This window comes from Arvicanthis niloticus, chromosome 3 (assembly GCF_011762505.2).
Source record: "Arvicanthis niloticus isolate mArvNil1 chromosome 3, mArvNil1.pat.X, whole genome shotgun sequence".
NCBI classification, from domain to species: Eukaryota; Metazoa; Chordata; class Mammalia; order Rodentia; family Muridae; genus Arvicanthis; species Arvicanthis niloticus.
Genome location: NC_047660.1, coordinates 67,761,604 through 67,905,782, shown reverse-complemented (window position 1 = coordinate 67,905,782; position 144,179 = coordinate 67,761,604). Strand labels below are relative to the sequence as shown.

The window sequence follows — 144,179 nt, the reverse complement described above, 5'->3', positions numbered from 1 at the left end:
TTCAGCCCTACTGATGCTAGAACAAATGATATATTGTATTATTTTAAGAGTAAATTTATGAATATATGTACATAAGCACACACACACATCACATTTTCTTCTACCACCCATCTGTTTCTGGATGTCTATGTTGTTTTCTTGTTCTTGCTATTTTAAGAAGTTCTACAGAAAAGGATGAGACAACAGTTAACTGGGGCATCCAAATTTCACTTCCAATGAATGTGTGCTTGGTATTAAATTTTCTGGATGACGTAGTAAGTTCTTTTCTGTAGTTTTAAAGAAAATTCTCTACTGTTCTATATAGTGGTGGTATAAATGTCTATTTCCCCCTGGGAATTAGTATTATATTTTTAATAACAGTTAATTATATTAGAATGAAATATCTGTGAGTGAGAGAACTCAGGAATGAAATTTATAAAATATGAATGAAAAACCTTATGGTCCGTGAGCTGCTAATATTTCTTATCAAGTGAAGGCACATACTATCCAGCCTGATAATCTGGGATTGATTCCTAGATTTCACCCCCTAGACAAAAGAAACGATATCCTTTGTTCATGAATTGGAAGGATCATTGTCGCTCAGATGTCTGTATTGTTGAAAATTGTTTTGAGACTCAGAATAATTGCTAGCAAAACATCAATGTAATTATTCATATAAGAGAAAAATCTCATCTTACTATGATACAATTACTATGATAATATAATAGAAATAAAAGTGAAAATTTAAGATAAATAAACTGTTTTATGATATATTCTGGTAAATATTACAACTCCATTGTTTTCTGCAAAAACTAAGTATTGTGTTCAAGGGGGAACAACACATAACACATTATATTCCATTTAATTTTATTTTATTAATCATATATATTCTTTTATACAGAATTTTCAGTATTTGTTTTAAATGAAATAGAAAACACTGGATAATCTTTATATATTTTAATTATATCATTTTAAGATTTCAATAATTAAAGCTATCTAAAAATGCTCTACAATCTTTATCTAGGTCACGTTCTGCTGCTTCTATATTTCTTAACTATATTGTAACTATTCTATTCCATTTATGTTTTTCAATTGTGCCCAGATCTTCAAATCTTTGAGTTCCTGTGCTTTTTGTGATGCTTGTTTCATAATTGTTATTTGTTTCCCCTAAATACTCTTGATTTCATTTAAATTCCACTCAAGAAACTTACTCAAAAGCTGAGGTCTAAAAATAGCAGAGCACTGATTTTAGTGAATTTTTTCTAGTTCAAAAGTTTGACTTGGCTTCATTCACTTGAATATAACCCTGGAAGACATAGAATTGTATCTGTCTCATCCACGTGATTAGAACAAAATCAGAAAACTGGAAGTACATAATATAGTATTTGCTAAAGAAGTGATTCAATGCATGAGTAATTACATAACTTAATTAATTTAAACTGTATTCTCTCTCTTTCTTTGTTTTTTTTTTTCTTTCTTTTATTCACTCAACAAATCACATACTGATTTAACAACTTTTTCATAGAAGTTTTCACTTCCTGGTTGCGAAGTGTATAAATCACCGGATTCATCAAAGGAAAGATGACCGTGTGGAAAAGAGAAACAATTTTGTCAGCTTGGAGAGCTTTGAAGGGACGGGTATAGATAAAAATGGCAGGCCCAAACATGAGAAACACAATTATAATGTGGGTGGTGCATGTAGAGATGGCTTTGTTCTTTCCCTCAGAAGAATGTCCTTTTACATGGTAGAGAATGACAGCATAGGAGGCCAGAAGTCCCAAGAAGCACAAGAGGGTAAGTAGACCACTGTTAGAAACCATCAGGAGTTCCACAGCAAAGGTATCAGTGCAGGCTAGCTTTACAACCTGTGGAACATCACAGAAAAAGTTATCCAGCTGGTTTGGCCCACAAAAGGGCAAGTTCAGGATAAGAGCCACTTGTACAATGGAATGAGCAAAGCCCCCGAGCCACAGTGCCAACAATAATGCATAACAGACTCTAGGGTTCATGAGATTGGAATAGTATAAAGGACGGCATATAGCGATGTAACGATCAAAGGCCATCACAACAAGAAGAAACATTTCTCCTGCTCCAAGAAAGTGCAGAAAGAATAGCTGAGTGATGCAGGCTTTGTAAGAAATGACTTTTTTCTCACAGAAGAAATCCACAAGCATCCTAGGAGCTACAATGAAAGAGTAGGAGGCATCTAGGAATGCCAAGTTTCCCAGAAAGAAGTAAAGTGGGGCTGTGAGTCCAGGGTCTGACCTAATGGTGAAAATGATAAGAACATTTCCAGGAAGAATTATTAGGTAGAAAACGGAAAGCACTGCGAAGACCAGGAGTTGAGTATCTTGAGACTGGGTCAGGCCAAGTAGGATGAATTCTGTTACTACTGAGCTGTTCTTGGTCTCCATCACTTCCTAATCCATAGAATAAAACATGTTATGTATTATATGTGCTTTTACTTCTGTTTCACAGTTCAAATCCACAAGAAAGCAGTGTTTGCCATAACCAGTGCACCATAGTTTAAACCACCTCTACTTACCCCTTTGTACTAGTCCTCACTAAGATACTGTTCTTTAATTTAAAAAAAACTTATTTCATATATAAGTACACTGTAGCTGTTTTCAGACACACCAAAAGAGGGCATCCCATTACAGATGGTAGTGAACCACCATGTTGTTGCTGGGAATTGAACTCACGACCTCTGGAAGAGCACTCAGTGCTTTTAACCTAGCCATCTCCCCAGCCTGATACTGTTTTTTTTTCATATATATATATATATATATATATATATATATATATATATATATATATATATAGAGAGAGAGAGAGAGAGAGAGAGAGAGAGAGATACTTCCATTCCCACTTAACTTCTTGCTTCTACATACCTGTAATTTTAGGACTATGTGCTAAATTGCACAGCTACATCAACCAGACTTTTGTTGCTTTATTTTTTTTTCTGTTAGTGGTAACTCAATTTTTTGCTAGAATATTTGCTTGGTTTTTTTTTTTTTTGCCTTCTTTATATAATCATAGAGAGAAAACTGCATTTGAAATAGTTTCTCTACTTCACTTCCTATGGCATGCATCTTTTCTGGCTCTTATTTCCTTTCTGAAATTTTAAATCGCTGGTTTCCATGATGTTGTTTTGTTGCCTGTTGAAGGTCATCTTCAACACAACAGGGTTAACTGAGGAGGGGAGAGTGTGGTTTTGATGATTGGGGTTGGTGCTAATAGCAGCAGATGGGGGTCAGCACTAGTAGAGCTGACAGGGGTGGGGAAAGACTCTCTCTCTCATGTGCACACAACACACACACACAACCACACACACACACACACTGAGCAGATGATGCAAGACCAGCTCCAATGAACAGGTTTCAACAAGCGAGCTCCTTCAATTTCATACATACTTACATACATACATACATACATACATACACACGTACAGACAGATAGACATATATGTTCCTACATTGTGTGGATGGAGCAAACCTCAGGCCAGTTTTCATACATACACTTATACACATTTTTGGTGAATGGAGAAAACTCCAATGAGTTGACTTCAACCACTTTACTTACTGACTGAGTAAAGTGGACTGAGCAAAGCTTCATTCAACAAGCAGACTCCAATCATTTTACATATATACAGATACACATACATATATAATGGGTGAATGGAGCAAACTCTAATGAGTAGGCTCCAACAACTTTATTTTTTCTTCCATAGCTTTTATATCCCAGAAAATTCTTTTAAAAAGTATAGAATTATAATGTGATTACATTTTAGTTTTCTTTTAGAAAATTACTATAAAAAACCCAGCATGTTTGCAAATACTTTTACATGGTGAAAAAACAAATAATTTCCAAGATCCCATGTATGTTTGTAATTAAGCAACTTGTTATAGATGAACAGAGTATGAACAATCACGGTAATTTTCTCAACCAGTTTATCTTACTGGCAGACAGCAACTTGATAATCAATTATTTTATTATTCATCATTAAAGGAATCAAATGAAAGTCTTAAAATACCACACATCTAAACTTTTATACAAGAAGCAGTCAGTAATTTCTATTTTAAATCCTCAGGCTGAACATGTACTCATCAGCAAATTTTCTTAAATCACATCAGGAAGCTTGGGGAAAATGTGTACAAGAAATTCATTACCTTCATCACTAGCCCAGCTTCAGCAAAAGCATCATGTCAGCCAGGGCTATAATTCTTTTTGCTTCCTGACCTTAATTAAAAAAAAAAAAACCTAGCTTAACTATTAAGACTAATATCTTTCTTTACTTCAAAATGCTACTAAGGTTTTCTACATCAGAACCACTCACAAAACTATCTTAATCCATTTTGCCTAATAATTTATTTTCCCAAATGCCTTCTAAGGATTGTGATCATTGCTGACAATCTACATTTCTAAGTTCTTTACTAGGGTGGTGATTGAATCATTAATCTGCTCCATCAGTAATTCCTAAAAACGATCAGGCACTGTAACTGTGAGTGCCAGAGATACTGCCCAGGGAAGGCTGATTCATTTGGGCACATAAAATAAAAGAACTTCTCTACATATACTTAAAAGATCTTATATTGTGCCATAATTTTATGATACTATAATTCTAAAAAAACATTTTGACAAGTCATATTTTGTGAGCCTGTATATGCTCCATTGTTGAAATCTATTCTTTAAAATACAAACTAATATTTATTAGAACAAATCAGCATAATGTGGCATACAAAATCATGTCCTTGAATGTGGGCTAAAAACAATATTATGCTACAGTTACAGATGCAAGCAAATTGGAAATAGAAATAAGCAATGAATTACTGGAGGATGTTAAAATATAAATTATCTAAAATAGTATATGTTACAAATACAATAGTCACAAATACAATTCATGTAAACTTTCCAGAATGAAACACCTACAGAGACAGAAAGTCGATAAGGTATTGGTTAGGTTGTGAACTGAAACGGAGGTTTACAATGTACATGAGAGTTTTAATATGATGAAAGTAATTTAGCAATGTGCACATTTCTTAAATATATTTATGATCAACAAATAATATATTTAAATTGTGGATCCTTATTAAATGCTGGTTATGTCAGTATGTTTAATGTTGCTACTTAATTTCAAGAGATAATTCAAAGAGGGTAGATTTTTGTTAAAAATTTGGCAGAAATTATTAATAATCTTTCCATATAAATAGAGAGAAGAAGAAAAAAATTAAAAAGTCAACTTAAAAAGACCCTAAAGAGAATTCCTGAGAAATTTTGGCACCATTGTGTATTACTACACACATACATCTAAACTTATAGATGATTATTAATGTGTGCATTTATAGCATCTGGATGTTATGGCACATGTTTGTAAATGCATGGGCACATACTTAGACACATCAATACATGTGGAGAAGTATATAGTCACAGAAATTGTAAGTGCAAACAAACTGAATGAGGAAAAATATTTTCTTTGATTCTCTTTGAACTCATTGAAGAGCTTCTTTGTCAATTGTGTCTGTACATCTGCTGACCATGTATGCCACACTGCAAGTAAAATCTCTCCAAAAACTAAGCTCAGAGCCCTCTTTCCTATTTATACATTGTGAAATCACAACACTGATACACAGTTAGTCTTCTAACTCTTCCCTACATTTAGAATTCGAAAACCTAAGCATTAGTGAGAGGAGCCCCCTGTTGCCTATCATATGGAGATCTGTGTTACTCAATGTCTTAGCCAACCTCTTCTCTTCTTTTGTTCCCATTTGTTTCAGTGATTCTCAAATTGTGCTGTTCCCAGTAATTGAAAATAGGAGTGGAACACATGGGCATTTTTCTGTATAAAATATGTTCTAAGGAGAGAAGTCTGAAACAGTATCCTGCAGACAAATGAGTGTTTTATTCCAGTCAACTGAGATGATAAAGGATTGCTAGTGTAGAGTAAGATGGAAGCCTCAATTTTTTTGCAGTTTCAAAATTTGCTTGTTTCAACTGATTAAACAACAGCAAATACATTTGGCATTGAAAATACACATGCAGAAGATACAACATTCTCCCCTTATTCTCAGAGTTCATTCACATAGGCACTGTCAGGCAACACAGCATGCAATCATTTCCAAAGCTAAAGATGCAGGAACAAGCTTTCTATGTAGCTGTTCACTTCCTCTCCTTCTCTATCATCTTTATGGTTTTACTCACAGTCCTTCCTTTTTTTATTTGATTCTTGATATCTCTGATTTTAATTCTTGTACTCTTTTATATGTGTTTTTGATTTCATTGTTTATCTTTATTTTTCTTGCAATGAATCCCTCTAATTTTTCTGTCCCTTTGTTATTTTCTCTGTACCTCTCATTTCCCCATACTCTTTGAGTTAGTAGTTTTTGCTTTGTTCTCTACACTTACCAGCTAGTTCAAATAATAATAATTAGTTATAAAAGAGGTTGCCAGCGTGAAAAAGAGCAAAGAAAGTTTGGGGAAAGAAAAGTGAAAGTGAAATGATGTAGTTATATTTTACTGTCAAAAATAAAATAATTAATTAAAATTTCACACACACACACACACACACACACACACACACACACACACACACACACACACAATCTTCCTCTGAGTATTATAAGGTCTGGATCACTTTACCAATTGCAATGAATGGTGAGCACAGTAAAGACTTACCAAGTGTCTAATTTGTTGGATGTATTAATAATTGGAAATGTTTATCACACTTGTCAATGCTGAACCTTTACTTCTGAATTTTATCTTTTGAAATATTTTCATCTAAATGACTCATGAATCACTTGCCATTCTCTTCCATGGTTTTTCTCTCTCTAACTCATCTTGGAACAACTGATTTTCTTTTTTTCTAGTTATTATTTTTGCTAAATAACATGTTATATCTGTAATTTAGTCACTATACAATTTTAGAATAGAAATGACTTTTTTAAAAGTATGCAGTTACATCTAAGGAGGAGAATAAATTTATCTGCTTTTCTCAAAAGTAGAGAGTATTATGCTAAAATAACTTGATTAGCAGTCAGTGTCTAAACTGACCTAAGAAAGGACTCAGTGATTAGATAAATTACGCTACAGTATGATAAGTAGATATGTTGGTGGAGTGTCTCTGCTAGCCCTGGTGTTGCCCTCAGGGTCTCAGACAGATTTATGCAAAAATGTAATTGTTTAACTAAATTACTCTTTCTGAATTTCAGTTTTCCAACTTTGATTCTTGTATTGTTCTATGCTAGGATCACTGTACAAAACAAGAAACAACTCATCTAAGCAGGGGTACAAGGTGGTTTGCAAGCTCAGTGTCAGTGAAGTTTGTTGTAAGACTAAGCTCACTTATATTTTCTTATATAAAGTGATGCCAACCTCTTTATTTATTTTATTTTAGTTCAGTATTGAGTAAGATCCATAATTTATATTAGATTCAAATTGAAATTAAGCATGGGGATACCAAAGGTATTCTTGTTTCCACTTGTTTCAAATAAAATATTAGCTTCTTTAACTGGGAATCGGATGTTGCAGGTGCATTATTTAGTGAGAGGGTAGGAAATAGTACACAGCTGAATTTACTGCTCAGTCATACTCTGTGTCAACAGCATTGACCTGCTCTCATGAATTTCATTGCAAAAGTGAAATTCCCAGAAAAATATTGTTTTCCCATTCCTTATTTATATATAAGTATAAATACAAGAAAATTTCACCTTAGTTGCAGTCCAATATTTTCAAACAAGTAGCTATCCTTTTCCATCCGAGGGAAAAGATTAACTAATCATGTAAAAGTTTGCTTTAAATATGTTTTTTCATATTGGTGACTCTTTAGGTTGTGAAATCTCCTCCTCAAATTTGAGATGCAAAACAAAACACACTTGGGGACTTTATTAGCACTTGTTTAATACAAAAGGGAATTAATTGGACAACAACTCAACCAGGTACAACAATCACAGGTACATTTTATGTACTATACAGTCAAGGAAGATGGCATCTTAGATATCACTGATCATAACATGGTTTTAAGTTTTCCAGTTATCAAAGTCAACTATAATGGTATAACACTTAAGTTTACAAGGGAAAAAACCCAAAATATCCACGTGCATAATAATTTCCATTCATGTTTACAAAGAAGTTAATTAATAAGGTTCAGTCAGTAATAAGTATACTGGAATATGCACATATTAGGTGACAAGACAAAGAATGTATTGTGTACCATGTTTCAATTTTTTAAGAAATAATGTTCTTTACAATAGTGATTACAATCCAGTTCCTCTTGGAATGACATCTTATATAAAAAAATAAATTATTTATTTTAATATTTGTATTAATTTATGTTAATTTTGTTTTAAAAATATATTTCCATTAACCTTGGGATGCAAGATTCATCTGGTTCTCTTTCTCAGTTAAAGATGACTGAATATTTTGTTTTTTCCTGCTTGATTTCAGTATTTTTTTTTTTGTCCTATTGGTTCTTTGTGATTTTGGTTTTTTTTTTTTTTGTTGTTGTTGTTGTTTTAAAGTTTTTGATTCTTGTCTCTTGGTCTCTTGGTGTGTGTGTGTGTTAGAGAAAGAGAGAGAGAGAGAGAAAAAGAGAGAGAGAGAGAGAAAGAGAGAGAGAGAGCTAGGGATATAGGGAGGATCTGAGATGTGTTGTGGAAGAGAAAACATGATCAATATATTTATTAATAATAATTTTCCCTGTTATTTTTCTTATTAATTTAAATAAATTTAAATTTTGGTAAGTGTTTTGAAGTAAATAAATCTAAATTTAGCTTTACAAAATTAATGCATTATATTCACGTATGCCTTTATTTAAATTTTTGTCCAGTTTAGCCAAAGGTGTAATAATATTTAAAAGTGAATTTAAAACATTAGTACAACAGGTTCATTTTTATCATGTTTTATTTTTCCTTGCAGAGATTGTGTTGAAACACATAACATTTCTCTGCTGAAAATAAATAATGTTATATGTATATCACTATTGTTATGTGAAAACACATGAAATGAATACTCAGAAATACAGAAACAGAAACACAGGAAAACTGGAATGAAAGAGCAAAAGAAACACAAGGACAGACAAATAAAAAACAAATACTCAGAGCCACCCTGGTGACCTGTCCTGGGAACAAGTGTCCCTGCTACCTTCCTACAGAACACTGTCTTAGTGCTGCAAACCACAGCTTGTGCTATGAACCCCATTCTCTCACTTCAAGAACTCTTGATCCTCCCCATCTCCATCTGGGGAACTTAAACTACTACTCCATTTCATGAACTTCATACTACGTGTGTGTGTGTGTGTGTGTGTGTGTGTGTGTGTGTGTATGTGTGTGTGTGTGTATGTGTGTGTGTGTATGTGTGTGTGTGTGTGTGTGTGTGTGTGTGTGTGTGTGTGTGTGTGTACATATCTATGTATGTATCAGCATGTACCTTCCAGGCCCTTTCCCTGAGCTCCAGCTTGCATTGCTAACTGCACTCACTCACCACACTAAGGGCCTTGGGCTGCTCCCATCCCTAACCTGGGAACCTAGATTCCTCCCCTAGTATTCTCCACTCATTCTAACCAGCTCCATTGTCTTCAGTTTTCTGTGTTTTTCTTATATCTGTTTGGACACTTTCCTCTTAATTTGGAAAAGTTTTCTTCTACATGCTTATTAAAGATCTCGTTTATGCTGTTGATCTGGTATTATTCGCTCTCATTTATGCCTACAATTTGAAGGCTTGATCTTTTCATGGTATATATCATTTCCTGTATATTTCTTCTCTATGTTTAACTTTTTTCATTTTATTTGCTTATTTATCTATATCTTACATTATCTTGAATTTTTTTATATTCTCTCTTCTGTTAGATCATTCCATTTGCAAAACAAATTCCTTGAGTTTTATGGCCAATTTATTGGGTTTTCAGCTCCATTTTTGTTTCACCTTGAGTCTTCTTTAATGTTTCTGTCTCTTCACTGAACTCAATTTTCAGATCCTGTATTGTCTTTGTCACTTCCATCAGACTTGTGTTTGTTTGTTCTTGGCACTACTCTGGCATTTATTTTCCTTACTTTCTTGTCCTTAATTTTATTAGTCTGTTTTCTTGTGTCTTCCTTAATCACCTTGATTTTTTGATGAAGTTAAATGACTGTTCTTTTAAATTCTGTGGCCTGGGTTTACCTGCATGATTCAACTTGACAAACATTTTATTGTCTTGTGAGTTTTGAGGGTAGAAAGATTCCTAACCTTCAATTTTTACATTGTTTGTAGTTTTGCAATAAGATCTGGGCATATAAACATCATTGGATAGATCAGCTTGGGAATGAACACAGGGTATGTGGGCCAAATTTAGTGTAAAGGTCAGATATGGCTTTCATGGAATGAAGTCTCATGTACATGGGGAGCTCTGCTTACATGCAAGATGTGTAACTTAGTCTAATCCTGGTGGTTTGGGGGTAGATCTCAGAGCTTATGAGGGTGAACTGAGGCAGAATCAAGCTGACATACCCATCCAGACCCTCAATGTGCAGGGCATGGCAGTATAGAGTTAAATGTGGCATAGGAAAACCTGTGAGTTTTCTGTAAGCATGGGAGATCTCTGAAGAAGCCTAGAGTTTTGGGAAGCAAAGCCAGTTGTAGCCAGACTATGCAGGTGATTAGGTATGCTACCCAGGTTCCAGCTATTGAATTAGGCAAAATTTGTGGAGGGAACACCAAGTATCCTTACTGGGACAAATCATAATGAGTGATTTTCAGATCATTCTTTTTTAAATTTAGTCAAAACTACATTTATTGGATAAAGGCAGAAAATATCACCTTTATCTTATTTTTTTTTTTTTTGCCAAAATTTTGTAGGACAATCTCTTTTCAGGTGCTAATATTCTTTCTTTCTGAAAACTCTTGAACTGGGCCTTCACAGTCCACATAGCTCTTAACACTACTGTCGCCGGGTGGTGGTGGCACATGCCTTTAATCCCAGCACTTGGGAGGCAGAGGCAGGTTGATTTCTGAGTTCGAGGCCAGCCTGGTCTATAGAGTGAGTTCCAGGGCAGCCAGGGCTACACAGAGAAATCCTGTCTTGAAAAAACCAAAAAAACAAAAACAAAAAAAAAAACAAAAAAAGCCAAAACACTACTGTCTTCCAAGCTTCTATGAGAAGAGCCAATTAAATACTACTTACAGTGTTCAATTGATTTATTTTTTAATAGTTTATTTATTTTTTAAATGTACATTTGGTGTTTGGCCTACATGTATATCTGTGTGAGTGTGTTGGAGTTTCTGGAACTGGAGTTATAGACAGTTATAAGCTGCCATGTGGATGCTGAGAATTGAACCTGGATCTTCTTTAAGAGGTGCTGAGCCATCTCTCCAGCCCCTCAACTGATTTTTAATTGATAATTTTATTACCTTTCACATTATTCCAAAAACAATAACAATAAAATACATGTGCAGGTATGACATAGAAACACCCCACAATTCTGATACAAACTGTATATTAGTTACTATTCTATTGTTATGATACAACATCATGGCCAAGGAAACTTATAAAAGGAAGGCTTTATTTGTCTATTTGTGTTATGGTTCCAGAACATTAAGAGGCCATTCGAGTGGGGAAATGTGGCAGCCAATATCAGACATGATGACTGGAGCAGAAGCTGAAGGCTCACATCTATAATAATATGCAGAAAAACAGAGAGAGCAGGCTTGGGAATGACACAGGTCTTTAAACATGTATCCAATGATATGATCTCCAGCAAGGTTACACTTCCTAAACCTCTAAAATAACACCACAAACTAGGAACAAAGTACTCATATGCACAAGAATATAGAGGCATCTCCTTCAGTCCACCATGTCATGTATTTATTTTGTGGCTAATGTAAATGGGCTTATTTCATTTACTTCTTTTTCACTTGTCCAATTTAGTAGAAAATAAATTTTCATGATATGTTCTTATGATAGTCTGGACTTCATTTTAATCTGTTTTAATGTCTCCAATTTTAATGTGTGTTCTTTCTCTCCTTTTCCTTATTTTTGGCTGAGGATTTGTCAATTTTATTTATCTTTTCAAAGAAGTAATTCAATATTTTATGTGTTTATTTGTGTTTATTTATATCTGTTCCATTAGCTTCTGCCACAATTTTGGTTGTTACTTCCTGTCTGCTAGTTTTCAGTTTAGTTGAGCTTTGAGTTGAATTTAGGTTTTCTGAGTCTTAATATGTATCATATTTACATATTTGTCATCTATCGAATGTTTGATATAGACACTTAGTGCTATAAATGTTCATTTTAGGATTTCCATCTTGTTTCCTACATATTTCAGTAAATTGTGTCATCTATTTTATTCAGTTATAGCTTCTTTTTCTTATTTGTTTATTTATTTATTTACACTCCAGAGTTTATTTTTTTCTCCATCTTCACCCTCCAATGGTTCCATATCCCATATCTCCAATCCATACCCTTGTCTCCACAAGGCTGTTCCTACCCACAAACCCCCAGCCCACCTGACCTCTAAACTCCCTGGGGCCTCCAGTCTCTTGAGGGTTAGATGCATCATCTCTTTTGTTGTTATTGTTGTTGTTGTAAGTCAATGCTCAAATATTTATTTATTTATTTATTTATTTTCACTCCTGATTTTATTTCCCCCTCCCCAACCATCCTTCGACTGTTCCACATCCCATACCTCCGACCCACCTAGTGTCTCCATGAAGCTGTTCCCATTCCCCAACCCCCACCCCACCTGACCTCTAAACTCCCTAGGGCTTCCAGTCTTTTGAGGGTTAGGTGCGTCATCTCTGTTTGAACACAGACCCTGCAGTCCTTTGCTGTATATGTGTTGGGAAACTCATATCATCAGGTATATCCTTCTTTTTGGTGATCTAGTGTTTGAGAGATCTCAGGGTCCAGGTTAATTGAGACTGCTGGTCCTCCTACAGGGTTGCCATCCTACTCAGCTTCTTTCAGCCTTTCCCTAATTCAACCACAGGGGTTAGCAGTTTTTATCCTTTGTTGGGTGCAAATATATGCATTTGACTCAGCTGCTTGTTGGGTCTTTTGGAGGGCAGTCATGATAGGTCTTTTTGTGAGTGCTCCATAGCCTCAGTAATAATGTCAGTCCTTAGGACCTCCCCTTGAGCTGAATCCCACTTTGGGCCCATCTCTGGAGCTTCTTTTCCTCAAGCTCCTCTCCATTTCCATCCCTGTAATTCTTTCAAACAGGAACAATTATGGATCAGAGTTTTGACTGTGGGATGGCAACCCCCTCGCTCATTTGATGCCTTGTCTTCTTGCTGGAGGTGGGGGTCTATAAGTTCCTTCTCTCTACTGTCATCTAAGATTCCTCCCTTTGAGTCCTCAAAGTTCCTCACCTCCCAGGTCTCTGTTACATTCTGGAGGGTCCCCCCAACTGCCTACCTCCCTAGGTTGCCTATTTCCATTCTTGCTGCTGACCCTCAGGGCTTTAGTCCTTTTCCCTCACTCAATACCAGATCAGGTTTCCCCCTCCTACTGACCTCTGGCCATCCCCCCAGGTCCCTCTCTTCTTGTGATTGCTTTCTTCTTCCTCCCCAGTGGGACTGAGGTGTCCTCACTTGGGCCCTTCATCTTGTTAACCTTTTTGAGTTCTGTGGATTATATCTTGGGTATTCTGTACTTTTTTTTTTTTTTTTTTTTTTTTTTTTTTTTTTTTTTTTTGCTAATATCCACTTATTAGTGAGTACATACCATGCATGTCCTTTTCGGTCTGAGTTACCTCACTCAGGATGATATTTTCTAGTTCCATCCATTTGCCTGCAAAACTCATGATGTCCTCCTTCTTAATAGCTGAGTAGTATTCCATTATGTAAATGAACCACATTTTCTGTATTCATTCTTCTGTCATGGAACATCTAGGTTGTTTCCAGCTTATTGCTATAACAAATACCGTCACTATGAACACAGTGGAACATATGCCCCTCTGGCATGGTGAGGCATCTTTTGGGTATATTCAAAAGAGTGATATTGCTGAGTCTTCAGGTGGATCTATTTTTAAAAACATTTTATTAATTCTTTGTGAGTTTCACATCGTGCACCCCAGTTCCACTCCTCTCCTATCCCCCCATATCTGCCCTTTGCCCTTGAACCTCCCCCAAATAAAACACAAACAATAAAACACAGAAAATATCTCATCATGGAAGCTGTAGTATGTCACAGTGTATCCCTCAGTATACCCCTTTGTTTACACAGTTTCACTTGCAAATATTCATTACAACCAGTCATTCATTGGTCTTGCTTGGGATATCTGGTTTCTGTGACACCACCAATATTGGATCCCCATCAAAACTTCTCCAGACTATCCTGTTGCCCTGTGTCATAGAGATCCTGCAGCTTTGGAACAGCTGTAATGTTTTTTTATGCATCTCAAGCATTCACAGATGACATAGATTTGGGTGTGGGCCTGGGTGGTAGCTGAGCTAGTCAGCCTGCCTGCTCTCCCTTATCTGCACCACCAGGATGAACTCACCAGCACAGTTCTGGCTAGGCCAATTAGGGGCAGGAAGTAGGATCAGCTCTCCTGTTCTCATGCTCCTGGACCAGTTCTCTCAACTGTCACATGTGGCAATGGTTGTGGTGGGGCTTCACTCCAACATTCATGCAATCTAACTTGAGATGTTAGAGGCAGTACTCCCACAAGATATAGAAGAGAGAATCTCAGGTGCAGAAGATACCATAAAAATATTGACACAACTGTCAAAGAAAAATGCAAAATGAAAAAGTTCTTAACACAAAACATCCCGGAAATTCAGGACACAATGAGAAGACCAAATCTAAGGATAATAGATATAGATGAGAGTGAAGATTCCCAACTTAAAGGGCCAATAAATATCTTCAACAAAATTATAGAAGAAAACTTCCCTAATCTAAAGAATGAGATGGCCATAAACATACAAGAAGCCTATTGAACGCCAAATAGACTAGACCAGAAAAGAAATACCTCCCGTCACATAATAATCAAAACACCAAGTGCACAAAATAAAGAAAGAATATTAAAAGCAGTCAGGGAGAAAGATCAAGTAAAATAGAAAGGCAGACCTATAAGAATCACATCAGACTTCTTGCCAGATACTATAAAAGCCAGAAGATCCTGGACTGATATCATACAAAAGCTAAGAGAACACAAATGCCAGCCCAGGCTACTATACCCAGCAAAACTTTCAATTATCATAGATTGGGAAACCAAGATACTCCATGACAAAACCAAATTTACACAATATCTTTCCACAAACCCAGCACTACAAAGGATAATAGAGAAAAAAAACTCTAATTCAAGAAGGGAAATTATACCCTAGAAAGAGCAAGAAGATAATCTTCTTCCAACAAATCCAAAAGAAGATAGCCACACAAACATAATGCCACTGTTAATAACAAAAATAACAAGAAGCAACAATCTCCTTTCCTTACTATCTCTTAACACCAATGTACTCAATTTCCCAATAAAAAGACCTAGACTAAGTGGGTGGATATGTAAACAGGACCCACCATTTTGCTGCATACAGGAAACACACCTCAGTGATAAAGACAGACACTACCTTAGAGTGAAAGACTGAAAAACAATTTTTCAAGCAAATGGTTCTAAGAAACAAGCTGGAGTAGCCATTCTAACATGGAATAAAATCAATTTTCAACTTAAAGCTATCAAAAAGGATAAGGAAGGACATTTTATATTCTTCAAAGGAAAAGTTAACCAAAATGAACTCTCAATTCTGAACATCTATGTGCCAAATGCAAGAGCACCCACTTTCATTAAAGAAACCTTACTAAAGCTCAAAGTGCACATTGCACCTCACACAATAATAGTGGGAGACTTCAACACCCCACTCTCAGCAATGGACAGAGATCATGGAAACAGAAACTAAACAGAGATATGATGAAATTAATAGTAGTTATGAACCAAATGGATTTAACAGTTATCTATAGAATGTTTCATCCAAAAACAAGAGTATACCTTTTTCTCAGTACCTCATGATCCTTTCTGCAAAATAGACCATATAATTGGTCACAAAACAGGCCTCAAGAGATACAAGAAAATTGAAATAATCCCATGCATCCTATCAGATCACCATGGACTAAGGGTGGTCTTCAATAATGACAAAAACAATAGAAAGCCCACATACATGTGGAAACTGAAAAATGCTCTATTCAGTGATAACTTAGTCAGGAAAGAAATAAAGAAAGAAATTAAAGACTTTTTAGAATTTAATGAAAATGTAGACACATCATATTAAAACTTGTGAGACACAAGGAAAGCAGTGCTAAGAGAAAAACTCATAGCTCTAAGTGCCTCCAAAAAGAAACTGGAGAGAGCATACACTAGCAGCTTAACAACATACATGAAAGCTCTAGAGCAAAGAGAAGCAAACACACAAAGAAGGGCTGAAATCAACCAAGTAGAAACAAAAAGAACTATACAAAGAATCAATATAACCAGGAGCTGCTTCTCTGAGAAAATCAACAAGATAGATAAATCCTTAGCCAGACAAATCAGAGGGCAGAGAGACAGTATCTAAATTAATAAAATCAGAACTGATAAGGGTGACATAACAACAGAAACTGACGAAATTTAAAAAGTCATCAGATCATAGTACAAAAGCCTATACTCAACAAAATTGAAAAATCTAAATGAAATGGACAATTTTCTAGACAAATACCAGTTACCAGAGTTAAATTAGGCTGTGATAAAGCATCTAAACAATTCCATAACCCTGAAAGAAATAGAAGCAGTTATTAAAAGTCTTCCCACCAAAAAAAGTACGAGACCAGACAATTTTCGTGCAGAGTTCTATTAGACCATCAAAGAAGACTCAATACCAAATCTCTATAAACTGTTTCACAAAATAGAAACAGAAGGAACACTACCTAATTCATTCAATGAAGCCACAGTTACATACCTAAACCATGCAAAGAACCAAATAAGAAAGAGAAGTTAAGATCAATCTCCCTTTATGAATATCAATGCAAAATATTCAATAAAATTGGTGCAAAGCAAATCCAAGAACACATCAAATCTTTCAGATTCTATTTTTTGGAATAGTTAGATAAGAATTGGTATTAGATCTTCTTTGAAGTTCTGATAGAATTATACACTAAAACCAGCTGGTCCTGAGCTTTTAGTGGTAGAGAGACTTTTAATGACTGCTGCTATTTCTTTATGGAATATGGAACTCTTTAGATATTTTATCTGCTCCTGATTTAACTTTACACCTGGTATCTGTCTAGAAAATTATCCATTTCATCCAGATTTCCAGATTTGTTGAATATAGGCTTTTGTAGTAGGATCTTTTGTAGTAGGATAATATTGTTGAGGATATTTACTGGCTCTTTATGTTGGGAATCTTCACTCTCTTCTATACCTATTATCCTTAGAGTTGGTCTTCTCATTGTGTCCTGAATATTCTGGATGTTTGGGTTAGGAGATTTTTGCATTTTTCATTTTCTTTGACAGTTGTGTCAATGTTTTCTATAGCATCTTCTGCACTTGATAGTCTCTTTTCTATCTCTTGTATTCTGTTTGTTATGCTTACATTTATGTCTCCTGATATCTTTCCTAGGTTTTCTATTTCCAGGGTAGTCTCCCTTTGTGATTTCTTTATTGTTTCTATGCCAGGAGCCTCCTGGTCCAGAGAGGGTAGTGGCAGGGCACAGATTAAGACTCTAGTGATGGCTTCAAAGTCTGAGGGTCTCAGGGCTTTCTGGCTCTCTGACCTATACTGCAATGCTGATGATAACTTCTAAAAGGTCTGAAAAACTTCTTCTGAGGGTAAAAGACCTATAGCCAAACAGCAGAGGATTAGGCAATGTGGCCTTTGTTCCATCTCAGCAAGAACTGCTGGGCTCTAACTTATGCTTGCTAGTCTGAGGTCTAAAGAAGAAAAAGACACTTAGAGAAGTTATTATAGAGTATATTACTAAGTGTAAAAAGTTTACTATGAAAGCTATCTAAGGGGAAAAGGAGAAAGGTCCTAAGTGGGGAAAAGGAAAAAATTCTAACAAAGGAAAATATTCTAAGGAAAAAAATTCTAGGCAGGGGAAAAGGAAGGGAAAGAATGAACGACTATGACTCTTTGTCTTTCATTTCAGTACTTATACATCTTTCAGAGTACATGATCACATGTTACAAAGTTTATCACAAGTTTACACCAAAAATCAAATCATAAATTGAAATAGAAGTTTACAACAGAGAATGTTTACATGCATATCCATTAGAAGTAATTATCTGGCTAAACATCCATTACCTGTCTAGCTCCACAGGTTCACTGAAGGTTTAAAACTATAACTAAGAAGTTAGTAAAGTTTTGTATAGATAAACCCAGGCAATATTTTATCTTCTGTCCTAGCACCTATAATAAATTGTTAGTTCTCTTTTAATGACCTTTGGTTATTGTTTTACAACCTCTTGAAATGTGCTCTGAATAGAAGAAAGTCTGGTTACTGTCTAAGAGCAATTAACTGATGACATTTGGGAGACTGGCAGAGTTCTCATTGCAGTTTTGACTATCAGAAAAGGACCCAATAGCAGTCCTGTTATAAAAGAGCTTAATAATCTTTGATATAATTTTAGCAATTGTTACAGGATCATCATTAAGACTTAAGAAGTCATCTATTTGTCTATATAGCATCACTACAAGACAGTACATCTTCATGGATCTGTAGAGATCTGCTCCAAAGGGGTGTGCTATAGCTTAGTGATTGTTATATTTGTTTAATAATAATAATAATAGAAAATGCATATTAATAGCAGGAATCTTTACTAAAGTCCCTTATAGCCTTGCTGAATAAGGGCTCACTTGTCACAGATTATATAATAATCCAAAGCAAGCCATTTCAGGATGATCTCCTGCTAATTATTAGCATGTGCCATTATGGCTCCTGACATTACTACTTCCATTTTAGATCCTGTATGGTGTTGTTCAATTCCTTCACCTGTTTGGTTGTATTTTCTTGTAATTTTTAAAGGTATTTTTGTGTTTCATTTTTAAGAATTTCTACCTGTTCACCTGTATTATCCTGTATTTCTTTAAAGGACTTATTTAAGTTATGTCTATCTTAAAGTCCTCTATCATCAACATGAGAAGTGAATTTAAATCTTTATCTTGCTTTTCTGATGTGATGTGGTATACAGGACTTGCTATGGTGGGATAACTGTGTTCTGATGATGCCAAGTAACCTTAGTTTCTGTTGCTCATGTTCTCGTGTTTGCCTTTCACCATCTGGTTATCTTTAGTGCTACCTTCACTCACTGTCTCTGATAGGAGCCTGTCTGTCCTGTTATCTTGATTGGGTCAGAACTCCTCAGAGTCCTTCTGTCTTTGTAATCCTGTGATCCTGAGATCCTAGGTGTAAGAGCTCCTGGGCATCAGGCTGACTCTGGGATCCTGAAATCCTATGATCCTTGGCATGTTAAAGTCCTGGGGGTTAAGCTGCCTCATAGAGGAAGCATGTTAGAGCTCCTAGGAGTCCAGGTTCCTCTGGGTGTTGTGGGATTGGTTGCATAGCTAGCTCCCAAGGTCTGCTCAGGGTACCAGATTAGACAGGAAAAAACCTGTGCCAATGGGTCAGGATATGATGTCTTCATGTAGCAGACCAGCTAGGAGTCTTCCCCAGCAGAAAGGACCAGGAAGAAGCCAAATGGCTTATTTCAACACTGGGTCTGGGACCTGAATTGAGAGTTCTCAAAAGAAAAAAGAAAGCCAATTCATAGCTCAAAATTCATCCACCATCTCTAGAAATTGGGGAAAACAAAATCAAAACAACTTTGAAATTTCAATTTACCCTAGTCAGAGTTGCATAGATCATGGGAACAGAGACAATAGACGTTAGAGGACATGCAGAAAATAAGGATTCCTTATTCACTTTAGGTAGGATTACAAATGTGTCTAGCCATTAAGAATATCAGTATAGAGATTTCTCAAAAGACAAAAATTATCTACCATAAGATTTAGCTATACAACTCCTTGGCATATGCCCAAACATACTCATTTATATTCTTTCCTCAACAATTAACAATATTTAGGAAATGTAAACAACCTAAAAGCTTTTAGCCAATGAACAGATAATAAAAATATGGTTCATCTACACTACATGGAATGCATATTCCATGATAAGTAAGGAAGGCTTTTTTGTCAGAACAACCTAAGACAGGCCTTGGTATTCTGATAAAAGCTTGCAAGTACTGGAAGAAGTGAGTCAGGCTTTATGTAGAAGCAAGAGGGTAGTGGGCTTGATTATTGCTGGTATAACAGCTTTAATTACATTAATTGCTAGCACCACTGCTTCTACAATTGCTTTGACACAAGAAGTTAAAACAGCTACTTTTGTTAATAATTTAGCAAAAAAAATACTAATGTGTTGAATATACAAGAGGATTTAGATAGGCTTTTGGAACAATATATTGATGCTCTTTATCCTATTCAAATTATTAAAAGGAGGTTCAGAGTTTAAGAGTAAGGAGCCATCTTGAGTGTCATGCCAAATATCTTTGAATTCATGTTAGTTCTAAAATTTACAGTGGTAGTCATTATAATTAGAAAAAAAGTTTAAAGACAGTTGTAGTGTATTTGACATAATTCTAACACCTCTCTGGATGTTTAAACATTGCATAGTGAGCTTATGAATTTCAAGAATGCTGCTCTCCTGAGTGTTGTGGCAGATACTGCTGATAAAATTACCCATGGCCTGAGATCACTATTTCTTTTTTGGTCAAACTTTAAGAATGATCCATTTTTTGTCCTGGAATACTTTTATTCCTGTGCATTGTGTTAAAGGTTGTCTTTAACAGGATCAACATGTTGGCAGCCAAAGTATATGACTTGAAACCTGGCAAGACAAGGACGGGTAAGATTCTGCACAGAGCCTTACCAACCTAAGATAGAAGTGAATTGCTTTTGATAATGCATATTCCATGATGGGTAAGGAAGGCATTCTTGGCAGAATGACCTAAGACAGGCTCAGTCTTGTTTATGAAATAAAAAAGAGGGGAGGAAGGCAGAAAGCTTTTGGGGCTGCTTGGCAAGAATCTGACATTGGCCAAGGACAAGGAAATGGACTTCAGGCAGAAAGCTGAAATTAGGTTAGAACACAAAGAAGTAATTTCAGGCAGGAATCTAAATCTTAGTCTAGAACAAAGAAGTAATTTCAGGCAGGAATCTAAATTTTAGGCTAGAACAAGGAAGTAGGCTTCAGACATGAAAATGACTTTGGGCTAGGACAGGGAAGTTGGCTTAGATAATTTGGTCATCCTGATAAGCCCTTAGAAACAGTAATCACAGGAATGTTCATGGAATTTTGTTTATTGCCTTGCTTGTTCTTTGACTCTTTGTGTATATTGTCTCTCTTGTTCCTTGACTATTTGCATCTATTGTACTGCTGGTTCTTCAACCTAGAACTGACCTTAATACTTGCATGTAATTAAAATGGTATGAAAGCAAAAAAAAATGAGAGGGGTAGGATGGGGGAATTCTGGCAAAAGGAAATTGGGAAAGGCAATGACATCTGAAATGTAAATAAATAAAAATAATACAATAAATTTTTTTTTTTTTAAAAATCACATTTGCAAGTAAATGGATAAAACCAGAGAAGGTCATATCAGTGATGTAACTCAGACCCAGAAAGACAAATGTCACATATTTTTTAAAACTGGGGGCCTAAATCTCTAAATATTCAAATGCCTGTACATAACCTATAGTAATTAAAGAACCAAGGCAAGTAAAACATAACCAAGACAGAATGGGTGTTTTGGGAAGCAACAGAGAAGAAAATTTAAAAAGGGAGTTTTTATGGGAGGTAGATACAGAATAAGGCTGGAGTAGGGTAATGAGGAAGAAGAGAACACAAATGACCTTATAGGGGAAATTGGAAATGGGTGGTGGCAGGGTCAGAGGGAGCTTCATGGAGTAGAGGGAAATAAATATAGTAGTGGATGGGAGAAAGGTTAAGGGGAAGAACAGGGCACAAGTGATCGGGATACAGGGGATCTGCTAGGTGAAATCAGAAAAAAAATATTATTTATGGAAGGTGTAGGGATGTAAATGAAGAAGAATGTGAAAAGTATGTAAATTAATGTAGCAGAATGCTTTCCTGCTGTTGCTACATTGTATAGGAGGAGCTGATGTGGGAGGAGTGCAGAAAAGAAGAAGGAAGAAGAGTAGCTAGGAGAGAGAGGACCAGAGGAGAGAGGGGAAGATGGTAGCAGATGTGAGTGTGTTTCTAGCAGTCTAAGGTAATTGTAATATATAGGTTAGATATTGGGTAACACCTCTAATTGTGTGAACATCTTGTTAATTGAGCATTACCAAATATATAAAGCCTTTGGATAATCTTTAAGCATTAGAGTCTCATTTCTATTGGGTACCACATGTATGGTGTGGTGGACTGGGCTCAGCTAAACATTGTGGAGATAGCATGGTAGATTGACAGAGCCACCTCCCACACTGGTGTCTTGTGGGTGCAAGAGCTGGTGCTTTGGCCAGTATGAACTGGCCATTGGAGCTGAGCAGCAGAGGGAGCACACTGTTGCTCTTGGTCTCAGGCCTTGTCTAGTTGGGAATATGGCAGTGCCATAACAACAAGCCAGATTGGGTGCTGCTGTTTTTAAATATTATCATTAACAAATTAACAATAAAGATGTTTTTAAAAGCCACAAGGATTCATACTAATAATACTATTAACTGTTTACCTAAAATAAAAATCCTAGTATTTATGTATATATATTATATTTATATATTTATATATAATATATTTATATATTTATATATAATTTATACTCATATATTATATATTTATGTATAATATCTATATATCTATATAATGTTGGGTATAAATGTAAATAGTTCTAATGAGCTTTTTTCATCTGGGCTGACAGTGCTCCCTCCAAGAGTTGAAGATCACCTAAAACCTCAATATTGATACAAGAATCTGTCTTTCAAATTAGTGACCAAGACTGTCCAAGAGACTCCTAAAACGTTCAACCAAATCCAGTCCTTGATAGATTTATAGCAAAGTTCTACCAGAGTTTCAGAGTTTCAAATAAGTCTACAACCAGCCCTTTCTAAATTATGTATATAGATAATGCAACCAAAAAGTGTTCAACAATACCTTCATTACTTCAGTAACATAAGCAGGTAAGGACAAAAACAAAGACAATTAAAAGATAGTATGACTGATGAACATAAATGAAAGAATTCTTAATAAAATACCGGTAATCTGAATGCAAGTAGTCAGTGTTCCTCCATGCTCTAGTTCCTGTCTCTAGGCTCCAGTCTTGTCTTCTTTTAGTTGTAGAGTGTGAATTTAGAGTTGTAAGATGAAATTAAGCCCTTTCCTTCTGATGTTGCTTTTGGTTACTGTGTTTTATCAAAGCAAGAAAGACCTAAGACAAAACTCCATTGTAGAGATAGGTGACTGAACCTGAAAGAGCAAGCATGGAAAACTTGTTCACCAATGGTACAGAGGTCAACATTGTTGTGGCATTCTATTGAGCCGTATGGTTGGCCAGGGCACAAACGATACCCACTAGAGTGACTGGGGAACATCGCAACAGAACAGCATAGAGTTTTAAACATTAAAGAGTATACAAAATTTAAGAAGAAAACATGCTCCTAGAAGCCATAATGTGCTTATTAATAGAGTAATGTAATGTGGGAATCTCAGTGGTTGGAGTGAGTTACCTCCCCAGACATTGTTAACCATGGAGACTCTAGAGGCTTTTAAACAATAAAGGTTATCACCATTACTGTTCATTGCAGAACTACAGGCTAAGTTCATATTGTTCAAGACATTGCATGTTTTGGATACTGCAGGACTTGGAGAAAGATAGCTAGGACTGAGCTGCATGTGTCCCTTCCTTGTTCACTAGCTCTACAAGGAGGTACTAAGGAGTTACAAAAGTGCTACTAAGTTTGCCAGGGAAAATGAAGGCCAAAATTTCTATACAGCGTTGGATCCTGAACATTTCAAATTGAAAGGCAAGCTATGCCCCCTAAAGCAGTAGTGGGTAGCATATGTGGTTAAGATAGAACCAAATTTCTGATTGGACCTAAGACTCACTTCACAGGGTGAAGTTCATATCAGATACTGCAGTCTTAGAAAAAGACCCTGTGATGAAGGACTTTGTTGGTTTTGGAGGATGGGGAAATAATCTTTATTACTTAATTGAATGATATGCCAGCTAATATGTTTCTTCACATTGTGTTTATAATCATGTGTTATTACTACTTTCAGAGTCCTTTGGGATATTTTCCCATTTCCTGTTTAATTTAATGTTTTTTTTTTTCACTTGTTTTATGTGGTGTAAGAAATACCCCTGAGTCCCACTAGCTAAAAGCCATGTTCCAGAGACAGACGAATTAATGAAACTTTAGTACCTTTTAGGAATTGAAAAACTATGTCACTCCATCCAATGCTAATACATCCAGTCTTCTACAAGTAAATATTCATAATTTTATTTTTTGTCATCATTAATTCATATTTATTTTGTACTAGCTTCATGTAAAGCCATTAAAATGTAGTTGCTTAATAATTTATATAACATAAAGGCTCATATTTTCATTTGATCTTTATTATATGTGGAATAAATACATTTATAATATTATGATTCAGATGGATACCAACACCCATTGGCTTTCTCCTTTACATTTCCTTTACAGTTTCATTCAGTGTGCTTTTGAATTTGTTGACTTGGCTTGTGTCTCCTTGATTCAAGATATGAGGATTATGTTTTGCCCTTTATAAATCTTATATCAATCATAATTTATTCATATGCCTAATTAAAATTAATTTTTATTTATGAATTCAATTTATCATATTTATTGAAATTGTTGTTAATATCCATATATTCTATTATAATCATCTCTTCACAAATACATATATAATCAATGTCAAAAAGGAGAATGCTCAATAATTTCATGTTGATTTTTCCTGAAAATTTCATTATCTTCCTTAGAGATGTTATGATAACATTAACTGTGAAACATATACCTATATGTATTTATGCATTCACATATATGTATGCATTATATATATATACATATATATATGTATATATATACATATATATATCACAAAATTATATAATTGTACGTTAACTAGAAATGAAGTCCTGTGACTGACACACAAGAAGACAGCACCAGTCGACTGTAGACTGTCAAAGGTTTAGGAGGGCACATGATTTGTGGCATGGGGATGAGGTCCAGAGTCGGGCCTTTCTCAGGTAACCAGTTACCTGCCAGGCCCTTTAGCATATGTAAGGCCTGCTTGCAGTTACCCTCAGTTTTTCCTGCTGGCCCTGTCCAGGCGTAGAACAAAGAAAGAATAGGCCCTACTGCCCAGAATATTTTAGTTCCAAGGCAGTCACATATCTGCCTTGCTGCCTGTTGGGAGGAAATTGCAATTTAAGATGGAAAGAGAGCTAAAATAAAGGACAAGGACCCTCTGTGGAATGACTGGCCACAATATAGAGTATGCCTCTGCAAATGTCTTGGAGACAGAAATGTACCTCCTATATCTGGCCTGAGACACTGGATCCTCAGTGCTTCAGTTACCCTTGGGAGGGAGATCTGGCCAATTCCTAGCATGTCCCAGATCTCAGGCTGTTAGTGGATTGTGAGGTGTCTATTTTGGTTCTATATGGACTATTTTTTCAACATTTGTCATGACTTTTCCAAGGGCACTAAACACACAAGTATGATGACAGATCTCTGGAAGACTGGATCTTAGAGTTTCAGGATATGGCTGTATTTAGAGTCTTCTGCAGCACACTGCACTGTGATGCTTGCCTGTACTGCTTTTCTACTCTGAAACAGAAACTCTTGCCTCTCACCTGCTTTAGCATCCTGTCTGTCTCTTTTTGCTTTCTACTCAGGTAGGATTGGATTCAAGTATGTAGCTCTAGGAGATTTCATTGTCCTTATCAGTTTTGACCTGCTAGCTGTCATGCTTACTTACATCATCCAAGTGACCATCTTCCTTTTAGTCTTCACTATATCCCTGGGACCAATCATGAAGGCCACCATTCCCATTGAGACAACACCAGGGACATGGAGTTCAACTGGGAGGTTAGAATCTTCATACCGGTCACTTTTATTGGGCAGACTTCTCCTGTGTGTTCTACAACAAGCTGCTTTCTGTTCCTCCAAAATAATTTTCATTATATTGAGTACATACTGTGACAGTAGTTTAGAAGTCAAAATTTATAAAGGTAGTGTGAGTGGCCAGGGTAGATGAGTTAGATCTACATGGACATCAAACTCCTGCCCTTCTGTATTAAGACTATCTTGTTAAACATAATCTGTGATTTGTCTTCCCACATTATTGGTAACCTTAAAACTGTTATATTCTCTGAATATAAATTGGATACACTGTTCTTGTGTTGTTTTTAATTTATGATTGAGGATGCTGACTGGGCAATTTAGAATTGAGTGCATCCATCTTCCTCTTGTTCTAGACTGAATAGCATAAGAATTTGTGAAGGAGCTATATAGTATTTCAAAGGAGTCACATGATGAGGCCCCACTATCTTGGCACAGAATAAATGGTAATAATTGATTTCCAGGTCCCCTTAAAATATGAGAACCTGTCCCTTGCTCAACATGGGTTTCCTGAACATGCTTCTTGCTGGAGAAAATCTCCTGTTAATCAACATCCGGTATGGCTTCCAAATTTTTGCCTATGGTGGGCTTCAGACACTTTTCTTTTTTTGTTTTATTTTATTTTATTATTTTATGTATTTACATTTCAAATGTTATCCCCCTTCCCAGTTAACCCCACTATCCCTTCTCCCATTTCCTACCTCTATTAGTGTGCTCCTCATCTTCCTCCCCACCCACCTCAGTGCCCTAGCATTCCCCTACGCTGGGTCATGAAGAGAAAGATTGGGAATACAAACCTACCTCTCTTCATGTTTCTTTTGACTTGTTCTGACAGTGAGGAGCTTCAGTGAGGATACCCAAGGGACCAGTGAAGGGAGATTTCCTTTCTGCTGAATCCTTTTAAGTGTAATGTCTGTTTAGAGTCATTCACTTTCATTTAGTCTGAGATAGAAACACAGTAAGATGATTGTACAGTCCAGGACCAAGGGGCTCCCCTCCCATTGATGCCAGATAAGGTAATCCTATGCTATCTATGCAGCTGACACCATGAGTCCCTCTGTGGGTGAAAGGAGGGATGAAAAAGAGAAGTGTCCACCAACCAAAGAGGACACTTCTCTCTTTCATCTCTCCTTTCACCCATTGCCATGGTTAAGTGTCAGGTGAAGCTAAAACAAGGCAGTCAGTTCTGGTGCTGGGAAGAGAAAACCTCATACTAGAAAGTCAGAAGAGTACTCTGCTTTCATATAAAATATAGTCAGGTGACTGTTTTTCTATGTAGCATCTTCTAGGACACTATGAAAGACTCTAGTCCTTCCATTACTATCAGAACCTGAAATGGTAAAGAAATAGCTACTTAAAACCTACAGAACCTGGTTCTTTTCCAAAGCCTCCTTATGCTCCCCTTGGCTATCCTGCATCTCTGCCCCTTCATCTGCCTCTCAGTTCTAACTGGAACCAGATTGTGGGTAGCAATAACACATGAATCAGGGACACTTGCCCATTTCCATAAAGCCATAGGATAGGCAAGGAAGGGACCCATTGAATGTACACTCAAATGAACAAATGAACAACAGTCCTGGTGTCACTCAACTAGAGTGACAGGCCTTGGCAATGAAGGAACTTTGGTGACAAAAGATTGGGAATACAAACCCACCTCTCTTCAAATTTCTTTTGACTTGTTCCAACAATGAGGGGCTTCAGTGAGGACACCCAAGGGACCAGCAGAAGGAGATTTTGTTTCGGCTGCATCCTTTTAAGTATAATGTTTGTTTAGAGTCATTTATTTCCATTTGGTCTGGGACAGAAACACAGTAAGATGAGATTGTACAGTCAATATTGTACTTTTATATTTGTTCTGGTAGGTAACAGGATCTTTGCCTGAGTGAAATTACAGAAGAATGTATTCATAGCCCTGATTTAGTTCCTCCATCTAGCAGTGGGTCACTTTCCTTGGAAAACACATGCCTTGAAAGTTGTTCAGTGTTCATCTGTAGTCAGAGCGGTTTGTGTATGAAAGAGCTGGGTTCTTGAGTTTTGATCAGAGTCCAGAAACTTAGGACTGGAGGGAGGGCTTCTTTTTCTGAAATTCCTGGCCATGTCTCAAGTAGGTCTATGCATTTGATACTTTAGAAGGCCCTATCTTTGAAGAAGCTACAGGGTCCTACTTGGAGCTAGTCGCTGCTACCCAGACTTTGGAGGACCAATGGCTCTTGCTGACCTGATACTAGCCTAACACCATCAAAACTGTGTGTCAGATGAATTCATATATATACTGTCTTTGAGGAATATACATAATATTATGTAATTATTATATATCTATATATTAATTATATCTAGACTATACATATTTATATAATATACTATTATATAATATAGTATTATATTAATATATAATATTATATAATTATTATGTATTATATATTCCTCAAAGACCATATATTGTGCCAGGTTTTACATGCTGGCCACTACAGTTTGTATTATGTTCCTTGGTTCAGTGAAAGTTTTCCTTAGATATAATAAGTAAAATAAGAGAAAATGTACATTATTGGAAAACATTCTAAATAAAAATGCAGAAAATATTAAACTATTATTACTAATGAAACTAATAAATTAGTATCAGTTTCTCTTTATTAGTGCATAATTCAAATATAGAAGTAAAACAACATATTACACATAGTATTTAATTTATCTAGCCTTGATATTCAAAGGCTAATTATGAACACTTCAATGTGTAAGTTTTACATGCAGATAACTTGTCGGATCCATAATTTTCTCATAGCTTTCTTCATTTCCTGATTTCTCAGTGTGTAAATAATAGGATTCAGTAAAGGAGTGATAACAGTGTAAAATACAGCAAGAGTTGTATTGCTTGCAAAACTCCCAAATGGCCAGGCATAGATGAAGATACAGGGTCCAAAAAATAGAGTGACCACAATTATGTGGGCAGACAGTGTGGACAGCGCCTTGGAAAGACTGCCAGGTGACTTGTGCTTTACAATGACCAGAACGACAGTGTATGAGACAAGCAAGAGGGCGAACGAGATGAAGGAGAGCAGCCCACTGTCAGCAATCACAAATAACTCTAGAGTGTATGTTTCAATACAAGCAAGCTTGATTACCAGGGGAAGATCACAAAATATATTATTTACAATATTGTATCCACAGAAAGGCAAATTCACTGTCAATGCCATCTGGCTCATGGTGTGTATGAAACCAATTGTCCAGGAAAGTATAATAAACCTGATCAGCAACCTGTGACTCATGATTATCCTGTAGTGCAAGGGTTTGCATATGGCCACGTATCTGTCAAAGGCCATGACTATCAAAAGGGTCATTTCAGCACCCCCAAAGAAATGCATGAAGAACATCTGGGCCATGCAGCCCTGAAAAGAGATGCTCTTGTGTGCTGCCAGCAAGTCTGTGATCATCTTGGGTGTCGTGACAGTAGAAAGACACATGTCCAGGAAGGAGAGGTTTCCAAGAAGAAAGTACATGGGAGAATGAAGGGCAGAATTAGCTGCCACTGTGACTATAATAAGGATGTTGCCCACCACAGTAGCAACATAGATCAAAGTGAATGTCACAAAGAAGAAAGCTTGAAGTTGCCAATCTCCAGAAAATCCCACTAAAATAAATTCTGTCACAGCAGATTCATTTTTATAATCCATTTATTCAACTCAAAAAGGTTCTGGAAGTACTTTAAATACAGAGGTGAAAACCAAAAGCAAGCTATAGTTAGTATCAGTATGCTTGTATTTTTAATATTTGTTGATAACGTTAACTAATGATTTGAAAACATGCCGTGTTTAACATATCAACATATCAAACAGATATGTTTGAAATGATTTTAAGCATCGCATCACTTTAAAAAATATTCTTAAGGTTATATGAAATAGAAAATGTTTGAAAGGGTAAAAGTTCTATTTAGATCCTTTTATCTTATCAAATAATATATTTCAGTAGATCTTTTTTCCATTAATCTCTTCACATAGAGATAAAAATAAAGATTAAATGGTAATAACTATTTTGCCTTGAGTTTATTACAGTCTCCTGTTTCATATATTCCTTGCAGTTATGTTATTTAAATATACAAGTAATATAGAACACTAACAGTAAATACATTGCTCTGCATTTACGAAGATATTATCAAAGATTATTTAGTGTTTTTTTTTAAAGCAGACACAAGTTAGAATTTAATTTATACATAGAGGAAATCTACACAGTCATTAAATGTTTTTTTCTTTTTAATCTTTTGTAATGTATTCTAAAAACTTCAAGAACCACAGACTCAGACTCAAATGACTTTGACCCTATTTTCTCAAATGACAAATTGCCAATTCAAAACAAGGGCTATTGTGATAAATGTATGTTTGCATTTGCTGGTTTAAGAGCAAATAGCATGGTATCTCAATTTTTATGTAAAGGTTTTGCTTATGTTATAATTTTTAGTGCTAAACTATCTTAACTGGGCTTTTTATAGATCATTCACAGTTTCTGAAGTAAGAAAAATTATTAATTACAGTAAAGATATTAAGTGCTAGGCTTCATTATGAATTACTTAATGTACAATAAAGGTGTTTAGTGCTCATAGCAAACACATGACATAAGAGTATTATTGTTGGCATGTTCATATAAAAAAGCTATAATGTAAAATCTATTGACTATTTTAACAATTATCTAGCTAACAAGAATGAATAATGTATAACCAAATAATTAAACATTCTTTGAACTCATGTATCTTATATGAATTCCTTAGAAGATATGATGCAACCACAAGAGATAACTTAAATACAATTAACTACAACCGTTTTCCTATGTAACCAATGTCTGTTATACAGGTACCTCATAATCTAGAAATACGTTGTTATGATGAAAATAAGCTGTGTGAGAAAACTTTTAACTTTGTGTAGAACTTATGCAAAACAGATTTAAGTCAATTCTATGTGAGACCTTCAAAAGTGAAATAAACTTTAAGGTGAATAAGCAAAAAAGAATGTGATATGGATATGTATGAAATGAAATGTGTTAAATACATCTTTGTAGTACAATCCAGTTGCTTGAATTCTACTATGTTTCCGTCTGAGACACATAGCATGCTATAGATCAAATACAATACGTTTTTAAATTTATTATAGACTGTTATTGGTATATACACTTTTTGCATCTTATTTACTTCGCTTTTCTTACTATGGAGAATACTCATGATAAAATTCTTTTTATTTATATTTTATTTTTCGATTTGAATGTAAAACATCTTACATCGCTCTCCTTTACCAAATGATTGCCTTTTTTCATTCATGGTCTAAGAAGTGCTTCTACAGAGGCTTTCTAAGTCTCTAATTTAGACCATACATTAACTTTCCAGTCCCTTTCAAACTGTGAATGTACACATACATTTATATATTCTTTCAACTGCTTCAATACTGAAAAAAACTAGCCACTATTCTGTAAAATGGTATAGGGCACAAGAATTTCTTTTATTCTCAACTCTAGTATGAGCTTTCTGAATGATCATATAACCTTTCTTGTGTTTCTTATATTCATTGTAATTAGTCATTGACAATTTTTTCTGCAGCATAATCTTGAGAGTATATTTTCTTTCAAATTTACAAGAATTGTTAATTCTAGATTACTGTGAAGTGAAATTAGCTCTCATTTGGAGGATTTGATGCCTCAAAGGCTAAAATCTTCCTTTGACCAACATAATTTGTTAAAATACCATCAATACTATCTTCACCATAATAAATGTAGTGAATTTGTTTGCTATAATACTTTAACTTACCTTTCCTAACATACAGTATGAAGATCATAATATTCAAAGTAGTATTTAAAATTGAAAATAGGCCTTTTATTTTCTTTAATGGCCCATATGCCATTCTAAAGAGTATCTTTCACTTCCTTTAAAGATGTGGACCAATTACTGGAGAAAAGTTTTTTTACAGTACTGGGAATCCAAACCTCAGTGGGAGTTGTTAAAAAATGAAACTATTGCCCGCTTTGGCATAACCAAGAGACATGCCTGCATTTAATTCTTGGCCATGTAATGAGGTGTGTTCCTGACTGGGTGGTACCTTGATTATAACAACCATGAAATTCTTGTTGTACTGGTGATGATATCATAAATCTAGAAAGATTTTATTGAAAGGAAATTATCTTTTCTCACATTAATTCAAATCATTTTTCTTAGTTTCAATTTTTGTGGCTATTTTTAATAGAATAATTCATGAACAATTTTGAGTATATTCTCAACACATGATTTATATACAAATTAACTTGTAGAACATACAGGAAGTAGAGTATTTGAAAAAATGTATAATACTCATTTCTAAGTTATAGTACAAAGCTATAATATTGGAAATAGTATGGTACTGCCACAAAAACAGACACATAAATCAGTGGAAAAGAATAGAAGATGCAGACTAGAGGTCATGGACTTACAGCCTTTTTTTTTTTTTTTTTTTTTTTTATGAAGAGGCTCCCAAAATACCAAACATTGAAAAACATTGTGTTTAACAAATAGTGTTAAGAAAACTAGATGTGTTCATGTATAAGAGTAAAATTATACCCTTATCCCTTAGTTTATACATGCCATCCCAAAACAGATCAATAACCTCAGTAAAAGACCATACACTTTAAAATGGGTAGACAAAAAGTCAATTACTACATGCTAACATATTGGTAAAGGTAAGGACATCCTGCATTCTCTGGTGGAACACTTTGGGGGAGGTTTAGGAGATACAGACTTGCTGAAGGAAGTACATTACTGGGCTTTGAAGTAATAAAGCCTTGTGCTACACCCAGTTTACTCTGCTTCATACTTATCTTGGGAAATGTAATCTCTTGGATTCTTACTCAGACACAATGTCTTCTACTTTGTGTCATGCCTTCCCTTGATGATGGACTCTTATCCTTCTAAAATCCTTATCCCAAATTAACTATTTTATAAGTTTCCTTGGTCAGGTTATTTTATCACAGCAACAGAAAATGATCTAATACAATGTGGTTCCACAAGCAGAGAAAAAATGGACCCTGCTTTCTAATCAAATCTCACCATTTATTTATAATTATCATAAACTATCTATTCCTCTCATTTTTAATGATTTTTGTGGTACATTCTCAGGTCTCTTATTTTACTATTCTGGCATGATTTATTTGTTCTCTGTGATATCTTGACTGTTTCTACCATTCTCTACATATTGTTGTATTCAGTCTAATATCCTCTGGAGATCCTGTTTAGTAGCCGTGTATTCCATTCATCTGTTTTTAACTTTGGAAACATTCATTTCTTCTTAATATCATTAAATAGTTTTGCTGGGTAGTGTCTGGTTTGACAGTGTCTTTCATGACTTAAACATCTTTAAATGCCCTTCGGGTTTTAAATGTTTCTGTGAAATAACCCTTTGTTATTCTTTTTTAAAAAAAGTATATTTTTTATTAAATTTATTTTCTTATTCACTTTACAGCACAATATCAGCCCTTCCTCTTCTCCCAATATCCCCTCATATAAGTCCTTCCCTCCAATCCTCTCAGAAGGGGAAGTTCCCCTCTGGATGTCAACCCTCCCATCTCCTATTTAACCCCCACCCCCACCTCCCACACTCTCCCCATACCCCTTCTCACGTATCAAGTTGCTGTAGGTCTAAGCACATCCTTATATTTTTATGTTTTTAGTTTAAAAATAATTTTATTATTTCTCCATTTCCATTTTATCTTCACCCTATACCTCTCACTCCATTACAAAATCATGACTTATTTTTTTAAAAAATAATTATTTCACATGTATATAATTGCATAGATATGTGGCTACAACCTGCTTAGTACATTTAGTGTGGTGTGTATTTGTGATTTCTGAGAAATTTCAGCAATTTATATTTACTAATCCAGCTCCTCAGAAAGGCCTAGAAAAATTTAAGTCTGAAGAGGTTAACTACAACTTAGAAGACACATGGAACAAATAATTGAAGAACAGTAAATTAAAAGATGGGGGAAATACCACCAAAGAAATCAATAGATATTGCTCATTAAGAATTCCAAATAGTGATGGTTTTAATTCCTCAATAAAAACAGAGATGAACAGATTGGATTAGAAAAGAAGATTCATCTTTCCATGGCATTCAAGAAACATGTATCTCCTTAATGGATAATCACATTCTATGGTAAAAGGATAGAAAAAGGTATTCAGAGAAAATGGATGCAAGGAGAAAGCATGTGTAGTTGTTATAATATTTGAAAAAATAGCCTCCAAAACTAATGAGAAGAATTCAGAAAGATGGTACATACTCATTAAAGTAAAAAGCCACCACCAAGATAATATTACAATTACAAGCATTAATGCACCATACACAAGTATACCAAAGTCAATAAAAGAAGCATTACCACAGAAAAATTCATGTCTTGTTTCTCACACTGTGATAGTGGGTGAGTTCATTACTCCACTCTTACAAATATATAGGTCAAAAACCAAAACAAGACAAAACTAAATAGAGAAAAATTGAAATTAAAGAACATTATAAATTAAATGACCTATCAGACATTTATAGAACATTACACCCAAACACTATGTCTTCCCAGAAGTTCTTCAAAACTTATCACATATGTGGACACAAAGCAAGTCTCAATTGATACAAGAAAATAAAACAACTAGTATCTTATCTTGATTAAAACTGAATATCAACAATAAAAAAAACAGCAGAAAGCATACAAACTCATGGAAACTAAATAACTCACTGCTGAATAAAAATTGGGTAAAGACAAAATTCAAGAGAAAAACTAAAAACTTTTTACAATGGAAGAAAAAATACAATGTGCCCAAACATACAGCATGTTCATAGCACTATTATTACATTAAAACAAACAAACAAACTGGAGAAATCAAGAACAATATAAACAATTAATTCCAAAATGAAGTAGATGGCAAGAAATAATAAAAATTTAGGCTTAAATCAATGAAATAGAAAAAAGCAAACAAAAGCAATAAATATTTCCACTAATATCAGGAAAAAGACACTCTTTCTCCACAACTATCCAAATTGCCTTGTAATCTTAGCTATAGCAATAAGACAACTGAAGAAGATCAAGTGGATACGACTGGGAAAGAAAGCAGTCAAAGCATCCTTATTTGCAGATGATATGATTTTGTACATAAAAGACCCTAAAGATGCCGCTAGAAAATATCTACATCTGATAAACATGCAAATTAACATGATACCAAATTAACACACTAAAACTAATGGTCTATGTACAAATAAAAAACATTCAAAGAAAGTTATCTAAGAAATAATAATTTTCACTGTAGCCTGAAAAAGAACTTGTGTTAAATCTAGCCATGCCAGTGAAAAATGTGTTTAGTAAAATTTTAAGTCATTGAAGAAAGAAATTGTGAAAAAAATAGATGATGGAAAAAATATCTTATGCTCTTGGATCAGTAAGATTAAAGTAGTCAAAATGGTCATTCTACCAAAATTTACAGCTACCAATGCAACAAAATTCCAATCAAAATTCTAACACATTTCCAACACAGAAAGCTTCAACTTTATGCAGAAACACAAAAAAACTGAGGTAACTAAAACAATCCAGAATTTTTAAAAAAAGAAAAAAAAAAAGATCTACTGGAGGTATTGCCAGCCTGCTAAATTGCTAAATTAATCTCTGTTTGGGGATCCATTTTTCAGTTTCAAGCCATGTACATTGGCTGCCAACATGTTAATGTTGTTAAAGACAAGCTTTAACAAGATGAGCAGGAATAAAAGTATTCCCAGGACAAAAAGGACTAGCAGGATCAAACTATATATGCCATTCTTGAAGTTTGGCCAAAATAGAAATACCTAACTCAGGCCATGGATAATTTTATCAGCAGTATTTGTGGCATCAAAGCTCAGCAGAGCAGCATTCTTTAAATTCATAAGCTTACTATGCAAAGTTAAAACATCCAGAGAGGTGTTAGAATTATGGCAAATACACTGCATCTGTCTTTAAATTTTTCCTAATTATAATGACTATCACTGTAAATTTTAGAAGTAACACAACTCCATTGGTATTTGGCATGACACTAGAGATGGCTCCTTACTCTTAAACTCTGAACCACCTTCCAATAATTTGAATAGGATATAGAGCATCAATTCATTGTTCCAAATGACTAAATCTTCTTGTATACTCGACACGTAAGTATAAACATGCCCTCTCTCCTGTATTAAATACCTGATTAGAATCATGCAATATGCCAGTAAGTGGATCCTTTACTTTCATCTACGCATAAGTATGCTTAGTTGTAGGGTGCCATATACACTCAACAGAAAGTTCCTGGACATCCAAATTATTTTTTAAAATTTAAAATAAAAAGAACACGATTTAAATACATTTGTGGTGTATGGAAATATACCTCTCCCTTTTTTATATTATGAAGATATTGTTTTAATGTTCCATGGGCCCCTTCCACAGTCCCTTGTCCTTGAGAATTATAAGGAATCCCAGTGGGTAATATTAAATTGTTGACAATAAGTCTCAAATGCTTGACTGGTTTTGTCTGGTTTTTTAATTTGATAATTTATTCATCTACATTTCAGGTGTTATCCCCTATCTCCGTTACCCATCCAGAAACCCCTTATTTTATCTCCCTTCCTCCTGCTTCTATGAGGGTGTACCCCCACCTACACACTCACTCCCACCTCCTCACCCTAGAATTCCCCTACACTGGGGTATCCATTCTTCACAAGACCAAGGCTTTCCTCTCCCATTGACGCCCAAAAAGGTCATTCTCCACTACATATACAGCTGGAGCAATGCGTCCCTCCATATGTGTTCCCAGGCTGGCTCTTTAGACCCTGGTAGCTCTGGATGGTTGGTACTGTTGATCTCCCCGTGGGGTCACAAGCCCCTTCAACTTTTTCAGTCTTCTCTCTAACTCCTCCATTGGGGACCCTGTGATCACTTCTATGGTTAGCTGAAAACATCTGCTTTTGTATATGTCAGACTCTGGCAGAGCCTCTCAGGAGAAAGCCATATCAGGCTCCTGTCAGCATGCACTTCCTGGCATCTACAACTGTGTTTGCATTTGGTAATGGCACCTGGGATGGATTCCCAGGTGGGGCAGTCTGCAGACAGTCCCTCTTCCAGTGTCTGCTCCACATTTTATCTCCTTATTTGCACCCATTGAGTATTTTGTTACTCCTTCTACGAAGGATCCAAGCACCCACACTTTGGTCTTTATTCTTCATGAGCTTCATGTTGTCTGTGTGTTGTATCTTGGGTATTGTGAGCTTCTGGGCTAATAGCCACTTATAAGTAAGTACACACCATGTGTGTTCTTTTATTATTGAGTTACCTCACTCAGGATGATATTTTCTAGTTCCATCTATTTGCCTAAGAATTACTTACATAAATTCATTATTTTTAATAGCTGAGTAGTACTACATTGTGTAAATGTACATTCTGTATCTATTCCTCTGTTGAAGGACATCTGGGTTCTTTCTAGCTTCTGGCTATTATAAATAAGGCTGTTATGAACATATTGGAGCCCTAATATATGTTGGAGCATCTTTTGAGTATATGGCCAGGAGTCAGATAGCTGGATCCTCAGGTAATACTATGTCCAATTTTCTGAGGAACCACCAGACTGATTTCCAGAATAGTTGTACCAGCTTACAATTCCACCAGTGGAGAAGTGTTCCTCTTTCTCCACATCCTTGGCAACATCTGCTGTCACCTGAGTTTTTGATCTTAGCCATTCTGACTGGTAAGAGGTGTAATCTAAGGGTTGTTTTGATTTGCCTTTCCCTGATGACTAACAATGTTGAATATTTCTTTAGGTGCTTCTCACCATTTGATATTCTTCAGTTGAAAATTCTTCGTTGATTTCTGTACCCCATTTTTAATAAGGTTGTTTGATTATCTGGAATGCAATTTCTTGAGTTCTTTGTATATTTTGGGTATTAGCCCTCAATCAGATGTAGGGTTGATGAAGATTTTTTCCCAATCTGTTGGTTGTCATTTTTGTCCTATTGACAGTTTCCTTTGCCTTACAGAAGCTTTGCAGTTTTATGAGGTCCTATTTGTCAATTCATGATTTTAAAGCATAAGCCATTGGTGTTTTGTTCAGGGACTTTTCTCCTGTGCCCATGTGTTCAAGGTTCTTCCCCACTTTCTCTTCAATTAGTTTCAATGTATCTGGTTTTCTGTGAAGGTCCTTGATCCACTTGGACTTGAGCTTTGTACAAGTAGATAAGAATTGGTCGATTTGCATTATTCTATATGCTGACCTCCAGTTGAGCCAGCCCCATTTGTTGAAAATGCTGGTTTTTTTCCAATGGATTGTTTTAGATTCTTTGTCAGAGACCAAGTCACCATAGGTATGTTGGTTTATTTCTGGGTCTTCAATTCTATTCCATTCCTGCCTGTCTCTGTACCAATACCATGCAGATTTTTATCACTATTGCATTATAGTACATCTTGAGATTGGGGATGGTGATTCCTCCAGTAGTTCTTTTTATTATTGAGAATAGCTTTTGCTATTCTGGGTTTTTTGTTATTCCCAATAAATTTGCAAATTGCTCTTTTTAACTCGATGAAGAATTGAGTTAAAATTTTGATGGGGATTGCATTGAATCTGTAGGTTGCTTTTGGCAGGATGGCCATTTTTACTATATTATTACTATATATTATTTATTATATTATTAATCCTGCCAATCCATGAGCATGAGAGATCTTTCCAACTTCTGAGATCTTTGATTTCTTTCTTCAGGGACTTGAATTTCTTGTTGTAGAGATCTGTAACTTGCTTGGTTAGAGTCACAACAAAGTATTTTATATTATTTGTGATTATTGTGAAGGGTGTCATTTCTATAATTTCTTTCTCAGCCTGTTTATCCTTTGAGTAGATGAAGGCTACTGATTTGTTTGAGTTAATTTTATATCCAGCCACTTTGCTGAAGTTGTTTATCAGGTTTAGGAGTTCTCTGGTGGAAGTTTTGGGGTCACTTAAGTATACTATTTAGTATATTGTATAGATGATTTATTTGCTCCTGATTTAACTTTGGTACCTGGTATCTGTCTAGAAAATTGTCCATTTCATCCAGATTTTCCAGTTTTGTTGAGTATAAGCTTTTGTAGTAGGTTCTGATAATTTTTTTTAAATTTCCTCAGTTTCTGTTGTTATGTCTTTCTTTTCAGTTCTGATTTTATTAATTTGGATATTGTCTTTGTGCCCTCTGGTTAATCTGGTTAAGGGTTTTTCTACTTTGTTGATTTTCTCAAAGAACCAGCTCCTGGTTTTGTTGGTTCTTTGTATAGTTCTTTTTGTTTCTACTTGTTCAATTTCAACCCTGAGTTTGATTATTTCCTGCCATCTACTCCTCTTCGGTGTATTTGCTTCTTTCTGTTCTAGAGATCTCAGGTGTGGTATCAAGCTGCTAGTGTATGTTCTCTCCAGTTTCTTTTTGAAGGCAGTTAGGGCCATGAGTTTTCCTCTTAGCACTACTTTCATTGTGTCCCATATGTTATGGCATGATGTGACTTCATTTTCATTAAATTCTAATAAGTATTTCATTTCTTTCTTTTTCCTTTCTTGACCAAGTTATCATTGAATAGAGTGTTATTCAGTTTCCATATGTATGTGGGCTTTCCATTGATTTTATCATTATTGAAGACCAGTCTTTGTTCATGATAATCTGATAGGATGCATGGGATTATTTCAATTTTCTTGTATCTGTTAAGGCCTGTTTAGTGACCAATTATATGGTCAATTTTGAGGAGGTACCATGAGGTGCTGAGAAAAAAATATATATATGGATGAAATTTGTTTAGATACCAGCATCTTTGCTCTCTTCTGTGCCTATTATCCTTAGGTTTCACCTTCTCCTTTTCTCCTTGTGTCCTGAATTTCCTGGATGGTTTGGGTTAGGAGCTTTTTGAATTTTACATTTTCTTTGACAGTTGTGTTAATGTTTTCTATGGCATCTTCTGCACATGAGATTCTCTCCTCTATTTCTGTATCCTGTTGGTGATGCTTGCATCTATGACTCCTGATCTCTTTTCCAGGTTTTCTATCTCCAGGGTATTCCCCCTTTATGATTTCTTTATTGCTTCTACTTCCATTTTCATGTCCTGGATGGTTTTGTTCAATTCCTTCACCTGTTTGGTTGTGTTTTCTTGTAATTCTTTAAAGGATTTTTGTGTTTCCTCTTTAAGGGCTTCTACCTGTTTACCTGTGTTCTCATGTATTTCCTTGAGGGAATTATTTAGGTCCTTCTTAAAGTCCTCTATCCTCATTATGAGAAGTGATTTTATATTCAAATCTTGCTTTTCTAGTGGCACGGGGGTATTCAGGGCTTGCTATGTTGGGAGAACTAGGTTTTGATGATGCCAAGTAACCTTGGTTTCTGTTGCTTATGTTCTTGTGCTTATGTTCTGGAGCCTGCCTGTCCTGTCTTCTTGTTTGTGTGAGAACTCCTCAGAGTCCAGCTGTCTCTGTGATCCTAAAATTCTGGGTGTAAGAGCTCCTGAGAGTCAGGCTGCTTCTGAAATCCTGAAATCCTGATATGACCAAGCTCCCAAGATCCTGTGATCCTGTGATACTATGTTTCTGGGTGTGTTAGAGATTCTGGGAGTAAGGCTTCCTCTGGGTGTTCTGGGATTGGGTGCAGAGCTGGCACCCTAGGTCTGCTCAGTGCACTGGTGCAGACCAGAAGGAGCCTGTGCCACTTACAGAGTTACTGGGAGAGAGTTCCTGGGTCCCCTCTGGTCTTAGTTACTCCTTGTTGGATAATGGGTGTTGCAGCCTCCTCACCTAAGGTCCTGGGCTTGTTAGAGCTCCTAGGAGTCCTTCCTTCTCTGGATGTTCTAGGTTTGGGTTCAGAGCTGGCATTCTGAGTCTACACAGGGCACTGGCTCAGACAGGAAGGAGGCTGTGCTACTCACTGGGAGGTTGTTCCTGAGTCCCCTTTGGTCTGTTACTTCTTGTTTGGTAGGGGGCGTGGCCTCCTTATCTAAGATCCTGGACTTGTTTGAGCTCCTGGGAGTCCATCTTCCTCTGGATGTACTGGGACTGGTTGCAGAGATGTCATCCTAGATCTGCTCAGGGCAATGGCGCAGACAGGTAACCTGAAGCTCTTTTAGATAGGAATAATACTGGGTCAGAGTTTTTGACTGTGGGATGGCAACCCTATCCCTCCACTTGATGACCTCTTTCTACTGGAGGAAGACTCTATAAGTTTTCTCTCCCCACTGTTGGGCATTTCATCTAAGGTCCCTCCCTTTGAGTCCTGAGAGTCTCTCACCTTCCAGGTCTCTGGTATTTTCTAGATGGTGCCCCAACCTCCCACCCCCTGTCCCTGAGGTTGCATATTTCCATTCAATCTGGTGGCCCTCAGGGTTTCTCTCCTGTTTTTCCCCAATACCTGATCATGTTCCCCATTTTCCTCCCTCTGACTCCCATGACTGTTTTTGTCTCCCTCCTGAGAGGGATTGAGGCATCCTCACTTGGGCCCTTCTGCTTGTTAACCTTCTTGAGTTCTGTTGATTTTATCCTAGGTTATTTGTACTTTCTTGGCTGATATCCACTTATTAGTGAGTACATACCATGCCTGCTCTTTGAGTCTGAGTTGCCTCACTCAGGATATTCTCTATGCATTTGCCTGCAAAACTCATGATGTCCTCCTTCTTAATAGTTAAATAGTATTCCATTGTGTAAATGAACCACATTTTCTGTATCCATTCTTCAGTTGAAGGGCATCTGTGTTATTTCCAGATAAAGCTGCTATGAATATAGTAGAGCATCTGCCTCTGTGTTATGAAGGGCAATCTTTTGTCTGTATGCCCAAGAGTAGTATAGCTGTGTCTTCATGTAGATCTATTTTTCTGAGAAACCTCCAGATTGATTTCCAAAGTGGTTGTACCAGTTTGCAGTTCCACCCAAAATGGGGAAGTGTTCTTTTTTCCACATCCTCACCAACATGTGCTGTCACCTGTGTTTTTGATTGTAGCCATTCTGATTGGTGTAAGGCAGAATCTCTGGGCCACCTTGATTTGCATTACCCTGATGACTAAGGACATTGAACATTTACTTAAGTGTTTCTTCACCATTCAATATTCCTCTGTTGTGAATTCTTTGTTTAGCTGTAGACCCTATTTTTTATTGAGTTATTTGGGTTTTTTGGAGGTTAACTTCTTAAGTTCCTCATATATTTTGGATATTAGCCCTCTGTTGGATATGGCTTTAGTGAAAAAATTTTCCCTATCTGTAGGTTGCTGATTTGTCCTATTGACTATGTCCCTTCACCTTACAGAAGCTTTTCAGTTTTATGAGGTCCCATTCATCAGTTATTGATCTTAAAGTCTGAGCCATTGAAATTCTTTTAAAGAACTTTTCCCTGGTATAATGAGTTTGCTGCTCTTTCTCACTTTCTCTTCTATTAGATTCAGTGTATCTGCTTTTATGTTGAGGTCTTTGACCCACTTGGACTTGAGCTATGTGCAAGGTGACAAATATAGATATATTTTCATTTTTCTACAAACCAACTGCCAATTAAGCCAGTACCATTTATTGAAGATGCTTTCTTTTTTCTATTGTATATTTTTTGCTTCTTTTTTAAAGCTCGTGTCCAATACTATGTGGGTTTACTTCTGGGTCTTCAATTCTATTCTACTGACCCCTCTGTGTCTCTCATAATACCATGAGGTATTTTTTTTTATCACTACTGTTTTTTAGTACAGCTTGAGGTCAATGATGGTGATTCCCTCAAAGTTTCTTTTATTGTGAAGAATTGTTTTTGATATCCTGCATTTTTTGTTTTTCCACATGAAATTGAGAATTGCTCTTTCCATGCCTGTGAAGAATTGTGTTGGTATTTTGAGAGCCAGATAGCTTAGTGCAGAATGTTACCAGACCTTCAAAGAAGACCTAATACCAACACTCCTCAAACTATTCCATGAAATAACAGAATGAACCCAACCTGGTTCATTCCATGAAGTCACAATTACTCTGATACCTAAACCACAGAAAGACCTAACAAAGAAAGAGAACTTCAGACCAATCTGGCTTATGAATTTTGATGCAAGAATACTCAATAAAATTCTTGCAAACTGAATCCAGAAACACATCTAAACAAACATTCACCACAATCAAGTAGGCTTCATGCCAGGGATGCAAAGTTGGTTCAATATATGAAAATCTGTTAACATAATCCACTACATAAACAAACTCAAAGAAAAAATAACATGACCATCTCATTAGATACTAAAAAAAGCATTTGACAAAAATACAACACCCTTTGATGTTAAAAGTATTTGAAAGAACAAGAATTCAAGGCCCATATCTAAACATAATACAAGTGATATACAGCAAACCAACATCCAATGTCAAATTAAATGGAGAGATACCTGAAGCAATCCCACTAAAACCAGGGACAATACAAGGCTGTTCACTCTTCTAGTATCCATTCAATATAGTACTCAAAGTTCTAGCTAGAGCAGTAGGGCAACAAAAGGAGATCAAGGGGATACAAATTGACAAAGAAGTCAAGGTATCCCTGTTTTCAGATGATATGATAGTATGCGTAAGCGACCCCAAAAATTCTACTAGAGTACTTCTACAGCTGATAAACAACTTCAGCAAAGTGGCTGGATATAAAATTAACTCAAACAAATCAGTAGCCTTCCTTTATACAAATGATAAATAGGTTAATAAAGAAAATAGGAAACAACATCTTTCACAATAATCACAAATAGTGAAATATAGTGAAATATCTTAGAGTAATACTAACCAAACAAGTGAAAGATCTGTATGACAAGAACTTTAAGTCTCTCAAGAGAGAAATTGAAGAAGACCTCAGAAAATGGAGAGATCCCCCATGCTGGTGGACTGGTACAATTAACATAGTAAAAATGGCCATCCTACTGAAACCAAACTACTGATTTAATGCAATCCTCTTCAAAATACCAACTTCTCAATTCTTATGTGACCTAGTTCTCTGTTGAGCATTGCAAACATCCAAAGGTGAAATGCTTGAATTAAAAGTAAGACAGGATAAAAGGGAGAAAGAAAAATGAAAACAGAAAGAGAGAAAGATGAAAAAACCTAACCAAGTAACATGTATAAAGAATGAGTAAAAGGTATATACATATACAAATACACATAATTCAAGAGGGAGAAGAAGAAGAAGAAGAAGAAGAAGAAGAAGAAGAAGAAGAAGAAGAAGAAGAAGAAGAAGAAGAAGAAGAGGAGGAGGAGAACAAGAATTTAAAATTAGAAGCTTGAATTTGAGGGACAGCAACCGGGTTCCATGGGAAGAGTTAGACAAAAGAAAGAACAGGGAAAGTATCATTTTAATTATATTTTAACTTAAAAAACTTAAAATATAAAATTGAAAACCACAATAACTAAAAGAAAACCCTCAACCAACAAATGATCAGAGATAGGAAAACCACAGCAATGAAAAAAATGCAACAAAAAATAAAAATAGCCTGTCCCTCCCCATACTTCCAATCCTATAGTAATGGGTAGAAAAGACATGCTTTCAAATAACTTTCATACAGAGAAATTCAAATATTTATTATAATTATGTTCAAATAATTAACCTTTCCTCAAAATAATCAAAATATTATGGTCTTCCTCCTGTCCCAGGTTCAGGCCAGTTCCACTCCACAGCTGCTGCTATCTATGGTGATCTTCGCATGGCACTGACATCTCCAAAACGTTGAAGTCTCCACAGCAACTGAGCTGCACCTTCACCTCGCCTTTTCTGGAACCTCTTTAGAGACTGACACTGCCACCTCAACTTCTTTCCATGGCCCCTTCAATCCTTTGGCTTCTACTTCAGCTGTAGCTTCACATTCACCAATGGGCTGTCCTCATCTCAGGATGCCAAACCTAAGCCACTCCCATGACCACTTCTTGCCTTCAACATTAGTACCACATAGGAAACTCTTGTACATTTTTAGGTTCAGCTGACAGCACAAGGTAAAGCTTGGCCCTCTCTAGAGCACAGCCTCAGTATTCTGACCTGAGGAGACACTTCCCAAAAGATTATGCCTCAGTGATGCTGGTCTCGTCTTAATTATAACCCTGGCTAACCAGTTTCAATTGTTCCAGCCATGCAGTTTTCATTTTAGTTGTTCTTAATTAAAACTATCAGATGTACCTGATAGAATCTTTAATGGACTCTCAAATGTCCCTCTAAAATTTCCCAATCCAGATCCATCATCTGCTCTCTTAGCATTATCTTCTGAGATAATGTTCCCACAGCAGCTTATTGAGTGCTGAGCATTCAATGTCTTTACTGGTTTAAGTTAATTACCATCCTCCTCAAACCACATGATTAGGTCTGCCACAATAATATTCTGCAATCTGCAATCTGGTACCAACTGATGTCTTGTTATGGTTTCTATTACTGTTATAAAACACCATGACCAAAAGCAACCTGTGGAGGAAAGGGTTTATTTCACGTTACAGCTTGTAATCCATCTTTCAGGGAAGAGAGGGCAGGAACTCAAGGCATGATCCTTGAGGCAGGAACTGATGAAGAGGCCTTGAAAGAATGCTTACTGGCTTACTCTTCATGATGTGCTCAGTCTACTTTCTGAATGGGCCTGTATACACACACAGTTTCTTTATATATAAAGGGGATTTATTAGAATGGTTTACAGGGTGGGGTCTGAGAGATGCAAGGACCAGTCTATTTGGCAACATCATGCTCCTTTGTCTGCAACCACAATTGACATCATCTGAGATTAACTAAAACTCAAGTGTCAGGACACACCTGTAAGAGTTCTTTTTCTTAAGTAATTTGAGGCAGGAAGAACCACTTCTAACCTGGGTCTTGAGGTTGGAAGATCCACCTTTAATCTATGCCACACCTTTGGCAATGGAGTCATTACCACTGCCTGCCCTGCTTGACCTGCAGAGATGATTCTGCCCTTGAGCTTCATGCATAATGGTCAGTTGTTCCAGAGGTGATGGCAGATCTGTTGGTACCAAGGGCAGGATAGTGCCCGGCCCCCGGATATACTGCCCAACTGTATGATCACCCTGACTCTGAGCAATAAGATATCCAAAATGAAGAATGGTTCATTTTCTGGGTTAAGTTTTCTTGAAAGACTTCTGTAAGGGTCTGTGATTCAGCAAAAAATTATACCCAGACTCAAATTGTATGCAGGAACAAAGAGCATTTATTCTGTAGAGATCTAGCATGCAGGGGTCTATCATTCAGGGTGAAAGAGAGAGATGTGTGCTTTGCAGGGTCAGTTTACTTCTGTTAGGGTAGGAGTGTGACTTTTATTTTTCTTTCGTTTGATTGATTGGGACTATCTCTAGGGGTATGGGTATTCTTGTGATTGGTTAAGGCTCTGGGAAATTTGAGGAGCTTTTTGGAATTATCTCTGACTAACTATTCTTGGCTCAGGCTTGGCTCAGGTCAGATGGTAGGGCAAATCACTGTAACTTCTGATTGACTGCTTGTGAGGGGTGGTGTCTCCTGGAATTGACTTGTTTTGGACTTTTCCAATTCTGAGAAACAGAAACTTAGGCCTAGTTTCCCAAACTGCCAGCTTGCAGCCTGTGTTGGAGTTAGCCTCGATCTAGCCAACTCAGTGATCTCACTTACCTGATCCCTGCTGCCACCAGAGGCCATGTTGATGTCAATGGTCTGTGCTGCCATGGGAGGCCATGCTGTCGCCCTGTTAATGTTCATGGTCATTGCTACAATTAGAAGGCGTATTAACGTTCATTCTGTGATACCACAGACAACCATGTTGATATTCATGATCCAAGCTGCCACTGGAAATCATGTGGAAGTCCGTGATCCATACTGCTACCAGCTGGTGTGGGCAAGAAATTTTGTTTTGCAGAGGTATCAATGACTACAGACTCATAACTGAGAATTAAAGACGTTGGAGGCATCTGTGACAATGTCCCTGCTAAAAAACAGAAACACTAAAACCAGAAAGCTGTTGAAGAGAGTCCTTAAAAACTCTGGTTAGGAAATGACTCAGTTTTCTTTAAAGAGGTAGCCACTGGGAGTTTGACCAAATTCCAATGAGTATATGACAACACAAATCAGACTTGGTTGATTTTGTGTTTTTGGGATGAGGTCGGAGCAAGGGTATAAGAGTAAGCCTGGGAGGAATGGGAAATGATTGTGATTAGTGTGCATTGTATGAAATTCCCAAGTAATTAATAAAAATATTATGTTGGGGGAAAGGAAATGAAAATCTCAATAAACCAAACTCAAATCTAAGTAGAAACCCTCACTAATAATATGGATCATGTTTAAAAGAGTATCAAAGCTAGAAGATAAGATAGAGGAATTGGATCATTCAATTAAGGTCAACAACATATTATAAATTATTAATGGAATATGGGACACCATGAAAATAACAAATTTTTAAATAATTGGCATAGAAGAATACCAGAAACATAAAAAATATTTTCTTTTTAATTTTTATCATTATTCTTCTTTAACCTTTTTTTACAGTTCAGTCATTATCCCCCTCCCTGTCTGCCTCATCCCATACCTCCTCCAAAGTATACAAGAGGATGTCCTCACCCCTCTCCTCTACCCCACCAGACCTCCTACTCCCTGGGGCTTGAAGTCTCTTGAGGGTTAGGTGTGTCTTCTCTCACTGAGGCTAGATGAGGCAGACCTCTGTTGTATATGTGTTGGGGGCCTCATATCAGCTGGTGTATGCTGCCTTGTTTGTGGCTCAGTGTGTGAGAGATCTCAGAGGTCCAGGTTAGTTGAGACTGCTGGTCTTCCTACAAGGTTGCCCTCATCCTCATTGTCTTCCAGCTTTTCCCTAGTTCAACTACAGGGGTCCCTAGCTTCTGTCCATTGGTTGGGTGTAAGTATCTGCATCTGACTTTTTCAGCTGCTTGTTGGACCTCTTGGAGGGCAGCCATGCTAGGCTTACTGTCTGTAAGCACACCATAGCACCAATAATAGTGTCAGGCCTTGGAACCTCCTCTTGAGCTGGATCCCAATTTGGGCCTGTCACTGGACCTCCTTTTCCTCAGCCTCTTCTCCATATTTGTCCCTGTAGTTCTTTTATACAAGAACAATTCTGAGTCAGAGTTTTTGACTATGAGATGACAACCCCATCCCAACACTTGATGCCCTGTCTTTCTATTGGGGTTAGATTCTACAAGTTACCACTCACAACTGCAAGGCATCTCATCTAAGATCCCTCCATTTGAGTCCTGAGATTCTCTCACCTCCCAGGTCTCTAGTACATTCTAAAGGGTCCCCACCTCTTACCTCCTGAAGTTGCCTCTTTCCATTCTTTCTGCTGGCTCTCAGGGCTTCAGTCCTGTTTCTCCTCCCCCCACTCCCAATCATGTTCCCCTTTTCCCCTCCCTGTCTCCTCTTCCACCCAGCTCCCTCCCTTCCTCTGCCCCCCATGATTGCTTAAGAAAAATATCACAATCTACAGGAAGAGCTTTCAGCACAAGAAGCCTGCAGAACATCAGGTAGAATTGACAATAAAGAGGAAACCAGTAACAAAAGATGGTCAAACGATCCACTGTAAATCTAAGCTACAACTTCTGGTATCAGCTCATGTAAAAAGATATGAAAGAAGGAAAGTTTTTATTTTTTGCCTGCTTGCCTTTACTTTCACTGGCAAGTTCATTTATCATGCTAAGACATGTTTTCACTGCTTATTGAGCCTACTTCTTTGGTATTCTGATATATACTGAAGATCATATAAGACATTCAGCTTTGTGGATAGAAGAATTACTGGATTTTTTATCTTTTTTTGGGAGACAGACATTAATAGACTAGATTGATCATAGCCTGTAATAAATCATATATATATATATATTACTTATGACTATAAATACATTAATGAATATATATATGATCTATTAGAGTATTTTAAATTATTCTAGAGATTTGTTATTACATATTTATTTTATCAGTTGTTTCTCTTTAGAACTCTGAGTAATACAAATTGTGGTGGCAAAAGTAATTCTAGAGAAACAGAATTAGGAGGAATGTTTTAAGTATTTCAAACAGTATTTCTAATTTGCTGACATCTACAATCACTGAAGCCTCTTCTAGAAGCACGTAGGGCACTAAAAAATCTATGGTGTGACCTACTTTGAGTTTGTTGAAATAAATGCACTTTATTATCCTCATTCATCCTCTATGAGGAGCAAGGATTTTAGTAACTTAATACATACAATTTTTGAAAGTTTGTGGGAAAATGACTCTGGCTGCTGGCATCTAGCATCTCAGGACATAGTGAAGGAAAAAGAATGAATTTAGTAAAAATGTTTACTTGCTCCAGATGGATGTAAACAGTTTAAAAGATTTCAAGTGTGCCTTGGAAGAGAAACTGCTGTTCAGTAGCTACAGAACTCAAGTTCCAAAAAATCAAACTGAAGCCCTCACTGAAAGATTGGGCAAATTACAGTGAAAATTGAAGTGTAGAAGTACTTTTTGGTTACTTTATTGGGTTCTTATGTCTATCGCTCTTCTAACTTTTATTACACCCTAACCCCTTCCAATATCCTCAATACTAAGTAGAAAAGAAAGGTTAGAGCAAAGAAGAGACATAAACCTCTTTAAAGCACTTCCTGCTGATTAGGGGTGTTGGGTTCCTAGGGGCAAATCCAATCTTCATCATCAGAATATGCAGCAATCAAACAAAAAGAAGGAGGAGGAGGAGGAGGAGGAGGAGGAGGAGGAAGAAGAAGAAGAAGAAGAAGAAGAGGAAGAGGAGGAAGAGGAGGAAGAGGAGGAAGAGGAGGAAGAGGAAGAGGAGGAGGGACCAGCAGCAGCCCCAGGCCCTCTTGGGGCACTCCCATTTATACCCTCTCCAGAGTTCCCAGAATTAAACTATCAGTGATTGGCAAAAATTATATCCCTCTTAGAGCAGGAGGCAATCATAGTTAATGACTGTGGACAAAATGAAGCAGTCTCATACCCCACACCTAGGATTAAAACAAAAACATATTCACATAAAATAACTGGGTCTTTAAAGAAACCAAAATTCTCACTACATTCAAGTCCCAGCCAGAATGACCCCCACCTCCATCTCTCTCCATTCGTTAGAATAACTTTCAGGCTATAGTCCATTTACCAACGGATGCCTATTAAGGATATACTAGTTGTTCAGTCCATGAAGTGATGTTTCAGCTCGTCTTCAGTATGTTCTGGATTTCAAACACACATTTTTGATGTCAGTGACAGAATACACTTACTAATGAGGTGAGAGCAATCAGGCAAAGAACAATAGTTTCCCTTTTCCATGTCCTTATATGGGCTTCTAGGAGAAGGCATAGAAAGATTAGAGAAGGATCTTTGTACCTCAAAAGATCTGGATTAAAGCTGTATCTTCCCACCTCACATTTCCAGATTAGAAGTTAATCTTACCATTTAAAATTAAACAAAATCTCACACAGAAATGCCCCTCAATTTCTGGATTTTAGTTAATTCTAAGATGTAAAAATGACAGGTAAATTAATCATCCTATATGGTATCAAAGTTTAAAGTACAGGAGATAATTGCTAAGGGATGGTATCATGGAACTTAGAATAGAAGACCTTGAATGTATAAGTTTATGCATATTGGTGTGTTTATAAAAAGATAAAGAGATATAGAATATGTTCAATGGAGTATGGTGAAGTATGGGGAAAGGGAATGTCTCAGCAGGCCCATGCCAAGGCATTCCTTCTCCCTGAGGGACCAGCCACACTACACTATAGTATAGAATAGGGTTTATTCAGGACATGGGGAGGGGAGTTAAGAGGGTAGTAGAGGCAGAGAGACACAGAGAGAGATAGAGATGGAGGGAGGGAGGGAGGGAGAGTGGGAGGGAGGAAGAGAGGGGGAGGGAGGGAGGGAGGGAGGGAGGGAGGGAGGGAGAGAGAGGAGGGGAGGAGAAGAGAAGAAAAGAGAAGAGAAGGGGAGGGGAGGGGAGAGGAGGAGAGGAGAGGAGAGGAGAGGAGAGGAGAGGAGAGGAGAGGAGAGGAGGAGAAGAGCAGCAGCAGCAGCAGCAGCAGCAGCAGCAGCAGCAGCAGCAGCAGCAGCAGCAGCAGCAGCAGCAGCAGCAGCAGTAGCAGTAGCAGTAGGTTGACCATAAGCACATGGAGAGATGGGGAAGAGAAGGGGGAAGGGGCAAGGGAACAGAGGGGGAACAAGAAAGCAAGAGAGCAGGAGAGAAAGAGAGCAAGAGCTAGAGGAGGGGACAAGTAGCCCCTTTTACAGTGGGCCAGGCCTACCTAGCTGTTGCCAGGTAACTGTGGGGGTAGAGTTTAGACGGAATGCTAACATCATAGGTTCACTGAACGAAGAGTCTGTTTTATATGGAAGTTTCCACAGTTAAACAAGGTGTCAAAAGTTTATTTAGTAAATTTGTGGAAGCATTTGTTAAAATACAATATACTGAAAAGGATCAGGAGATGCCTCATATCTCTTGGCTTAGTGTTGATAAAGGAATTTTAAAGCTCAGAGAAATTTCAATGCCAGAGTGGATTTGCCATGTAAAACTTATTGTTGTGAGGTCAGACGACTCCTCCTTCACTAAAAGTATAAATAAAGAAAAATTGTTTCAAGGGGCATTAGCACATTAGAAGAGCTTTATTGTTACTCAAATGTCAGAATTAGGGTTGGGGTTACTGCTACTTAGTTGAATGAATTAAATACAATATAAGTTTAGTTTTATGCCAGAGTAAGAGCAGTGGGGTGGCAGTCTGAAACATTGAAGGCAAGACCAGTATAGTTATTGTAAGTGGCACAGGCAAAGCAATGTCCATAATGGTCCTAGTAGTAATAGTTAGCACAGGCCAGGTGATTTCTATGGTGGCATGACTCCCATGGAGCTTTGCTACTGGCTAATCAGTTATCATGTTTTTAGGAATGAAATAAAATAAGAAACCTACTAAACTTTTGACTGATTTGTATAAGGAGAAAAATTCTCAGGAAAAAAGTGAAAACCTTCACTGGATCATGGTACACGGGAGTATGGGCCCATGAACCAAGTTCCAGACTTGGGCCAGTTTTCAGACTCAGATCCCCTTGAATGAAGTAATAAACAGATTAGCCTGAGGAAGACCATTATTAAAATACATGAATTTTATTGCTATCCTTTCCACAATCCTTCCTTAGGAGACCTAAATCCTTTAAAAATGTAACTGTTGAGATCCAAGGTAGATGCAAGGCTTTCCCTGAGGCTCTGATGTATGGAGAAGGAACATAGTTCCTTGAATCAGGAACATGTTTGACAGATCCTTGGGAAGAACTTTTGACTTGATCCTGAGAACTCAGCTCTTCTTATCCTGAGGTACTGTAGCTATTAGTCCTAAGGCTACTCGGTACTTTATCTTTGACACGCTTGATATTTTTTGTTCACTACTACAGCATTGCTTAATTAGCTTTCTGTGGACTTTATATCATTTTCCTCCTAAAATCTGTATATAAGATGCTGTACATCTTAATAAACTTCCTTGGCATGACTCATCATCATGTTATAGACATCCTAGTCCTAGTCTCTCACCTTATTTATGTTCTACTCCCTGTTCCTCCTCCTTAAGACCCTGTCACTGAAGACCAACCTGCTGTTCAAGGTCAGTAAGTATACACTGGGAGGAAAAAATAATTAGACTTTTCAGGATATATTGGATATTGACTCTGAATTCACCCTGATTACAGTAGAGCCCAAAAGCATTATGGCCCTCTAGAAAAAGTACAGACTTACAGAAGGCAGGTGATTAATGAAGTTTTGACTGAAGTCAAATTCACATTAGGTCCAATGGATCCACAATTTATCCTGTTTTTTCCCCAGTTGCAGAATGCATATTTGTGTTAAATGTTTTTAGAAGTCATCAGAATTCACAAAATCGTTTCCTGACATTTAGAATAGAAGCTATTATGATTGGAAAGACCACTTAGAAACCTTTGGAAATGCCAGAATAAATAGTGAGCTAAAACCAACATTGCATATCTTAAGAAAGTGAGGAAATTAGTGCCATTCTCAAGGACTTGAAAGACACAAAGATTTTGGTTTTTGCCACATCTCTCTTCAAATTTTCTATCTAGTCTGTGCAGAACATGGACAGGTCACAAAGTATTATACTTAACCATCAACAAGAGTAGTCAATTTTGACTCTGATTGCTTCTGCTATACAAGATGCGGTATCCTTATTTGATCAGATTAACATTAACATTTGCAGGACTCTTTTCTTAATACTTTGTCCATGAGGACCACCAGAAGCAATTTGGTTCCAGTTGGCAAGGCCAGCTGTATACATTCAGAGTTTTACCCCAAGGATATATTAACTCACCATCCATGTGTTATAACATAGTTTGAAGGGGTTTTTATCATCTGTCTCTTCCACAAAACATAATACTGGTCCACTATATTGATGATACTTTGCTGATGATATATTATTTAGTCACGTGAGCAGGAGGTAGAAATAGATATGGATTTGGTAGCAACAAGAATTGCATTTGGATTTGGTATATACACTAGAGGATGGGAAAAAAAATCCAAATAAAATTTAAGGGCCTTATACTTTAGTGAAAATTTTAGGAGTCCAATGTTTGGTGGCAAGCAGAGATATTCCTTGAAGGTGAAGAATAAGTTTTACACCTGCCTCTTTAAAGAAATAAAGAAAGAAATAAAGAAAGAAGCACATTTAGTGAGGCCTACGTAGATTCTGAAGTCAGAATATTACTCATTTTGATGTGTTTCTTTAACATACACCAAGTCTCTTGGAAAGCTGCTGTTTGTAAGCAGAGCCTGGAATAGGAGAAAGCTCTTCAACATGTCTGTGTCATTGTGAAGGTTCCTCTTCCACTCTGACCTTATAATTCTGTAGACCTGACAATACTTGAAGTGTCAGTGGTAGATAGGGAAGCAATATGGAGACCTTGGAAGATTCCCGATACGCAAATCACAGAGGAAACCTTTTGAATTCAGGAGCAAGACTCTTCTAGTACCTGAAGATATCTAGGTACTCAATCAATAGAACCCATGCTGGTGTAAGAGGTTACAGGTACTTTGAAACAGATATGTACTTCACAAAGGAATTTCAATGTAGTCATACCTTAAGCTTTATTGTGATAATTGTCTATGAAGGAAGAGTCTGGAATATACATAAAGTAGACCATTTTATAAAGTACATTATACCTGTTTTATGTGAATGGGTTCTATTGATTGAGAAACAATACTCTGAAATCTGGAATACATACTAATCCTGGGGATTTGGATAATTCCCTGGCCCAACAGATAACAAAAGATCACCCAGTTATTAACTATATCAAATCTCAGTTTTCCAAGTAGAAAAGGACTGTAAGTAAGTCCATTCAATTGAAGAGAAAAGATGTTGAGTTTAATATTCCATATTTCTCTAGTCCCATCTGTGAGCATGAGCACATCATGCCTTTTACATGGAGGTAGGGAAGATTACATCCAGAGTGTAGAAAATAATGTCCCTCACCGTACATTGCCATCTATTTAAAAATGTATAAGATGTTTGAGGTTGTATGTGAGATTGTTACGTCATGATAGGCATAGTTATGACCTGGATACTGTTTTTATTTGGAAATTAAGCAGAATATAAGAATATATTGTATCAAGTTGATAAGGGGCGAATTTATGATGGCCAATATTGGTTGTCAAAATGACTATATCTGGGCATCTACTAAGCTGAAGTGTCTGAGAACATCTTTCAGGGATTTTTTTCCAGTGGATTATTTGAGGTGAGAAGATATAGAGTAAATCTAATCATCTGAGGCCAGAGGCCAGGCAAACCACATTAAACCTAGACCACAGGTTCTCTTTCAATTATTCACTTTACATCCTAATAGCTGACCTCCCCATCAGAGCCCTCCCCTGATATCTGCCTCCCCACTCCCATCCTAGCATGACAAATCTCTATAGGCTAGGAACACCCTTTCCCACTGAGGCCAGACAAGGTAGCCCAGCTAGAACATGTACCACAGACAACACATTTGGGGATAGCCACTGCTACAGTTGTTGGGAACCAATATGAAGACTAAGCTGTACATTTGCTATACTTGTGGGGAGTGGGGCTGCTAGGTCCAGCCTATGCATGCTCTTTGGTTGGTGGTTCAGTGTCTGAGATTCTCAAGGGTCCAGGTTAGTTGGCTCTGTTGGCCTTCCTGTAGAGTTTCTATCCCCTTTGGGGCCTGCAACCTTCCTACAACTATTCCATAAGAATCCCCAAACTCCATCCACTGTTTGACTATTGGTCCACCTGCATACATTTGAGTCAGGTGCTGAGAAGAGCCTTTTTGAAGACAGCTTTTCTATACTCCTGTCTGCAAGCATACCCAAGTATCATTATTCATGTCATGGATTGGTGTTTCCCCATGGAATGGGACTCTAGTTGGGCTGGTTATTGGTTGGCCATTCCCTCAGTCACTGATTCATCCCCTACCCATGCATTTCTTGTAGATAGGATACATTTTGGGTTAAAAGTTTTGTGGGTAGGTTGTTGTCCCTATGGCTCCACTGGAATTCCTGCCTGACTATAAGAGGTGGCCTATTCAGGTTCCATATCTCCAATGCTCTTGAGTCACAGCTAAGGTTACCCCATTTATTGTTGGATGCTGCCCTTATTCCAGGGCTCTGGCATGTCCTTGAGATGTTCTCCACCCCCAAAGATGCAGGTTTCCATTAATATTTATGGCCAGCTGGCCATCTTTCCTGTCCCCTACAACACCTGATTCTGACTGCCCCACCACTCCACATTGCATTCCCTATTCACTCTCTCAACCAGTTCCCTCCCTCCATCTGCCTCCTACTATTATTTATCCCCCTTTCTAAGTAAGATTCAAGCATTCCTGATTGGACCTTTCTTCTTCTTTAGCATCTTTGGATCTGTGGGGTATAGTGTGGATAACATGTATTTTAGAGTTAATAATATCTGTCTATAAGTGAATGCATACCATGCATGTCCTTTGGAATCTAGGATACCTCACTCAAGATGATATTCTCAAGTTCCATCCATTTGCCTGCAAGATTCATGCTGTATTTGTTTTTAATAGTGGAATAACATTCCATTGTGTAGATGTAGAATATTTTTTTCATTCATTCTTCAGTTAAGCAAGATCTAGGTTGTTTCCCTTTTCTGGCTATTATGAATAAAGCAGCTATGAACATAGTCGTGAAAGTGTCCTTGTGGTATTATCATCTTATACATCTATCCCCAGGAGTGTTATAACTAGGTCTTGAGGTAGAACTATCTCCTATTTTATGAGAAACTGCCAAATTGATTTCAAAGTAGTTGTACAAGTCTACACTCCCACCACCAATGAACGAGTGTTCCCTTTGCTTCACATCCAGGCTAGCATGTGATATCACTTAAATTTTTGATCTTAGCTATTCTGATGAGTGTAAGATGAAATCTTACAGTAGTTTTGATTTGCATTTTCCTGATGACTAAGGACTTTGAACATTTCTTCAAGTGCTTTTTAGTCATTTATGATTCTTCTGTTTAGAATTCTCTGTTTATCTCTGTACCCCACTTTATTGGGTTATTTGTGTTGCTGGTGTCTAACTTATTGAGTTCTTTATTAATTTTTGGTATTAGTCTTCTGTCAGATGTAGGGTTTCCAATCTGTAGGCTACCGTTTTCCCTATTGACAGTATCCTTTGTTTTGCAGAAGTTTTGCAGTTTTATGGGGTGCCATTTATCAGTTATTGATCTTAAATCTTGAACCATTGGTGTTCTAATCAAGAAGTTTTCTCAATGAGTTCAATGCTATTCCCTACTTTCTGTTCTATTAGATTTATTGCATTTTATTTTACATTGAGGTCTTTGAACCACTTCCACTTGAGTTTTATGCAGGGTGATAAATATGGATCTATTTGCATTCTTTTACATGCAGGAATCTAGTTAGACCAGCACCATTTGTTGAAGATGCTTTGTTTTTTGCTTTCTATGATTTTGAAATTTGTGTCAAAAATAAAGTATCCAGGGGTGTATGGATTTATTTCAAGGTATTTGATTTGATTCCATTGATCAGCTTGTCTCTTTCTATACCAATACTATGCAGTTTTTATAACTATTGCTTCATAGTACAGTTTGAGGTCAGGAATAGTGATACCTTCAGATGTTCTTTTATTGTTCATGTTTATTTTAGTTATTGTGGGTTTTTGTTTGTGTGTTTGGTTGGCTAGTTCATTGTTTTGTTTATTTATATGAAATTGAGAATTGCTCTGACAAGGTGTGTTTAAAATTGTGTTGGAATTTTGATGTAAATTGCATGGAATTTGTAAATTGCTTTTAGTAAGATGGCTATTTTTACAATGTTAATCCTACTGATCCATGAACATGGAAGATCATTCCATCTTCTGATGTTTACTTCAATTTCTTTGTTAATGAAGTAGAAGTTCTTGTTCCACAGATATTTCACTTGTTTGGTTAGAGTTACATCAAGATATTTTATATTTTTGGATTACAGTGAAGTGCGTTCTTTCCCTAATTTCTTTGTCAGCCTGTTTATCTTTTATAAGGAAGGCTACTAATATTTTAGAGTTATTTTGATATCTAGCCACTTTGTTGAAGTTGTTTATTAGCTGTAGGTGTTCTCTGGTAGAATTTTGTGAGTTTCTTATGTATACTATCATGTCATCTGCAAATAGTGATACCTTGAATTCTTCCTTTTTAATTTGTATTCCTTTTATCTACTTTTGTTGTATTATTGCTCTAGCTAGAACTTCAAGTACTATAATGGATATATAGGGAGATAGTGGCCAGCCTTGTTTTATCCCTGGTTTTAGTGGAATTGCTTTAGGTTTCTCTCCATTATGATAGAAGCATTACAGAGATAAAGGCTGAACAGATGAGAGAGAAAGAAGTAAGTGGAACAGGGAGATCAGAGAGAGTAGCCAGGCTTCTTCTTATAATAAGTCAGGTTTTTCCCTAACAGCAAGGCAGGCTTCTTCTTACTGATGAGACAACCCTTTTTCCTTACAGACTCAAGTTTCTTTAATTTAGTAATAGAAAGGTAGAAGCCTTTTCATTTTCTTTGCAATTAAGACTGAAGCTTATTTTTTATTTAAAATGAGAGAATTCTTTCTGTGCTGGTGCTTGAGCTTTTGCTTCAGACACATATGTAAGTGTGTGTGTGTGTGTGTGTGTATGTGTGTGTAAACATGTAAGTTGTTGAGAAAAATCACTGGGCCCAACAAGAGTGTATGAAAGAATGTATGAATGTATATGTGTTTATCATATTTGCTTGTGTAAAAGTTTTTTCTTTTGTGACTGTGACTCTCTTCCCCTAGCTCAATAAAAGTTAATTGCTTTGAGCCTCCCTCCTGACTTGCCAGCAAGATAGGCAAGGCTTCTGGGCAACAGAGAAGAAAGCACTTCAGTTTCTGGTTTCATAGTAACTTAGAATCAAGACAGGTAAAAGTTATAGAAAGCAACTTAACCCTTGCAAGACCAAGTCTTGTCCCCACTAACTTTCTTCCCCCTTGCTGCCTTTCAGAGAGGACCCAATCTTGGCCCTAGCTCTTGCCAATACTTTGTCCTCATTATTCAAATATTAGCAAATTGTAATCAACTGTATTCCTGAGAACTTTACTGATGACTATCTAATCCCTTGTTCACTAGCTAAATATGTGGGCTCCTGAAAATCATGCTATGTTAGCTAAAGTATGTGTTGTTCTTGGAACCAAGATATTCCAGTCCAAATATATCTAGAACTAGAGTGAATGAAAAAAAGTATTCACTAGTGGATCCCAAAGAATGCTGGGCAGAGAAACATAGCTTAATTCTTCTCTTAGTTTTTGGAATTGTATTTTTTAGTCATTAATAATATAGTAATCCATGCTAAATTTTAATTCACTATACCTATTATATGTTGGGTTTATTATCTGTTAAAAAAAAGTCTAGTTGCAATGCCAGCTTCTCTTGGGTTTTACTATGGCATGTGGTTATTTAACAGTACCATCAATACTACAAAAATTAATGTTATTTCTACTATCATATTGTCACTGTAAAACATGTACTGTGACAAAGGGAGTCTATGTAGAATGCACTTTCTATATGTAAACCTCAGTAAGTCAACTGGTGATCTAAATAATTGATGTGTGAGCAGAAAAAGAAAGGCCATAATGAGAGTAAAGTACAGACATTGCCATCTGTAGAAGAATCAATCTGATATAAAAGGTCAATCCCAGTAAATGGCAAGTGTTCATATACCTATTTCATCTGATTGTATGTCAATGAATGGCATCAGAAGTAACAAGAGCAGATAAACTTTACTTAAGGTGAACCTAATGCACTTGACACATTCACAGTCTCAACTATGTTTTTTGTTGTTTTTCATGAATGTTTTTTATGTGTGCACTTGGGGAACAAAGAAATCAGCCTAACTAAAAACTAGTACTGTTTTCCTCTTTTGGTTGCCTACTTTGTGGAGGACAATTGATGTGATTACAAATATTTAAAACAGTGCTGATATATACATACACATACATATACACACATATATACATATCTGTCTTCATGGGTCACTCATTTAATCTGATTTCCCAAAGTTTATTCTATATACCCAAATATTGTAAACTTGTAATATCATTTCCTGTTATCCATGAATTCTTAATCATTTTATAAAATTATAATTCCATATCCAAAGATAAATATTAAATAAAATGTTCATAGGTACATATACCAATAAAGAGTTATTCTATGCATACATTTCTGATCTCAAGCTTTCTGAAGCTTTCTGAGTAAAGCTTCAAAATTGCAATGGCTCATTTATTAACTTATATAGAGAAATGCAAAACTTCTTTTGGAGTATGAAAATTAAATTATTTCACTTTTGCCCGACTGGCCATGGCAATCCTTCCACGGACTCCAAAGTTTAAATGGAGATAAAGGTATTTATGTGACATTATATTATATATGCTCAGAAATAGTTATACACAGCACTTGATGGTGCCTTTCAACCTACCTTGGCCAAGTTGGTGGGGAATTATGCATGTGACGATTTCTTATATTTGTTGATGGAAATTGTGAGTTTCTAAATAATGGGTAGTTCTAGTAACCTGGCTATTAGATAAGCTATGGCAAGAACCATTGGTTCTGATAAAGCTTCAGTAACATCTAAGGATATGTTTTCTCAAGCAGTATTAGGACTTTGCTTACAAGACATAAGAATCTGCTCCAGGAATTGATGTACTTCATAATCTCTTTCGATCTCCCTAGGAATCTATTCATGTTCTTACCTATTGTGATTGATCTCCATTTAATTAGATTCATTTGTACAAAAAACACCCCTAAGTATTACAGAGCCTGATAGTCATCCTATGCAGTGTTCCATTAAATGCAAAATACTGTAAATAAATATTAAATTTGAGTCAGCACATAGTATTCTCAAAAGGCTGTTTTATGTATAATGAACATAGAACTAGAAAAGTAACAATCTTCTTTTGTTTTAAACTCTTGTTTTATAAAATGAATTCCTTTCTTTACAAAGAATAAATTTACTTGATAGGTTGAATATAAAATTTATTTTCCAACCACACAAGGCAAACTGTATTTACAATTCAATAAGTGCCATACTTACATTCACATAAAAGACAACTTTTTATTTTAAAGCAATCTTAATTTTTAAAATAAAAAAGCAAAGAACAAAATTAATCGAAAGAATATTAAATGTCATGAAATGTGTTCAGCTTGCTAATTATTAACATTGTTGCAACCTTTAAATCGCTCCACATGTTAAATGACTACTTTTAGAAATAAAAGCAATTACATTTTGGAAATATGTTAGAGGGGTGACAAAAATGCTGTCAGTACTATAACTTTACTTTTCTTTTTACAGAAAGAGAACATTTCTTATCAATGCAGAAACTTGTCCAGGTTTCAGATAGCGACCCCTCAGCTTTGACATAGCTGCTTTCACCTCTTTGTTTCTCAGAGTGTAGATAAGTGGGTTTAAAATGGGAGTGAAGATGGTGTAAAACACAGCAAGGACTTTGTCAACTGAATAGCCATTGAAGGGCCATGCATAGATAAAGATGCATGGTCCAAAGAATAGTATGACTACAGTGATATGAGCAGTTAGGGTGGATCGGGCCTTGGCCATGCTAGCAGAGGAGCGATTCCTAACAGTAATGAGAATCACAGTGTAGGAGACGACCAAGAAGATAAATGTACTCATGGTGAGAACTCCACTGTCTGCAACTATTAGCAAGCTGACAACATAAGTGTCTGTGCAAGCTAGCTTGGTCACCAGTGGGAGATCACAGAAAAAACTGTCCACCTGGTTAGGACCACAAAATGGCAAGTTAACAGTGAATGCCAACTGACTAATTGTATGGATGAAACCCACAAACCAGGGGATGATGACCAGAGTGATACACACATGGCGATTCATGATTGTCATGTAGTGGAGGGGTTTGCATATTGCAACATAGCGATCATAGGCCATGGATACAAGAAGTACCATCTCACCACCAGCAAATAGATGGACACAAAAAATCTGAGCCAAGCAGGCTTCAAAAGATATAGTTTTTTGTTCAACCAGAAAGTCAGCAAGCATTTTGGGGGTAGCAAAAGAGGCTACACATATATCTATAAACGATAGGTTTGCAAGCAGAAAGTACATGGGGGTGTGAAGTCGTGAGTCTGAAGTCACTGTGAGGATAATGAGGAAGTTGCCCAGCAGTATTGCTAGGTAAAGCAGTGAGAATATGAGAAACAGGAAAGGCTGGAGCTCCTTTGAACTAGACAGGCCCAACAGCACAAACTCTGTCACACGAGAGTAATTTGTTTCATTCATTGACATTGGAAGAGAGTTGTCTTCAGTTATCTGAATGGAAACAGAATAGAAATCAATCAGTTAAATAACTTTGGTTTGCCTTTTAAATCACAGTTCAGCTTTCAACAGTTATACTTTTTATGTTTCTGTACATGGAGTTTCTTGAGTTATTCAAAATTACATAACTTATGTCATAAAATGTCCTATGTACTCAGTTATGTAAAGGCTTAATCAGAGAATGCTAGTACATTGTGTTTAGAAGTCTACCAGTATTCACCTCTGAACAGAAGTGTGGAAAGAGCACTGAGTCCTGGCAGCTGTGTTGCTTGATGTGTTCAGTGATTCTATTCACTCCTGAAAACTTACTGAAGTGTAAACTTCTTGTTTTGCCCTTGGATAAGTATGTTATGTGCATATGAAATTTATGACCACAATATGAAACATCTCTGGATTCATGTAGTTTAGGTAATCTCTAACAGGATCCTCATCAAGAGTAACTCCACTTTATCTCATCCAGTCTGATGACAAATTCTGTAAAGTAAAGTACAAAATCCTGAGAAATTTGGAAAATATAGAACTTCATAGAAGTTTTATTTCATCCACTCAGTTCTTTATGCAGTTTCTCCTTATGAAAAATCTTACATTTTGATTGTTACCAACTAAGCTTGGGAGGTGCTGACCTTTTTCATACACAGCCAGTAGTGTTAATAATGACAAAAATTTCACACACATACACACACACACACACACACACACACACACAAAGAGAGAGAGAGAGACTAATTTGAAGAACCTCAAAAATAATCAAGTTTAGAAAGAGTAATTATGTACTGTAGGAATTTACACTGTGAGAATGATCTCTATCCCTACACAGTAAGTACATCATATTTTAATCTCAACTTGTTCCTCATTCTATAGCTTGCCATGTATAGAAATAAAAAAAATTAGAAAGCAATCTACCAAGGAATATTAGATTATATCAATTTGCAAAGATTTTATATCTAAATCATGTTTTTAAAAGTCTCTAGTAAATGATGAATCATCTTAATACTCTTTAAGAACAAAATTCAAAGAATAATTTTATATCTCATGTCTCCAACATGTCAGAACCCAGAAAGGAATTAATTGGGTTTTTATTGTGTAATCCATTGAAACAAGTACAGCAAGATATTTGGAAATGTTTAAGAAGTATTGAGTTTTAAAGTAGATAATATTATGTGAAAAACACATAAAAGAACAACTTTGATTTCAGAAAGTACATTTTTTCTGAACTTTTTACATTTGTGTTAATTTTTAGAAGTTACAACTCTTAGACTCCTGTCACAAAGGATCTTTACAGGCTGGAAAGAAAGTAATACAAGTAGAAACAGTTTGCTGAGATTTTATGTATACCCCATAAGGAACAGTAAGACGGAGAGAATCAATAGCAGCTTTTAGGACAGTCTGACAAAAGTATTTGTGAGAAGAAAATTTAAAATAGAACATGTTAATAGATCAAAGCAGGAACTGGCCTTTAATGACTCCTCAGAAATCTCCTGTAAGGTTGATTTCTTCATTTGTCAGTAGCTTCTGGGACTTTTGATGACAGTGAAAATCTGAGAAAATTTAGAACCATGTTTCTTAGTGTCTGGAATAAAAGCTATAGAAACATGAATTCTAACTATATTTTAAGCCCTTTCTAATTTCCCTACTTTAAATACACAAAAGCACTAACTCTTTCAAGGGCCACTGTTATAGAACACTTAGGTTAATATCTGCTTCCAAAAAGATTATAGACCCGCATTATCTTTTGATTATTCAGAAGCATTGGCAAATCAATTACCTTCTTTGTCTTACACATTATATATTGACTGAAAAGTGTTCACACTTTATCTGCTGTAAGTTAACACTGTGTTGATGAAAGCAGACAATGATACGTCAGAATTATAACTTTGTCATTGGACATCTGTGAGATACCACCTGCGTGATTTTTTTAATCTGTTAAAGATCATCATCCTTACATAGTAAATAGTTATTAGATTATCTTAAAAATAGAAAAAGTGCCTCACCTATTAGTTATAAAAAATTAAAAGTAAAAACTACCAAAATGCCTCTCAGTCAATTATTTAGATGAGAACTCCATGATTTCTTAGAACTTATAAATATTTTTTATGATACAGTGTGTTATGTTAGATTAGATTTATTCTAACTTAATATAATAATTATTATTTAATAATTTCATATTTTCTGGCATAACTCATACAAAACTGATTTTCAGTTCTTACAATATTTGAGTAAAAATCCATCTGTCCCAATATGGATGGGCACAGTGTTTTCAGGTTCCAAATACTTGCAATTTTAGTATATAACTGTCTCCAATACTTCTTACTCAGGTATTACAACTGATAAATGAAGAAGAATATGTAGTCTACAAGATATTATTCTTCTGTTTCATAGATGCATTTTCCCCAACTTATAACATGTCTGTTCCTTGACTTTCCAACTCAGTATATATCAGGTACATCATATTACGTTACTGAACACATGTTAATACGTTATCTTTGGACATATACAAAAACAAAAACATTTTGTTTGCTAACACTAAATGGAATATATAGTTATACTATAATCTACTGTAGTCATTAACAATGGGAAGTACTTTAGTTGTTATACATTAATGTAGTGATAACATAAAATTTACTTTAAAAAACCCAAGAAATACATTTAGTGTCTATAATTAGAAGAAACTGCTTTCAAGTAGATGAAATATACCTGCATGTGGAGTTCTAAGGAGCTGAGGGAGAACTTGGGTAGTCAAGAATCTGAAATAGAGAAAAAGATAATTATAAAAAAGTTTAAAAACAAGTATTCTGTAATAGAATTAGCAAGAAAGTTAGTGTAACTGTAGATATTTGTTTTATTTTGTTCAAAGTCATTAATTATATGACCACAAATAACTTTAAGAATCCTCCAGAAATTTAAACCTATGATATTATATGAAGATATACATTGCAGGGAATATTTCTTGGTCTACATTGAATCTCTAAGTATATATTTTTATTTACCTGTCATAAGATTTTCTTTTCTGACTTATCTATAGAGTGAGACAACAACACTCTTCTCTCCTTAGTTTTATAAGCACCAGAGAAGAACAGCACAATAATACAGTAGACAATGAATATGCGACAAAGACAGGACCTTCATGACTTTCTAAACTTCAGTGTTCACATCAGATACTCAGGCAGACAGACAGACAGACAGACAGACAGACAGACAGATAGATTAGATAGATAGATAGATAGATAGATAGATAGATAGATAGATAGATAGATAGATAGATAGATAGATAGGAGATAGATGAAAGAAAGAGGGGAAGGAAGGAAGGAAGGAAGGAAGGAAGGAAGGAAGGAAGGAAGGAAGGAAGGAAGGACAAAATTTTGACTAATACAAGCAGCTTCACTGTTTCAGGTGTCACATTCAAGTTTTTGTTTAATTTGAACTTGGGTTTTTGGGCAAGGTCATAAATATCTATCTCATTTCACTCTTCTTCATGCAGATATATAGTTTTCCCAGTTCCATTTGTTGAAGATGATGTCTTTAACCCAGCTCATGATGTTAGCATCTTTGCCAAATATTACATGATTGTAGTTAAGTAATTTGTATTTGATTCTTCAAGTTTGTTTTATTAATCTAGTTTGTTTTGAGCCAATACCATATTCTCTGTATTATTAAGGTTTTCTAATATAACTTGGTGTCTAGAATGGTAATTTCTCCAGCATAGTACTTTTTGCTCAGGATCATTTTTGCTGTCAAACGCTCTTTGGTAGTATCATAAGAATTTTAGGATAATTTTCCCAATTTCCGTCAAGAATGAGATATATATTTTGAATGGAGTTGCATAAATGGCTTTTTATAAAATGGTCATTTTCACAATGCTAATTTTAACAGTCCATGAACATGGATCTCTCTAATTTCTAGTGTCTTTCTCTATCTCTTTCTTTGAGATTGGTTGAAAAAGAAAGACAATTGAGAACATGCCAGATGGATCAAGCCAGTAAGAGGCATTCATCTCAGGTCTCTGCTTCAGTTCTTCCTTTGAGTTCCTGTCCTGACCTCTCTGAATGATGTAATGTTACTGAGAAGCATAAAGTGAACTAAAACCTTTCCGTAGAAGTTTCTTTTCCTTAGACTGTTTTATTACAGCAACAACAAAATACAGAGTATGACTTTGTTTACATTCTTAATCAGGGGAAGCTAGTGTTTTGCTAAGTTAATAAATTCCAATACAATTCATCTGTTTGTCATGGAGGGAAAAAATGACTGCTAAAGTGTCTGTACTTAGGTGAAGGACCTCTACCATTACAAAAATTTTAAATTCTCACCGATACAAAATTAGAAGTTTCACCTACACTGGCTAGCATTCATAGTGCTAGAAATTGCTATACATGATACCAGAGGAAAAGTAATTATAAATCTCATCCATATACCAACCCTTCAAGCAACAACTGTGACATGTTAGCAGTATATATTTGTTGGAGCAAAACATGCAATGAATGTTATGGAATAATTAAGCCATGGAATAATAATAATAATGTTATGGAACAATAATAATAATAATGTTATGGAATAATTAACAATTGGACTTGGGATAGCTATATGAAACCCATACCTAACATTGTTAATGAATCTCAAAACCTGACTAAGAAGAAAATTTCTATTATTCTACTAAATCTTACCTTAAGATTTGCTAAGCCAAAGCTTCCATTGGCATTCCACTGGCCGTGCAGTCTTTTGATTCTGTAAGGTACTGAGCTTATGGATACCCATCCAATCTGTCTGGCATGTTGGCTTAATCAGCAACCTGAAGTATACCTCTGGGTGACTGGATTTGATCTTTGTTTTCACCAAGTCTCTGTACCCATGGTGGGACTCAAATTGTCTATAACCAAGGACAACCCTTTTGCTTGTTTACAGGGTAGTCCAAAAAATTTCCTTTGGGGGACCTAAAGTCACTGGAAATTGTTCTGCTTTCAGTCCCAATCTGGTATCAATATACAACAGAAAGGGGCCACTCATGTCCTAAACTTGGGAATTTCTATTTCAATATCTAAACTGATTTAGAGAATTTCATAGGATGGGATGGAAGCTCCTCCCCATGAAATTACCAGCTATTAGTCCTTCTTATTCCTACCACTTACCTCCCACTTGCAACTGTACGGAGACCTCAAGCTTCTCCTCTAACCATGGACTTTTCCATATGGAAAGGGAGTAATGCAGTCATGAAAAAGTTTCATCTGGAACAGACTGCAACAAAGCAAAAATAGTGGACTCAATAGGCAATGAGCAAAAACTGTAAATATAAGCTCTTCCCACTTCTCAAGAGGTACAGAGATCCCAGGTATCCTGGAGCCTTGCCAGCCAGTGAGTTCAGGATCCAACCTCAGAATGGCCATGAGAGGGAGGGCGAACTGTTCTATATAGGGAAATCTCATTGGCTTTGTGGATTGAAAAAGAAATTATTCTTGAAAGGCCTTTGCCTTATTTTTATGGCTTGCCTCAGGTTCTGCATCTACAATGCCTGGCTATTCTTGTTTCATTTGTTTGTTTCATTTTTGTTTATGTTTGCCATCACTTTCTATTTGTGATCCTCTAGATTACAAGTACTTATCTTATTTCCAAATTGCTGTCTTAATAAGAGAAAATGTAATTAAGATTTTTTAAATTCCCACCTCTGTCCACAAACACTGACAAACTGATTATGAAAATATAGATCATTGACTTCAGTCATACAAAGATTCAAATGTCTTTTGAATATGGATAATATTGAAAAATTGTCAAATGCTATTTTACTTTACTGAAAATATGGCTCTGAAGATGGAACTTGGCATGCCCACACATCTCCAAGTATGTTTGCCTCAAAGTTTCCTCCAGGTCTCTGTCCTTGGGCAGGCTGGCTTACTGAGTGTGACAGAAAGAAGGAGAATAACAGACCAGCCCAGAAAAAGACATTATGTGTTTGAGAATGCCTAAAAGGTAAACTATTTCTGATGGAGGTTAGTATTGTTTATCTCATGGTATTTAAATATTTTAATGGAATGAAAATGTTAAAATAACTAAATGTAATTGCAGATGTCTAGCTTTCTGAATACTATCCACTCTCCTTAGTTTATTAATTTTACACCCTCTTCACTGCCCCCTCCCAATCAACCCCTCCCACAATCCTTCCTTCCCTTCTCCTCTGAGCAGGTGGGACCCCACCTTGAAATCCCCTAATGTTGACACTTCCAATCTCTGCAAGGTTAAGCATTTATTCTTCCACTGACACTAGACAAGGCAGATCAGCTAGAACATATTCCACATATAGGCAACAGCTTTTGGGAGAGCCCTCATTCAAATTTTCCAGGAGCCACATGAAGACCAATCTGCATATCTGCTACATATGTGCAGGGAGGCTCATGTCTATCCTGTTGTAATGTTCTTTGGTTGGTGGTTCAGACTCTGAGAGGCCAAGGGTCCAGGTAAGTTGACACTGTTGGTATTTCTGTGGAATTTCTATTCCCTCTGGGGCCCACAATTCTTCCTCCTATTCTTCCATAAAAGTCCCTAAGCTCCATTTACTCTTTGGCTGTGGGTGCCTGTGTCTGTCTGAGTCAGCTACTGGGTGGAGCCTCTCAGAGGACAACTTGCTCCTGTCTGCAAGCATAACAGAGTGCCATTAATAGTTTAAGGGATTGTTGCTTGCCTATGGGATGGGCCTCCACTCGGGCCAGTTATTGGTTGGCTATTCCCTCCGTCTCTGCTCCATTCCCAATGCCTGAAATTATTGTTGCAGGATAAAATTAAGGGCTGAAAGTTTTGTGGGTAAATTGATCTCTACCACTTTACTGGGGTTTCTCCTTGACTACAGGAGGTAGTCACTTTATATTCCATATCCTCAATGTAGTGAGTCACAGATAAGGTCACTCTCACTGATTCTTGAATATATCTCTTTATCCTAGGTCTCTGTCTCATCCTGGAGAGGCTTCCCACCTTCTCTCTCCCATCTCCCATTGCAGATTTGCTTTCATTTTAATGGCCATCTAGCCATCTCTCCTGACCTTCCCCACACCTGATCCTGAACCCTCAATTTCCTTCCCCATGTCCCCTCTTCCCCTGTTCTCTCCCTCCATCTGCCTCTTCTCACTATTTTATTCCCTCCTCAAAATGAGATTCAACCTTCCTCACTTGGGACTTTCTTCTTTTATTTAGCTTATTTGAGTCTGTGGAATATAACATGGTAACCACATTTTATGGTAATATCCATTTCTGAGTGAGTACACACTATACATGTCCTTTTGAGGCTGGGTTACCTCAGTCAAGATAATATTCTCAAGTTCCATCCATGTGCCTGCAAATGTCATGATGCCTTTGTTTTTGATAGCTGAATAGTATTTCATTGAGCAGATGTACCACATTTTCTTTTCCATTCTTCAGTTGAGAGACATCTAGGTTGTTTCCAATTTCTGGTTATTATGAATAAAGCTGATATGAATATGGATGAGCAAGTGTCTTTGTGGAATGTTAAAGCATCTTTTAGGTATATGCCCAGTAGTGGTATAGCTGGGTCTTACAGTAGAAATATTTCCAGTTTTCTGAGAAATGGACAAACTGATTTTCAAAGTTGTTGTACAAGTTTGCACTCCTAGCAGCGATGAAGAAGTGTTCCTCTTGCTCCACATCCTCACCACTATGTGCTGTCCCTTGAGTTTTTCACTTAGACATTCTGATGGAAGTAAGATAGAACCTCAGAGATGTTTTGATTTGCATTTCTCTGATGACTGAGGATTTTAAACTTTAAGTGCTTCTTGACCATTTAAGATTCCTCTGTTGAGAATACTATTTAGATCTGTATCCCATTTTGTATATTAGTCCTCTGTTAGATGTAGGGTTTGTGAAGATCCTTTGCTAATCTGTAAGATGCTGATTTGTCCTACTGACAGAGTCCCTTTCCTTAAGAAGCTTTGTGGTTTCATGATCTCTCATTAATCAGTTGATGATCCAGCCACTTTTATGAAGGTGTTTATCAGCTGTAGGAGTTCTGTGGTAGAATTTTGGGGGTTGCTTATGTATACTAGTGTATCATCTGCAAATAGTAGTATTTTGACTTCTTCCTTTCCAATTTGTTTTCATTTATCTCTTTTAGCTTTCTTATTGCTTTGGCTAGAACTTCAAGTACAATATTGAATACATAGGGAGCAAGTGAGCAACCTTGTCTTTTCCCTGATTTTTACCTTTAAGTTTCTCTCCATTTAGCTTAGTTTTGGCTATTGGCTTGCTGTACATTGTTTTGATTATGTTTAGGTATGTACCCTCTATCCCTGATTTCTCTAATACCTTTAACATGACGAGCTCCTGGATTGTATCAAAGGATTTTTCAATGACTAATTAGATAATCATGTGATATTTTTCTTTCAGTTTGTTTATGTGGTGGATTGTGTTGATAGATTTTCATATATTGAACCATCCCTCAATCCCTGGGATAAAGCCTACTTGATATTGATGGATGACATTTTTGATATATTCCTGGATTTTATTTGCAAGTATTTTATTGAATATGTTTGCATCAATGTTCATACAAGGAATAGATCTGAAATTCTAGTTTTTTGTTGAGTGTTTGTGTGGTTTAGGTATCAGAGTGATTGTGGCATCATAGAATGAGTTTGGCAGTGTTCCTTCTGTTTCTATTTAGCAGAATAGTTTTAGCAGCATTAGAATGACCTTCTTTTTGATAGTTTGGTAGAATTCTACACTAAAACCATCTTGGCCTGGGCTTTTTTGGTTGGAAGACTTTTAATGACTGCTTCTATTTCTTTAGAGTATATGAGGCTGATTAAATAGTTTACCTAATCTTGGCTTATATTTGGTGTTACCTGTCTAGAAAATTGTTTACTTCATTAAGATTTTCCAATTTTGTGGAGTTTAGGCTTTTGAAGTAAGACCTAATGACTCTTTAAATTTCCTCAGTGTCAATTGTTATTTCTCCCTTTTCATTATTGATTTAGATACTGCCTCTGTCTCTTGGTTATTTTGGTTAAGAGTTTGTTTATTTTGTTGATTTTCTCAAAGAGCTAGCTAGCTCTTTGTTTTGTTGATTCTTTGTATTGTTTTCTTTGTTCCTAACTGATTAATTTCAGCCCTGATTTTGATTATTTTCTGACTTCTACCTCTGTGGTGTCCTTTCTTCTTTTTTCTAGAGCTTTCAGGTGTACTTTTAAATTTTAAATTAACTTTCTACTTTTTTTTATGGAGGCACCTAATGCTATTAGCTTTCATCTTTGCACCGTCTTGATTGTATTCCATACATTTTGGGTATATTGTTCCTTCATTTTTATTGAGTTCCAAAAAGTCTTTAATTTCTTTCTTTATTTCTTCCCTGACACACAGATCATTGACTAGAGTGTTGTTCAATTTCCTTGAATATTCACGCTTTCCGGTGTCTCTGTTGCTGTTGAAGTTCAGATTTAATCCATGGTCGTCTGATAAGATACATGGCATTATTTCAATTTTCTTGTATCTGTTAAGGCTTGCTATGTGACCAACTATATGGTCAATTTTGGAAAAGCATCCGTGAGGTGCTGAGAAGATATGTCTTTGTGTTTGGGTGAAATATTCTATGGAAGTCTGTTAGATCCATTTGATTCATAATGCCTATTAGTTTCAGTATTTCTCTGTTTAGTTTTGTCTGAGTGTGGTGAGAGTGGGATATTGAAGTCTTCTACTATTATTATGTGGGATTTGATGGACAATTTAAGTTTTAGCAAAATTTCTTTTACAAATGTGAGTACCCTCGTGTTTGGAGCATAGATTTTCAGAATTGAGATATTATCTTAGTAACTTTTTCCTCTGATGAGTATCTAGTGTCCTTTCCTGTCTTTTTTGATTAATTTTCATTGAAGGTATATTTCATTAGGTATTATAATGGCTACTCCAGCTTGAGTCTTGGGTCTGTTTGCTTGGAAAACTGTTTGTCTAGCCCTTACATGTGAGGTAATGTTTGTGTTTACTGCTGAGGTGTGTTTCTTGTACACAGCAGAATCATCTGGTCATATCCATCCTTTTCACCTGTGTCTTTTTATGGCAGAATTTACTCCATTGATGTTGAGAGACAGTAGTGATTAGGTATTGTTATGTCCTGTTATTTTTATGTTGGTGGTATCAGTGTGTGTGTGTGTGTGTGTGTGTGTGTGTGTGTGTGTGTGTGTTGTCCTTGTTTTTTGATGGTATGGAATTACTTATCTCCTGAGTTTTCTTGGATATAATTATCCTTTTTGGTTTGCAATTTTTCTTCTAGTATTTTCCATAGTGCTGGATTTGTTGATAGATATTGTTTGAATTTGGATATTTCTTAAAATGTCTTGTTTTTTCCATCTATAGTGGTTAAGATTTTTGCTGGGTATAGTGGTCTAGGTTGGCACCTGTGCTAATTTAGAGGTTGCAAGATGTCTGTCTAGGCCCTTCTAGCTTTTAGAGTCTCTTTTAAAAATTTTGGTGTAATTCTGATAGGTCTGCCTTTGTATGCTATCTGGGCTTTTCCCCTTGCAGATTTTAATACTCTTTCTTTGTTCTATGAAGTTTATGTTTTGATTATTATATACCAGGAGGATTTAATTTTCTGGTCCAGTCTAATTGGTGTTCTATAAGTTTTCTGTATACTTTTAGGCATATCTTTCTTTAGGTGGGAAAGTTTTTTCTATGATTTTGTTGAGAATATTTTCTGGGCCTTGGAGCTTGGACTCTTCACCTTTTTCTATTTCTATTATTCTTAAATTAGGTCTTTTCATGGTTTTCCAGATTTCCTGCATGTTTTTTTGTGTCAAGAATCTTTAGCTTTAACATATTCTTTGACTGATTCATCAATTTCTTCTATTGTAACTTCTATGACTGAGATTCTCTCTTCCATCTCCTATATTCCATTGATGATGCTTTCATCTATTGTTCCTGCTGTCTTCCCTAGGTTTTCTATCTCCAGGATTTTTTGTTTGTGTTTTAATTATTGCTTCTCTTTCTATTTTCATGTCTTGCATAGTTTTCTTTATTTTTTTTACATGTTCAAGAGTATTTTCCTATGTCTTTAAGGAATGTATTTATTTTCTCTTTTAAAACTTCTATCTGTTTGATTGTATTTCCTGTATTTCATTAAGTGTAGGAAGAGCTAAGGTGGGAGGAGGAAGAGGAGGAGTAAGGAGAGGAGGAGAAAAAGGAAGAGAAGGAGCTAGGAGAGGAGATGAGAGAGGGGAACATGGAGGCAGATGTTCACGTGTCTCCCACAGTCAAAGGTAGTTGGTATATCTAGGTTGGGCATTGGGTTACACCTCTGATTGAGTGGGCATCTTGTTATTGTGCATTACCAAACATATAAAGCCTTTGATTAATCTTTAAGCATTAGAGTCTCATTTTCTTACTGGTCCTGCATGGATGGTGGGATGGTCTAGGCAATGCCCAGCCTTGAGGAGACAACATGGAAGATTGGCAGAGCCATCTCCCACGCTGGTGTCTTATGGGTGGCAGGGTTGGTGTTTCTAGCTGGCCGTTTCTACCTGAGGCATGCATGTGGTCTCTGGCCACAGAACATGGCGGCTGAGCTAGGCAGAGCCGCTGCAGCTTAGATAGTCAGCTTGATCAGAGGCCATTTTAAATAATTACTTCAACAGTTAAGGGATTTATTTGTTTCCTTTTTAAGGTCCTATACCTGTATTTTATTAAGGTATTTATTCATTTACCTCTTGAAAGGTCTTCTTTAAAAGATTTAAAAGATCATCTTTAAAAGATTGTATTTAAGGTCAATTTCTTGTGTTTCGGTTGTGTTAATATATTCAGGTCTTGCTGTAGTGGTGTAGCTGTACTTTGAAGGCATCATATTGCCCTGGCTTTTTTATTGTGTTCTTTTTAGGGCCTTTAGTTATCTGGATGGTTTTGGTCCCTAGATGTTCTTGTTTTAGTAGGTATTGGGAGGTGGTGAACCTCACTGATCTTGGTATGGCAGGGATCTGTAGGGTATTCTTGGCCTGTATGTTTCCAGACCTTCAATTTTGTGTGTTTCAGGAGTCTCTGGTCTGATGGAGGTAGGTGGAGATATGGCAGGAGAATCACAGTCTCCCCTGAGCTAGCAGGCTGCCAAGGACAGCTTGGCTTCATCCAGGGGTTTAACAAAAAGGGAAAAAAAGAAAAAGAAAGAAAAAAGGGAAAAAGGAAAAAAAAGAAGGGAAAGTTGGTGGGGGAAAAGTAAGCTGTCCTGTACATTTTAGGAGTCTCAGGTCTGATGGAAGTTGAAGAGTGAGAGAGCAGTTGAGTGGAGGTCCCTCTGGGATAGCAGGCTGCTCTGGATTACTGAAATATTTATAATAGGAATAAACTTATAATATGCTAGCCTTGGTTCCTGACATGGCATTATGTAGACTATGTGCATATCTTCACTTTCTCTCTGTTCCTTCACATCTAAACTTCAGCACAGTACCAGAAAAATTGTGGCAGTTTTCCTCAACTTCTACTCTAGTGGATCTCACAGATCTTCCCCCAACCTAAATTCTCTCCCTCCATTTATTTCATTATCTGTGCACAAACTCCAGTAGGCATTTCCTGCTTACCACTCTTACTTCTCCACTATTGCCAGAGATAAAGATAAGCTGACTGCAGATCTTCAAGTTTTTGTTCTTTTAGATTCAATCCCCAGTCTCATCCTCAGCTCTCTATCAGGCATTCTTGGGTGACCTCTCTATATTCTGTGCCTTCATTTCAAGGAAATTCATTAGTCATGTGAAATCTCTTAGACCACTAATCTATTCATATTCCTACATATCTCCTCCCTGTATCCAGAAGCAGCTAGTACCTGGAATCCCTAGAGACCACAACTGTCTGGTCCACAGAAATCTTAACTATCAGGAAACACACAGTCATGACTCTCTCCTAAAAATGAGAGAGAAAACAGAAACCAAGAAACAAAACAACCTACAAAAATAAAAAACAGATATCAGTACCTAGAACTATAATCCTCCCGATTCTAAGTGCCTAGACATCAGTGTGAAAATACAATCAATAACAGGCAGAACAATGTGTCTCCACTAGAGCACAGCAACCAAACCACAGCATGTCTTGAACATTTCAACATAAATAAAGCACATAGAAAAAGACCTTAAAATTTTCTGTATGAAGATAATAGAGAGGAAATGAATGAATTTCATACAGAAATCCAGAAAACACCAACCATGGAGCAAATGAATAAAATTGGTCAAGACATGAAAATGGAAATAGAATCAGTTAAAAGAAAACAGCATATTTTGAACAAAAAATTTAGAAACAAGAACAAGAACTATAGAGGTAAGTTTCTCCAGAAGACTACCAGAGATCGAACAGAGAATCTCAGGTTTTGAAGATTTTATAGAAGATGAATATACTAATGCAAGAAAAATTATAGTCTAAGAAACTCCTGACACAAAACAAACAGGAAATCTAGAAGTAAAGTATGAAAAGATCAAATTTAAATATCATAGAAATAGAAGAAAACCAAGTTAAAGGCTGGATAAATATTTTCAACAATAATTATACAAGAGTATTCCCCTACACTATAGATGGAGTTGGCTATAAACATAAAAGAAGCATACAAAACATAAACTAGATTGGACCATAAAAGAACATTCCACAGTACACAGTCCTCAAGATACTAAACATACAGAACAAGAGGAATGAATATTAAATGCTGCAAGGGAAAAAGACAAAGTAACACATGAAGGTAGACCTAAGAGAATCTCCTCTGACTTCTCAGTGATACTCTAAAAGCCAGAAGTGTTTGCACAGATGTAAGATGTGATACAGTTTTTAAGAGACCACAGATGCCAAACCAGATAAACAGACCCAGAAAGTCTTTCAATGCCCATCTATGAAGAAAATAATATATTCCAGAATAAAACCAAATTTAAGCAATATTTATCTATATATCCAACCTAATACTAGATGATAGAACAAAAACTCCAACTAAGGAAATTTACAATGGTGAAAATAAAGAGACTAAATTATCTCAGGCCAGCAAATTCAAATAAAGGGAAGGAAGAAAACAGCACATAGCCACACACAGTACCACCACCATCACCACCACCACCACCACCAACAGCAACAGCAACAACAATAACATCAAAATAACAGGAATCAACAATGATTGGTCCTTGATATTTGTCAACATCAGTAGTCTCAACCACCCAATAAAAAGATACAAACAGAATTAGATATGAAAACAGAATTATCCTTCTGCTGCATACAAGAAACATACCTCAACATCAAGGCTAGTCATCACCACAAGGTAAGAGATTCAAACACATATTTCAAAGTAATGTACAAAAGTAGCAAGCTTATATAACCATTTTAATATTTAACAAAATAGATTTCAAGGCAAAACTCAAAGGAAGAGGTAGGAAAGGGCACTAGATACTAATCAAAAAAACTCTACCTAGATGACATTTCAATTTTTAACATTTTTGCCCCAAACACAAGGCCACCCAAGTTTATGAAAGAAACAGTATTACAGTTTAAATTATATATTGACCCTTACACACTGATAATAATGAGCTTCTATGTCAGCAATAGATTGATCATCCAGACTAACACTATGCAGAGAAATGCTGGAGCTAACTGTCTTAGTTAGGGCTTCCATTACTGTGAAGAGATAACATGACAGAGGTAACTCTTATAAAGGATAACATTTAATTGGGGCTGGCCTACAGGTTCAGAGGTTCACTCCATTATCATCAGGGTAGTAACATGGCAGTGTCCAGGGAGACATGGTGCTGGAGGAGCTGAAAGTTCTACACTTTGATCCAAAGGTAGACAGGAGAATACTGATTTCCATGTGGTTAGGAGGAGAGTCTCAAGGCCCACTCCCAGAGTGACACACTTCATCCAAAAGGGCCACACTGACTCCAACAAGACCTCATCTAAATTTAACCTAAAGTAGTACCCCACAACCTGTCAGGAAGCTAGTACTTTAATTCTGATTTGTTCATAACTGACTACCTTCTTATCCTGCTGACAAATCTCTTGCTTCTGGTTTCCTCTCCCAGAGACCCCTTCTCTGGCCTGGAAATTTTGCTAGTATTTTATTGACCAATTTATCATCAGTGTCCATAAGAGAAATTGATCCAAAATTTTCTTTTTTTGTTGGTTCTTTGTGTGGTTTAGGTATAAGGGTGACTGTGGCCTTATAGAATGAGGTTGTCAATGTTCCTTCTGTTTGTATCTTTCAAAAATAGTTTGAAAAGTGTAAATTTAATTTTTTAAAACCTTAGTTTTAATGATGGTCCTTAAATGTTTTAATCCTCCTTGTAGCCTACCACCCAAAAGAAGTAGTAGGAAAAAAAGGATACAGGGGAAGTAGACCTGAGTAGAAGGGTGCTTTGGAGCAATTTATATCTGTGTTGTCTTGAAATGGGCAATTAAATTCACAGGTTAGCAGAGGCAGCTCCGTCAACTTCCAAACATTTCAAAGATAGACAAGTGGTCCAATTCAGTAGTTGGGAGAGCAAACAGGAATCAGCATTGGTGGCATTACCTAGCAGAGACAGCCAGGCCTCAGGCTCTGCATGAGTTAGCAGGAGGGACCAGCAGGAACACCAGGAAAAGTTCTTGTCTGTTTCTCCCTCAGTGAAGGGAAGATCAGTGAAGACATGAGAACAATAAACATTGCACAACTAACTCTATAACCAAGCCAAGATCAGCCTCTCTCACTATCCATTGAGTTATATTTATATATCATCCAAACATCAAGTGTCCTCCATGGGTTTTGCCTCAGCACTTGAGTCTGTCTCAACTGACATCACTCTGCCAATCAGCCCAAGTCAACAGAAGCAGCAAGAAATTTCAGCATACCATCAGAAGCTTTTTGGTGCATTTCTCTCTATGGAGTCCCTACAAATGCAGCTCAACTACATAACATAAGGCAGAACAATACTTGCGTATTGTTGGCAAAGAACCCTTCATCATGTGTCCTTTCACCTTTTTCCTTTAGCAGGATATTCTTTCTCCTGTGTGTTTGAGCCAAATGTTCCTTCATGAGTCTGCCTTAGTATTTCACCTGTGTCCACTTCAGCTAAATGTTTCTTCATGTGTTTGCCCCTGAAAAACACCATCCAACAGATTTGCCAAAGAACCCTTAAGTTTCTTCTTCAGAAGAGTATTGGTATTAGGTCTTCTTTGAAATTCTGGCAGAATTCAGAACTAAGCACATGACTCTGTGCTTTTTTGTTTGAGAGATATTTTAATGACGGCTTTTATTTCCTTATGGGTTATAGATGTTGGAGCATCTTTTGGGTATATGCCCAGGAGTAGAATACCTGGATTCTCAGGTAGATAAATACTATGTCCAATTTTCTGAAAAACCTCCAGACTGATTGGTAGAGTGGTTGTACCAGCTTACAATACCACCAAAAATGGAGGAGTGTTCTCCTTTCTCCACATACTCACCAGCATCTGCTATCACCTGAGTTTTTGATCTTGGCCATTCTGACCGGTGTGAAGTGGAATCTCAGGGTTGTTTTGATTTTCATTTCCCTGATGACTAAGGATGATGAACATTTCTTTAGGTGCTTCTCAGCCATTCGAGTTTCCTCAGTTGAGAATTCTTTGTTTAGCTCTGTACCCCCTTTTTAATAGAGTTATTTGGTTGTCCAGAGTCTAATTTCTTGATATATATATAGATAGATATAGATATAGATATAGAGATATAGATATAGATATTGGATATTAGCCCAGTATCAGATGTAGGATTGGTAAAGATCTTTTCCCAATCTGTTGGTTGCCATTTTGTCCTATTGACAGTGTGTCCTTTGCCTTACATAAGTGTGAGGAGCCGAATTCGCCATTAAAAGATGGCGCAGGCTTCTGCTTCCTGGTTCTTCACGGAAGCTTTACTTGAGAATGCGCCTGCGCATGGCACGAAAACCGAGTATGACAATTGGATGAAAGATTTGAGCCAATGAGGGATCTGCACGTCTCACAAAGCTCTATTTAAGCAGCGGGCTTTCTGAGCTCCGCGTCCTTCCCTCCACCTCACCATCTTGAAGAGCTGTTCAATAAATGCTGTCAGAAGAATCCTGTGTGTGGCGTTCTCCTTATCAGCGAGGCCGGGTACCGAAACCCGGGCGGAGCCGAACGTCTCGGAGTTTTGACCAGTCACGAAGGACCCTGTTGGCTCGCAGAGGATTCAGAACTGGCGGTGCGGAGAGTCTAGACACTTTTCTGCAAGGTATGGCAGATCTTGTTTGGCTTGCCATTGCTCTTTTTGTTTGGGCGGTGATAGTCCTTGCTTGTTGTTTGTGTCTTAATTGTCATCAAGAGGGGAAAGAGTGCACTTACCCCCCCCACCCCCCCATGTTTACAGGAACTGTAAGTCACAGGTAGAAAACTGTGCCAGTTCGCCCACTCCTATAGATAAAGGAAGCATGGGCAAACAGCAAATAAAGCCGCTTCTCGCAGTGATGCAGGCGTTGCTGCAGGAACGTGGTTTGAAGATTCCGGGGAGGGTTTTGATCAATTTTTTAAAGGAAGTGGACCGAGTTGCTCCGTGGTTTGTCACCACCGGATTCTTATTTAAAGGCTCCTGGGATAATCTCGGAGCTGACTTGATCAGTGAAAAGGAAAAAGGGAAGTTAAGACCAGGGACATGGCCAATATATAAAATGGTTAGAGCTTGCATAGAAGACATTAATTGCCAAGAAAAAGTGAAAGAGGGACAGAGAGTTCTGGCAGAACATCAAGATAGCCTATCAGAAGCAGAAAAGGGAGAGAGCGCTAATAAAATAGAAAAGAAAACTAGGATAGAGAAGAAAATTAAGAATGAGAAACCAAATAAACAGAAAACAGAAAAGGAGGATACCCCAAAAAGGGATCCTCATAATAAAGTGAAAAAACATGTAAAATTATTATATCCTGTTTTGAGTGAATTTAGTAACTTGAGAATAGATTCGTCCTCTTCCTCATCTTCAGAGGAGATGTCCTTGGGGGAGGAGGAGGAGGACACGTCATCAACTTCCTCATTGGAGGGGAGTTCCCCTGAGCCTCTCAATTTGGAGAAACAGAGGGAACTAGAAGAGGAGGCGGCTCATTATGAGTCCGAGAGATACAGGCGGGATCTGCCTTACACACCAGGGTATGTCCCGTCTGCCCCATCGATAAAGGAGGTAGCTAAGATAGAAATGAAAGGACCAAAAGAGAAACTAAAAAAGATATCATCAAATTCTCTTATTACTGCCAAGGAGATTAAAAGGATAAGAGTAGCCTTTCCTGTCTGGGAGGATGCCAATCAGGCTAGACACCACTCTCCATTGGATTTGAAGCAATTAAAGGCCTTGGCTGAGTCGGTACAGACTTATGAAGTTAATGCCTCCTTTACTCAAGCCCTAATTGACAGGCTTACAGCCAATGCCATGACACCAGAAGATTGGTATAATACAGTTAAGGCCTGTTTAACCATGGGACAGTATCTGGATTAGAAGTCTGTTTTTCATGAACATTGTACCTTACAGGCAAGACAGAATACTGTCCAGGGGCATCCACAATGGAATTTTGACATGCTTACGGGACAGGGACAGTGGACAGTTAATCAGACAGCCTACCCTATAGAGGTATATGAGCAGATCAATAAAGCAGCTGTGAAGGCGTGGAAAAGTCTGCCTAATAAAGGTCAGGTTACAGGGAACCTGACCAAGATTATCCAAGGGGGCAATGAGCCATTTTCAGACTTTGTGGCTAGAATGATGGAAGCAGCAGGGAGAGTTTTTGGAGATGCTGAGACGGCTATGCCTCTCATAGAACAACTTGTTTTTGAGCAATGTACTCGAGAATGTAGAAATGCTATTACACCTTGGAAAGGAAAAGGATTGAATGCCTGGATGAAAGCTTGCAGGGAGATAGGAGGACCCTTATCTAATGCCGGATTAGCGGCTGCTGTTTTAACAGTGCAAAGGGCCTCTAATATTAAATGCTTTAAGTGTGGGAGGATGGGACATATACAGAGACAATGCAGAGCTTCTAACCCCAGTAGCCAGGCTAGCCCTAAACAGCCTGGGATGTGCCCTAGATGTAATAAAGGGAAACACTGGGCAAATGAGTGTAGATCAGTCAAAGATTACAAAGGCCGACCATTCACTTCTCAGCCAAAAAACGGGCAGCCGGGCCCACGTCCCCAGGGCCCATAAATGTATGGGGCAATAAAGGAAGTACAGAACCAGTCCTCGCTGCAATAAAAGAAGAATCAGGCTCTGTGGGATTGGACCTCTGTGCCACCACCAGAGCAGTATTAACACCCACCATGGGGTGTCAGCCCATACCCTCTGATTTTTCAGGCCCTCTGCCTAATGATACAGTAGGATTGGTGTTAGGGAGATCATCAACAATCTTAAAAGGATTAGTTGTTCACCCTGGAGTTATAGATCAAGATTTTACTGGCCAAGTAAAAATCATGTGCTCTTCGCCAAAGGGAATTAGTTCTATAAGCCCTGGTGATAGAATTGAGCAACTTTTGATTCTTCCCAGCCTCCATTCTTTATTCCCTAGCAAAAATGTAGTTAGAGGAGAACAGGGATTCGGTTCATCCGGAGGCCAAAATGTTTTTATTTCCTTAGATCTAGATAAAAGGCCCACCTTAGAACTTAAAATACAAGGCAAATCCTTTACAGGACTTCTAGATACAGGAGCAGACACTACCATTATATCCACCACTTGGTGGCCAAAGGCTTGGCCTGTTAATCGTTCCTCGCGAACCTTACAAGGTCTGGGCTATGAGTCTACCCCCGATATTGGTGCGAAAACATTGTGTTGGGAGGATTCTGAAGGCCGACAAGGAACCGTGATTCCTTATGTTCTACCACTACCCATTAATTTATGGGGAAGAGATATTCTTAAACAAATGGATTTTAGACTTACCAATAATTATTCTGTACAGAGTCAAGATATGATTAAGAACATGGGGTGTGTTCCAGGAAGAAAGTTGGGAAAGACATTACAGGGCAGAACCAACTCAATCAATGCTGTAGAAAAACAAGACGAAAGAGGACTGGATTTTTCCTAGGGGCCATTGAGGATGCCTTGCCTATACCCTGGTTGTCAGAGGAACCTGTATGGGTTCCTCAGTGGCCGTTAACCTCTGAAAAATTAGAAGCAGCAAAATCCTTAGTCCAAGAGCAATTACAATTAGGACATCTAGAGATTTCCCGGTCCCCATGGAATACGCCCATATTTGTTATTAAGAAAAAATCAGGCAGGTGGCGGCTGCTGCATGATCTTAGAGCTATTAATAATCAAATGCAGTTGTTGGGATCAATCCAGAAGGGACTCCCATTGTTGGCCGCCTTACCCAGGCATTGGGAAATTATTATAGTGGATATTAAAGATTGTTTCTTTTCAATACCCCTACATCCTAAAGATAAAATCAGGTTCGCCTTTACGCTTCCCAGTATTAATCATGAAGAACCAGATCAAAGATATCAGTGGAAGGTCTTGCCACAGGGCATGGCGAACAGCCCCACTATGTGCCAAATATATGTTTCATCAGCCATTGAACCAGTAAGAAAACAGTTTCCAAAACTTAGAATTTGTCATTACATGGATGACATACTTTTGTGTGCCAACAATGGAGAGGTTTTAAGACAAACATTTGCCATGTTAATTACTGCCTTACGACAGAAAGGCTTAGTCATAGCTCCTGAAAAGGTTCAAGAGGGAGAGGTAGGAAAATTCCTGGGAGCAATGACTACTCCTGATTATGTGAGACCACAAAAAAATAACTATTAGGAGAGATATGTTGAAAACCCTAAATGATTTTCAAAAATTGTTAGGGGATATTAATTGGATTCGCCCTTATCTAAAGCTGACTACAACTGAGCTTCAACCCCTATTTAAGATATTGGAGGGGGACCCTAATATCACCTCATCAAGAGAGTTAACTCCTGAAGCATCAAAGATATTGGATAAAGTAGAATCCGTTATACAATTGGCTCAGTTAGACAGGATTAATCCTGAATTATCTTTCCAATTATGCATTATTTCTTCCCCACAACAGCCTACTGCTGTGCTTTGGCAACAGGGACCATTGTTATGGATCCATCCACACAATTCTCCTGGGAAAATACTTGAATATTATCCTACTGCCGTAGCTGAGTTGGCTTTGAAGGGACTTCAACTAGCTGTAACACATTTTGGGCGATACCCTGACACGATTGTATGCCCTTATACCATGCATCAAATTCAAATGTTGTGTGCCTCACAAGATGCATGGGCAATTTTGAGGTGTTCATTTCCAGGAGATATAGATAATCATTATCCCAAACATCCTTTGTTACAGTTTACTCTTAACAATGCCTTTATTTTTCCTAAAGTGACCAAAAGTATGCCTATTTCAGGAGCCCTAGATATTTATACAGATGGGTCAAAAACAGGCATTGGTAGTTATGTGGTTAATAAAGTCCATACTCAGATTAAGTTTAGTTATACATCACCACAATTAGTAGAATGCGCCATTGTGGCTGTGGTGTTACAGAAATTTTCTGAACCTATCAATATTATTTCAGATTCACATTATGTTGTCACAGCTGTTAGACAACTTGAAGTAACTGATTTTATTCATCCTAGAAGCACTGTTGTAGAGGTCTTTAAGAGTATTCAAAAATGTATCAGGAATAGGAAGTATCCATTTTTTATTCAGCATATGAGGACACATACCTTGCTCCCCGGACCCATGTCTTATGCAAATGCAATTGCTGATAATGCTACCAAAGAATTATATTGGGCAAGCTCACCCTTAGAAAATGCAGTTGAATTTCATAAGCTGTATCATGTTCTAGCTAATACCTTGAGGTTGAAGTTCCAGCTAACGCGTGCTGAGGCATGAGATATTGTTCTTAAATGTGCCTCCTGTGCGGAATTTAGACCTCCCTCACTTATAGGAGTTAACCCTAGAGGTTTACAACCTCTTCATGTTTGGCAAATGGATGTCACGCATTATAATGTCTTTGGGAAACAGAAATTTCTCCATATTTCCGTTGATACATGTTCTGGAGTTATTCATGCCACCCCCCTTACAGGAGAAAAGGTGTCCCATGTCATAACTCATTGTTTGGAGGCATGGGCTGCTTGGGGAAAGCCCATTCAGTTGAAAACTGATAATGGACCAGCATACACTTCAAAAGCATTCCACCAATTTTGTATACAACTTGGTGTATGCCACATGACTGGCCTACCATACAATCCTCAGGCACAAGGAATTGTGGAGCGTGCCAATGGCACGCTGAAAACCTATTTACAAAAGCAAAAGGGAGGAATAGGCCCCAATATGGGACCTAAAACTTCTATTTCCCTTGCCTTATTTACATTAAATTTTTTAAACTTGGATGCTGATGGGTGGTCTGCAGCTGACAGACATGTTACGCCCTCTCACACTACTAAAGAGAGTGTTAAATGGAAGGATGTCTTATCTAATCAATGGAAGGGCCCGGATCCGGTTTTGGTAAGATCTAGGGGAGCTGTTTGTGTTTTTCCGCAAGATCAAGAGAATCCCATTTGGATCCCCACAAGATTAACTCGGACAGTGGAAGATTATGAAGCACTTGTCTCTTCCATTGAAGATAGTGTTTTTGGAGATACTGATAATGGTGGTAATGGGGGTGACCAGATGGGGAATTATGTCAACATTCCCATTGCCTATGCCGGTAATGTATGATGCACAGGTTTTTCCCTGATTCTTTATTACAAATGACTCCTTGGGCTTGCCTTTTTACCCATGGATGATAATGTTACCTCAGTTAAAGATAACAGATCAATGTTTTTGAATGGCAGCCTCTGTTTTACTACATCTTGGAGCAGTTCCAACCAATTATTAGTAAATTTCCGGGGCTGTGTGTTACCTCCATTCAATATGAAAATTTTACTCGGGTAGCTAACCTTTTAAGAATCTTATCTCAGGCCGGGCGGTGGTGGCACACGCCTTTAATCCCAGCACTTGGGAGGCAGAGGCAGGCGGATTTCTGAGTTTGAGGCCAGCCTGGCCTACAGAGTGAGTTCCAGGACAGCCAGAACTACACAGAGAAACCCTGTCTCGAAAAACCAAAAAAAAAAAAAAAAAAAAAAAAAAAAAAGAATCTTATCTCAGCAGCTATTGCAGAATTGGACGGCTGATTTTGATGAGACCATGCGACGATTGCGGATTGCTATCGTCCAGATCAATTCTACTCACTTGGATTTCTCCCTGACCCAGGGACTTTCCTCGTGGATCTCTTCGGTCTTTTCTTACTTTAAGGAATGGGTGGAGGTAGGGTTATTTGGCTGCATGATCTTTGGGGGAGTGCTGCTTACCCTCTGGTTGCTCTGCAAATTCAAACAACAACATCAAAAGGATAAGGTGGTGATCACACAAGCATTGCTTGCCGTGGAGCAGGGAACATCCCCTCAAGCTTGGTTGAATCTGCTTAAACAATGAGACACCATCACTTAACAGGATATCCTGAGGGCTCGTGTTCCCATTGCACCAGGTATCCTAGTGGTGGTCCTCCACACTTCCCGGGGCTCAGGTTCCCATTGCACAAGATAAAAGGTGTGGAGGGTCTCGTACTGTTTAACTGCCTTGAACGCCTATCGGTAGAACAGTGGGCTAGATCGGCAACCTAACAGTCCTCCATTGTTGTTGCAGTTTAATAAGGAAGGGGGAGATGTGAGGAGCCGAATTCGCCATTAAAAGATGGCGCAGGCTTCTGCTTCCTGGTTCTTCACGGAAGCTTTACTTGAGAATGCGCCTGCGCATGGCGCGAAAACCGAGTATGACAATTGGATGAAAGATTTGAGCCAATGAGGGATCTGCACGTCTCACAAAGCTCTATTTAAGCAGCGGGCTTTCTGAGCTCCGCGTCCTTCCCTCCACCTCACCATCTTGAAGAGCTGTTCAATAAATGCTGTCAGAAGAATCCTGTGTGTGGCGTTCTCCTTATCAGCGAGGCTGTGCGCTACACATAAGCTTTGTAATTTTATGAGATCCCATTTGTCAATTCTTGATCTTAGTGCATAAGCCACTGGTGTTCTGTTCAGGAACTTTTTCCATGTGCCTAAGTATTCAAGGGTCTTCCCCACCTTCTCTTCTATTAGTTTCAGTGTATCTGGTTTTATGTGAAGGTTCTTTATCCACTTGGACTTGAGCTTTGTACAAGGAGATAAGAATGGATCAATTTGCATTCTTCTACATGTTGTCCTCCAGTTGAACCAGCACCATTTGTTGAAAATGCTGTCCTTTTACCACTGGAGGGTTTTAGCTCCTTTGTCAAAGATCAAGTGACCATAGGTGTGTGGGTTCATTTCTGGATCTTCAATTCTATTCCATTGATCTTCCTGCCTGTCTCTGAACCAATATCATGCAGCATTTTGTTTTTGTTTTTGTTTTTAATCACTATTGCTCTGTAGTACAGTTTGAGGTAAGGTATGGTGATTCCCCCAGAAGTTCTTTTATTGTTGAGAATAGTTCTTGATATCTTGGGTTTTTTGTTATTCCAAATGAATTTGCAAATTGCTCTTTCTATCTCTATGAAGAATTGATTTGAAATTTTGATGGGGATTGTGTTGAATATATAGATTGCTTTTGGCAAGCTGTCTATTTTTACTAAATTAATCCTGCTAATCCAGGAGCATGGGAGACCTTTACATCTTCTGAGATCTTCTTCCATTTCTTTCTTCAGAGACTTGAAGTTCTTGTCATACAGATTTTTCACTTGCTTGGTTAGATTCACACCAAGGTATTTTATGTTATTTGTGACTATTGTGAAGGGTGTCATTTCCCTAATTTCTTTCTTAGCCTGATTATACTGTGCATAGAAAAAGGCTACTGATTTGTTTGAAGTAATTTCATATCCAGCCACTTTGCTGAAATTGTTTATCAGGTTTAGGAGTTCTCTGGTGGAAATTTTGGGGTCACTTAAGTATACTACCATATCATCTGCAAATAGTGATATTTTGACTTCTTCCTTTCCAGTTCGTATCCCTTTGACCTTTTGTTGTCTAATTGCTCTGGCTAGAACTAGAACTTCACATACTATATTGAATAGGTACAGAGAGAGTGAGCAGTCTTGCCTAGTCCCTGATTTTAGTGTGATTGCTTCAAAATGTTCTCCATTTAGTTTGATGTTGGCTACTGGTTTGCTTTTTCTATTTTTAGTTATGGGCCTTGAATTCCTGTATTTTTTTTAAGACTTTTACAATAAAAGGGTGTTGAATTTTGTCAAATGCTTTCTCAGCATCTAGTGAGATGATCATGCGGTTTTGTTTCATTGAGTTTGTTTATATAGTTGATTACATTGATGGATTTCCATATATGGAACCATCCCCACATTCCTGGGATAAAGCCTACTTGATCATGATGGATGATTGTTTTGATGTGTTCTTGGATTTAGTTTGTGAGAATTTTATTGAGTATTTGTGCATTGATATTCATAAAGGAGGTTGGTCTGAAGTTCTCTTTCCAGTTGGGTGTTTGTGTGATTTAGGAAAGAGCGTAATAGTGACTTCATAGAATGAATTGGGTACTGTTCCTTCTGTTTCTATTTTATGGAATAGTTTGAAGAGAATTGGTACTAGGTCTTCTTGGAAGTTTTATAAATTTCTGCACTAAAACCATCTGGTCCTGTTTTGGGGGCCGACTTTTAGCCTCCTTTTGGTTTTAGGTGATTGGCTGGCTCCCCAGGACTGCTCAGGGCACCAACACAGACTGGAAGGATATATGTGCTTCTCAGGTGACTAGCATGTAATATCTTTTGATGATTAGTATTGTGAGCAAATTTTCTGAGATTCTGTAAAGAATGCACCTTAAACTAAACTAAAAGGGTAATTGACTGACTAAAGTTCAATGATTCTGAAAACTTTGTAATGGTACAGGAAGATTGATAAACAGAAGAAATATGTTAGAATTTATTAACTTAGCAGACTACACTAACTTCCATTGATCAAAAGACTAAGAATGTAAACATAGACAACAAGATTGTAAACAGTCATACTCTGTATATATTTTTACTGTTATGGTAAAATAGTCTAACAAAAAGGAAAATGTAGGGAAAGTTTTTATTTCAGCTTATACTTCCAGGTAACAGTATACATCATTCAGAGAGGTCAGGGCAAGAACTCAAAGCAGGAACTAAAACAGAGACCTGAGAGGAATGCTGCTTACTACTGTGATACACTTGAAAAACAACAACAAAAACAACATCTTTATTGTTTTTCAACCAATCTCAAAGAAAGAGATAGAAATAGACATTAGAAATTAGAGATATTTGTGTTCATGGATATTAGAATTAACACTATAAAAACTGTCATTTTCTGAAATGCCATTTATGGATTCAATGCAATCCCTTTCAAACTACTTAGCTCATTCTTCACAAAAATTGAAAACACAAAATGTATCTTAAACTTTTAATGGAACTACAGAAGAACTGAAATGATCCTGAGTAAAACAAGCAATGTGAGAGGGATTACTATTCTAGAAATCAAATTATATTACAGAACCATAATAGTAAATACAGCACTGTATTGGCACAAAGAAAATTAGACTAATGAAACAAAATTCAAGACCCAAATATGACTTTGATTAACTACAATTATCTAGTAGTTTGCAATGATGACAGAAGCATGAGCTGGGTAAAAGATATCATCTTCAACAAAGGGTACCGGGAAAAGTGGATATCTACATAAAGAAACATAAGATAAAATACATATTTATCAACTTGCCAAAGGCTAATTCCATTTGACCAAAATCATAAATGTGACACCTGAAACAGCAAAACTTGTAGAAGAAAAGGTAGGCAGTAGTTATATTTTAATGGGTTCCATATCCGAAAGTTAGGTCCTGAATATCAAATAACTGTTTATATTAATTAACCACACAAAGTTTTATATTGTGAGATCTGGATATAAACTTCAATTCACAGGATGTTTCTGGAGATGTCAGATTGTTTCACTGTATTTTGAGCATTAATAATAGTAATACTAACATGAAAATGTAAATTTATCTTCAAATTCTGTATGTGAATATAGATGAGAAGTGTATAGGTGTACAAATACAAATAAAATGCATACTTAGAGATATTGTGTTTACATTTTATCCTGGGGAATTTATAAGGACGGATTTGATACTACTTTTTGATACACTGAAGTATGTGTCTGATGTTATAAGCATACTTATGTGTATGAGGTAGAAAGGTAGAATATTGTTTAAATGATCAACTATGCACATGACAAGTTAATAATGACCTTAGTCTAGAATCCTTCTCTTAGATACAAAGCATATAATTATACATGCTTCTAAAAATTAACACAGCATGGTATTTATTAGTTCTGTGGTATGAACTAATAATATGAAATATGAAAAGTCACATGACTTCTCATCAAGTACTGACCCTCTCACTGGTACTCATATAGAGCAGTCCTGAAGCATAATGAACTAATCAAAACTTACTCCCTGATATTTTTCATCATATAGTATATTCTGTAACAAAATAAATCATTTTGTTGGTTCTTGTTCTATTTGTGGAATCCTTGAAGTGTTCTTGTGAGTAAACAAACTCTCTCATGTAATTATCTCTAATGGAAGCAATTTCTGTAATTCTAACTCTCATGTGGGTCTCTTGGTCACTACAGTCCAGTGACGTCAATTCACAATTAGCTTCTAATCACTGCAATGGCTTTTTTATATATCTCAGTGTTGATGATAGTAATAGTCAGAAGTCTTAAGGATGAAAATTGAACTTTGAAAAGTCATGAGTGTCCTGCCTTTGTCACCTATTCATTGGCTCCTGCAGAACTGTGCTGCTCTTCTTTGGTGCTTATAAAAGGGGAAAAGAGTACTGTTTTCTGGACCTTTAGATAAGTCAGGAGAGATGTTCTTATGACATGTAAGTAAATGTATACACTTACAGATGCAATGCAAATATTAATGACATATCATAGATTTACATTTTTGGAGGATTCTAAAAGTTATTTGTGGTCATATAATTTAATATTTTTGAACAGAAGCACCAAATATATACAGTTAGACTAAATTCATGGCAATTTCTATAACAGAACTATTTTGAAACTTTTTTCTCATATTTCAGATTCTTGACTTTCCAAATTTCCCCCACATCCATAGAGTTCCCACATCCAGTGTACTTGAATGCAGTCGCTTATAGTTACAGACAGTAAATCTATTACTTTGTTTTTTTAAGTAAAGTTATTGCTATCTCTAGAGTGATGTACAAGTAAATTCTTTCTTTTTGTTAATGACTATAGTAGATTATGGAATAACCACATATTCCATTCAGTGGTAGGCAAACAAAGTGTTTTTGTTTCTGTATATCTCCAAAGAGATGAGTAAGACATCAATAAGTGTCCAGTAACAGCAATTGTGATATAACTGATCCATTTTGAGTTATGAATCTAAAAGCCAGAAATGTTTAAAAGTTGGTGAAATTTGCATCTGTGAAACAAAGATTTATGAGTCTTGTGGACTACATATTCTTCCTTAGTTCATCTAGAAGTCCTAATACCTGAATAAAAAGGATTGGAGAAAGAGTTACACATTAAATGTCTAGTACTGGGGAACCAAAGATCACTGTGTCCATCGATATCTGTAGAGATGAATTTGTATTTAGATATTGTAAGAACTGAAAATCAGTTTTATATAAGCACATCCAATTGGAAACACATTTTGGTATGAGTTATGGCAGGCAATATGATGAAATTATCAAATAATAATTATTATATTAAATTAGAATAAATGTAATCTAAGATAACACACTGCATCTTAAGTATAATTATAAACTTTTAGACATCATGGAGTTCTCACTTCAATAATCAACTGAGAGGCATTTTTGGTGGTTTTTGTTTTTATTTTGTTTCTTTTTATAACTATTTAATATATAAGACTTATGAATCCTTACAGGTTAAAAAGACCCAGACAGGGTCACATAGGTACTCAATAACATAATTACAATCTAGCATGACATTGTTTTCATTCATCAATACAGAATTAATTTATGGCAGATAAAATGTGAAAACTTTTTATCTAACATAAAATGTGCAAGACAAAGAATGCAATCAATTTATCAATGTTTCTAAATGATCAAGGAATGATTAATAAGAGTTTATAATTTTTATGGAGGTAGATATAAATCTATAACAGGGTATAGCACTAGGTCTTGAAGGAATCAATACTTTTGTACTTATAGACTACTGAAATTAAAAAGGGATTATATGGGAAATATAGTTAAAGTCCATATTACTACTGCTTTTATTTCACACACTAAGTTTTAGTACTCTATTTTCCCAAAGATTTTCAAGAGTCCCAGGAGTCACTGACAGTGGAAGAAGTCAAGTTTACAGGAGATTGAGAGAAGTTATTGGAGCCCAGTTCCTGGTTTAATCTACTAATATGATCGGGTTGGATGTTCTCTTTTAAATTTGCTGCTCACAAATGCTTCTGTCAAACTGCCCAAGGAAGCTGCTTCTGATTCTTTCCTACTTACTCTTTCTTATGGGGTATTTATAAAATTCCAGTAAATTGTTTCTACTTGTATTACTTTCTTTCCTGCCTGTAAAGATCCTTTGTGACAGGAATCTAAGAGGTAGAACTTCAGAAAAATAAGGCAGATGTTAAAAATTTCAGAAAAACGTGGTACACTTTTTAATATCTTGGTACACTTGCTTTTGATGGAATAAGTAGAAAAAACACAAATTACTTCCTTGCTGGGTTCTAACAAGTTAAATCCATGAAATCCAATATTATTCTCCAGATTTGTTTCTGGAAGATATTTAAGATTACTCGTCATGTTTTGTCGTATATGTAAATCAGTAGTGATACTCAAGCAGAGATAAGGAAATAAACAGTTATGGTCTAAAAAGACATTGATATTCACAGTTTTCAGAGGCTGGAAATATTAAAAAGACATCTTTAAAAACGTGATTTAGATGACAATGATCTTCAAATTGAGAATATTCAATGTCTCTTTGCAAATTGCTTTGCAATTTTCCTATTTTTGTACATGTCTGCAAGCTATAGATTACTTATATAATAAAAAACAAGGTAAAATGCAGTAAATTCAGATAAATATAGGACATAGTACATGTGTAGGAAAGCAAACATTCTCACAGTATAAATTCCTAAAGCACACAATCAGTGTGTGTGTGTGTGTGTGTGTGTGTGTGTGTGTGTGTTTTCCAATAAAATTTCTGTAAATATTAGCACTAGCTGCTGTGTATGAAGAAGGTTACCATCGCCCAGGCTTAAATGAAAGCAATGTATGTATCAGATTTCTCCATAAGGAGAAACCTTATGAGGACCTGAGTGACAGGGAAACAATGTTCTGTGAAGTAACCATCTTCCAATTTTGCCAAGATTTTGTATTTTACTTTACAGGATTTATAATTGGAGAGAAGGAGACAATTTGTAGTTACTAAGTGTGAAGGTCCTTTATGATAGATTAGTTTAAACAGAAATCCAGAGCTGCCTCTCTTTATAGCTATAAATGTCATGAGAGCATAACATGTTTGTGCAAGGGCAAAACAAGAAGTGTACACTTCATTAAGTTTTCACAAAGTGAACAAAATCATCAGGCATAATAAGCAACAAACTTACTAGTATTCAGTGTTCTTCCTGTTCTTCTCTCCTGTTCAAGGCTGACTAATGGCAGGTTTCTAAAAACCATGTAATCGCTTTGTTTAATTTCAGGATTTATTTAACTAGATTCATACAACATTGAATTGCATTAGTTATGTAATTGTTGAATAACTCAAGAAACTCCATGTATAGAAACACCATATATGTAGATATATGTATGTGAGTGTGTATGTGTGTGTGTATAGGCTGTAACTGAGAAATGAAGAGAAACTTATTTAACTTACTGGTTTCTATTCTGTTTCCATTCAGATAACTGAAGACAACTGTCTTCCAATGTCAATGAATGAAACAAATTACTCTCGTGTGACAGAGTTTGTACTGCTGGGCCTGTCTAGTTCAAAGGAGCTCCAGCCTTTCCTGTTTCTCATATTCTCACTGCTTTACCTAGCAATACTGCTGGGCAACTTCCTCATCATCCTCACAGTGACTTCAGACTCACGACTTCACACCCCCATGTACTTTCTGCTTGCAAACCTATCGTTTATAGATATATGTGTAGCCTCTTTTGCTACCCCCAAAATGCTTGCTGACTTTCTGGTTGAACAAAAAACTATATCTTTTGAAGCCTGCTTGGCTCAGATTTTCTTTGTTCATCTCTTTACTGGTGGTGAGATGGTACTCCTTGTATCCATGGCCTATGATCGCTATGTTGCAATATGCAAACCCCTCCACTACATGACAATCATGAGTCGCCGCGTGTGTATCATTCTCGTCATCATCTCCTGGTTTGTGGGTTTCATCCATACAACCAGCCAGTTGGCATTCACCGTTAACTTGCCATTTTGTGGTCCTAACCAGGTGGACAGTTTTTTCTGTGATCTCCCACTGGTGACCAAGCTAGCTTGCATAGACACTTATGTTGTCAGCTTGCTAATAGTTGCAGATAGTGGGTTTCTTTCCATGAGTTCATTTCTTCTCTTGGTCGTCTCCTACACTGTGATTCTCATTACTGTTAGGAATCGCTCCTCTGCTAGCATGGCCAAGGCCCGATCCACCCTAACTGCTCATATCACTGTAGTCATACTATTTTTTGGACCATGCATCTTCATCTATGTGTGGCCCTTTAGCAGCTATTCAGTTGACAAAGTCCTTGCTGTGTTCTACACCATCTTCACACCCATTTTAAACCCAGTTATCTACACTCTGAGAAACAAAGAGGTGAAAGCAGCTATGTCAAAGCTGAGGGGTCGCTATCTGAAACCTGGACAGGTTTCTTCATTGATAAGAAATGTTCTTATTCTGGAAACAAAGTAAAATTACAGGACTAGCAGCATTTTTGTTTTTCTTCTAATACATTTCCAAAATATAATTGCCTTTACTTCTAAAGGTAGTCATTTAATATGTGGGGTGTTTAAAGGCTTACTATGCATTTCATGAAATTTAATATTCCTTCAATTATTTTTGTTTGGTGCTATTTTTCTTCTTGTTTTGCAAATCAAGAGGGTTTTAAAATTAAAGTTTGTTTTTCATGTAAATGATGTTTTCGAATTCATTGATTTGCAAATACATTTTGCCTTGTGTTTAGAAATAATTATGAAAGGATTGCTATGGCAAGTTAGAAAAAGAAAGAAAGAAAGAAAGAAAGAAAGAAAGAAAGAAAGAGAAAGAGAGAGAGAGAGAAATTATTTTCATCCTTCAACAGAACCTTTAAAATTCATTGTATGTGAGAACATATTGCCTTTTGCTATTTTGAAGCTTCATTTAGAGAAACCAGAAATGCATGGTTGTAAGAATTTTTTAATGGTGCATATAAATATGAACATTTTGCTTAATATTCATCTTTGGATAGGAATTAGAATTAGATAATAATAATTAAGAATTCATACACAACAGGAAATGGTATGGCCAATTTACAATATTAGGGGTCATACAACAATTTTGGTAGATCGGCTAAAATGAGTGACCTATAATGAGGACAGATGTATGCATTAGCGTTGTTTGGAATCCTTGTTATCACATAAGTTGTCCTCCACAGAGGAGAAAATCAAAAGGAGGACAACATTATTACCAGTTGACTGATTTTGTTTGTTCCTCAAGTGCACACACATATACTACATTGATTAAGTACAACAGAAACCATGGGTGATATTGTGGATGCTTTTGAGTGCATTAGGTTAACCTTAAGTAGATTTCATGTGTTCTCCTTATTCCTGATGCCTTTTATTGTTCTGTAATGAGATGAGTTCAGAATCTGAAAAATGTGCCATGGATTGGGGTTAATAATTTCTATCAGATTCTTCCACAGTTGGTAATATCTGTTCTTTTCTTTTAACATGACCTTTCCCTTCTGCTCACACATCTATTACTTGGATCACTATTTGAGAAGTGAGTTTTACTTACAGAAATTGCATTCCAGAAAGATTGCCTTTGTCATGGCACACACCTTACAGTGATAGTATGGCAACAGGAATAGGACTTGGAGGTTAAATTTCCTAGTATTGACAGTGTGGTTAAATAACCACATGCCTTAATAGAACCCAGAGGAAGCTGGCATTGCAACTATACTAGTCTTTTACAAATGATTAGCCCAGGATGTGATAGATGCACTGAACTAAACTTTAACACATGATACTTTGTTATTAGTAATTAAAACACACAGTTTCATAAACTAAGAGAAGAATTCAGCTTGTCTTCTCTTTCACTTCTCTTCCCATCACTCTTGGGGATCCACTTGTGAATATTCCTTTTTCTTTCAGTACAATTCCAAGTATCTCTAGACTGAAGTATCTTGGCACCAAGAAAAACACATACTTTAGCAAATATAGTATGGTTTTACAGGAACCAAATATTTGGTTAGTGAGTAGGGCTTAAGATAGTCACTTATAGAGTTCTTAGGAATATGGTTGATTACTGTTTGGTAATATTTGAATAACTAAGACAAAGAATATAATAGAAAGTGAATAAATGAATGAACAAATGGTAGACTGATATGCCTAATCTATTTAGTTAGGTTGAAGGATGAAAATCTCATTTAAATGAGAAAAAATATGGGTAAATTTAGCAGACTCACAAGTTTTTACATGCTCAATAAAAGAGTTAATGATCAGTTATAGTGTATAGGGGCCATACTCCTAAAGAAAACTGATTTTCTCTCCTCAAGAAGCCATCATAATCCAAAACTTCTCAGTTAAAAGTGGCTTTCATGAGCCCCTCTCACTTTCATGCTGCAGTGCTGATTCACTTGATCTCCTGCAAATCTTTTAATGTCCACCACAGCTGTTGTGAGTTCATGACTCCAAAGATCCTATCACACCTAAAACATGTGGATTCTTTTTTTAAAAACTTTTTTACTGGTTATTTTATTTATTTACATTTCAAATGTTATCCCCCTTCCCTGTGTACCCCCTCTCTGCTGTTTCTGTGAGAGTGTTCCCCCACCTACTCACCCACTCCTGCTTCACTGCCCTAGCATTCCCCTATTTTGGGGCATAGAGCCTTCACAGGACCAAGGTCCTCCCCTCCCCTTGATGACAGATAAGGCCATCCTCTGCTACATATACAGCTGGAGCTGTGGGTCTCTCCATGTACATTCTTTGGTTGGTGGTTTAGTCCCTGGAAGCTTGGGGGGAGGGGTTCTGCTTGGTTGCTATTGTTGTTCTTCCTATGGGGTTTCAAACTTGTTCAGCTCCTTCAGTCCCTCCCCTAACTCCTCCTCAGATTCTTATTTTTAACTTTTAGAATGAATTTCTTAGAATTTATATATGAGTACTATATTTAAATTATTTTCTTCTGCTCTTTCTCCTATGTACCTTTCACTCCACAAATTCAGTCTCTTATTCTTTAACTAAAATTGTTAAATTTATAAGCATATAAATTTTTATATACAACTAGCTGAGATAATTTAATGTTGCTCATATGTGTTTGGAGTTAATTTTTTGGGGTGGCTGATGTATCAACAACCACTTCCCTGGTGAGGACTTAGACTTCTTCTTTAGCAACAACTGACTGCCTGTACTTCTTCTAGCTGTGAAGCCTTATTAGAATTCTTTCATCCATATTAGCTTTTCAACTGATATTGTCATTTTTATGTAATGATTAGGCAGCCATATTGATGAGATTTCTTGAATGCAAGTTCCCTGTTCCTGTCATGCTCACTTGGTCAACCAGCATGAAGTCATCAACATAGTGGGCCAGTGTGATATTTTGTAAAAGAGATAGACAATCAAAAACACTTCAAATTAAGTCGTGACCCAAGGATGAAGAGTTAAAATATACTTGAGATAAACTTATAAAGGTATACTGTTGGACTAACCAACTGAAAGCAAATTGCTCCTGGTGGTTCTTACAGACATTACCAAGAATGGATTTGCTTGATCAGTATCTACACATTATATACCAGGATACATGATAAACTGCTCAAATAAGAACACAATAAAATTCTCGCAAACAGAATCCAAGAACACATCAAAACAATCATCCATCATGATCAAGTAGGCTTTATCCCAGGAATGCAGGGATGGTTCAATATTCAAAAATCCCTCAATGTAATTCACTAAATAAATAAACTCAAAGAAAAAAACCACATGCCCATCTCACTAGATGCTGAGAAAGCATTTGACAAAATTCAACATTCCTTCATGTTAAAAGTCTTGGAAAGATCAGGAATTCAAGGCCCATACCTAAACATAGTAAAAGCAATATACAGCAAGCCAGTAGCCAACATCAAACTAAATGGAGAGGAACTGGAAGCAATTCCACTAAAATCAGGGACAAGGCTGCCCACTCTCACCCTACCTATTCAATAAAGTACTGGAAGTCCTAGCCAGAGCAATTAGACAACAAAAGGAAGTCAAAGGTATACAAATAGGAAAGGAAGAAGTCAAAATATCACTATTTGCAGATGATATGATAGTATACTTAAGTGACCCTAAAACTTCCACCAGAGAACTCCTAAACCTGATAAACAACTTCAGCAAAGTGGCTGCATATAAAATCAACTCAAACAAATCAGTAGCCTTCCTCTATTCAAAGGATAAACAGGCTGAGAAAGAAATTAGGGAAATGACACCTTTCACAATAGTCACAAATAATATAAAATACCTTGGAGTGAATCTAATCAAGCAAGTAAAGGATCTGTATGACAAGAACTTCAAGTCTCTGAAGAAAGAAATTGAAGAAGATCTCAGAAGATGGAAAGATCTCCCATGCTCCTGGATTGGCAGGATTAATTTAGTAAAAATGGCCATCTTGCCAAAAGCAATCTACAGATTCAGTACAATTCCTATCAATTCCAAATCAATTCTTCGTAGAGATAGAAAGAGCAATTTGCAAATTCATTTGGAATGACAAAAAACCCAAGATAGCGAGAACTATTCTCAACAATAAAAGAACTTCTGGTGGAATCACCATCCCTAACCTCAAACTGTACCAAAGAGCAATAGTATGCATGGTACTGGTTCAGAGACAGGCAGGAAGATCAATGGAATAGAATTAACTTAGTTTTTTTATACTTTCTTTATTCCTATTATTTTTAGATTTGGTATTTAATAGTTTACTCTTAGATTTCCTGGTCGTCTTCTTTCAGGAGTTTCTTAGATTGAACATTTTCTTTGACCAGTATATTCATTTCTTTTATAGTACATTTTATATAAGAGATTCTTTCTTTCATCTCTTGTAGTCAGCTGGTGAAGTTTGTGTCTGTGGTTCCTGCTCAGATTTCTTATTTTTTTTATTTTCAGAATCCCTTCAGTGGTTTTGTTTGTTTGTTTTATTGTTTTTGGTTCTATTTTTATTTTCAGGTCTTCAACAATTTTATTTGTTTCCTTTCATTATTTTTGTTTTCTGCATTTCTGTGTGAGATTCATTTAATTCTGAAATTATAAGCATCATTTTAATTTTCATAAAATATTTTTGTTCATATTAATGAGGTCAATGTGGTATTTGCATATATGTTTATATCATGCAGTGATCAAATCCAACCATTCTTTACAACCCACTTTGCATTTTCTTATTCTCCAATATATTTTTCTGGATGACTTTTCTTTAACTTTCATTCATTTCACAGACAAAAAATTATGCAGCTCTTGTTTTAAGTCTCGTTTATTTACTTTCCATGATGTTTAGTATTCAGTCTACATGTTTTGCTACAAATGGTGATTTGAAAAAAAAAAAAAGAGGTTGCTGTGAAAAGATCTTGAGAGTTGTAGTCCTGCTCAGTTCCGAGGAAAACTTTCTACTTTTTGGTCAACTAAGATGTGAGCAAGAAACTTCACATTCTTAACAATTCAGTCACTATATGTTCCTTGCCCCAGTGAACTGTACCTTCAAGCCATAAGTGTAAATATATTTTTCATTGGCAATGTTGTTTTGTCCAATAGGAAAAGATAAAAGTAACAAATGTGCAACTGTCCTAGTCAGGGTTTATATTGGTACAAATGAAATACCATGCCCCAAAAGCAAGTTGGTGAGGAAAGTGATTATTTGGCTTATACTTAAATATAATGGTTCACCAATGAAGGAAGTCAGGACAGAAACTCAAACAGAGCAAAAGTCTGGAGGCAGGAGCTGATGCAGAGGCCATGGAGGGGTGCTGCTTACTGGCTTGCTTCCAATGGCTTACTCAGCCTGTAATAGATATAGGATAATCTGTCTAGGGGTGGCATCACCTACAATAGCCAGGTCCTCTTCCATAATCATTAAGGAAATACCTTGTAGGCCTACCTACAACATAGTCTTATGGAGCCATTTTCTTAACTGAGGTTTCCTCCTTTCAGATGACTTTATTTTGTGTCAAGTTGACATAAAATTATTAAACACAATTAACCAGGACAACTTAACAGGCATTATTAAGCCACAATCTTTTGTTTATCTCTGACATCACATACATATAACACAATTTAAAACATTTACAAGGTTAAAAATTCCCAGTCATTACAAATTAAAACACTTCAAAATTCAATCTCTTTAAAAGTCCAAAGTCTCATTTCAAACCTAAAATCTCTTTAAACACTCAATAACTCCTATAAAATCAATAATAAGTTAAATCCTTCCTTCCTTCAACAGTAAAATACCTGGGCACAGTCATCATCAGATCAAAGTAGTGTCCCATATCTGGAATTCACTCAAGATCTTCTGGACTCCTTCATCCAAAGACCTTGGGTCACTTTTCCACCTCTTCCCTCTGCAGCACACACATAACTTGTCTTTGGAACTTAGGTAGGCTTCATTGAAAGGCAGCTGCTGTTTTCATGGTCATCCTGTGGTATTGGCATCTCCAAAATTTTGGGGCCTTCTGCTGCAACTGAGCTTCACTTTCACCAATAGCCTCTCTGAAGCTCTCTCCATGGTATCATGCCTCAATTTCTCTGCAGGACCACTTCTGACCTGGGCCTTCAAGTGTTGTGAAGGCTAAAGCTTCAACAATGGACTCAGCTCTTCTCCATGACTCCTTTATACCTTCAAAACCAATACCACCTGGGTATCTCTTTCAGAACCAAGTTCAGCTGCCAGTATGAGGTACAACCTTTGCTGCCTACAGAACTTTTTAATCAGTCATGTTGCTTCCAGGCATGAAATAATAGTAAACCTATTGCATTTTTGTTTTGTTTTTGTATAAGAAGAGAAATCCCCAAACAAATGAAGGAAAGGCTGTGTTGGATTCTGTCAAGAGGGAATCTCAAAAGTGTGGACCATTTTTCTGACTTGACAAGTTTGAAAACTCTTACATAAAGGGAAGGCCAGGTTCCCTGAGAAAGGAATTAACAAAAATACCTAAGAGTTTTATTCTTTTCCCCATCCTTCCCAGTAGTGACCTACCACCTTTCACAAGGGTAACAGTACATTGGGGAAAAGAAAACAATCAGATGTTCTGGGATAAACTGGCTACTGGTTCAAAATTGATGATGATTCCAAAAAACTCAAAGTAGCATTATTAAAGTGGAGCTTATAGCAGTCAGGTAATTAATGGAATTGAACCTGAAACCCAATTTACCATGGTTCCTGAACCCAGTTCCAGAATGTATATTTTGGATAGACATATAAAAATGTCCAGAGAATTCTCACACTGGTTTTCTGACTTGAGTAATGAGGACTGTTATAGTTACAAAGGCAAAATGAAATCCACTGGAGTAGCCTTTACAAGTGAGCCAAAGAAAATACCATAACACAGGAGGAATACCAGAAAATAGTTCCAACCATCAAGGACTTGAAAGTCTCAGGTGCTGAGGTTTACAACACATTTCCCTTTAACTCTCCTATCTGGCAACTACAGAATAAAAATGTGTCATAGAGAGTGAGTTTACTATTTAAAACTTAGTCAAGTAGTATCTATGATTGCAGTTTCTATACCAGATATGTATTCTTATTTGAGCAGTTTATCACATATCCTGGTACATAATGTGCAGATACTGATCTCGCAAATTCATTTTTCTTGGTAATATCTGTAAGAACCACCAGGAGCAATTTGCTTTCAGTTGGTTAGTCCAACAGTATACCTTTGTAAGTTTATCTCAAGTATATTTTAACTCTTCATCCTTGGGTCATGACTTAATTTGAAGTGTTTTTGATTGTCTATCTCTTTCACAAAATATCACACTGGCCCACTATGTTTATGACTTCATGCTGGTTGACCAAGTGAGCATGATGTAACAATTATTTTTGATGTGTTGGCAACACATATCACATCAGAGGATAATAAATAAACCCAACCAAATTTCAATGGCATTCTACCTCAGTGAAAATTTTAGAAATCCAGTGGCATGGCGTATGTAGAGATATTCCTTCTATGGTGAAGAATAAATTACTGTACATGGCTCCTCCCACCACCATAAATGAAGTAAAAGGATTAATGTGCCTAGATAGATTATGGATGAAGCACATTCCTCAGTGTGTCACACTGGCTCATATACAAAGTTAATTAGAAAGCTGCTACCTTAGAGTGGGGCCTAGAATACTGGAAAGCTCATCAGTTGGCCCAGGGTGTTGTGCAGGCTGCTCTACTGGTGGGACAATATGGTTCAGCAGATGCATCATTACTGGAGATATCAGTGGCAGTTAGAAATGCTGTTTGGCACCTTTGGCAGGCAACTATAGATGAATAAGGGAGGACAAAATTGGGATTTGTAAACAAAGATCTATCATCATCTAAGAGCAACAATTCTTCTTTGACTAGGTCGTCTGCTATGTGCCCTTAGGAGAAACTGAACATTTAACAATGAAGTGTCAAATGAATTGCATGAAGAAGTTACCCAAATGCCTGTGGCTTATACTCCTGTTCTAATGCTTCTTCTAAGCAAGCAACTCAACCCTAATGGGGTGTGCCCCATGACCGGGTGACTGAGGTAGAGAAGTCAAGGGCTTGGTTTACAGATAGTTTTGCACCTTATGAACGCACCACTTGAAAGTGAACAGCTGAAGAATTACAAGGACTGAGTGAAATCTTTATACTGGTTGGGACTTAAGGCCATACATTTTGTATGGAAATCGAAATGACCAGTTGTGCAAATATTCATTGATTGGTGGGCTTTATCCAATGTGTTGTCTGTATGGTAAGAGACTTAGAGGATGATTGGAAAATTTGGAAAGAGATGTGTGGGTAGATTCCAGCATACTGGTTAAGGGTATGAAGATACTTGTCTCCTATGTAAATCCTCATTGAAAGTTAAGTTCAGCAGAGGGGGCATTCAATAATCAAGTATATAGGATGATCTGCTATGTAGACAGTCATCCTGTTTCTCCAACTACCTCTGTCACTGCCCAGTGAGCCCATAAACAAAGTGACCCTTAGTGGCAGAGATGAAAGATATGCATTGGTTCTACAACATGGATTCCACTCACCAAGTTTGGTATCAATACAGATGCTGCTGAGTGCCAGAACTGCTAAAAGCAGAGACACTTGCTTAAGTTCTGATATGTCATATGACAAGCCAGAGATCTGGTAGCAGGTTGACTACATTGGACTATTTCCTTTATGAAAGTAACAACGAATGGAATAGATACTTGTTTTCATTATATGTTTGACTTTGCTGCACTTAATTCTTCTGCCAAAACTAACATTTGTGAACCTACACAATGACTTGTGCATCATCATGCTATTCTACACAATACTCCTTCTGACAAATGAATTTATTATACAGCCAGAGAAGTTCAATTGTGTGCTCACAATTATGGAATCTACTGGTCTTACCATGTTCTCCACCATCTTGAAAAAGCTAACCCAAATTACAGAGTCAATTTGTTGACAACAATATGTAGGATTGTTAGACATGGCTCTTGAGAAGGCAGTATATACTTTGAACCAAAATTCAATATGTGGTATGGTTTCTCCTTGAATCAAGATCCAAGAATCCAGGCAAGAAGGATGTTCTACTTACTATAACCCCTAGTAATTCCTAGGAAAAATTCTGTTTCATGTTTCCACAACCTTAAATTTTTCTAACCTAGAAGCTTTAGTTCGAGAGAGGAGAGCACCCCTGCCAGGAGGAAGAATAAATATTTCATTGAACTAAAAGCTCAGACATCACCATGGCTACCATGGGCTTCTGATGCTCTTCAGTCAACAGGATAAGAAAGAAATAGTAATATTAGGAAGGGTTATTTATCAGGTTACCAAGGATAAATTAGATTGATTCTCCATAATGCAATAAGAAGAATTATGCCTGTAGTACAAGATACTTTATGGCATTTCTTGAGTGTTACCCATAATTAAAGTCAACAGGAAACTACAACAACCTACTCCAAGCAAAACTGACAAAGAGCCCAGACCCTTTAAGAATAAAAGATTGGGTCAGCCTTCCAGGAAATAAAGATAACCCCCCAAGTGCTCAATGTGGGTGGAGAAAATACAAAATGGATACTACAGATATATAGTTATTAATATCAGCTAAAGCTCATGATCTGTTTCAGAAGCAAGGATTATAATTTCTATTTTTCTGTCATAATTTGTTAAGCACATGTTTGTACAGATAGGTGTGCTCTTTTCTTCAATTGCTTCATCATGTAATAAAATATCAGTGGTTTATTGTACTTAAATTTTAAGATACTAAAATGTTCCTCAAAGTAAATTGACAACTATTCTAAACTTTGTAATGCATTTACAGTTATATGTTGGTTGGCATAGTAATATCATGTTTAATGTAATTTTGACCTGGTTAAGATGTAATGTATTTGTGATTTTTACCTGGGATAGTTATATCATATTAGACATATGATGTGGTTATTATTTTTGATTTGGAAACTAAACATGGTATGAGATAAAACTGTGTGCAAAGATGACAAGGGATGGACTTAGGACAGCTATTCATGGTTGTCAACTTGAATACAACTGGCATTAAATAACCCACAAATATATAAAATATTTGGTACACCTGTGAGTTTTTTTCTTAATTTAATCATTTAAGGTGGAAAGCTTCACCCTAAACAAGGGATGGGAGTGTCATGTGGAAAGATCCGCATTCAATCTGTTCCACATCTTCTGGTGACAGCCTATATAGAAGAGTATATGTACTCTCGCTGAAAAGTACATTCCTTCACTGATATTAAAGCTTATTTCTCCTGTATTATGGTGTGGTCAAGACTAGCTAAGATATCTACCCTCATGGAATAAACAATTATTTGATTCCTGGACTTTCCTTTGGGAGACAGGAGTAGTAATTACATAATCTGTAAACTACTCAAATAAATCATATATATCTACATCTATATCTATATGTGTGTGTATGTGTGTGTATAATTTTCATCAGCTTTATTTCTCTAGAGACTCCAGACTAAGAAGTACATAAAATAATTTTTAAATGTCCCTAACAATTTTAAGAAAATTTAAAGTTACGAACAGTGAGAATTTTTCTCTGAAATCATGATAATTTTACTCAAGAACTTGTTTTATGTAGTTACCTTGCCTTTAAGGCAAAATTCATCTCTATAATTTAAACATTTATATCACAAACAAAGATGATTTGGATGATTCTAGAATCCCCTGGAGAATATTCATTCTGACTCAATATGAGGCTGTTTCATAGAGATCCTTAGTTTTTCTGAGGATTTACACGGCTGTTTCTCAATTTCCTCAAGGCTGACTTCACATCTTCATTTCTCAGAGAATATACGATAGGATTTAGTAAAGGTGTACAAATGGTATAAAATACAGAAAGGAACTTATCCACAGACAATCTGCTAAAAGGCCATATGTAGAAATAAATACAAGGCCCAAAGAAAAGAATCACTACCGTGATATGGGCCGTTAGTGTAGAAAGGGCTTTGGATGACCCTCTAGAGGACTGGTGTTGGACAGTGACCAAAATGATGATATAGGAGATAATTAAAGCCAGGAAACAGCTTAATGATATTATGCCACTGTTAGCCAATGTTAAAATTTCCATTCTGTATGTATCCATGCAAGCAAGCTTTATCACCAAGGGAAGATCACAAAAGAAGCTATCTACCTCATTGGGACCACAGAATGGCAAATTCACTGTAAATGCCAAATGGCTCACAGAATGAAGAATACCAACTGCCCAAGAAATTGACACAAAAATTATACATACCCTCCGATTCATAATTAGATTGTAGTGCAGTGGCTTACATATTGCTACAAACCTGTCATATCCCATAGCAACAAGCAACATCATTTCACTCCCAACAAAGCTATGAAGAAGAAATATTTGGGTCATGCAACCCTCAAAGGAAATGGTTTTGTGTTCAACAAAAAAGTCTACAAGCATCTTAGGAGTGGCAAAGTTGGATTGGCAGATGTCAATGAATGAAAGGTTACTGAGTAAAAAGTACATAGGAGAGTTCAAGTGGGAGTCAGAGAAAATGATGACAATAATCATGACATTGCCCAAGACTGATGTCACATAGATGACAGAGAAGATGGTAAAAAACACAAGCTGAAGTCCCCAAGATTTAGAAAGTCCCAGAAGCACAAACTCAGATACCGTGGATTCATTACTGTGAGCCATGTATCCAATGTATGGTCACCTAAATAAAAATCAAGAAAATATTACCATCACTGGCCTAGAAATATACTTCATTCATAAAGAGAATGATGTTGAGATTTCAAGTGTAACTATTTAATTTAAATATACATATATAGAAAATGGAATTAAGTATAATGAGATATAAGTAATATAATTAGAAAAATGCAATTCATTAATTTTATCTTAAGATTTTGCCTTATTTTACCATTTTAGTTAATATATGTATAAGTATAATGATGTATCATTCAGAAAACTTTAAGAAATTCTCTAACATTAATTAAAAGTAGAATAAATATTCTAGTATGTGCTAAAGTACACAGTAATTTGAAGGCAGGAAACAAAAACAGTTTATTAACTTCTCTCCTTCTTTTCTAAAATTAAGGAAATATTTCCATCACAAAAATTTGAAATACTAACCTAAACCCCATTTCAGTGTGTAAAATAAAAGACATTTATTTGGTGGTGAGGAAAGACAAAGAATTGAGAGAGGATATGGTGGGGGTTGAACAGGAATAGGAAGCAGGTCAAAACACTGTGATATGCTCTCATGTTAAGGATTTAGCATCATGTTTTGCTAGATTCAACAAGGGCAAAGTGGTAAGCCTTGAAAACCATGTACACACAAATCAAAAAATGAATTCAAAAGATTGCTTTATATACATTTGTGCAAATACACACATGTGCATTTGTATGTGTCTGTGTGTTGTGTGACAATAATCAAATGAAAAGATGCTGTCAAATTGAAACTGTCGGAGACATGGCAAGGGAGGGTTTAACAAGAGTACCTGCTCATCACTGAAGAGAGAAAAGGGGAAAGTAATGTAATCCTATTTAATCAAAAACATACTTTCAAAAAGATTCATTTATATTTAATTTTTTTATTTTCTTCATATCTACTCATTGATAGTGTTTTAAGACTTCATATTTAAAAACATAATAAATAACTGGAAAATCCTCTTCACTGTCTCCTGTAACTTCAAATTTTAAGTTTGAATTCAATGTTATATCCCATTTTCTTCCTTATAATTAAAATAGTTTCCCACTAGTGAAGAATTAAAAATTTTGCTACTTGCAAGCTACTTGATTGAGCAAAGGATTTAAATGTCTCTCAAATTATTTTCATTTCTACAACTTCTAAGCACAAAAAGAGTTATATTATGGCACGATGTAGAACTTATGTTTCTATACACAGAGCACTTCTAAACATTTAGTTAATGAGTCTTTCATTGCTGTTGTACCTCAGAAAGAAGTATTTTCAGATTTCTAAATATCTCATAGGAGAACTATTTTTGGTGAAATGACAAGTTATCTATCTACACAAAAATCTTTATTATCTCAGCAATGCATTAGCCAAATTCTGAAACAATAGGTATGCACAATTGTTTTTGTTCTTATTTTAACTCATAATACTTGTCTCATTACTCAGTATAAACCTACAAGCAAAACCTGTTACTTCTTTGTTAGTAACCTCATTCTTCATTAAAGGAAAATGTTTATAGTCAGTAAACATTTGTTCATTTAATAACTAAATATTCTCCAAATAGAAAGCATAGAAAAGTTACATGGGAACAGATAATGATTGCAACACTGTTCCCTGTGTTTATCAGATTCTGACCCAAGTCTTCTAAAGATTACCCAAAAAGTCATTCCAAACAGAAATGGAGAAACAATTTTCCTATGCTGGATAGAATTTCCAGCCAGACTGAAACAACAATTTCTTCTTTGTGTCTTTCAGTTGTTAATTTTTGCATTAAAATGTTTATCAATTATATTTGTAAACAATATGCTTAAAATTCGTGTTTAGAACTTACGATTTTAATAATTTCTTTTAATTTTCTTTACTTACCTCAAATTTAGTATTCTTACGTTTGTGTGTAATCATCTTCTCCTGTGAGTCTTCATATTGAAAATATCTGTAATATACTTTTGACTTAGCTCTGCTCTTCTTGCCATTAACCACCAACTATAAGAACCTAAGGCAGTGTCATATAAAGCTTTCTATGTCACCCCAGGAAGCTGCTTTTATAGAGAAAGAAATCTGCCTCTAGAGACATGTGCTGATCCTTAAGCAAGAATGGCTTTTGTTTCCTGAAATAACTTTTATGGGAATAAAAATGCTGTGATTTTTCTGGTTGTTGGAATCAGGTAATCAATACATATAAAAATCCAGAGACTGCTTGATATTAAAGATTCAGTCGGAGAAATGATACCTTTAGCCTCTGACGTGCTGCCAGTAAATGATCACATTGCTTTAAGGTAAATGTTTATAGTGTTTATAGTGGCTGTCTATAAAAAGGAAATCACTACTTCAAAAAGCAGTTGAATTTATTGTCTAGTTCTATCATCTGAATTAGACAGCCAAAATTATTCTCCCTCATGAACAGCATTTGAGGTTTTTCATTTTTTTCTCCATGTATCAATAGTCTTTGCAGTGTATTTCATATAAGCTTTTCAGATTTTCAATACACTGATGTCTATTTCATTTGTTTATTTTTAAGCAATAAGATTGAAAAAAGAAGAGCTGTCACTGGGCACATTTACATTTGTTTATTTCATGAATATATTTTATATATATATATATATATATATATATATATATATTCTCAAGAAAAGTATTAAAGTCCATAAGAATGGACCTACAACAAGGCATGTTGTATAATTAGGCAAATATGATCCTGGCTGTTTCAGGCTGTCTTATTCCTAAAGAGTCAGTTAATTTTCAAAAAAAAAAAATTTCTGCAAAATTTTATCAATATGTATAATAATAAATCATTCTGAAATTTGTGTGCAGTTTAATTTTATTGAAATACTTAATTCTGCTTTAAAAACAATAATGTTTGAATAGTCTCCAAAAGTCATCAATTGTAAAACAGTGATAAAAATTTGTATTGAAAAAATCCAAATAAAGATTAGAAAAATGCAGTAATTTAAACTGTTAAAAGAATCAATGACTAAAATGATCATTGAGCCAAAAATACAGTAAGATGTAGACTATTCAGGAGGAAATAATATAATTGTATTTGAATTTTTCTAAAGAAAAATAGACACATGTAGGGGAAAAGTTTAATATATTTACAAAATTGATGCAAATTATAAACTTTATAATGGTAAAAACAATGGTAAATTTAGGATGTATCATTTCAAAATTGCATTCCCTATTCTTTTCTATCTTGAATATTTGGCATTGAATGCAAACTGTAAAATAGAAATAATGTACTTTTAAAATAAGATATCTATAAAGCTTAAATAAAAAATAATGGAAAATAGATAACATTCACAATCGACATAAATAATAAAATATAAAATATCTTTAAAAGTTACTCATATATTAAGTCATAAAAAGAAGAAAAAATTCTATCAATGCTAAAAAACACACTAAAAGTCATGTATTTTTGTTATGGAGTTATGTATTTTTAAACAATAGTTGAGTTTCTCTGAGAGATTAAACATTTTAAGCTAAACAATACAGATGTAAATATAGTGCATCATCTTTAAGAAAATAGTAGAATTATGTTTAGGAACTGTATCAATCAAATTGTAACACTTAATCTTGGTTGTCAATCACAGCTGGAAACAGTAAATCATGCAGTTGAACACACGTGTGAGAGATTTTCTTAAAGGATTATTTGAGGGGAGAAGACTGATCTTAATTCTGGGCAACACATGTTAGCAATACCTCTCTCTCTCTCTCTCTCTCTCTCTCTCTCTCTCTCTCACACACACACACACACACACACACACACACACACACACACACATGCAGACAGATAACATGGAAGAAGTACACTTTTGCTTTTGCAGGCCTTCATTATTGTTGGCAAATTTATATATTCCAAACCTGAGGCACTCTTTCCCTGGTATTAGAACCTAGTTCTTTGGGATACCATTATTGATTAAAGACCAGCAGCTCTAAAGGACTCCTCTAGGACACTAGCCAGATTGAAACTACTGAGACATCTAGCCATGGAAACAGAACAACTGATCCTTGGCTTTTCCACCTGGAGAAAAACCATTGTTTTCGTGGTAACTGCACACACACACACACACACACACACACACACACACACACGAAAAAAGAGAGAAAAAACCAGACAGAGTCTATTAGATTCTGGTTATTTTTTTAAATTTTATTTATTTACATTCCAAAAGTTGTCCCCCTTCTCAGTCCTCATCCTCAAGTTCTTTACCCGTACCCCCAACTCTGAGAGGGTGTTCCCCAGCTCGCCTACCCACATCCGCCTGACCCCCACCAGCATCCCTTTTCCTGGGGCATCATGTTTCCACAGAATTAAGTGCATCCTCTCCCACTAAGGTTATACAAGGTAGTCCTCTGCTACACATGTACCCGGGGCCATGAACCAGCCCATGTATGCTCCTTGTTTTTGGGGGTTTTGTTTTTTGTTTTTGTTTTTGACTTTGTCTCTGGGAGTTCTGAGGGGTCCGGTTAGTTGACACCTTTGCTCTTCCTATGGGGTCATAATCCCCTTCAGCTCCTTCACTCCTTTCTTTCTTATCTCTTCTGTATTGGTCCCCTGCTTCAACCCAATGGTTGGCTGAAAGAATCTGCATTTGTCTCAGTCAGTTGCTGGAAGAACCTCTCAAGACAGCCATACCAGGCTACTGTACGCATACACAATATGGCCTCAGAAATAGGGTCGGCATTTGGTGTGTGCATATGGGATAGATTACAAGTTGAGGTGATCACTGGGTAGCCTTTCTTTCAGTCTCTGCTCCATTTTTGTTCGTGTATTTCCTTTAGACAGAAAAAATTCTGGGTTAAAATTTTTAAAGATGTGTGGGTGGCCCCTGCCTCAACTGGGGCCCATGTCTTTCTACTGGAGGTGATCTTTTTCAGTTCCATCTCCCCACTGTTGGCTTTTTCAGCTATTATCCCCACTGAGTCCTGGTAACCTCTCACATCCCAGGTCTCTGGGATGTTGTAGAGGTTCCACTTTTCCCCTAATTCCCACTGCTGCATATTTCCATTCATTCTCCTGGCTTTCTGGGAGTCCCTCTTGTCTTTCCCCATACTTGGTCCTGCTCTTCCTTTTTCCTTCCCCATGCCCCTCTTCCACCCAGTTTCCTATACTGGTTCTTAATTGACACTGGTTCCAGAAGTCTACAAATAGCACTGTTGCTCTCTAGTCAAAGTAAGGGCTTACATAGTTAGGTGATTAATGGAGTTCTGGCTGAAGTCTGACTTGCAATGGATCCACTAGGTCATCAGATTCATTCTGTGGCTATTTCCCAGGTCCAAAATGTATAAATGTATAATTGGGATACAGTACTTAGAAACTGGGGGGGAACCTCACATTGGTTTCCTAACCTGTAAAATAATGGTAGAAAAATACAAATAGAAGCCTTTGGTGTTGCCTTTACCAAGTGAGAAACATACATAATATATATTTTTATATAACATTTATATATAATATATAAATATATAATTGTATAATATAAACTGTAATTTAATATATTATATATAAATATATATAATCTCCTCTAAAGAATTGCAAAAATTAGGGACATGAACACATACTTGAAAAACTCAGGGGTGGTGATTCTCACCACATACCCCTTTAATTCTGCTATTTGGCCTGTGCAGAAGACAGATCACACAGACTAACAGTTAACTATCACGAAATTAGCCAAGTAGTTACTTCATTGAAATTTTTCTCAGAGATGTGCTGTCCTTATTTAGTCAGATTAACATATTTCCTGCTGTGTGTTATAAAGCCAGTGATCTAGCAAAGGATTTTCCTTAATATCTATTGAGAAGGATTACATAAAGCAGTTTGATTTCTGTTGACAAGGACAGCATATATTTTTGCAGTTTTAATTAAACTACTCGACTCCTGTGTCATGACTTAAATCACACCAGTCTTGACCATCTGTCTCTTTCATAAAGCATCATACTGGTCTACTATGTTGATGGTGCTAGGTTCATTGGAAAAAAATGAGAGGAAATTACCAACAACTTTGGATTTGAAGGTAGCACATATGCCCATCAGATGGTTGGAAATAAATCCCATCAAAATTCAAAGACTTTATACTTCAGTGAAACTTTTAGAAATCCAAGGGCATATGAGCCATGATTTTCCAAGCTAAAGAAAAGATTATTGAACTAGCCACTACAACAACCATGAATGGTTAGTAGGATTATTTAGTTTCTAAAGGAGTCACATTCCTCACTTGGGTCTGTTCCACTGACCCATATACAAAATGAATTGGAGAGCTGCTACCTTTGAGTAGGACCTGGGATAGGCAAAGGCTCAATAGGCCCAGACTGCTTGGCAGGATGCAGTGCCATTAGGACAATGTAATCCAGCCAAACCAATGGTACTTGAGGTGTCACTGACAGATAAGAATAATGTTTGGAGCCTTTGGCATGCATCTATGTGTGAATAACAGAGGAAATATTTGGAATTTTGGAGTAAGGATCTATCATCATCTGCAGACAAATTTTTTTCCTTTGGAATATATTGTACGCTACATGCCCTTAGGGGAAACTCAACATTTAACAATGAACAATCAAGTTACTATTCAACTTGAGTTCCCTATCATGAGCTGGATATTATCTGACCCAACAGGTCATAAAGTAGGATGTGCACAGTATCAGTCCATTATTAAATGTAAATGGTTTATGTGTGATGATATCTGACAAGTTCTTGAGGACCCTAGTACATTACATGAATAAGTTGTCCCTACAAAAGCAGTTGCCAACTGCCAGGTTGTGTCAGCATACATCCATGAGGCAGTGCACCATCAAAAGGCCTGGGAGGGGGCAAGATGGTGGGAGAGGTAGAGTCTGACAAGCAAGCACAGGCAAGTGGTTCCTGGCCACTGGGAACATCACCCACATTCCCTGTAGGCTGCAGCCTGGCCCATGGCAGAGGCACCCAAGGCAACATACAAAACAAACACCTGGCAATGGTGGAGTGGACCCCTTCCCCAGGTCAGTCATGGATGGCACCAGAGTGGAAATGATCTGCCAAGTCCACCAGCATGTTCAGACTCATATCAACAAGTGTCCCCTTGTTGTCCAAGTATGGGCAAGTATGGGCAAACTGCACATACTTGCTTAGTAGCCTCTCAGTTAAGTGAGCACACAGATGGATTTCACAGATCCAAAACTCAATTGTATTTTGGTTATTTTGAAATTATGGTTATGCTCTGTCTTTATCTTAAAAGGGTACTTTATTTTAATATAACAAAAACACAATTGGGAGATTTTAAGCTTTTTAAAATCTATTGCCTTCCTTACTATATAACTTTCAATAAAATTAGAAAATTCTTTTAAATTTCAGACAATCATTTTGGACCTACCTCTCACAGGTCAAATGGACTACAGATTATTTCACTTTTTATTTACCAATACATCTAATGTGTTATTTCATTAGAACATTGGTACAAAAATTAATAAGGAAATATGTTTTTCCTTTTTTATTTTGATTTTTATTAATGTAATTGTGATAAGACCATTTATTTGACCACAGTTTATTTGACATATACAAGGGGTTACTGATTATTTCAAAAACATTGTATATTGGCATCAAATTATCTCTTATAGTGTATGTAATTTTCTAATAAACAATACTTTATGACACATCCAGTAGTTATCAATCACCCAACTAGTATATTTCCTTCATGTAAGCAAAATTAATTCCAGTATCTTAATCTCTAAGGTTTCTCAGTTTCCTGCAGTCAATTTTAAAAGGTTATCAGGTGTGTTATTCAAGAAAAAAAAAATTCTGCAGTTGTTCGCATGCCTTAGCTGCCTGTAGTTTTTTTTTTGTGTGTGTGTGTGTGCAGGTTTGAGGTCTCTTTGACCTTTGCCAATCCACATTGTTTTTCTTGTTCATACCATGAATAGCCAGTCATGCTGGTGAAACCTTATGGGTGTAGCTTCTGACATAACAAAGAGACACATTCTTACAACAAACACCTTGACTCTCTGGCTCTTAGAAGCCTTTTACCCTATCTTCACAATGATTCATGAGTCCTTAGACACAGGAATTATTTTGTGCATGTATCCCTTCAGACTGGGCTTCAAAAATCTGCATTTTGATTGGTTGTGACTTTTTTGCAATGTTTTCTGTCTATTGAAAAGCAAAGTTTCCTTGAGGTGTGAGGAATACAGCTATCTGTGAGTTCAGGACAATTTAATATATAGGTGATGGGGTTTATTACAGTTTAGTAAAGTTATGGATATAGGTTATTCTTCAGTTCTATGACTTCAGCAGACCTGGATAACCTAAGTTTCTAATTCCAGGAGTGGGTTCCCTCTTTGTGAATTGTCTTAAGTCCAATTACAGAGCTATTGCTTACCACCAAGGTATGCATGTCATTACTGCATCCTTAAGGTTATTGTTATGTCTGGTTCACAGGACTTTAACACTGTTAGTTTCTTCCCTCCTTTCGAAGCTTGCTTTGTAACCTCTGATACCATGAAAGTTAGTCTTCAGTGAGGAAGCAAGTCAGGTCAGATCCAGCTCCAGAACCTCTGCATCTGAAATGCATGATGTCTTCAGCAATAGGGACTTAGATCCACCTCTGGGTGACAGCCAATGGCAGTAGCAATAGTCGTCTTTCCAACTGAGTTACTGCACTTAGTATGATATTTTCTAGTTTCATCTGTTTATCTGCAAAGTTTGCATTTTCATATTTCTTTACACAAAATTAGTATTTCATAGTATATATTTACCATATTTTCATTATCTGTTTGTTCACTGAAGTACATTTTGTCAATAAAGATTGTCATATCATTTGAAAATTAAAACACACACATACACACACACAAATACATACTACACAGATACTACCAATATATTCTTGATTGTCTGGATTTCCACTAGACTGTTAGCAGATCTCCCATGCTCCTGGATTGGCAGGATTAACTTAGTAAAAATGGCCATCTTGCCAAAAGCAATCTATATATTCAATGCAATCCCCATCAAAATTTCAAATCAATTCTTCATAGAGATAGAAAGAGCAAGTTGCAAATTTATTTCGAACAACAAAAAAACCAGGATAGTGAGAACTATTCTTAACAACCAAAGAACTTCTGGGGGAATCACCGTCCCTGACCTCAAACTATACTACAGGGCAATAGTAATAAAAACTGCATGGTATTGGTACAGAGACAGGCAGAAAGATCAATGGAATAGAATTGAAGATCCAGAAATGAACCCATACACCTATGATCACTTGATCTTTGACAAAAGAGCTAAAACCATCCAGTGGGAAAAGGACAGCATTTTCAGCAAATGGTGCTGGTTCACCTGGAGGTCAGCATGTAGAGGGATGCAAATCAATTCATTCTTATTTCCTTCTAGAAAGCTCAAGTCCAAGTGGATAAAGGACCTTCACATAAAACCAGATCCACTGAAACTAATAGAAGAGAAGGTGGGGAAGACCCTTGAATACCTAGGCACAGGGGAAAAGTTCCTGAACAGAACACCAATGGCTTATGCTCTAAGATCAAGAATTGACAAATGGGACCTCATAAAATTGCAAAGCTTCTGTAAGGCAAAGGACATTGTCAATAACACAAACTGGCAAGCAACAGATTGGGAAAAGATCTTTACTAATCCTATATCTGATAGAGGGCTAATATCCAAGATATAAAAAGAACTCAAGAAATTATACTCCAGACAACCAAATAACCCTATTTAAAAATGGGGTACAGAGCTAGATAAAGAATTCTCAACTGAGGAAACTCAAATGGCCGAGAAGCACCTTAAGAAATGCTCAACATCCTTAGTCATTAGGGAAATGCAAATCAAAACAACCCTCACATACCACCTCACACCAGTCAGAATGGCTAAGATAAAAAAACTCAGGTGATATTTATGCTCAGTAGATTGGCTAGCCACTGAACTTTAGAAACTGAAGCCATAAGGTCTTACAGTCGTTGCATGTAGTTTGTAGACACTTCTTTAAGAAAACTGATAAGATAAAAGTTCTAAATTTATAGCCAGTAAAAAAAAATGGGTCATCATTTGTGGGTGTTTTATTTTGGTTTGGCTTTGGTCTTTAAATCATACTTACATTTACCTATTATCAAAACAATTAGAGCACACATACTACTCTGAATTTTTACTTGTTTTATTTCTTCCATTAATAATCAAACACATAGTACCTTTTTGGAGGTGGGGAAGGATACTAAATTTTTGCCTAGGTAATAACTATAAAACACTTGTTATTATCCATCAATCTTTTCTATATTATCTTTCTTATTTACTCGACTGTTTGAGCATGAAAATATAAGTAGACAATTGATTTAAATAATTTGACTTTTACTTCAGTAAAGGGAAATCCTTGCTACAAATGGCATTTCAGCTACTTTAGGTGGTCTGAGGTAATGGGCAGCAATTTTTCCCATGACAGCTTTCATGTCTCTATTTCTTAGTGTATAAATGATTGGATTAAGGATGGGAGTGAAAACTGTATAAAATATAGCAAGAATTTTATCCACAGGATAGGTAGTAAATGGCCATACGTAAATGAAGATGCAAGGTCCAAAGAATAATGCTACTACCATGATGTGAGCAGCCAGTGTAGAAAATGCCTTGGCCATGGCAGCAGAGGATTTGAACCAAACTGTGACAAGAATTATAACATAGGAGCTCACCAAGACAGAGAAAGTGCTTAAGGAAAGAATCCCACTGTTTACCACAATAAGTATTTCAGTAATGTATGAGTCAATGCAGGCGAGTTTGACCACTCGAGGAAGGTCACAAAAGAAGCTGTCTACTTCATTGGGTCCACAAAATGCCAGTTTTACAGTAAATGATAATTGGCTCAATGTATGTACCAGGCCCACAGCCCAGGAGATTACTACCAAGGCAGCACATGTGGTTTGGTTCATGATGGTCATATAATGTAGAGGCTTGCATATGGCCACATATCTATCATAGGCCATGGAGACTAGGATTACCATCTCCCCTCCTGTAAAGAGGTGAATGAAAAAAATTTGGGCTATGCAGCCACTGAAGGATATAGTCTTGTGTTCACTCAGAAAGTCTACAATCATTTTAGGTGTAGCAAAAGAAGCCTGACAAATGTCAAAAAAAGAAAGGTTTCCCAGGAGGAAATACATCGGGGAGTGCAGGCGGTTGTCAGAAGTCACAGCTATGATGATGAGAAGATTTCCTAATATGATGACTACATACAGTGCAGAGAAGAAAACAAAGAAGAAAATCTGAAGTTCCCGAGAACTAGAGAGTCCAAGTAACACAAACTCAGAAACCGCTGAATAATTGGTGTTATCCATGGATTCAGGCCACAGACTTGCACTAAAACAACCTTAAAGAAGAGGAAACAAAAAGGAAATTAGAACTATGAAACAATGTTTTAATACAAAGGACTCTGAGACATCTAGAATAAGTCATATTTACTAAATACAAAATGTAAATACCAATCATTTGAACAACCGTTCCAACAAATCTGAACAGACAGAAGGAGCTTATGAAAGTGTCTAAATAATGCTTAATAATTTGATCAAGAAAGGGGCGATGGGCACAAAGTCCCAGACCTGGTAGAGGCACTATTAGCAATGAATAGCTGTGAGGAGAAGATGAAGTTAATTTTCTTTAACAATGTAGCCTCCAGTAAGTGAACCATGCTCCAGTGGAAAGGAACATATTAGAAACCATATGGACGGCATAAATTGGACTTGATGCACTTTAAAGAAAATGACACAAAATAGGAATGTATAGGGAAGGGAGAGAGGATCTGGAAGGACTTGGGGGAGGGACTTGTATGATCAATACATTGTACAAAATCCTTAATGAACTAATAAAATCTTTCACTAACATTGGTAAAAACTTTTACATTTATGAAGAGATTTATCAGTTATATACTAGGAAATAGTTCATTCAAATGCTAATCTGTTTTTAAAAGATGGCAGAACTACAGGACTGAAATACTAAAAGCCTGTAAGAATAATTCACAACTTAATTCTTCAAAAAAAAATTCTAGAATGACCAAAATATAAGACAGAGATCCATAGTCACTTTTTATCATTAATTTTACTAAAGTCTGAAGTATAACATTTTATTTAACTCTCTAAGGGATATAAAATACTTTGTAGCTATTTTGTTATATAAATTAACACTGAGTAGTTTAAGCTATACTCTTTTTTAACTCTTCATATTTAAAAAATGTATATACCTACTTTACAGAAAGTAGTATACTTCAAGTGTGATGATGGATGACATTCTAATATAAGATTAGTTGTATTATAAAGGTCTTCTACATAAACTAAAATTTCTACAATAAATCATATAATAAAAATGTCCACTGTTGCTCCAAGAGTTTTATACATTCTAGATGATTTCTACTAAAAAGAAATTTCAATACAAATTGTCTTGACCTATATTTCTAATATATCTGTCAATTACTAACCACAAACATTTAATAAGTGACATTATTATTTAGCTTATCCAAAGTGTGTTTTTACTAGATTGTTCATGAATAGCACATACATTTCTATTTTAATTACCTATAAAAATTAGTTTCAGGATTAATATGTTATCCTTGATCAGTGAAAAGTGATTTCTATGAGTGTTAGCTTTGGTGTGTGTGTGTGTGTGTGTGTGTGTGTGTGTGTGTGTGTGTGTGTGTGTGTACCTGTATGTGAGAATGGAATGGTTTTGTACTTCCCTGTAACTCACCAAGTAGACTATAATGGTTGACCATCAAGTCTCAGGGATCCACCTGTTTTTGTCTCCCTATCACTGGAATTAAAAGTGTGGAACACCATACTGACATTTTTATTTTAAATGTAGGTTCTTAAGACCAAACTCAGATCCTTGTGTATGCTCCATATGAGTTTATATATATATATATATATATATATATATATATATATATATATATTAGATAACAAAAGGATAACTGAGTTATTTCAGAATTGTTTTACACAGAGAATGAACAGTGATTGGAGAAAATTATATATCATTCTGATATATATACATATATATGCATATATATGCATATATATCAGAATATTTCAACCAACTAAGAGTCCTTTTTCTTGTCTCATAGTTTTGACACTACAACATTTAGAATTGAGTGAGTCTCTGTTACAGAGAATGACACCATGACAGGGCAGAATTCACAAGCATTCTTTACTATGCAGAGGATATCTATCACATGTATTCTCTAGAAGTTGCAAGTAAACTGTCTTCATACATTGCCACATGTCCATTTGGACAAGAAAGGGACATAGGACAATAACCAAAAAGTTAAACTATCATTAGATTAGGTTTCAAATACAACATTCTGCCCCCCTTTCTAAAAGAAATTGCTTTGGTGCATACGTGTTTCCTATCCAATTATTTTTTAGGTTTCTTGAATCTTTGATAGCCAGCTATGCCATAGTCAGAGAAGTTACTTCATCAACTGCCATCAAAGACCTAATGATTACAATGAATTTGTGAGAATTGTCAGTGAAACATTCCTTTCCATTCATGGAACTGCCCTACAGCGATGTCCATTGAGTTTCCAGCTTCTTGACTCCCCTGCAGTAGCTCTTCTCTGTGCATTTCTTGCATCTTCATGTTTTCCCTGCTATTTTTTCTTTAATTTTTCCCTCCTTGACTCTTACTTTGACATTTCTTTGGCATTTGTTTCTCTTCCATCAATTATCATTGCATCTCCTAACTTTGCAACATATGCCAGTATTTCAAACATGATGTTACTGATCTATTGTGTATGTAAACATTAAGTAGCCATCTAAGATCTGAGTTCACATTTCATCTTGTCAGTTCACTCTCTCCCTGGCTCAACATTAATAATCACTTACATGCAACAATAAAATGTCTTTTCCTAATAGTATCCCATCATGACTTAAATTGAAAAAGAAAAGTGGAAATCTGATGTCCTCCAAGGAAAATAATGAACATATAATATGATTTAGCTAATACCATACCCAAAATATAGTCTTGACCAAAATATTCAATAATAATTGTGCTTCAAAAGTTTTATTCATTTTTGTATATCACTTGCAAATGTTAGCTCCCTTAAAAATCCTTTCCAGAAACAGAGTATCAATCTCTTTTTTTTGATGTGACTATAGAATATTTCTTGCCACACATTTTATATTCCCACAAGGTAAAAGAATTTATTGTCTATATAAATTTCCATAACATTAAGAATTTCTTAAATTCTTTTATTCCTATATGCTAACTTTAGGATGAGATGTAGTTGAATGAAAATTTTATATATTAATTTTAGTATCCAATTAATATATTCACTTCAACTTTTCTATTTTCTATCACTAAATTATTCTATATTCTCATTTTCTGTGCACAAACTATTATATAGAATATATTCTAGAAACTCAAGCAAGCAATTCATGACCTGCAAAACTTTCCCCTTACATGCATCAGGAGATGTTCATTACCTGAGAATAAAAGTTCACAGTTAAATTATTGAAACATGATAATAACCAACTAGAAAATTCAAGGTAAATAAAATATTTAGAATAAATTGCAAAACAGAGGAAATTGTTTGCGGTAGTGGAAGCAACCATATTTGTGTGACAACATTTTTAAAAGATGATAAAAATATTTTAAAAGGAAATTTTACACTAATACAGAGCCAAACAAATACATTTATCCATTCAATGCACAAATTTAAAAAATAAATGTTAATACAATGGTACTATAACTGCAAACCTATTGCCAAACTTGTCATTTAACTTTTAAATATTCCAATGATTTTTTATTCTCTCTCTCTCTCTCTCTCTCTCTCTCTCTCTCTCTCTCTCTTCTCATTTTTGACTCAAATGTTTACTTGCTTTTTATTTGGATGACAGAAAAACGTATCATGATGGATTTTTCAAAAGGTAGTCATTTTTTTTCTACTTTTCCCAACTTCTGAACTTTACATAAGGTCTCACAGATTATCCAAAGAATGTTAAAATACAGACATGAAAACCTTCACATCAGCTTCCTGATTCTGCACATATTTTCTTCTTTTTAAAATCTTCTCTGAGGTGCAATATAATAACTATGTAACTGGACACTCAAAGCATATTTTGTCAAGAATATCTCACCTGTTATAACACATATCAGAGAGGCAAACTGAATTCTTCATTTTTTAAATGTGGGTTTAATTTCTTTCAATTAATGATATTTATAGGTGCCTTTTTGTTTTGTCAAAGTGAAAAAGTCCATAAATTTAGTTAAGTGACCACTTGAGGCTTTGAAGAATAGAATCCCAGGCTTGTCTTCCACTGGGGATTATTAGTGTTTTCTACACCACATGTTCTCACTGCAACAAAATAAATGGCATCCTTCACTGTAGGCAATTACATGAGCATGGAAACATGAGACAAATTGGATGTTCTTTTAGCTGCAAGGGTAAATGTGTGAAGTGAAGTGATTTTTATGAATTCTATGCATAGACAATTTCTACATAGGCAAACTATGTAGAAAAGTACATTCTTTGCCCTACATGAAAATAATACTTACTTAAAGATAGTAAGCAAACTACCTCAGCATGTGGAGATATAAAATAAAGTTTAATTAGTTAGAACCTAGAGAATATGGTCTTTTATTTTCAGTTCTAGCAAAAAGAATTAGCAATTGAGAAAATTAATTTAGCTCTCAAATCTCATATAAGATAACGTTTTCCTCTTTAAAATTTCTGGAAATAAAGAGAAATATAAAATGAAGATTTATATGCAATGCTAATTATATATTTTATAATTTCTTTTATTCTTATATATAAAATATGATTAAAATATTGTGTAATGTCTTTAAAATTTTTTATATTTTTTTGAATGTTAGTTTTTATTTTTCGGCTTTTTTTTCTTAAAATAGGTTTATTTCATATAATCTGATTATGCTTTCCCCTCTCTCAACTCCTCCTATATTCTCCCCATTGCCCTGCCTACAAATCCATACCCTTTTTTCTTTTTCTCATTATAATACTAATAGGCATCTAAATGAATAATAATAATAATAATAATAATAATAATAATAATAATAATAATTGTAGTTGTAAATGGCTAACTACACTGCTTTGGCTCCCAGTGGGTCGCACGCATGCACCCACCCAGGAGCGATCTGGATTAGTGAATGGAACACACACACACACACACACTCACACCAGGTAATTTTAAAATGCCATGGCTAGCTCAAATGCTAGGCAGTTCTAATTCTCCCTGTGACTAGCCATCCTGTAATCTTGGTTTAACGCTAATTCCATATTTTATCTTTATTGCCCTGGCTCCTTCCGGGTGGCTCCCTAGTCCTGGCTGCTCAAGACACTCCGGGGCAGCCCTTTTGGGGACCGTATTGCTTCTCACCTACATTTCGGAAGGTTTTCGTTCTGTAGCTTTAAATCTGATCCATCTCCCTCCCAGTCATAGCGCAATTCCTTTTCTCCTCCCAGTTCCTAGACTGCCGAAATCCAAAAGTCCTGCCTCAGTCAACCTGCCCAGCCATTGGCCCTTGGCTCTTCACTGATTGATCAAAAACCAGTTAAGGACAAGAACCTTCAGTATTATGACAGGCAGATTCTCGATCTTGAGGCCAGACCAATTCAAAGCATTAGAACCATCTACAACAGATAATTATAAAATAAGATCAAGCATTTTATAAAAGAAAAGGATAAAGGCAAACAGAAAAAAATATGAGCCAAAGAAACACATACAGATACTGACACAGACACTTTTGTACACACAGAAAACTCAAAAACAAAATCATAAATAATAACAAATAAAGATTTGTAAGGTTAAAAATAAAAAAATACACAGATAAGCATTGTATAAGAAACAAAATAGAAAAAGAGAAAATAAAAGAAGAAAAAGAAAGACTGTTTAAAAATATTAAGTTTATTCTGTGCTGGCCATCTACTTCTGGACATGGAACCTGCCTTGAAATACAGTTTGTATAGCAAGTGAGATTCCTTTGAAGAAAGCATCTTATTTGACAGTATTTACTTGTTGAAGAGAGCTTCTGGGTTATGGATTAGGATTCGTGTCCACTTCTCTCAGCACTGCGACTTTATCTGTCTCAGACCTGTGCAAGCCCTGTGTTTGCCGCCACAGTCTTTGTGAATCCACATGTACATCCCTCCTGTTGTGTCAAGAAGACCTTGTTTCTTCAGCATGCTCAATCATCACTGAATCTTAGAATTTTATCACCTCTTCTTCCCCATAATTCCAGGAGCCCAGAGAGGAGGAATTTGATGTAGACATCCTATTTAGAACCGATATTTCAAGGTCTTTCACTCTCTTCACATTGTCCACTTACAGAACTCTGTATTTGTTCACATCTACTGCAGGAAAACTTTTCTCTGATAATGACCAAGCATGATATGAGTATAACTGAATCTTGTTAATGAGTTATTTTATTGTTACAGTCTGTTAGTATAAGAGCAGTATTTGTTTTCCCCTAGGTCCATAACCTATCTAGTCTCGAGTTCTTGGCTATCTAGACAGTGTCAGACATAGGTTACATGGCATGTAATGGCCCACTCATAAAAATTCTTAAGCTGGACTTCAGTCTGGGACTTCATGACTGAAGGACTGTCTCATGAAGTGCACACCTTAAGGTGTTCCAAGTCTTCAAAGTGTGCTTTCAGTTTCATGGACTATCAGAATGAACTGCTGTGATAAGAACAGCAAGTATACACAGAGGTCTCCCTGGTAAGTTACAGTAAATTTTGTAATATCAGATTCTTGCTGTTAGAATCTATACCAAGATTGTCCTGTGGCTAATACTTTTACTGCCTTGTTTTCATCCTAGGCAAATAGAACTTAATGAATATTGACAGGGGAAATAAAAGGCACCTATATTGTAGAATAAATGTAGATATTGTCTCACCATACAAAAGATTGTTTTTATTCACCAGGGCACATTGTTTGAACCTAAGAAGTGGAACAAAAAGTCAGAGGGATGGAGATACTTAGGATGGACTAATCTAACTGAGAAATCCCAATGAATAATACAGACCTCAACACACATATTCTTTAAAAGGTTCAAATGATGAAATTTACAGATCTGCTAAAAAACAAGAAGGAAAGAAAGAGTTGTTAACCACTTCAATTGGATATAATATACCCAGAATAACCCTGTCTGTAACTAATAGTGTAGGCTGTAACCTCTGGCTCCATCTATCAGTAGAAGGCCAACAAGGAAACTCCTTCTGTGTCAGAGAATATCCCTCAATGTACAGGCAGTTTAAAAAAATTGTATGAAATAGGGTTACATATGAAAATTATACAAGAATAATAGAGAGACAAATTGGAACATGCCCCCACTAATGTTATTTTTAAATTGGATGTTTTACTTATTTACATTTCAGATGTAATCCCTTTCTCCATCCACCCCACCTCCCAACAAACTCCCTATCCCATCCCTCCTCCTTCTTTTTGCTTGTATACCATTTTAATTACATGCAAATATTAAGATCAGTTCTAGGTTAAGGAACTAGCAATACAATAAATGCAAATAGTCAAGGAACAAACAAGACAATAAACACAAATAGTCAAAGAACAAGCAAGGCATTAAACACAGTTCCATGAACACTCCTGTGATCACTGTTTCTAAGGGCTTATCAGGATGACCAAATTATCTGAGCCAACTTCCCTGTTCTAGCCCAAAGTCATTTACATGTCTGAAGCCTACTTCCTTGTTCTAGCCTAAAATTTAGATTCCTGCCTGAAATTACTTCTTTGTTCTAGCCAAAGATTTAGATTCCTGCCTGAAGCCTACTTCCTTGTCCTTGGCCAATGTCATATTCCTGCCAAGCAGCCCATTTCCTTATCCTTGGCACATGTCAGATTCCTACCAAGCAGCCCCAACCATCTCTCCCCCTTTTTCATTTCATAAACAAAACTGAACCTGTCTTAGGTCTTTCTGAAAAGAATGCCTTCCTTACCCATTGTGGAATATGCATTATCAAAAGCAATGCACTTCTGTCTTAGATTGGTAAGGCTCTGTGCAGAATCTTACCCATTATTGGCTTCCAGCCTGTTAAATTAATAACTCTGTCAGGGGGTCAATTTTCAGTTTCAAGGCATGGACTTTGGCTGCCAACATGTTGAAGTTGTTAAAGACAAGCTTTAACCCAATGGGCAAGAATAAAAGTATTTCCAGGACAAAAAAGACTAGCATGATCAAGCTATATATGCCATTCTTGATGCTTGACCATGATGGAAATACTGATCTCAAGACATGAATAATTTTATCAGCATTATCTGCAGCTTCAAAGCACAGCAGAGCAGCATTCTTTAAATTCATAATCTCACTATGCAAAGTTAAAACATCCAGCAAGGTACTAGAAATATGTCAAATACCCTCCAAGTGTCTTTAAACTTTTCCGTAATTATAACGATGATCATTGTAAATTTTAGAAGTAACACAAATTCAATGGTATTTGGCATGACACTAGAGATGGCTCCTTTTTCTTAAATTCTGAACTTTCCTCCAATAGTTTGAATAGAATAAAGAATATGAATCCCGTGTTCCAAATGCCTGTCAACATTCTCTTGTATCCTCAACACATTAGTAACTTTTTTTGCTAAATGATTAACAAAAGTAGCTGTCTTAACTTCTTGTGTCAAAGCAATTGCAGAAGCAGTGCTGCTAGCAATTAATGTAATTAAAGCTGTTATACCAGCAATAATCAAGCCTGCTACCTGTGGGGCAGAAATCTCGCGGGTGGGGAAGGGAGGGAGTCCGGCGACAGAGTCTCAGGGCGGTCTGGCACCAGGGCTTCCCGCGGCGCCGCCAGCCCCACATTCATGCAGCTGTCGGTGGGCGGGCCGGCGGCTGCATCGGCAAGGTTCCAGGGTTCCAAAAGCTGGGAATCAGGCGGAGAGACCATGGACACGTGGAGTCCGGTTTTCCAAAGCTTTTATTGTTCATGACATGGTGAATGGATGTAGGTGTTGTGCGCTTCTTCCCCCCTCAAAGGCCAGGGGAGACCAGTCTTATAGGGAAGAGAGAAAGGGGAGGGAATAACTTAATTAGCTACGCCCCTGGCCTTTTGATAATTCATTAATATTTAAATCTCTGGAGGTGGAGACTTGTTAGTCACACACTCTACCTGTCCTACGTGACCAAAGGTAACAGATTAAATGGAGTTACCTCATCCAAGGCCCAACATCCCACCCTCTTTTCTTTCATAAAAGGAGAGGCAACTCTGTGTTAATGAGAGATGTGGACCACATGGAAGTAGTTTGGAGTCCCAGAGCGCGGGGAGATAATATGCTGTCCCTGACAGGCAATGTCCTGTTGGGTCTCCTGGCTATCTCAAACCCAGCGCTCTATCAAGGGGGCCTAGGAACAGGGCTAAACATCCTACCGTCCCTAAAAGGGTCTCCGGGGTTTAAAGCCCGTTCAACCAGGCTATGTCCAAACCATGTCTTCATGGCCCAACATCTCACTGTTTTTAGTGAAAATTTTGGATGAGGTGGTCAAAATAAAACACTATGTAGGCCAGAGGGTGTAGCATAACTAAGTCAAGGGTAATGGGAATTGAGGGTAGGGTTTGGAAGGCAGGGAATCATTGAAACAATTAAATACAGATTGTACAGTTTGAGGGTAATGACATCTGATTAATCTAAATAGACATTATGTTTTCCTCACTAACATGTAACTTTAGCTATGTGACTTTGGCAAAAGAGTTCATTTGTAGCTGGAAGGTCTGGATCTGTCTTCTGTAGTGCGCATCTCTGGGTTTTGGCATGTATCTCTGGAGCCTGGTGTGGGTCTCTGGATTTCAGCATGTTCTGGGGTCTTCAGTCAGATGAGATGACTGGAAGAAGGCAGCTTGGCAGGTTCCAGGAGGTGGCACTGTCTCTGGATCTCAGCGTGTCTCTGGAGTCTGCAGTCAGATGAGGTGGCTGGGAGAAAGCAGCTTGGCATCTTAGGCAGGTTCCAGAGGATGGCTGGACTCTGTTGGATCTGTGGGTATACCTGTAGGATAATCACAGGAGGGAAGCAGCACCTCGGGCAGGGAGATGTCTGTAGGCTGGACATGGGGCATTAAATTGCTTGGGAACAAGCACCTTATGGCCTGTCGTTAAGATCCTGGAAAAGCAAAGGTGTTTGAGGAAATTTAGTCTTAGAAGGTATCTTGGATAGCTGAGGGAGAAAAACAATGTTAATTTTGTATCTGGGATTGGCAGCAACACTTTGCCTGTAAAAGAAATTAGTTGTTAATTAAGACTCAAGATATGGTGATCAGCACGTTGACTTAACTGTGGAAGGAAATTAGATGGCTTTTAAACCTTGAAGAAATTATAAAGGTTGAAAAATAATGTTGGACATCTATCACAAGTATTAGAGAGAAAAGGCAGCATTAAAATAGAAAAAATAACAAATTTTTGGTTGAAAAAACACAAGCATTGTTGTTCTAGGTGTTCCTGTTAGGAAGAAAAGGAAACGTTTAAAATTTTTGTTGAAAAACAGGAACGTTTGTTGCAGGTCCTCCTGTTGGGGAGGAGCAGTAATGGCGGGTTTAGAAGCAGTGGGGGGAGGGGCCTAGCTCTGCCATGTGGCGTCTGGGTGCTCTGGCAGAGAGGTTCTGCATTCCCGCTTTTTTTTTTCTTAGCTGGTAAATTTTAAATGTAGATAAAAGTAAAGGCCAACTTTGAAAAAAGTTTAAGGCAAGCAAGAAGTATTGGGGAGGGCTAAGAGTCAGAAAGAGTGAGAGTCTGTGTCTATGGGAAAGACACGTGGAAGCTGGATTGGAGTCAGCAGCTTTGAAAGAAACTGGCAGGCAGCACAGGGGGCAAAGGGTGCAGGCAGGATTTTAGATCCGCTGCTTCAGGCAAGCTGGCTGAGCTAAGTAGCTTTAGTCAGCTGCAGATGATTGAGGGTGAGGGGAAGCATAGCTGGCTAAGGAACACAGGGCTGGGTAGCAAGCAGGGTTCCGCCCTGTTGCTTCAGGCAAGCAGGTTAAGCCAAATAGCTGTAGCCTGTCGCATATGACAGGGGAGTAGGGAAAGGAAGCTACCTGGCAGGGTGTTAGGGGCTAGAGTTTGGAGTTGGCGATTTTGAGAGACAGAGAGAGAAAGAGAGAGAGAGAGAGAGAGAGAGAGAGAGAGAGAGAGAGAGAGAGAACAGGACGGTCTCAGCCGCGAGAAGGAGTCTCTCAGCCAAGGGAGTCTTAGAAAGAGGGTTACAGCAGGTATTGTGGCTTGAAAGACAGCTATTAGCTGTGAAGGAACCCCCTCTGTGGAGCTGGGGGGATGGGAAGAGTGGGGGGCTAAGAAGCCACCGCCATCTTGTCCTTGAGCTGGAGAACACGTGGGGAAAGAGACCTAATTCTTTTGTATTAGGCAGGGGTTAGGCTATAGCTAAGAATTAGAGAAAGAAAGAGGGGGTAGGGTGGACAGAGAGAGATGTTACTCACGGTTTTTGCAGACACCAGCGGGGGGCGCTTGCGGAGCTGGCTCTGCGCACGTTGTCCACCACCTGTGGGAAACAATGTGGCCCGTGCATTGGTGCACGAGTGTGGATCTCTGTCGCTGGTCTGCACCGTCCTTTGTCAGAGATAGGGCTATTGTAGAGGAGCAGGGGCTAAGCAAGGCACTCACAGTGTGCAAAGCAGACTCTGCGGTAGGAGTCTCTCTCGGTGGGAAATCTCCGTTTTGGGCCCAAGCCTCGGCGATGGGTGGGCGAGGCAAAACGGGAGAATGTGGGGGTCAGATCCATACGGGCAGCAGATCCATACGCCGAGATTGGCCTCCATCTGGGGTCTTGGAACTCCGGCAGAATGGAGGCGGGGAGCGCGCGGGGCGCGCTGAGAGAGGACCAAGAGACTTCACATCTCGCAGGAAGTATATTTGCTTAGCAGATTCAGCCAGGATTTTTCTTGTAGACGCATGGGTGGTCGTGTTCCACGTTGGTTGCGCCATCTGTGGGGCAGAAATCTCGCGGGCGGGGAAGGGAGGGAGTCCGGCGACAGAGTCTCAGGGCGGTCTGGCACCAGGGCTTCCCGCGGCGCCGCCAGCCCCACATTCATGCAGCTGTCGGTGGGCGGGCCGGCGGCTGCATCGGCAAGGTTCCAGGGTTCCAAAAGCTGGGAATCAGGCGGAGAGACCATGGACACGTGGAGTCCGGTTTTCCAAAGCTTTTATTGTTCATGACATGGTGAATGGATGTAGGTGTTGTGCGCTTCTTCCCCTCTCAAAGGCCAGGGGAGACCAGTCTTATAGGGAAGAGAGAAAGGGGAGGGAATAACTTAATTAGCTACGCCCCTGGCCTTTTGATAATTCATTAATATTTAAATCTCTGGAGGTGGAGACTTGTTAGTCACACACTCTACCTGTCCTACGTGACCAAAGGTAACAGATTAAATGGAGTTACCTCGTCCAAGGCCCAACAGCTACCCTCTTGTTTCTGCTTAAAGCCTGACTCACTTCTTCCAGTACTTGCAAGCTTTTTAAGGAATATCAAGGTTCTGTAATACTCAGTGCAATAAAGCAAAAGCTGGTTGATAGACCTCCATAACAAACATGCCAGGTTTCAACACATTAATGCAATTAGAAAATATGCAATCAATGCAACTTATATTAAATACTGTAGAAGAAAGAAAAGTAATTTTAACTTGACATTTATAAGAACTTTAACACATGTACTAACACTTGTTTGATATTCCTATCCTGTCCTATCTTTATCTCTTGCTAACATATCATTGTAGAGAACTGCAGCTAACTTTAAAATATGTCTCTGAAAATGTCCAGAACCAGCCTTCCAAATAAAGATTGTTATTTCCAATATTGGATTGATTTCTAGACCAGTCCATGATTGAGTCCAAATAAATGGTCACATTTAATAAAAATACAAGAGTCATTATAACTTCTCTTTTTGATTCTCTGTCCTACAAGGTCTAAAATGTTGAGGCAAGGCAGCTTGTCCCATCTGGGATATAGGAAAGCAAAGGTGGGTCAGGAATCTTTGTCTAATACAGCTTCCCAGTCACCACTGTCAGGGCACTTAGCAAGCTCACAGGTCAGCACCATTCTTTGTCCCAGCATCAGCATGTCTCATCAATCACTCTGGCAGCAACCATACTCCTTCAGCATCATGCAGAAAAAAAACACAAACATTCCCTCTTCCCTATATTAGATAACTGATTGGGACCATGCCATAAGCCAGTAAGTGAATCTTTCCCTTTAATCTTGGCATAAGTATGCCTAGCTGTAGGGTACCATAGACACTCAGCAGTAAGTTCCTTGGCATACAAATTTTTCAAAAATTCAAAATAAAAAGAGCATGATTTAAATAATTTGTGGTGGATGGGGATATACCTTCCCATTTTTTATTTATGAAGATATTGTTTTAAAGTTCCATGGGCCCCATCCATAATACCTCGTCCTTAAGGATTTTAAGGAATCCCAATAATATGGGTAATATTAAATTGTTGACAAAAAGTCTTGAATACTTGACAGCAATAGGCTGTTCCATTATCTGTTTTTTTTTAATTGAATAATTTATCTACATTGCAGATGTCATCCCCTTTCCCCATTACCCCTCCCCCAGAAAACACTTATCCCATCCCCCTCCTACTTCTATGAGGGTGTGCCCGCACATATCAACCCATGCCTGCCTCACTGTCCTTCAGTTCCTACACAATGGGGCATTCAGCATTCACAGGACCAAGGACCTCCTCTCCCACTGAGGCCCAACAAGGCCATCCTCAACAACATATACAGCTGGAGCCATGGGTCCTTCCATGGTGGAAAGACTGTTAATGATCACTGCTAATTCTTTAGGAGTTATGGGACTGTTTAGATGGTTTATCTGCTCCTGATTTAACTTTGGTACCTGGTATTTGTCTAGAAAGTTGTCCATTTCATCCAGATTTTCCAGTTTTATGGAGTATAGGCTTTTGTAGTAGGATCTGATGATTTTTTGAATTTCCTCCATTTCTGTTGTTATGTCTCCCTTTTCATTTCTGATTTTATTAATTTGGATACTGTCTCTGTACCCTCTGGTTAGTCTGGCTAAGGGTTTTCTGTTTTGTTGATTTTTCCCAAAGAACCAGCTTTTGGTTTTATTGATTCTCTGTTTAGTTCTTTTTGTTTCCACTTGTTCAATTTCAACGCTGAGTTTATTTCCTGCCATCTACTCCTCTTGGGTATATTTTCTTCTTTCTGTACTAGAGCTCTCAGGTGTGTCAAGCTGCTAGTGTATGCTCTCTCCAGTTTCTTTTTGTAAGCACTTAGGGCTATGGGTTTTCCTCTTAGCACTACTTTCAGTGTGTCCTATAAGTTTTGGTATGATGTGTCTTCATTTTCATTAAATTCTAAAAAGTATTTAATTTCTTTCTTTATTTCTTCCTTGACCAAGTTATCATTGAGTAGAGTGTTATTCAGTTTCCATAGGTATGTGGGCTTTCAATTGATCTTATCGTTATTGAAGACCAGTCTTATTCCATAGTAATCTGATAGGATGAATGGGATTATTTCAATTTTCTTGTAACTGTTGAAGCCTGTTTTGTGACCAATTACATGTTCAATTTTGGAGGAGGTACCATGAGGTGATGAGAAGGTATATTCTTTTGTTTAGAATGAAATGTTGTTTAGATATCTGATAAATTCATTTGGTTCATAACTTCTCTTAGTTTCACTGTGTCTCTGCTTATTTTCTGTTTCCATGATGTGTCCATTGCTGAGAGTAGTATATTGAAGTCTCCCACTATTATTGTGTGAGGTGCAATGTGTGCTTTGAACTTTGGTAAAGTTTCTTTTATGAATGTAGGTTGTTGGGAGCCGCAGTCAGTGTCCGCCATTCCAAGATGACACGGACATCGTGTCTCTGCTAGTAAACAAGTAACTGTGCAGCTGCAAAGGCAGAAAGCCCACCAAAGTCACTGGCCAATCCCGAGGCGTAATATTGGGTGGTGAGCGAACAGCCAATCAGAAGTGAATACGTCACTCTAGGGTGTATTTAAGCGGTGCCTCTTCCTGTCTTCAGGCCTTCCGCGTTTTCCACGTTTGCTGATACAGAGTAAAGCCTCGCTGTGGTGATACCCGAATTCCATCTCTCATGTCTCTCTTCCACCGGCGAGAGGGGACATGGGAGGTGCGCAGAACAACTGGAGCCGAAACCCGAGAGTTTCAAGGCGACACGGAGGCCCCCAAGTTTTGGGGCGGGTTAAAAGACTACAGGATTCTAGGTACTTCTCTGGAAGGTATGCTTGGGGTAGAAACCTTTGTTGCGGGTGGATATTCACCCATAGCAATAGCTAGCCTCTTGTTTGCGTTGCTTTCAGCTATTAGGGCAAGTCAAGAGGTTTCAAGACTGGTCCGCTCCAGGCTATCAGAACCAGAGCGTGTTAGCCGGCATCAGGCCAAAGGGTCTGGGGGTCAGGCCAAAGAGCCTGAGGAGATAGAGTACTCAAAAGGAACAAGGGCTACTGCAGAGTCCATTAAGCTTATGGAACCTCCACCGGTTGGTGGAGAGAGAGTGGAATTTTGGGGGACCCCCCTGCACCCCATTAAGGAGCTTGTGCCCACAGATCTTAGCAGCTCCGAGGAAGACAGCATAGAGCAGGAGGCCGCTGCCTATACAAAAAACAACCGTGCTGAGATAAGACTAAGAAAGCCAGCAGCTCGCTCAGGCTCAAGGGTCCCCTGCCGTGCTTCTCGGCTCGGGCTGTGGGAACAGAGATGCTGCGACGGGGCCCGGGTCAGACTGGTTGCAGGGGCATCTGCGCTCTGCTACCTGTGGTGGCTTGCAGCCTGGCAGAGCCAGAGCAAGGGAGCGGGGCGGCAGACACACGGGGAGTGCCCCACGAGCTTAGAACAAGCAATGCCAGTGATAGAACAGATCATCTTTGAAAATGCCACAGCTGAATGCCGTGCAGCCATTGTCCCTCGTAGGAACAAGAGGCTACAAGATTGGCTAAGGGCCTGCTGTGGCCCGGGAAGGGAAGCTGCTTGTGCTTATTCCACAGGTGAAAACAATTCAATTTGGGTCCCTATGCGGCTGGTTTAGATTGTGAAGAATGAAGCTGGATTGCAAGATTACAGTTCTGAGTCTCCTGATACTGAAGTTCGATTTGGCGATAAGTATAACACTGTGGGACATAGTTAGATCTTGCCAGTACATTCAAATGTTGAAGTACTGCCTATTGATTACAGCTATTGAGTGTTACTTGGCTGCCCTGGCCTCAGGGGCATCTGCCAACAGCCTGGGTCATAAATGCTACAAGCTTTCCATTAAATTTTACACTTGGTTTTGTGACAGCAAAACTTTATAGCATAAAGGTAATCTACTTGGTGTTAATTTTAGATAGAGAAAAGATACAACACGTGTCTTTTAAGGTTTACAGTTTAAATTTAAGGTTTAAAGTTAAAATCAAAATGGCACAATTCAGGAGTAGCCAAGCCTCAGAGAGCAGGCAGAGTGAGGTTAAGTGCATTTACATTTGAATTAAGACAATGCAGACTGCACTGTAGAAGCTGTAGAAGCTCAGGTGTTAAGCATTCCCTTTTGTTCTGGGTCTTCAGACCAAGCCCTAGAAATGTGCTTACCGGAATTAGTCTTTTGTCCTCATTGTTTCTTGTGAGAGGAGGGGTAAACCTAAGACCCAAAGACTTTACAACAGTCTGTGGGCTAAAAGTTATGATTATGCTGGAGAAATTAAAATTATGCCTGCTTCTCTCCATGAGTATAGCTGTGCCTGCTGATAGAGTATGGTTCAGGTTGTTTTAATTCCTTTGTATTTGGAGTTGTTGAGGATGAGATGCTTTGGATTCCTTTAATGTATGTAACAATTATTAGAGGATAAAGTTGGCTTTTATCCGATATTTTCATTGGACTAAAAAAGATTGGTTATTAAATTAATCCACAATAAAGTTCAAATTTAAGATTTATACAACATAACTTGTCTACTCCAGCTGCCATTTCAGTAAATGCTTATAGAATTTTATAGACATAAAAAAAGATGTTTTTATACCATCCCTTTAAATTTCTGGTAAAGGTGAGAGGTTTACAGTTAGTAAATTTATTCATAATTTTTAAGAACCCATGAAGCGATATTTGTTAGAAATAATTGCTTCAGAAAATGGTTAATGTTTTACATTATATATATATATATATATATATATATATATTTATATAAATATTGTTGCTGCTTTAATACAAAAATTAAGAGGTTAAATCTTTTAGTATATATTATTCATTGTGTGATACTTTATTAGTGGATTTCTCTAAAGAAGTTTTTTCTGCAAGCCATTGCTCCAATATAACAAGCTTTTTTTGGGAGTACTTGTTGCTCCAAAAAAGGATTCAAAGACAGTGTCTTTTCAATATTTGAGACAAGTATGGGGGGCTAGAGAGATGGCTCAGCCGTTAAAGGCTAGACTTAATTTAAAATATAAAGGCTGAACTCCCAGCAACCACATGGTGGCTTACAACCATTTGTGGTGGGGATCTAACGCCATCCTCTGGCTTGTGAGTGTACATACAAAAAAAAATGGTTTACGTTTAATCTTGATTTGCTCTTAGTGATTTTTTAAAAGTTGTTAAGAGATATTATTTGGCTAAAACCTCATCTTAAGCTTACCATAGGAGGATTTAAACCTCTGTTTGATATTTTCAAAGGGATGCAAGTCCTAAATTAAATCATATGTGTATTTTCTTGAATTTACCCTGCTTCAACACAATTAAATTATGTGTTGTAGCCACTGTTTAGAATGTTAAAAAAGGTGTATCTGCCTTTGTCTTGTTGAATGATATATTTCATGAAGTGCAGAATGTTTCGACTACATGATCTAATATCTCTAGCCATTTGAATAACATTAAAATTGATAAGGTGTTTAGGAATGCATCTGCACAACCAGTGTCGGTGTGTGTGGACCCCCATTTTTCTTTATGTTATCCAAGTTTCAGGATAATTCTGATATCTTAGATTGTAAGAATGTTACATGCTTTTAGCACAATGCTGGAATGGATCACTAGACCTAGCCATGGTTAATCAAGTACAGCAGCTACTGTTGTTAATCAAAACTCAGAAAAGACTTCTGAGGCTTTGACCATTCCACAGAAAGTGGATGCATATCAGACATCCTGTTGGTCAATCAGAGAGTTGATTTGCTCCAGGCCCATGTGGAGCAGCTCTCGGATGTGGTTCAAATGAGCTGCCTGTCAGCAACCCCACATCTAGGTATTACACCTCTGAGATTTGTGAATGATACATTTATTCAAAGCCATAATCTTTCTGCTTATTTAAAAGAGAATTGGACTGGGGAGCTGGACCTGGTGCAGCAGCAATTGCAAAACCGGATCTTGAGCCTTGATGGAGTGCCGATGGACCCTGCCTGTTACCCCTGGCGATTTTACTTCTTGGCCTACCTCCGCCTTTTTCTTTCTTTCTTTCTTTCTTTCTTTCTTTCTTTCTTTCTTTCTTTCTTTCTTTCTTTCTTAAAGGGTGGGGATAGGCCTGCTTGGTGCAGCCCTATGTTGTGGATTAGTGTTTATGATGGTTGGTCTGTAAGCTCAGAGCCCAACAAAAACATGACAAGGCCGCTATTGCCCAAGCACTCGCAGCCTTGGAGCAAGCATCTCCCCCTGAAATTTGGCTGTCTAGGCTAAGAAAGTAGCCGATGACTGAGACCCTCAGTCGATGCACCCCAAGGGTTCAGCCCATTGCACTGGGTCGATGAGAGGTCTAAGTCCAGCCAGCCCTTGCCTAAATAGCTGTGGTACCTGAATAGTAGGTTGACAGCCCTTGCACTCCTGGGAGCTATACTCCATTGCACAGGGACGGGTGTCAATTCCTCTTTACATCCCCTTAGCCCTTGCACCCAGAGGACTTGTTTCCATTGCACCTGGTAGGGTAAGGGAGAATCTTCGGGCTGTAAGCTCTTGATTGCTTATTCCCCCAAGATGGAGTTTGCTTGATCGGGCTTGAGTTCGAATCTTGATTGGTGCTGCGCTTAATAGGCAAAAGGCTGTTTCATATTAATAATTTAAACAGGGAGAGATGTTGGGAGCCGCAGTCAGTGTCCGCCATTCCAAGATGGCGCTGATATCGTGTCTCCACTAGTAAACAAGTAACTGCGCAGCTGCAAAGGCAGAAAGCCCGCCAAAGTCACTGGCCAATCCTGAGGCATAATATTGGGTGGTGAGCGAACAGCCAATCAGGAGTGAATACGTCACTCTAGGGTGTATTTAAGCGGTGCCTCTTCCTGTCTTCAGGCCTTCCGCGTTTTCCACGTTTGCTGATACAGAGTAAAGCCTCGCTGTGGTGATACCCGAATTCTGCCTCTCGTGTTTCTCTCCCACAGGTGAGGGGGGACACAGGAGGTGCGCGCAACAGTAGGTACCATTGCATTTGGAGCATAGATGTTTAGAATTGATAGTTCATCTTGGTTGATTTCTCCTTTGCGGGGTATGAAGTATCCTTCCTTATCTTTTTTGATAACTTTTAGTTGAAAGTCAATTTTATTTGATATTAGAATGGCTACTCCAGCTTATTTCTTGGGACCGTTTGCTTGGAAAATTGTTTTCCAGCCTTTTACTCTGAGGTAGTGTCTGTCTTTGACACTGAAGTACATTTTCTGTATGCAGCAAAATGCTGGGTCCTGTTTATGTATCCAGTCTAATAGATAATTTATGTCTTTTTATTGAGGAATTGATTTCATTGACATTAAGAGATATTAAGGAAAAGTGATTGTTGCTTCCTGTTATTTTTTTATATGAGATGAAATTATGTTTGTGTGGCTAACTTCTTTTGGGTTTCTTGGAAGAAGATTACTTTCTTGCTTTTTCTGAGGTATAATTTTCCTCCTTGTGATGAAGTTGTCCCTCAGTTATCCTTTGTAGGGCTGGATTGGTGGAAAGATATTGTATAAATTTGGTTTTGTCATGAAATATCTTGGTTTCTCCATTTATGGTAATTGAGAGTTTTGTTGCTTATAGTAGCCTGGGCTGGCATTTATGTTCTTTTAGGGTCTGTATCACATCTCTCCAGAATATTCTGGCTTTAATCGTCTCTGGTGAGAAGTCTGGTATAATTCTGATAGGTCTGCCTTTATAATTTACTTGACATTTTTCTCTTACTGCTTTTAATATTCTTTGTTTTGTGAATTTTGTATTTTGATTATTATGTGATGGGAGAAATTTTTTCTGATCTAGTCTATTTGGAGTTCTGTAGGCTTCTTATATGTTCATAGACATCTTTTTCTTCAAGTTAGGGAAGTTTTCTTCTATAATTTTGGTGAAGATATTTACTGGCACTTTAATTTGGGCATCTTTGCTCCTTTCTATACCTATTATCCTTAGGTTTGGTCTTCTTCTTGTGTCCTGAATTTCCTGGATGTTTTGGGTTAGGAGCTTTTTGCATTTTGCATTTTCTTTGACAGCTGTATCAATGTTTTCTGTGGCATCTTCTGCACATGAGATTCTCTCTTCTATATCTTGTATTCTGTTGGTGATGCTTGCATCTATGACTCCTGATCTCTTTCCTAGGTTTTCTATCTCCTGGGTAGTTTCCCTTTGAGTTTTCTTTATTGTTTCTACTTCCATTTTTATGTCCTGGATGGTTTTGTTCAATTCCTTCACCTGTTTGGTTGTGTTTTCTTGTAATTCTTTAAAGGACTTTTGTGTTTCCTCTTTAAGGGCTTCTACCTGTTTACCTGTGTCCTCATGTATTTCCTTGAGGGAATTATTTATTTCCTTTTTGAAGTCCTCTATCATCAATATGAGAAGTGATTTTAAATTAGAATCTTGCTTTTCTGGTGGCATGTGTTATTCAGGTCTTGCTATGTAGGGAGAACTAGGTTTTGATGATGCCAAGTAACATTGGTTTCTGTTGCTTATGTTCTTGTGCTTGCCTTTTTGCCATCTGATTATCTCTAGTGCTATCTGCACTCACTGTCTCTAACTGGAGCCTGTCTGTCCTGTCTTCTTGTTTGTGTGAGAACTCCTCAGAGTCCAGCTGTCTCTGTGATCCTGTGATCCTGAAATTATGGGTGTAAGAGCTCCTGAGATTCAGGCTGCTTCTGGGATATTGAAATCCTGGTATGACCAAGCTCCTGATATCCTGTAATCCTATGAGCCTATGTTCCTGGGTGTGTTATAGCTCCTGGGAGTGCAGCTTCCTCTGGGTGTTCTGGGATTGGGTGCAGAGCTAGAGCCCTAGGCCTGCTCAGCACAATGGTGCAGACCAGAAGGAGTCCATGCCACTTACCAGAAGGGAGTTCCTGGGTTCCTTCTGGTCCCAGTTACTCCTTGTTGGGGGAATGGGTATTGTGACCTTCTCACCTAAGATCCTGGGCTTGTTAGAGCCTGGGAGTCCTTCCTCCTCTGGATATTCTGGGATTGGGTGTGGAGTTGGCACCCTAGGTCAGCTCAGGACACCAGCTCAGACAGGAAGGCCTCACTAATGTTTTGAAATCTATACCTGATGCTCATGTTAACAATGTCTTTTCCTTCACTGTCTTTGTTTTGGTTGTACTAATGTCCCTTCTTATTGTAATTCTATTTATCATTACACCCTTGTTAAATGATTGTCCTTATTATAGACTTTGTTCTGTGAAAAATAATACTCTGTTTTCCCTACTGATTGAAAGTGTATATGTGGGATAGGACATTTACAACTATTTTATTCACCAAACCTTTGCAATCAGTTAATAAAATTGTAAGAGCTCTTCCTGAAAAGTTTGATCATTCTTTACACCTATTAAATCTCACTAAGGTTGTTGCCATCATGACCTTTCTGTTTCTCTTCCCAGGACTTGTTGGATTACAAAGAGAAATTATTAAAACAGCCTGTCTAACTTCAAAATTGTGTGTGTGTGTGTGTGTTTTGCGGAAAATATTAAAAAAAAAAAAAAAAACCCAGCACCACCCCACCCTGTACCCAGCTACTTTTTGGCCCAGCAACTCTGCTGCCCCCATGGTTAGCCCCATGCAGTGACAATCTGCTGCGGGTTCTGCTCACATTCCCAGCCATCCATGCTTTGTGGTAAGTGGTCCCAAATTCTAGTAACCTGTTAACATCAAAACTCTAGAGGCTTATAATTTATTTGTCAGATTTATATCAGTAAATTTTCACCCCACAAAACATCCCCACAATTTACTCAGAGCCAACTGATATAGACATCAATTGCCCACCTAGATGAGACAAATTGTCTGGTAATTATCCATCCCTTATAAGATATTCATACCTACCTGTGGCTATTTAAAGCCACACAGAATCTGAATTGTTTTCCTTCCTTCTCCCTCTGTCTTTTCTCTGTCTCTGTCTCTGAAACTCTTAGCTCGGCCTCAGTTTTCCCTGTCCAATCACAGGCTACTTGTTGTATTAACATTTAAATTAATTGGGAGAAAATTCTGCTACACTTCACCCTTTCTGTTTATATAAAAAAGAAACTTTTCTCTCAAATATAAATTAAGCACAAATATTACCATTTTGTAATTTATAAAGTACAAGATAGACTGAACACACAGTCCATCATTTTTGTCAATAAAACAGAACACTCCGTCATCTATTCTAACTTAAAAGACTTATAATTCTACACCTGACTTATGTCCTGGCTTTAGATTGTATGCCATCTGAAAACCATTCTTTCAAATCTGTTCTCTCAATGTTAAATAGCCTGAGTTGGCTATGAGACTATAAGTAATATTTCAACCCCATCAGAAATCCAAGAATGATCAACATTACCTGAAAATATATGAAGCCTAAATCAGCTTCCAGAACTGAGACATAATGTAGAAACAGCTGCCTACTTATACAGCCCCAAAAAGTCATGAAGTTGGAGCATCAGCCTTTAGCCTTCTGGCCAGGATATTCTGACAGACCTTGAAAAACAGGAATTATTAAGGACTAGCTTATTGTGTTTCAGCAGAACTAAACTGTCCTAACCTGTAACTTGTGTCCACTCAAGGATGGTACAGGTCTGTAAAATATAAAGGTAATTTCTGCCCAGTGGCCACCTAACCACAATATATCACCTCACCTGGAGGTATAGATGCTCAGTTGCTTTTTTGAATCCACAAATGGCGAGCTGTTAGGAGCAGATTGATCTCAACAAGTGAATAAATAACATCAAATGTCACATTCTGTGGATTTCTGATGTTTTTGAAAACCATCTATTTATGTAAAGTAATCTGGACTGTTATCTGTTAACTACCCTCAGCTATTTCTAATTAAAATACCTGAAAACACCCTAACAATAAACTCAGAGCTATGAATTTGCTATTTGGCCCTTAACTTACAGGCTAAAACATCTCCAATCAGTTTAATTTATTTTTTTTTATCAATAGAACGAATTTATACCAATGAAAAACCTTGATTTTGCATCAAAATAAATTCTGGACCAAATAAGAAATTATGACTTCAACTTTTATAAAAATTTTTAACAAATGGGATTATAACTATACAATCAATTCTAGCTATTTCCTCCCTGTTCCAATTATGACCATTTCTAAACTCCCCAGAAAGGCAACCTTAGAATATCGACATCCAGCCCCAAAGCCCAGGAACTGGGATGACCACTCTTCATAATCTCTTCAAGCTGAATATGGGCTGATATTTTTGACAGACGTCTGGGGAAGGATAGAGAAAATGGGGGAATTGGTTAGCCTTATGAAGGCCACACCAATGATTGTATTAGTCTCTGATGTCTGTGTCCTGACTGGATCTGGCTGAAAGTCCAAGACATCAGAAGTTCAAGCAGGTCAGTTCAGTATGTTTGACGATGAGACTCACCAAGGCTGTATATTCTGTAATATACAAATCTCAAAACAAAATTTTAGTATCATCAAGATATCTTTTTTGGTTGATTCTCTGGAATCTAGTCCTTCAGGGGCTCTCCCTTTTTCATATCTGATCTATACTACTTTGGAAGATATATAGGCACTAATCACCTTTTCTAAAATGCAAAGACAAAACCTTTCTCCAAAATCAGCATATCCTTGAGCTTGTAACCAGAAAAACCTTCATTTTGACCTCTCTCCCAGAGGAATAATTTAACCCCAAAATTCAAAATCACACCCATTTTGAAAATTAAAACAATCCAAAACAAATGAAGTATACTAACATCCTTTTTTAAAGGCTTTTTCTATTTTGCTATGCAGGGTAATAACCCAAAATTCCTGTGGAGCCCACATTAGAGAATATGAGTTAGTTATCTTGCAGACCTTATTATACCATCTTTAAAACAATTGATCACACTTCTATCTATAACTGCTTATAAGCAGGCAGCAAGTCAAACCAGGATTTAAACCTAGAATTTCTGTGAAGCCCACATTAGACAGAATTTGAGTATCCTGTAAGATGTATTAGAACAATATATCTTTATACCATCTTTAAAACAATTGATTTAAACTTTTACTAATATCTGTCTATAGGAAGCAGGTAGTTTTTACTTGTTAAGCTCTCTGCCTAGAGCAGCCATCCTGTTATACCATCTATCTGTTGGGCTGTCTACCTGGAGCTACAGATATTTATTTTTATTAATACCTGTTATAATATCTATCTGTTGAGCTTTCTACCTGGAGGCTACATAACTCACCACACATGTTCCACTCTGGCTTCCTGCCCTTCCTGCTCACTTGATACTATGACTAATTAATCCTTTCCACCTGTAACCTAAAAATGTCCTTATATACCATATTCCTAAAACAATAAAATAGAGTCACCTCACTGCAGCAGACTCCTTAGGTCATTCCATCCAAACTCATGCCTTACCATCCAAATCCTGCTATCTACCGTTGTTCCCCTTAACCCCTCAGGTTGGTGGCCAACAACCTCTGAGGAGAAAGAGGAGGCACATAGATCAAATTAAAGGTTGTCTAGAGGTATTCTTAAGTAAATAAGGCAAGGGGAAGGAGGAATGTGAAGAAGAACTGTGGGAAGGGGACTGAGGGGAGCAATGTAATGTAATTACATTGGTATGTAATCACTGGAATGTAATAAATAAAATAATTTAAATTATAAGAATAAAATATTCAAAATTTGCTTCAGCATCATATGTGACAAAAAGTAAATACTAATCTCCCTTAATAGATATTTTCAAATTGCCATAAGAACATGTTTAATATGTACATGCTTACTTATATGTGTGGGTAAGTTGCTTGTGTGATGAGAAGTGTCACTGGCATAACACTCCAGGGCAATTCCAATCAAACTAGATAGGTAAAAAGTGAGTGGGGATCTTCCATGCAGCCCACAAGTTATCCCAGGGCAGAGTTAATGCTCCAAAACCCCTCTCACAGCCAGAGACAGCTTGACTCCCAAGAGTTCCACCACAAACAGGCTCATAGGTGAAAGACCCCCACCCCAATACCTGGCCTAACTGGGACCCCAGCTTAGATGGACCTTATCCATTCTGCCCTGCCAGAGACATATCTTCCTTCTAGCCCACAACTCAGCCCAGAGCAGAGCCAGACTGGACCAGAAAAGAAATCTCTCTGAGCCTATAATAATCAAAACACTAAATGCACAGAAAAAGAAAGAATATTAAAAGTGATAAGGGAAAAATGCCAAGTAAGATATAAAGGCAGATCTATCAGAATTACACCAGATTTCTCAACTGAAACTCGAATAAACAGAAGATCTTGGATAGATGTCATGTAGACCATAAGAGAACATAAATGCCAGCCCAGACTATGATATTCAGCAAAACTCTCAATCACCATATATGGACAAACCAAGATATTCCATGATGAAATACAATTTAAACAATATCTTTTTACCAATCCAGCCATACAGAGGATAATAGATGAAAACCTCCAACACAAAGAGGGAAACTACACCCAAGAATAACCTAGAAACTAATCATCTCATAACAAACCTAAAATAAGAGAACCACACAAGCATAATAACAACACTAATAACAAAAATAACAGGAACCAACTATCATTGGTCTTTAATATCTCTCAACATCAATGGATTCAATTTCCCAATAAAAAGACATAGGCTAACAGACTGGATATACAAACAGGAACCAGCATTTTGTTACATACAAGAAACAAACATCAGTGACAAAGACAGACACTGCCTCAGAAGAGGAAGCTGGAAAAAAATTTTAAGTAAATAGTCTGAAGAAATTCAAATATCCAATAAACAGACTTTCAACAAAAATTAACAAAAGAAATGGGGAAGGACTTGTTTCTCATTCTCATACTCATCAAAGGAAAAATCCACAAAGATGAACTCTCAATTCCAACCATCTATGCCCTAAATGTAAGACCACCCACATTCAAAAAAGAAATGTTGCTAAGCTCAAAACACACATTGATCCTCACACAATAAGAGTTGGAGACTTCAACACACCAATCTCACCAATGGAGAGATTATGGAAACAGAAACTAAGCAGAACACAGTGAAATTAACCGAAGTTAAGAATCAAATGGATTTAACAGATATTTACAGAATATTTCACCCTAAAACAGAAGAATATACCTTCTTCTCAGCACCTCATGGTACCTTCTCTAAAATTGACCATATAATCAGACACAGAACAAGCCTCAGTAGATACAAGAAGTTAAAATAATACCATGGATTCTGTCAGATCACCACAGGCAAAGGCTGGTGTTCAATAACAACTAAAGCAACAGAAAGCACATATACTCATGGAAACTGAATAACTCTCTTCTCAATGTTAACTTGCCTAGAGAATAAATAAAGAAAAAATTAAAGACTTTCTAGAAGTCTTTAAAAATGAAAGCACAGCATACCCAAATGTATGAGATATAATGAAAGCAATGCTAAGAGGAAAATTCATAACACTGAGTACCTTCATAAATAATTTGGAGAGATCTTACACTGATAGCTTAATAGCACACCTGAAAGCTCTAGAACCAAAAGAAGCAAACATACTCAAAAGGAGTAGATATCAGTAAATAACCAAATTCAGGACTGAAATCAATGAGGTAGAAACAAAAAGAACTATACAAAGAATCAACAAAATATGCACCTGTTCTTCAAGAAAATCAACAAGATAGATAAACCCTTAGCCAAACTATCTAAAGGGCATAAAGACAGTGTCTAATTTTTTAAAAATCAGAAAAGTAAAGAGAGACATAACAACAGAAACTGAGAAAAAAATTTTAAAAAAATCATCAGGCCTATAGTCAACAAAACTGGAAAGCCTAGATGAAATAAATGATAGCAGGTACCAAAGTTAAACCAGGACCAGATAAACCATTTAATAGTCCCATAATCTCTAAGGAAATAGAAGCAGTCATCAAAAGTCTCCCAACCAAAAAAGTCTAGATGGTTTTAGTGTAGAATTTTATCAGATCTTCAAAGAAGACCTAATACCAATACTTCTCAAACTGTTCTACAAAATAGAAGCAGAAGGAACACTGTCTAATTTACTCTATGAAGCCACAGTTATGCTGATTCCTAAGCCACACAAAGACCTGACCAAGAAAGAAAACTTCAGACCAATGTTACTTATAAATATTGATGCAAAACACTCAATAAAATTCTTGCAAACTGAACTGAAGAACACATCAAAATGATTATTCAGCATGATCAAGTAGGCTTCATCATAAAGACGCAGGGATGGTTCAATACATGGAAAGCCATCAACATACTCCACTATATAAACAAAGGGAAAAAACATATGATCATCACATTAAATGCCGAAAATCCTTCAATTAAAAACAACACCCCTTCATGTTAAAAGTCTTGCAAAGATCAGGAATTCATAGCGCACATCTAAAACAAAAAGCAATATACGGCAAACTAACAGCCAACATCAAATTAAAAAGAGAAAATCTTGAAGCAACCCCACTAAAATCAGGGACAACACAAGGCTGCCCACTCCCTCCCTATTTATTTCTAGCTAGA

At 37.0% G+C, this 144,179-nt stretch overlaps 6 protein-coding genes and 1 long non-coding RNA gene across 13 annotated transcripts; 2 read left to right on the top strand and 5 right to left on the bottom strand.

Annotated features, from left to right (window-relative positions):
* Positions 1-901: 901 nt before the first annotated feature.
* LOC117706154 (olfactory receptor 4N5) lies at positions 902-7,807 on the bottom strand. The gene is made up of 2 exons (XM_034499012.2): positions 7,683-7,807; positions 902-2,399 (listed from the first exon to the last, which is right to left on the bottom strand). Exon 2 carries the CDS (start codon positions 2,391-2,393, stop codon positions 1,467-1,469), a length of 927 nt encoding a protein of 308 aa, XP_034354903.1. The 5' UTR covers positions 2,394-2,399; positions 7,683-7,807; the 3' UTR covers positions 902-1,466.
* Positions 7,808-28,696: 20,889 nt separating this feature from the next.
* LOC117705983 (olfactory receptor 4L1-like) lies at positions 28,697-31,932 on the bottom strand. Its single transcript, XM_034498784.2, has 2 exons — positions 31,850-31,932; positions 28,697-29,764 (listed from the first exon to the last, which is right to left on the bottom strand). The coding sequence occupies exon 2, from the start codon at positions 29,733-29,735 to the stop codon at positions 28,806-28,808; it is 930 nt and encodes a 309-aa protein (XP_034354675.1). The 5' UTR covers positions 29,736-29,764; positions 31,850-31,932; the 3' UTR covers positions 28,697-28,805.
* A 5,313-nt stretch (positions 31,933-37,245) lies between these two features.
* Positions 37,246-45,213, top strand: LOC143441594 (uncharacterized). Its single transcript, XR_013109155.1, has 2 exons — positions 37,246-37,347; positions 44,681-45,213. It is a non-coding gene; the product is annotated as an uncharacterized LOC143441594 (long non-coding RNA).
* Positions 45,214-60,603: 15,390 nt separating this feature from the next.
* Positions 60,604-68,278, bottom strand: LOC117705840 (olfactory receptor 4K15-like). Of its 4 annotated transcripts, XM_076931122.1 has the most exons (6): positions 68,037-68,278; positions 66,977-67,082; positions 66,515-66,639; positions 64,551-64,600; positions 63,311-63,394; positions 60,604-61,850 (listed from the first exon to the last, which is right to left on the bottom strand). In XM_076931122.1, exons 5-6 carry the CDS (start codon positions 63,353-63,355, stop codon positions 60,855-60,857), a joined length of 1,041 nt encoding a protein of 346 aa, XP_076787237.1. In that variant the 5' UTR covers positions 63,356-63,394; positions 64,551-64,600; positions 66,515-66,639; positions 66,977-67,082; positions 68,037-68,278; the 3' UTR covers positions 60,604-60,854. The 4 variants fall into 4 exon arrangements, with proteins under 4 accessions (XP_076787237.1, XP_076787236.1, XP_076787238.1 ...); XM_076931121.1 differs by lacking the exon at positions 66,515-66,639; XM_076931123.1 differs by lacking the exons at positions 66,977-67,082; positions 68,037-68,278 and having other exon boundaries at positions 66,515-66,961.
* A 21,255-nt stretch (positions 68,279-89,533) lies between these two features.
* On the top strand, positions 89,534-93,950 carry LOC117705771 (olfactory receptor 4K15). Of its 2 annotated transcripts, none has more exons than XM_034498456.2 (3): positions 89,534-89,713; positions 91,131-91,238; positions 92,725-93,950. In XM_034498456.2, exon 3 carries the CDS (start codon positions 92,749-92,751, stop codon positions 93,727-93,729), a length of 981 nt encoding a protein of 326 aa, XP_034354347.1. In that variant the 5' UTR covers positions 89,534-89,713; positions 91,131-91,238; positions 92,725-92,748; the 3' UTR covers positions 93,730-93,950. The 2 variants fall into 2 exon arrangements, with proteins under 2 accessions (XP_034354347.1, XP_076787232.1); XM_076931117.1 differs by having other exon boundaries at positions 91,131-91,337.
* Positions 93,951-98,498: 4,548 nt separating this feature from the next.
* LOC117705973 (olfactory receptor 4K1) lies at positions 98,499-107,373 on the bottom strand. Of its 3 annotated transcripts, none has more exons than XM_076931118.1 (2): positions 107,236-107,373; positions 98,499-105,390 (listed from the first exon to the last, which is right to left on the bottom strand). In XM_076931118.1, the coding sequence occupies exon 2, from the start codon at positions 105,369-105,371 to the stop codon at positions 104,436-104,438; it is 936 nt and encodes a 311-aa protein (XP_076787233.1). In that variant the 5' UTR covers positions 105,372-105,390; positions 107,236-107,373; the 3' UTR covers positions 98,499-104,435. The 3 variants fall into 3 exon arrangements, with proteins under 3 accessions (XP_076787233.1, XP_076787235.1, XP_076787234.1); XM_076931120.1 differs by having other exon boundaries at positions 107,256-107,373; XM_076931119.1 differs by having other exon boundaries at positions 107,201-107,367.
* A 5,494-nt stretch (positions 107,374-112,867) lies between these two features.
* On the bottom strand, positions 112,868-120,524 carry LOC117705982 (olfactory receptor 4K5-like). Its single transcript, XM_076931116.1, has 2 exons — positions 120,451-120,524; positions 112,868-116,693 (listed from the first exon to the last, which is right to left on the bottom strand). The coding sequence occupies exon 2, from the start codon at positions 116,659-116,661 to the stop codon at positions 115,690-115,692; it is 972 nt and encodes a 323-aa protein (XP_076787231.1). The 5' UTR covers positions 116,662-116,693; positions 120,451-120,524; the 3' UTR covers positions 112,868-115,689.
* Positions 120,525-144,179: the final 23,655 nt, after the last annotated feature.

Bases quoted from the DNA above. Each gene is read 5' to 3' on its own strand.
- LOC117705982 (XM_076931116.1), bottom strand. From the start codon at position 116,661: ATGGATAACACCAATTATTCAGCGGTTTCTGAGTTTGTGTTACTTGGA.
- LOC117705973 (XM_076931118.1), bottom strand. From the start codon at position 105,371: ATGGCTCACAGTAATGAATCCACGGTATCTGAGTTTGTGCTTCTGGGA.
- LOC117705771 (XM_034498456.2), top strand. From the start codon at position 92,749: ATGTCAATGAATGAAACAAATTACTCTCGTGTGACAGAGTTTGTACTG.
- LOC117705983 (XM_034498784.2), bottom strand. From the start codon at position 29,735: ATGGATTATAAAAATGAATCTGCTGTGACAGAATTTATTTTAGTGGGA.
- LOC117705840 (XM_034498567.2), bottom strand. From the start codon at position 62,214: ATGCACATAACATACTTATCCAAGGGCAAAACAAGAAGTTTACACTTC. The intron at 61,851-62,076 runs GTGAATACTGGT...GTTTCCATTCAG, and splicing joins TTCCACACTTCTGTTCAGAG to ATAACTGAAGACAACTCTCT.
- LOC117706154 (XM_034499012.2), bottom strand. From the start codon at position 2,393: ATGGAGACCAAGAACAGCTCAGTAGTAACAGAATTCATCCTACTTGGC.